The 144,179-nt window shown below is 37.3% G+C and overlaps 2 protein-coding genes across 3 annotated transcripts in view; one reads left to right on the top strand and one right to left on the bottom strand.

Moving 5' to 3' along the window:
* Window positions 1-68,453: 68,453 nt before the first annotated feature.
* On the top strand, window positions 68,454-98,549 carry sox10 (SRY-box transcription factor 10). 2 transcript variants are annotated; one of them, XM_028815283.2, is made up of 4 exons: window positions 68,454-68,609; window positions 85,282-85,989; window positions 86,892-87,046; window positions 95,867-98,549. In XM_028815283.2, exons 2-4 carry the CDS (start codon window positions 85,580-85,582, stop codon window positions 96,625-96,627), a joined length of 1,326 nt encoding a protein of 441 aa, XP_028671116.1. In that variant the 5' UTR covers window positions 68,454-68,609; window positions 85,282-85,579; the 3' UTR covers window positions 96,628-98,549. The 2 variants fall into 2 exon arrangements, with proteins under 2 accessions (XP_028671116.1, XP_028671114.1); XM_028815281.2 differs by having other exon boundaries at window positions 86,892-87,157.
* A 34,774-nt stretch (window positions 98,550-133,323) lies between these two features.
* Window positions 133,324-144,179, bottom strand: part of polr2f (RNA polymerase II, I and III subunit F) — an 11,277-nt gene continuing 421 nt past the window's right edge. The window contains exons 2-5 of the mRNA XM_028815280.2: window positions 142,020-142,089; window positions 138,827-138,957; window positions 138,665-138,736; window positions 133,324-133,674 (exon numbers count right to left, since the gene is read on the bottom strand). Of these exons, the coding sequence (XP_028671113.1) occupies window positions 133,584-133,674; window positions 138,665-138,736; window positions 138,827-138,957; window positions 142,020-142,089 (364 nt within the window). The 3' untranslated portion in view covers window positions 133,324-133,583. The remainder of the gene's footprint in view (window positions 133,675-138,664; window positions 138,737-138,826; window positions 138,958-142,019; window positions 142,090-144,179) is intronic.

Here is a 144,179-nt window from a genome sequence, read left to right as displayed (position 1 = left end):
CACAGGCGTCAAAGACATAGATAGGCTAGTCCTTAGCAATGGAGACTGGTTTTGGGAACATGGAGAATTATGAAACTTCCTGTTTGAATACATGAAGGTACTCTATGCATATTAAGAATTAAAATAATTTATTATTAAATCATCAACTATTAATTCACACAAGTAAATTAATTAAAAGCAATTCATCGGCGCTGACCTTGACCTGAGGTTTGGTTACTCCTTTGTGAAATGATTTTGGTGTTGATGAATTTACAGTAGATTGGCATATTTATGAATTTTCAGTTCTGGTTTTCGATTGTCCATAACAAAAAATAACCTCACTCCTTTAAAAACAAATCAATTGATTTGATTAAAATTACTAAAGTAGGTGTTGCTCTACAGAGAATAATTTTACAGTTTTTCCCAGCAATTTTTACATTATGTAGAGAGATCTATGTGTAGGACAGATGAGATTACCCTGCATCTAGATAGATAGAGGGGCGGTACGGTGGTGCAGTGGGTAGCGCTGCTGCCTCGCAGTTAGGAGACCCGGGTTCGCTTCCCAGGTCCTCCCTGTGTGGAGTTTGCATGTTCTCCCTGTGTCTGCATGGATTTCCTCCGGGCGCTCCGGTTTCCGTCCAAAGACATGCAGGTTAGGTTGATCGGCGATTCTAAATTGGCCCTAGTGTGTGCTTGGTTTGTGTGTGTCCTGCGGTGGGTTGGCACCCTGCCCGGGATTGGTTCCTGCCTTGTGCCCTGTGTTGGCTGGGATTGGCTCCAGCAGACCCCTGTGACCCTGTGTTCGGATTCAGCGGGTTGGTAAATGGATATCTAGATAGATAGATCACTCAGTTTTTTTCCATGTTTTTTAGGGTAATGAGAGTCTTTAACAAAAGCTGTACCATTCACAAGTAAAACCACGAGACTTGGTATATCTGAGCTGCATGGCTAGTAGCAGTGCCGTTACTTTCAGACCACACACATATTCCAGGTGTAGTTGGTGTAGATGTATTTACATTATGAATTAATTCAGCAGAAGTAATGACATAACTTATCAATAAATACAAAGAAAATACAAAATGTCAAATTCTCAAATGAATGTCACACTTTTTTGCACACCATGGGATGTTGTGAAAATCATTGTAGTTTTTATTAATTACAAACAGAAAACAATAGATAGATAGCAAGTGTTATTCACAGAGGTGGGTAGTAACGAGTTACATTTACTCCATTACATTTTACTTGAGTATCCATCCATCCATCCATTTTCCAACCCGCTGAATCCGAACACAGGGTCACGGGGGTCTGCTGGAGCCAATCCCAGCCAACACAGGGCACAAGGCAGGGAACCAATCCTGGGCAGGGTGCCAACCCACCGCAGGACTTACTTGAGTAACTTTTTTAAAAAATTGTACTTCTAAGAGTAGTTTTACTGTACCATACTTTTTACTTTTACTTGAGTACATTTGTGAAGAAGAAACGCTACTCTTACTCCGCTACATTGGGCAACACTCGACTCGTTACTTTTTTCCATTTACACATTAGATATGCTATATTTTTGCCAGATAGAAATTGCCAGTGGATCTACTGCATGACTGTTTTACCAGTCAGACATAGCAACAATAATCACATGACTCCGTTTCATCAATCAGATGTAGCCATGCAGTCACATGACCACACACAAACTTCCTGCGTCTGCAGCCTGTGAAAGACTTTTTTAGTCATGTTCACTGCTAAATGGTCACAGCTTCACTGCAAGAACCTTGAAAGCCAACTCCTGTTGAAGCTTAACCATCACTTCACTGAGTGAACAACAACGTTTTACCCAAACATGCATAGACACAGTCAGTCAAGGTAAAGTGAGACTTCTTGTATGTGCACAAGCTGCCTTGTTCTAATGTTATTTTCTATCAGCTGTGCTATTTGGAGGGCTAGTGAGTATATAGTATTATATTGTCAGTGTACAGCATATCTTGTCACTGTAAGTAGTTTGCACTGTTCAAACATACATGTTACCTACTGTAGGTACTGGCTTCAAAAGCTTTGTTGGGAAAAACTGAGATTTGGAACTTTGTGTTATTTGTGCATCTTTATTTTGTAAAGATGTTATTTATTTTTCTCATTTTTTATTTTATTATTTGGAAATAGCAGAATTTGCACATTATTTTATACTTTTGTCTGTCTTATTAAAACATTTCTAAAAAATAAATAATTTATTATGATCAAACAGTTACTCAGTACTTGAGTAGTCTTATCACCAAATACGTTTTAACTCTTACTTGAGTAATTTTTTGGATGACTACTTTTTACTTCTACTTGAGTAATATTATTTTGAAGTAATGCTACTCTTACATGAGTAGAATTTTTGGCTACTCTACCCACCTCTGGTTATTCACCTCCTGACTCTACCAGAGAGAGGTTGGGCAGCTTCCTTTACCTCAGACCTGGAAGTACTTCCAGAGCTAGAATAGTATGCCCAGAAAGAACAGCGATGTAATACAGTATGGTAGCCTTCTCCGGGCAGCACCCCAAGCTGCCCCTGAGTAAACCAGCAGAGCTGCCTTCCCAAACTACAAAGTTCAAGGCAGCCTTGCAGGTGTCCAGACTGGAGCCAGACCAGAGATGCACTGCCAACCATTACACTTTGGCAATGACTCTTCCTGGCAAGCAACATCCCCAATCCATCCATTATTTTTTTCTCCCCAACTGAGAAATGGAATAGGACCCATCCAGGCTGGTATACACATCCATCTGTGCTGTCCTTCCAAAATAGCCTCTAGGCAGTTAAGGGACCACCGACCATCCATGTTAGGACATCTGTTTGTCTGCTACAGCTATAACAATATGTAATGTTATCATTATATGCAACACTAATGTGTGTAATACTGGGGCACCTCAGAGATCCATCCTGAATCTTTTCTTGTTCACCGTCTACAGTATAATGCCAGCCATCTTGCTGTCTACTGAAGTTCTCAGATGACTCCTCCATCATAGACTGTATTGGTAAAGGAAACTAGTCATAGTGCAGAAGATCTGGTGGAGGACTTTGTCTTGTGGTGCAGGGAGAACCACCAGCAGATCAACATCAATAAGACAAAAGAGTTCTGGTATGTCAAGGACCCCCTGAGATTAGTAATCATCCAGGGTGGGGGAGTGGAAGTGGGGTAGAGCTATACATACATAGGTGGTCCATATGAAGACAAAACTGGACTGGCCTGACAAAGGCACTTTATAAGAAGGGCCAGAGCATATTGTACTTTCTGAGGAGACTTGGGTCTTTTGATGTGTGCAGTGAGTTGCTGAAGATGTTTTACCAGTCTGCTTTAGCCAACATGTATTTGTTCCATACTGTGGTCTCCTGGGAAAGCAAACCCTGAGTTCAGACCAATGCAAAACACCTGAACAAAACTTATCGGAAAAGCCAGTTCCATCAAAGAACTGACCCTGGTCACCCTGGAGGCTGTAGTGTAAAAGTGCTACTATTATATTGGGTTTTTTTATTCTAATGTCTTATATTGTATTGAGTCAGTATTTGTGTATTCAATGTTTTTTCTGTGTTATGCATTTGAATTTTCTCTTGAGGATTATTAAAGTGTATCTTATCTAAGGTAATCTAATATGTTGTAATTAAAACCAAAACATTGTATCTTTACAGAAGACAAGCTGTTGCTCAACATTTGGGGCCTGTGCAATTTAATGCTGCTACAATAATGGAACCAGTAAAACCAAATATCTTTCTAATGTAGTGAAAGATATCACTGTGAGAGCCATGTTAGCAATAAAAATGAATGCCCTGCTTCCCTAACAGAGGTATGAAGTGAGTGTGTTTTTGAGCTACGTTAGAGTCAGTTCCAGAAAGTACCTTTTATTTATTTTGATCCATAAGAGATTCAATAAATAGCCTTGAATAAAGTATAACAGATTTGTGAAATACCAATGGGTCATGGTTTTAAAAGGACTCTCACTGCATGCCAGGCCAGGTTTTCTTGATCTGTCCTGTAAGAATACCAACTAGACTTTAATATCTGTTTTGGTCTCATCTTCCATTCTTTGTCTGACTAAAGTACACTCTTAAAAGTAAAGGTGCCATAGTGGTTCTTCACGGCAATGCCATGGAGGAACAATGTTTGGTTTACAGAAGGCCCACCTCCATGAAAGTTCCAAAAAGAGCCTTTTACTTATTTAGACCCATAATAGGCTCCGTGTGATAAATAACCATCAACCGATACCAGATTTATGAAGTTCCAGTGACTCGTAATTTTCAAAGGACTCTTACTGCTTATAGTACCACAGGCTAAGTAGGTTTTCTTAACCTGTTAGTGTCCTGCTAGGTGGCCTACCATGCATTAAAGATTTTGGTTTGTTTTTCAACATATTAGGAAGTTTTTCATAGCACAGAAAGCCAACTTTTTACGCAAAGAACCCTTCCTAGAATAAAATGGTGCTTTATCAAGCAGTACTTCTATGAGAAACCACACAACCCAGTCAAAAAACTTAAAATGCCATTTCTGTACTATTACTGTATTGGTAAGAGTGTAACAGATAACATTTATGCATGTTAATGTCAAAACTGATCTTAATAATGCTGACAAATAATAAGATAAAACTATTTGGAATGACAAATGTACAACATTTCAACAACTTAAAAAATTGTATTCCTGCTTATATTTGCTAAGCACAGTACATGGCATGTTAAAAGGTAGTGTGATAGGCAGGACTGCTGCCTCAGTGAAGACACCAGAGTTCATGTCCCAGGTGGAAGAGATAAGACTCATAATACTTTAATGTATATTGAAAAAGGAGTACTCTGGAACAACTTAATTTTTTTTGTGCTGCCAACATAAAAATTTGGGTACTTTCTGGTAAAATTTAAGTACATGGTAATTAAATGTAAAGTCAAAGTTAGTTCATGTTACAAATTGAAGTGTGTTAGATCTACTTAATTTACTCTATATATTCGCAGATAAGTTCTCCCGTGGATAAGTCAGGGCTTGATTTTACCATATAATTTCTGGTATTTTATAATGTTGGTCATATAAGTCGAATGCGGAAAACTCACGCTATTGGTCTAAGAGATTATGATATTCTAATGCCCACCTGAGAGAGTAACCACGGAGCACACGGGCTTTTTATTTTTATGTATTGTGCCTACATGACCACACAGCAATACCTGAACTCTTCGGAAGCAACGTTTGCACTGTTTTGTGTTTTTTGTATCTCACACCCTTATACACCTTTATCCTAAGAGCATCCCTTATCTACGATGGAGTGTTTGATCAGAAGAAAATATGAAGCTGGTTTTAAATTAAAAGTCGTTGAAGTGATGAAAGAAATTTGTAACTGCGCAGCTGCAACAAAATTCAATGTGTCTGAGAAACTGATGCGAGATTGGAGGAGGCAAGATGTTAAAAAAAAAATTTAAGTGTCGCATTTCTGAACGGGCTGTAATACGTTGCCCGGACACAGACAGACGGACACCATATTCAAGTCCACCACACGCTTATTGTTCATAATAATAAGTCCAATAAAGTGCACAAACCCAGTGCCTCCAGCACCAATCTCCCCCAAAGTCCAGGCTCTCGCTCTCTCTGCCTGCTCTCAGGCCGCCTCCTCTCTCCTGCCTCCAAAACCTTGTCCACTCCTCACCCGACTCCAGTCCTTCTTTGCAGGGAGGCGGCCCCTTTTATAAGTGCCCGGATGGGCTCCAGGTGATCCCTGACACTCCCTAGACACTCCCCTGTGTGGCGGAAGTGCCGGCTGTGTTCCCGGAAGCCCTCCGGGTGTTCCCAGTCTTCTTCCCCCCGGCACTTCCTGGTGTGGCGGAAGTGTTGGGGTTCTGGGTTCTTCAGGCATGGGGGCGTCCCCTGGCAGAAACCACGGGCCCCTACAGGGTGGGGCTTCCAAGCCCTGCACCCGTGGCCCCTAATGGAACCAGGGCGGTCGCCCTCTCGTGTTCTGGAGGAGGCATAAACCCTCCTCCTGTCTTCCTGGGCATCCCGGCTGGGGGTGGCACCCAGCCGTCTGCCACAGGGCGTATAAGTCAGTGTCTGATTTTATGATCGATTTTTCGGGGTTCAAGACCCGACTTATACACGAGTATATACGGTAAACAGAGACTGACGTAACTCAAAAAATTTGATGCAAACTGGTGTGTTAATTGATTTTCTTGCCCTGAAATATTTTTTTTAATGTACAATGATGATGTTCTGTTTTATTTTTTGCTTCAATGAAAAATGTCGGTAAGAAAGATACCTTTTTTTTCCACAAATTGTTTCCACGACGACAAGGATAAAAGTTACAAGCTAGACTGGAGTGAGGATAATGCTAAGGTAGAAAGGATTCAGACTTGGCCTGACTTTGTATAATGAGAAATGTTTGATTGCTTTCAAGTAACTGTTAAATCTCATAGTGAGTTACAGCTCAGGTCAGTTACTTTGATATTTTGGGTACTGTGGAAAATCAGCTTATATCTCTTATTTCAGATGCTATGTTAATGCTGGACAGGTTTCATCAGACTGAGTAAAAAAAGCAGGATGGGGACTAAAGATGTACGTGAATGTGCAATGTTGACAGAGGTAGCATGATGAAATTAAAACTACATTGTGTGATGAAAATGTTGAAATGTGGACTGAATTTGTCCATGTCACTGCCCCTGAATATAAATTTCATCCCCCTGGCTCACTCAGCAACATCAATGAAACCAATTCTGTACCAACACCTTAATGATGAATCATTCTGAATGCTGCTGACTTCAAACTTGGAGTCAAGTGTCTCTTAGGCATGTTCCATTTGTGGACATTACAGCTGGACTTTGCTCTAAACAAATATTAATGAATTTAAATATAAACCTGTGGTACAATCTGAGCAGATCTAAGCTCATCTAACTGCCGCCTACAAGTCTGTTATAGACGGGAGCAGCTCTCTGTTATCCAAGCCAAAAGATTTTATGTGTGCTTTCGGTGGATATTGTTTTTATTTATTTATTTATTGGGAATATTTGTAAATTTTAGTTTCTTCTTAGGACAAATAAAGGATAATTTAATGTAAACTGATCTTTCTAATTCAAGCTTTATATGTTAAATTATCAAGTTTTTCACGACAGTGGAGGTCATAGAGACACCATCAAAACAACTTTTAAAAATGCAGCTTCACAACATTATAACCTGAAAGTCAAGAAACTATCTATTTCTGTAATGAACATAGCGATTTTAATTCAAATATATTCAAGATAATAGTTACTGATGACCAAAAATTTAAATGAATTAAAGAACAGAATCAATCAAGTGCAAAATGGATTACTAGAGAAAAAATGAACTTTTCCACAAACCACAAAGAGTGGATCATGTGCTTGTAAAAAGTCCAATTTCATGACCGCAGCATATCATGGTGTTTTACAGAGTGCCATTTAGAAAGGTGGGAGAGTAAAGTTGTGTAACCTCAATATCATTGATGCTGCTGATTATGAAACTCTCTGCAATATTAGACCATCCCTATCGTTTGCAATTAAATTGTTCAATAGCTACTAATGTTCCCACAATTCCTTTGCACAAGACCCCTGAGCAGACCAACTTACACCTTATTCACTAATGGTGGGAGACTTTTTTGCATAAACACTCTTAAAATAATGGTCTTGAAACAGGATTTACTGAGTTGAGTGGTTCCTTTGAGAACCATTTGACAAAGAACTCTGGGAGTTCTGGGAGGAGTTCTTTGCACATGAAGTTGGTTGTTTGGACTTTGGAAATGTTTCTAATATGTGGACAAAATGGAAGCCTTTACTGTGTAATCTGCTACCTGGCAGAATACTAAAAATTGAACTTATCCTGTGTAATTGTATGCCACAAAAGTCCATTTTAAGTTACAAACCCATTGTTATTTAAAGAATCTTTGATTATCTTTTCATGGTTATTTATTGAGCCTGTTGCAGATCAAAACAAATAAAGGTTGGGTCTTTTCAGAACCTTCATGTGGATGTTTCTTTTGGAACTAAAAATGGTTCCTCTATAGAATTACTCTGAGTGTAGAGTGGCTGTGAAAGGAAAATAAATGGAATGATGAAGATCTAACACTGTAAATCCAGGGTGATTGTCAGGTCTAGATTGTTCAGTATGAGTGAGTATGAGTGTACACTCTCTCGGACTGACTAACCATGCAAGGTTAATTCCTGATTGATGCACAATGCAACTGAGATGAGGACTGGCTGGCTGCCTGGAGGTACAGATGGATGGATGACTCACCCACTGGAAACTCATAAGACCAAAATTCTGAAAAAAGCTGACAAGTTATTACAAGTATTAATATAACTAGGTCCCATCATTTTAAAGATCCCAGAGCACAGTGAGAAAAGGATCTCTTACTCAACATTTCAGAAACGGAGTGGAAGGCAGCCATGCATAGAATTCACTCGAGCTTCATATGTGCAAAACATTCAATTATTCAACTTAAAATCTTTTATCGAGCACATCTACCTCACTTAAAATTGTCCAAAATGTTTCCAGGGCGAGATTCAACCTGCGAATGTTGCAAACGAGCTTCAGCTTCACTGGGCCGCATGTTTTGGGCCTGCACCAAATTAACATCATTCTGGACACAAATCTTTAAATGCCTATCAGACAGCCTTGGTGCCACAATCCCTCCTAACCCATTAACAGCTGTGTTTGGTGGACTTCCAGGTGGGCTTAAAGTGGAGAAGGACAAACAAACGGTGATTGCCTTTACTTCACTATTGGCATGTAGACGTATCTGCTCAACTGGAAGAATCCTAACCCACCTCTTTTAAGTCAGTGCGTAACTGATGTTAGATATTATCTGAAATTGGAAAACATCAAATTGTCACTTAGAGGATCTGTTCAAAACTTTTTAAAAACCTGGCAGGATCTAATCAATAACATTTTAGAATAAGCATTTATATTGGGGAGAAGGAATCCTTTCTCTCTTTACTACTCTCAACAGTTTTGTTCTGGCTGTTGGCCTTTCTCTCTTTCTCATGGGTGGGGGTTGATTTGTATTTAGTTGTGTTAAGTTTTACTTGATTATATGAAATGTGTTATGCTTTTAATAAATTCAATAAAAGATCCAAAAAATATATCACTAGGTGTAAATGTAAAGCTAAGTATATGAAAAACATGTGATATTAACATGCATGAACAGTTCTCAAGCAGACTATAAAAAGTTCACAAGTCTACATTGATTTACTGAAACGATTTATCATAGATGATGAGGCTTAAATGTACCACAGTATGGTGATGACATGACATCTTTTTTCTCTTAGTACTGCAGTACTGTATTTTCAGCCTATTTCTATCAAAATATCAAACATTAGAAAAGCAGCAGTGAAGATTTCTGGGTTTGGGCCTCTTGATGATTCTTATATAAATTTAAAAAGTGCACTTTAAGTAATGTTGCTGTTTATGTGCACCCTAGTGTTTCAAACTATAGCAAACAACATTCTAATATGGTTTTAACTCCATTTTACTTACATAAACTGAACTCATTTTTATTTTAGAATGTTAAGATCCAGGATTTGAACCCAGGATTGTGGGCTGGGAGAATAAGCTCTAGTCTCCCACCACCTTAAAGTTAATGAAGTGGGATTTAGAATTGAATGTTACACTATGCAAAATCAAAGGGTCCACTAATAATAATATTAATTATTATTATTATAATTTTAATTCCATCCGGGGGGGTAAACGTTAACATTTAACATTATACAAAGTTATTGTCTGTTTTTCACCTGCATTATTATCATTCTTTAATTTAATATTATTTATTGTATCAGTATGCTGTTGCTGAAGAATGTGAATTTCCCATTGGGATTAATAAAGTATCTATCTATCTATCTATCTATCTATCTATCTATCTATCTATCTATCTATCTATCTATCTATCTATCTATCTATCTATCTATCTAATAATTTCCTCACTCCTGTTGTATGCTTGGATTTCCCAGAGCAGAGAGATGTTGAAGTTGTTGGGCTTCTCAGCTGCAATAGGCAATACTTGAATGAAGCAGCTCTCTGTTGCCAATGCTTTAATTATTTGAAAATAATAGGTTATAGTCTCCATTCATATATAATAAATTAAAAGGATAAACATTTTATCATTATTATACAAACATCCATTTCCTATACTATTTCCGTTTCACAGGATGGTGAATCCTTTGCCAACTTCATCAAACGCAAGGCAAAAACTGAACAATGTCAGTGCAAAGCTTACTAAATTTAGTAACATTTGGGGAAACCGATTTTTAATTTAAAATATTTAAATACTTATATATGCATATGTATTATTACAACAACAACAACATTTATTTATATAGCACATTTTCACACAAAGTGTAGCTCAAAGTGCTTTACATAATAAGGAAAAGAAGAATAACAGACAAAATAAGAAATTAAAATAAGGCATTAGTTAACATAGAAAAGGAGTAAGGTCCGATGGCCAGGGTGGACAGAAAAAACAAAAAAAAACTCCAGAAGGCTGGAGAAAAAAATAAAATCTGTAGGGTTCCAGGGCACGAGACCGCCCAGTCCCCTCTGAGCATTCTACCTAACATAAATGAAATAGTCCATTATGTATACAATGTATGTTCATATATGTTCATATTCAATTATAGGTAAGTTTGAATGTTTAAACATAAACCTGCACAGGTCTCCTCACACAAGTGCTTAAAAAAGATGTCAGCACTTACTCTACCTGGTACTTGCAAAATAATGTTTAAAAAATCCATAGCAACCCATTAATACATATGTCCGATCACTTCGGGCCGTTTAATACACTAATTAAGTATATGGGCCGTGTTATTAGTTTTGGTGTCATTTCATCTCTCTCTCTCTCTCTCTCTCTCCCCTTCTCTTCTCATCTCTTTTTCCTCTCCCCTACAAAAGGCATGGACACAACGATAAATTCGATGTCACCGATCCACACGCTTCAACGAGACTGCAATTGATTGTAAAGAAGTGCCGCTCTTTGCCGCTATACCTGCGTAAAACGGCATCATAGCGAGTCCTTCCTTTCGTTAGCATGGAGCGATAGGAAGCAGGAGATTACAAAACTAGATAGATAGATAGATAGATAGATAGATAGATAGATAGATAGATAGATAGATAGATAGATAGATAGATAGATAGATAGATAGATAGATAGATAGATAGATAGATCACATACGGAGACAGCACTGGTCAGGGTGACTAATGATCTCCTAATTGCAGCAGATCGTGGTCTTTTAACACTAATGATCCTCACTGCTACTTTTCATACAGTCCATCCTGACGTTCTTTTGTTTCGACATGAGTATGAGTTAAATATTACTGGAAAAGCTCTTACATGGCTGAAATCGCATCTTAAGGACCCTCGGCAATTTGTTGTTGTCGGTAGGTTTAAGTCTGAACCGTCGTACTTGCTTCAGGACGTCCCACAGGGATCAGTTCTTGGCCCTTTGCTTTTTATCATTTATATGCTTCCTCCCGGTGCCATTGTTAGACGGGACGGCCTATACGGTTTCACTGTTATGCCGATGATACGCAGATTTTTTTACACACAGGGTTTATGCAAACATGACCTGCACTGGTTGCCTGTCTGGCTGACATCAAATACTGGTTGTCTGAAAACTTTCTCACACTAAATAGTGAAAAAAATGAGGATTGAATTATTGCATCACTTTAAAGAAAACAGACAATACCTCAGTAAAAAATCCCTGGCTTTATTACATCGTTGTCTGCACAGGTTAAAAATCTTGGTGTGTCCTTGATCCTCCTTTTTATCCTCATATTAATAATATTACCAAGGTTGCCCTTTTCCACTTTAAGCAAATTTCAAGGCTACGTCCTTTGCTCTCTGATACTGCAACTGAGACGCTTGTTCGTTCTTTTGTCACCTCGCGTCTTGACTATTGAAATGCAGTGCTGTTTGGTATTCCTGCTTCGAGTCAAAATAAATTAAAATATGTACAAACTTCAGCAGCTAGAGCAGCTGCTACACTTTTGAAACTGCATTGGCTACCTGTTCCCTTCCGTATTCAATATACGGAATCCATTTAATCCTAAAAACTTATCTTTTTTAGTTTTTAAAGCTCTTCATGGTCTGGCTCTAGCTTACTTGTCTTTTTTAATCTGTCCATATACTCCATTCCGTTCACTTCGTTCCTCTGACTCCTTGCTATTCCATTATGCAGACTGCGCACTATGGGCGACAGGGCTTTTAGTGTATCAGGGCCGCGGCTATGGAATGCCCTGCCTTTGGACATCAGTTTCTGTTTTTAAATCTAGACGTAAAACCTATCTTTTTAATATTGGGTTTTGTTGTTCTTAATTTTGTTTATACATTGGATTGTTTGATTTTATGTGTATTGTTGTACGGTGGCCTTGGGTACCTTGAAAGGCACTTTTAAATAACGTTTATTTTTAAGATAGATAGATAGATAGATAGATAGATAGATAGATAGATAGATAGATAGATAGATAGATAGATAGATAGATAGATAGATAGATAGATAGGCCCCGACTTTCGAGACTCAGCATTGACGTATGCGGGTCCTTAATGAATGTGCGGATGTTTCACACTAAATGGCAGGTTTCCTCCGTAGTGGGCGCAGGTGCGCGACAGTTCCTACTCAGCTACTGTTTTAATCCTTCACACTTTGTACGGCTGAAGACACACATTTCAGGAGAAGTCCATATTGTGGAGTTTTGAAATGACTGGTAAAATCATTTATGAATAGTCCTTTAGAAATGGCTCCAAGCCCTAAGTCTCTGTACTGCGACGCAATAATTTTCATTGATAAAGAAATTAAAAAATTCCCACTAAATTGTAAAGCTGTACTGCAAGCCCACACTCAGATAGCTTCGTTAGTTAAAATGTTTAATCTCTAATTTCCACCAAAATAACTACATAAATAAAATCAAAGAGTGATGTCGTGCGAAATAATGCCATCAATAATGTTTCGGTTGTTTCCGTATTTTGCGATAAAAAATATTATGCCTTTCGCCGGCACTATGGATTCGGGTGTACAGCGTTCACCTAAAAAAAAAAAGGTTAAGAAATCTGAATACGTGTGTACAAATGCATTAATTATTACTATTATTATTACTAGTAGTATAGTAGTAGTTGTAGTACTACTAATACTAATACTGCTACTACTACTACTAATAATAATAATCGATCCATCCATTTTCTTACTCGTTTTCGGCATCCTTGGATGCCCCGTCCAAGGGCCGACTCATCTGTTGCCAAAAACCCAATTACATGTGTCAGGAAGACGGGTCTATGCAGAGAAAAGTCATAGGAGAACCATTTTATGTTCCCAAAAGAAACTTGTGTTAGAAAAAATATTTTATTTAAATATGTAAGAAGTTTCATAAAGCACAATGAATATAATAACAGATTTCTGAAATACCAATGGGTTCATGATTTTAAATGGACTCCCGCTGCATAAAATAACACAGGCAAGTTCAGGATTTCTTGATCTGTTGTATCCTTCTAGGCAGCCTATACCATCTTGAAAGTTTTCTATTTAGCCCGCATTTTAGGAACCTTTTCAAAGCACATGGAGAAACTTCATATGTAAAGAATCCTTCAAAGCATGAAATGGTTCTTCGCCCAGCAATAGTTCTACAAGGAATCGCAAAATCGAGTGACGTGCCTTTAAAGAACCGTTATTTTAAAGTGTATACACAGGGAGAACATGGAAACTTAACAGAGGCAATGTCCGAGTCTCTGTTTGAACCCGAGATTCTGAAGCTGAAAGACAGCATCATTACGTGCAAGCATAATTTTTTTTTTTTTCTGGGATTCTCTCATTGCTATAACTTTAAGGATTAGGTCAAGATTTATCAATGTGGTGCATATTCATGTATATGTTTTATAGAACTGTTTGTGATAAGGAATTGCTCTACTGTGTGATATTTATTTAAAATGGCTGCCTTGTGTTTTGGTTTATCTGTAATGTCTGTGGCTTCTAGTGTACGTGGAATGAAGGCAGTGATGGATACAAAGGACAAAATGATCACCTGGACCACTCTCTACAAGTTACATTTCTTCTTCTTCTATTATTATTATTATTATTATTATTATTATTATTATTATTATTATTTATTTTGCTGCTGCTTTTGGTGGTGACAGTTGTGCGTGTGTTAACTTTACTTTAAAACGTGTCATTTTGCGGTGTCATGAGATGACATTGTTTTCGATTTTCAGCGCTTTTCTGATTTCATTTAATATCACAGAAGCATCTAAGTTAATTAAGACAAAAACCGTGAAACGGATTAAAAACTGCTGCTAAGGTGCCGAGTAATCATCCAAAAAGCTTTACTTAGGGAGCGACAGTAATGCTTTACTCGAGTGTCTGAAGAGTCTCTTGTGCTGCACCTGATTTCACAAACCGGGATGACGTTCATTTCATTCTTTTTGTTCAGTCTACATTTATTTTGTATATTCATTCGTGAATAATTCATAATAGAACTCATGCAGGGCCGACTGCTTTGCCGATCCAGTATGTCGTGTCTCGCTAAAGTTTTCTGTTTTGCTGTTACCGTGAAGTCCGTGCAAGTCGAGCTCCTGCGTAGAAAGTCACTGCGGTTACGCTGTCGGGAGCCGAGAATTCCAGCTGAAATAAACCAGAAGATCAAGAATGTTGCTCTCATCCGTGTAAATATCAAATTAGTGCCATTTCGCTACATATCGAATATTACAACATTGACCTGTAACAAAAATACTTTAGAGAAAAACAATGATAATAGTGAATATGAGACACGCTCCGGTATATCTAAACTCGGAATAGGAGACAATGGACCGCATTGTTAATTTTATTTTTAATTTGACTTTTTAAAACAGCCATAATTGAGCAACACGCTTTGGGTAATTTGATATCATTTGAAATATCTTTGAACATTATCTTGTCATCAGTATATGGTGCCGAGTTTTTCATCAGCCGATCAGCAGTTGTTTCATGTCGCATCCGTAATTAAACCGCTCCTTTGTTCTTTTATCTTTAACGAAACATTCAGCAGCATTTTTAAATTATAAATATTTCGTTGAATTAGGATGTTATATTTTAGGTTACCACATAAAGAGTCAAAAACTAATTTACTTTACAAATACTATTTAGAAATGGTTAATTATCGAAGAAGACATGGGAAGCGACAGTTGTGCGACTCGTCCTCCCAATGCGGTGTCTGTACCCCCAGTGGGCTCTTAATTAAAGTCGATGACACTGTTAACAGGCGTAATATGTGCGCTTGACCCGCATGTCGTAGCATACAGACTGCTCAACAGAAGCCCTTTCATGTTACTTTAAACAGGATGTCTCAGGTGAAATTAAGGGCACAAATAATAATATTTCAGACTGAGTTTTGTTTCAGATAGAAAACTAAACGATTTGAAAGAAAGAAAGAAAGAAAGAAAGAAAGAAAGAAAGAAAGAAAGAAAGAAAGAAAGAAAGAAAGAAAGAAAGAAAGAAATAGAAATGAAATGCCCCTTTAGGGATTGGGGTATAGCTGCCCAATTCGTTTGACAACGGTAGTAATCACATTATATGGGGGTCGTCCTCAAGCCCGGTGTATGTGTGTGTGTGTTTTAGGGGTTGCTCTAGACCGAGAGTGTCAGCACGTGAATGTCCGTGTCTAAAAAGCATGATGTGTGACATGTCTGGGCTTAAGATCTTCTCTTTGATCATTTCAAGAATGTCTGCAATGTGGGGACATCCCCGACTTAAACTGGTTTGTACAGTATATATTATTAATGTTTCTTTTGTAATGTTCAGGAACACCGGAAGGCTACGATGCTGAAGAAATCACAAGAATGTCGTTTATGGCAAAATTAGGAATCGGATAGTCTGTAGATAAAACCGAGGACGGGATGAGCAGGACATGCGCGGCCGAAAAATGACAGTAAAAGGTTTGTGTTACTGAGCTCATGAAAGATAAAAAGATCTTAATTACCGATGGAATTTAACGGGAACGTGCAGAGGAAAATGTAATTAATAAATTAGTTTTAACATACAGGTATTTCGTTTTTCTAAAAGTATCGGCTGAAATGAGTAACCAACTGTGATTCTCTCGACGCTTATGCCGTACCATTAGGCTATCAAATTTCATTAACGAATACATTATGTTTATTAGAAGCAGACATTTATTACAAATTTCATTTTAACACTTCATTATCCACTGTTTATTTAATACCGAACAATTTAATGAAATTACATGTGACTTATCAGATGTTTGCAGCAGGGCACCAGTAACTGATGAGGAGCCGTGCGCGAGAATCAGAAACACAAGCAGCAAAAAGACAAACTCCATGGAGAGTAAATTAAAAGCCGGGGATGGTGAGGTGCTGGCAAATGGCAGCTGCGGGGACAGCGCCGATATCTTACAATATAACATATATAAGATATATATATATATATATATATATATATATATATATATATATATATATATATATATATATATATATATATATATATATATATATATGCCTATATATATGTGTGTGTGTGTGTATGTGTGTGTGTCAGTCATATTTTTACATTCTAAAACTCATTGTAATGCTTCAGTTTGCTTGTATGTCACAAGTCGGCATATTTAGGTTTTGTCAACTGTGTATTTGATTTTTTTCATCGTCGTCTGGTCAGAGACTGATCTTTGACTTTCTAAGACTAATGGAAAGAAAAAAATAATCGGAAATATCAAGATATAAGGTGCCTTTACCCATCCATTCATCCCTTTATTGACCTGTTTGTGCAGTTCAGAATTGCAAGGTATGCTGTATTGTAAACAAATTAATGGATTACATGTTACTATGAATTGCAATTATTATTTTTATAACAACAAACAAATTTTTAATTTGTCTAATAATAAAACGCACCTTTAGAACATTTCTTCACAAATGTAACTCTTAACAATCTACTTGGGTAAAATCCACAAAAATACCACCAGAAACTGCGATGTAGAAGGAAATCTGTCAGATGGGTGAATTAACGTTTACATTTTTGATAGAAAAACGGGTCCTAAAATCTAATAAAACAAGTGGGGTAGCTAATGATTTCTGAGGTTTTGCTGTTTAAATTAATAATAAATAAACATATTGCAGGAAATTCTGTTTTGGAAATTTAGGGAAAAAATAAAAGTAATACTATGTTTTGAATCTAAAAACTAGGTTTTTTCTTTTCTTTTTCAGTTGGTCAAGTTTTTTGATTCTTACTAGAGCTATGCAATAATCGAGAGCTGAGTTTAATCAACTATACAGAAACATTGTTGCATAAAATAACATTTCTATACATTCTAAAGGAAACAGGTTTAACACATCAACAACAACATTTATTTCTATACCACATTTTCATTAAAAGAATGTCACTCAAAGTGCACAAGAGAAAAGTTACAAGAAAAGAAAAACAAATAAGATTAGGCAAGAATATTATTGAATTAGTATCTTCATGTTTATTTAGAGTGTATCTGTTATTTGTGCAATATCCTATACAGTATAATATATTATATAGTATATTCAAAACAAAGACACCAAACAGCAGGTTCATTTTCATATATAAATTACTCCTGCTAAAGAAATAGGATTATCCTGTATTTATATGAATTTAAACTGACACCAACTATATTATAGTTTATTAACCACACAAAAGTTCAAACAAATGAAGATAAAATTCATTCTGGGGACTGAAATGAAGCAGATTACATTAAAATATTAAATGCCTGTCTTAATGATCAACTCCACTTCTTCCTGCTTTGATGTTTTCACTTGCTTTCTCTTTAGAACATCAGTTATTCCTGATTAAGGTTGAAAACTATTCTTCTTTCTCTACTTTTTTATTTTAGTAATTAAAATTAGATTTGGAGCTGATACAAACTTACAGAAAAGCTACTGAAGTACCTAACACACAGTAAGTGAAGCTTCTGTGTAAATTAGACTGAGAACAGACTGTCTAGTCCAGCATCAATTGTCAGCTTCTATTCTGTTCTATTCTATTATTATCATTACTGTTATTGTTGTCAATAATGTTAAATTGAGATTAGATCCCCTAGGCGATGTTTTCAACTACACTACACCCTTAAAAATTAAGGTGCCACAATAAAACAATGTCATAAGGGAACCATGTTTTGTTCAGAAAATAATGATCTATATGAAGGTTTAAGAGAGAACCCCTGTTTCTTTAGATCTGTAACAGGGTCCGTAAGTATCCATGAATAATAATAATAAAAAAAATAAGTTGTGAAATACCAGTGGGTTATTGATTGTAAAAGGACTCTTGTTGCATACAACAACACAGATTTATTTCAGGTTTTCTTGATCTGTTGTGTCCTGCTCAGTGGCCCTTAAAGATTTCAGTTAGGAACCTTTTAAAAGCTGAAAGCACCAATTTGCTCTGCAGAGAACCCTTCCCAGAATGAAGTGGTCCTTTATCAAGTAAAGGTTTTAATGGGGAACCACAGAACCCAGTAAAGTGCCACTGAAATATTTGAGAGTGTAAGTAACATTCTGGTTTCTGCATTAAAAAATCATTTACATTCCTGTAAACTTTACCCTTAACCAGGACGAATCCTTTTCTATGTGTTTGTGGAACATCATATTTCAAAACACAGTTGGGATCAACCTTTTTCAAAGTAATCATTTCAAACACTTAATTTCAATTTTTTAATGTCTCTGAATACTCCTGCATCATTTACAGTACGGCAAAAAGTTTGCTACTGGTTAGGCGTTAAATGGGATACAAGGACCAAGATGTACAATGGCTCATACTGAGTATTATAATACAACGCCCCACTTAATGGCCTGTCATTGATCGGATCCCCAACATTGTAAAATACTGCACTGTTTTAAATTGCAGCCATTCTGGAAGCAGACTACAGAGAGTGGAAACTGGGAACATTTTTTCTTGATGTTTCTGGCCCACAATCCCACACTTCTTTTTGCTGTTTAAAAAATCATGATTAGGTTTCACCCATGCATTAATCTCATTTTACAGCTTAATAATAATATAAATAAGTACATTTTAGTATAAGGTCTCTTAATTTGTATTCCATGGTCTCTGTTATATAACCCAGTGTCTTTTAATTGATTCTTAACATTACCCTGTTAAAGACGGTCATGACTTAACTTGAGTCGCTCCACTAGGAATACATGGTTCCTGTTTCATTTCCATTATATTTTGTATGACACCACATGAAGTTTCACTGGATGGTTGGTTCCTCTTTTTGTGTATTCCTGATGATTTTGGAATGTTCTGAGAAGACTGTGGTGATGGTACATTCACTGGTTTGGTTTCTGTCTGTGTCATTGTGCAGGTAATAAGCCAGTAATTTGAAGTATCACTTATTGTAATCTGTTTGTTAATATCTGGCTTAGCTGTTTGAATTTGTGTTATGCAAAATTAGATAAAAAGTGAACTGAGCTAGAACAGAAGTCCAAGCACATTTTAATTGGTTGGGATTTCAGCAAGACACAAGGCCTTATCCATTCACATTTTTCTTTATATTTTTTGATTTCCCTCATTGCTTACTTTAGTTTTATGTTTTTGTTTTCCCTGGAGACCTAGCCTGAGGTTTGCTCTGCTTTTGCTGAGCCAAGGCTGCATTGTAAATAAGACTCTCAGGTCCTTAGGCCTACAGGCCTATCTGTCTACAGTATGTATGTGCCGGTATTCTGTAAAGTGGTGCTGTGTGATTAGCATGTACTAGCTTGTGTGATTTTATGGCTCCTTTGTGCTTGCTCTTTCATTACTTTTTGGTAACTTTAGGTAATAGTGTTATTGGAGATTTACTGTTAAGGATATTGGAAGGAAAGGCTGGTAGAGATATGGGGATGACCAGGAGTGGAAACATTAACTAAAGCCAAAGTCAAAACCAGAGATCTGTCCTATCCATCATGATACACAAATGCTAATTCAAAAAATCATAGTATGGAAACAAAAGCAAAGAAATTAAGAATACTAAAGCACTTTGAATTGAATTTGAATTTCCACAAACGTAAGATATCATGTTTTTCTATCATCAATGATATGTCTTTTCTAGGCCTGCACTCTGGAGCAACTGATACTGACTAAATATGACAAATTACAAAATGGCTAACAAAAATGGCACAATTTTTTTTAATGGAAAAAATAATACAGTAAATAAAATGCAAATTATGATGCAAAACATAAAAAAACAACATTTGACAGCTGTGAACAAAATAAAGTTTAAACAAACACAATGGATTTTTTTTTAACATACACAGTATCATAACAGCCTACCAAAACCTTTATGCTGTTTAGATTTCCTTTTGATTTTTTTAGGTAGGTGCTTATTTCTTTTATGTTTTTATTAATGATTGCCTTTGAATGTTTAATTTTTTCAATTTCTTCCTTTTTTCTGTTTTAGAAAACTGAATTTATTTTCTATTATAAATTTACTATTTAATGAGGCTTGCTCCCTGTTGATTATCCCATACAATTAGGAATTTCACTGCACTTTGTATACATGACATTAAAGACCCTATTCATCAATAAAGGATTTCTTGCGTAAATTCTTTAATGTATTATGACACCATCCCTACAGCAGAGAACTTGCACAAGTGGTGGACAAGGGATATCTCACTGTGCAAAGCTGTGTGACGAGAGAAGAATCATGGACCACATCCTGTCGTGCTGTAAGATGTCACTGACCAAACTAGGCACAGATGATGACATGATAAGGTACTATTGACACTCACATATATTTTGGAACAGGAAAGGTGGAAGAAACACAAACTGATTTGACAACATCATCTTTTTTCAGGAATGAGGAAAGTCTATAGTCCAAAACTCAGCCAAACCCATTCTACACTCTTGAGAATAATGTCTCTTTAATGGCACTGTATTATTCTTTAGTGGGTTTTGTGGTTTCCTATTGAACTATTGCTTGACAAAGCACCATTTAATTATAGGAAGGATTCATTGTACATGATGTTGGTTCTTTGTGCTTTGAAAACCTTCCTAAGATGTAGAGAAACAATAAAATCTTTAATGTATGGTAGGCTACCACACAGGACATTTACAGATTATGAAAACTGGAACTTAGCCTGTGTTATTGTACACAGCAAGAGTCCTTTAAAAACCAGGACCCATTGGTATTTCACAAATCTGTTACCATCTGTTTGTGGTTATTTATTGTATACAGCCTGTTACAGATCTAAATAAATAAAGGTTCTTTCTGGAACCTTCATGGAATCCAAAAATGGTTCACCTATGCCATCGCTTTGAAGAACCATTCTGGCACCTTTATTTTTTGGCATATACATCAGTCAGCCAAAGCATGGAAGATGAGATTTGACCTGAAATGGAGGTCCCAGTTCCCTTAGGTCATAGTATTCATTACCATAAGACCAGATGTGGCTATCTGCTCAACAGAAGGGAAGAAAATCATTTGAGTAGAACCGACCGCTACCATGGGAAGAAGGTTGTGAGGAGCCAGCAAAATGGAAAACCAGTAAATAGCAACTGCTGGCAAACAACTGCAAGAACAAAGAAGGGAAAATCTGGTTTGCTTCCAGAGGAGGTGGAGGTGGGCTGTCCGCACAGTCAGTGTGGAGTCTACTGATCAGGATAGGAGTAAGAGAGAGCTGAGAGAGCTTCTTGTTGGCTCTGGTTCAAGAGGGGGGAGGCGAGCTGGAAGCCAAGAAGAGAGGTTCATTGACCACCAATGCTGATCCACTAACTGGAGAGTGTTGTTGTTGGGGTTGAAATACTTGATGACGGTAGGGTACCACCTGATGACCTCTTTTCTACTGGTCAAGGCTAGAAGTAGTCTAGCCAAGACTAGACTAGTTAGGAATGCATCCCAGAGATGTATACAAATTTAAGTAAATTAATTAAGTATTTTTCATGGCTTTTTGAATTTTGAGAGATTTTTCAGTTTTGGGATAAAGCATAATTATGTTTAACATGACTTGGAAGCATCAATCTGTAATGAAGCATATTATACAGGCATGGGTATTATTGACAACGGAAAACAATACAAATGGAAAAAATAACAAAGAAACAGGAGTTCTAGAAATTAGCTGAAAGCAAAAAAGGCACCTAAATAATTTCAGACTTAGTTGTTACATTTATGAGTTAATTTGTAAGTGACAGATAATTGTATGAGTCCTTCCTCGTAATGGGCGTCCACCTCAATCTGGTTCTCAGGGGTTCCTGGTGTTAAATGGATTAGTGAAATTGGACTCAGAAGTCTTTTTCTTTTATATCTCCACACCCCACTACTATGTGATTATTTCCATCTTAATGGAATTTTTTACTTTCTAGTATAAGAAGTATAGAGAAAGTATTGTAATCGTCCAAAAATTCGGCTTCAAGATTTTGATGAATCCCGACATTTTGCACAGTCCAAAAATACAATTTTTGGAATTATGTCTGTGTGTCCATCTCAGTCTGTGTGTATGTATGTAAACACAATAACTTGTGGTTGCTTTCAGTTAGATCAACCAAATTTTGCATACAAGTATTAGGTACAAAACATAGATTCTATCACCTTTTGAGCTATTTCTGCTAACCGGAAGTGGTACTTTACCTTTTATTCATGCAGCTGTAGATTCAGATTTATTCAATTTTACTTTTATAAGAATTGTTCAATATATCATTAATTTCATTTGTTTTGTTTTTGATCATTCTTTAAAGTGCATAATATAAAAATATAATCATTGTCTTGTGATTTACTCCTCAAATATCCATTTCCATATCTGAGTATACGAGAAAGTCTAGGGGAGACCACTCCTGATTTTTATTTATATGTGTTATTTGCCATATGTCAGTTCGAATCTCAATTTTGGCAACGCCTATAAGGATTCATCCAACACAGTGGTATCTGTTTATCCAGCCACATAGAGTTATCTTATATTTTGAACAAATACATAATTTGTAAGTAGTATTTGAAAATCCAAATATATCATTTTTTAATGTCAACAATGAGTTGTGAAGATTTGGGTTAATCGTCAAAATCGTATGTTGGAATGGCCTATATAATACAATGACACAAGCATTGCCTTTTTCGTAAACTATATGAATGTGTGTCTGTGAGTGTGTGTGTGTGTGTGTGTGCAGTTATATATGCAACCTGGCATAAATCTGCCTTGAAACTAATGCACTGGATCTCCCACAATGCAGTACTGTGCCTCTAAAAAAATGGACAACTCTCCATAAAACTGGACTATGTACTCTTTCAAAAGGTCCCTTACAAGTGAAAGAGATAAAGAAAGAGGAGATTTATTCTGCAGATGCTGGCTGCTTTCCCCAGGACAAGAATCTATTGACTGCCAACCTTGCGCTGATACAGCTGGGAAGAGAGCCACCCCTCCTCAGGACTACTAGAAGTGTTTTGGCAGCAAATGGGCATCTCTGAATCAAAAGGAGAGGACACCATGGCACGGCTCACAGCAGCTGGAACCCAAAAGCTACTATGCACATAATTGCCTCGAAAACACAGAGCTTGTACAGGCAAAAGGCAATGCAGACACTAATTCAGAGGTGTACTGTGACATCTGGCTGAGGTCAAAACACCCAAACAATTTCCCAGCTTAGAGCAGGACTGGGCCGGTGTGAAATAAATGTGAGTCTGGACACTTTCATACTAATTCCAAAAAAAAAAAGTGCGTTCAGTCCCCCCGAGGCTTCAGCGACCTTTAAGACTAGCAGATCATTTCAAGTTGAACTTCTAAAGTTTCACAGCGATCTCTATGACTCTGTGTAAACTGGGGGAGCAAGTGCATGTGGCCAAATTCACAATTAATTGTCTATTTTCTGCAATGTGTGAAGAGTACAGACATTTATTCCAATTAAAAGTGTCAAATCATCACATACAAATAAATAACTTTCATTTAATTAATTGAGGAACACTGCTGCCTCATAGATCTGGATTTCAATTCCATATGGAGTTTGCCTCCCCTTCCTCAGGGTACTCTGGTTTTGCTCCCACACTCCCAATGACATGTAGTTATGGTTATGGTAGTGTGTTATCCCTGATCTCTGTTTTATTTTCTTTTTTTTTACTTAATTTATTTTGCTATTTTCTACCATGTTTTCTATGTAAGTTATTTTTTCAATTTCTGTCCTTTATTATTTTCATTTGATGTGCCTTGAGTTTTTAATAATCATATTATTATTGGGTGGCACAATGGTGCAATGTCACGCAACAAAGAGCCTGAGGTTCACGTCCCAGGCCCTCCCTGCATGAGGTTTGTATGTTGTCCCCATGTCCATGTAGTTTTCATCCCACAGCCCAAAGATATGACGGTGAGGTGGAACAGTAATGCTAATTCAGCCATAATGTGTCTGTGCATTCACCCTGTCCATTGATTGTTCTTGCCTTGCACCCTGTGCTTGCTGAGATTTGCTCCAATTTCCATGTGACCCTATTTAGCATAAAGCAGAGATGGATAGATTACATTTATTTTGTAAATATTTTTGTAGGTGTTCCCTGTTTTTTATATATTGCTGCAGCTGGGGGTCCACCCTCAGCCCTAAGTAGGCCCATGCCACCTCAGATAGATAGATAGATAGATAGATAGATAGATAGATAGATAGATAGATAGATAGATAGATAGATAGATAGATAGATAGATAGATAGATAGATAGATAGATAGATAGATAGATAGATAGATAGATAGATAGATAGATAGATAGATAGATAGATAGATAGATAGATAGATAGATAGATAGATAGATAGAACCCAAGGGGAAATTCACATACTCCAGCAGCAGCATACTGATAAAGAAAATATTAAATTAAAGAGTAATAACAATGCAGGTATACAGACAGACAATAACTTTGTATAATGTTAATGTTTACCCCCTGGGTGGTATTGAAGAGTCGCATAGTGTGGGGGAGGAACGATCTCCTCAGTCTGTCACTGAAGCTGCTCCTCTGTCTGTAGATGATACTGTTCAGTGGATGCAGTGGATTCTCCATGATTTACAGGAGCCTGCTCAGTGCCCGTCGCTCTGCCACAGATGTCAAACTGTCCAGCTCCATGCCTGCAATAGAGCCTGCCTTCCTCACCAGTTTGTCCAGGCGCGAGGCGTCCTTCTTCTTAATGCTGCCTCCCCAGCACACCACCGCGTAGAAGAGGGCGCTTGCCACAACCGTCTGATAGAACATCTGTAGCTTTTTGATGTAACAGTTTGTTTCTTTTCATTTCATTGTTCTACTTTAAAATTTTTTAAATAAACTTTTTTGATATTACAACAAGGACTGTTTTGTTAGTTGAGCCAGGGATCTTTACAGTTCCCCTCTCTGTTATGTTTAAACCAGCCAGGGTTTGCTGCTTCGCTAATGTGAGGCACCTCCTGACTCACCAGTTTGAGAAAACCACCCACATATGATATACCATACGACTCATCTTGATGTCTAATTATACACAATGTCAAGCTTTTTGGGGGCATTTCCTATTTTTTTGTGCACTAGACTCAAAACATCCTATTTTGTAGGCCATTTTTGTCCATATTTTATATAAGAATTTACACCCTTATAATGGAGTAAAATAATAGGTGTCTTCAGAAAAAAATTATCTGAAGGACTTGAAATTATGCATGCAACATCAACCGACCCCAGGGGTCCAACCTCTAATGGGATACTAGGGATAAAAGTTACCGTATATACTCGCGGATAAGTTGGGAATTGATTTTACTGTACAATTTCCGGAATTTTATAATGTCGGTCGTATAAATTGAATGCAGAAAACTCACACTATTGGTAGAAGGGATTATGACATGCTAACGCCCACCTGAGAGAGTAACCTTTTTTTCTATGTGGGTGCGGCAATGCGCTGTATCAGCGTGTGCTCCTAACCTATGTCTCTTTCTATTGTGCCTACGTGACCACAAGGTAATACCCAAACTATTCCGAATCAACGTTTGCACTGATTTGTGTTTCTTGTATCTCAGACCCTCATACACCTTTATCATAAGAGTATCCCTTATCTACGATGGAGCATTCGATCAAAAGAAAATATAAAGCTGATTTTAAATTAAACGTCGTTGAAGTGGCGAAAGAAATTGGTAACTGTACTGCTGCAACAAACTTTGATGCATCTGAGAAACTGATGTGAGAGATTGGAGGAGGCAAGAAGATGTAAAAAAAAAAAAAAAGTGTTGCATTTTGAACGGGCATATAAGTCGGGGTCTGATTTTATGATTGATTTTTCAGTTTTCAAGACCCGACTTATACGCAAGCATATGCGGTACTCTTCTTCATAAAACTTCATAAAAAGGAGGGATCTTTAATATAGGCAGGTGGAGTTTATGCTATTTTAGGGTTACTAACCACAATCATATTTTTGAAATTTGATTTTTTTACCGGTGGTCCTAGCCCTGTAAGATTCACTCCCAGAAGGTTAAAAATGTCAGATTTCAAACATAAACATGTGGGGAATCATTCTATGCTATTTCAAGGTCAGTGATTACAATTATGATGTTGTTTTTGATTTTTGATCTTTTACTAGGGATCTATGAACATCAATCAGAGGGTAAAAAATAACAATCGAGAATATTTAGACTTGAAATGTTTAAATTGAAGCACACGTTTTAATATTTCAAATATCTGACACAACTATTCTTGTTTATTATGTATAATACTAACTGTCATAACTCTTATCAGTATACAGTTATGACACCACTGTTTATATTTACTACAGGCTGAGTATCTGTGATCCAAACTTCCAAAATCCAAAACTTTCTGAGGGCCGACATGATACCACAACTGGGAAATTATACACCAGGGGTCTCTTTCATTACACTTTGCTTGAATTTGAAATTGAAAATATGTGTACACCAAAAAGAGGATGTGAATAACATACACACAGACTCAAAATGGATTTATTCTTTCAGAGCGGGATGGGTGTGGGAGAGAGTCCCCCGTGAAGCTAATTGCGATATAAAGCAACGACACACAGTCGACAATCAGGGTGTGTGGGTTGGGGTTACCCATGAAGCTTTGAGCGCCACTTAGCAATGAAACACCATAGCATCTTTCCCACTAGATGCCTTGCCTTTTCAGGCAATATAAGTTCTGTAACTTGCTCCAATTATGCAAGAAAAACGGGACCCTGCTGCAAATTGCCATTTTATATTGGCAGTTTATTTTTAAATTGGTAAAAACATGTTTGTTTTATGTGCTGTATGTACCCCCACACAATGGTTACTGACTTCCAACACAGTGGGCATGATGGAGTGAAACTTGGCTGAGATATTAATGACCTGAAAAGTAACAACAGATATAAACTGAAAAAAATCTTCACTTCAAATATACAGTATTAGCCCTCTTAAAAGGAAGCTAACATAAAGTCTGTACATCATAATCAACACTTCTGAAATGTAATATGTAGGTCACATCAACTCACATTATAATTACGATTTGATGATATGAATTATTATACACACAAGTCGTCATTTAGCTGGTTTGGCTGCATTTCCCTACTTGATCAAAGGTGTCCCCAAGATATCTCATTATGGAAATATTCTAAAATACAAAAATACTTCTGGTCCCAGGGCCCACTCAACCCATATTATCTTCACAAAATCTTAAAAGATATTTCATCAGCTGATGTCCTAATGGCAGATACTAAAGTGAAATCATATTCAATTACTTTACACCCCACAAATCATTTTTCATTCTTTGATGAATTTAGCAACCTATTAAGTTAACACAGCTACTCATTTTGATATGTGATATTAATATTCTGACAGATGTGTAATCTGGCACCCTCAACCAAAAATACTCTCCTTGACGTGACTTTGTACGATTTTTCCAAGTCATGAAAGCACTGATGCACTTTCATTTTTCACATCATTTGTGATTTCTCTTTGTGTTTATTTTTAAGAGGTTAATTCAGTAGTTTTATTATGTAAAAGACTGCAGATAGTGGTTTATGCTGTGTTCTGAGATTTTTCACTTAAGGAAGACAGAGGTTTCAAGATAACATATTTATGCTCACTAATTATGGTGCCAAAGAGTGTCGACATATTGCACATTGACTGGCAATTGCAGATTAGAATTTTACTGTACTTTCTCCTGTGCATGTCAAAATAATGACCCTATAAGCCTAAAATGATCCTGTAATTCATTCTGTTACCACCCCTGAGTCACTGCATGTCTGTGTGTCATTTAATATGTCTGTGCTCCAATTGTGGAAAAAAAAATGAAAACAACCCCATAGGAAACTTTTAATGCTCAAAGGTTGATCTTTGATGGCTTGTGAGACTTAAAAGAGATTCTTATTTATGTTTCATTTACAAATCAATTTTGCCACTGATGTTTATCCTGAAATGGCTTAGGAGAAATAGATTTAGAGAAAAAGGAGGCATGAGATACAACTGAGGTACAATGAGTCAGAATTGAGGATTTGGTTTGAAAATCTTATGAGATTTCTTTCTAGTCTTGTTTTAATCTGTTTCAAGACTCCATATAGATTATTTTTCTTTATCCAAAGTGTCTTACAACATTTGAAATAGGATTGGTTACATTTCTTTTGTTTTTCCAAATGGAGCACAGGCAGGAGAAGTGACTTGCTCAAGGTTACAGGTGTCAGCAGTGGGATGTACATACACAACTCCAGGGTTTGAAGTCCAAAGTCTTAACCACTATGCCACACGGCCTGCCTTTTTTTCCAGAAGGAGTATAGTCTAATGCAGGGGTAGGCAACGTCGGCCCTGGAGGGCACGCAGTGGCTGCAGATTTTTGTTCCAACCCTGTTTCTTAATGAGAAGTTAATTATTACTGATGAAACACTAATTGCTCAAGTCACATTTTGATGCTTCATTTTAGTGGTCTCGCTTGTTAAGGCCCCCCACCCTTAATTGCTTATTTCAGTCTTAAACAGCTGCATTCAGTGTTTTTAATGGCTTCTTATTATCGATACAATGCAAATGAGAAAGGAGCCAGCAGTTCTCCATCTAATTTGTCTCCATTAATGCCTGTGTGGATTCATCATGCATCATCCTCTTTAATAAAATCCCTGTGTGCGTCCAGGTGTCCGTGTGTGTGTGTCTTCTGGTGAAGTGTGCATGCGCGGGGCACAGTGCGACACGCAATATTACTGTCGGAGAAAGTTACAGGCGTTTTACGGAAATACAAACCAGTATTACTGCGAGAGGAAATTAAAGGTACACAATACAGTGACACATATTACAGCCACATACAAGCCAGTATTACTGTCAGAGGAGATTAAAGGCATATTACCGACGTGTACGCCTGTATTACCGCCAGAGAAAATTAAAGGTATATTACAGACGTACAAGCCAGTGGACGTACAAGACGGTATTACTATCACAGAAAATTAAAGACACACAATACATGGCGGCAGCCCACGAAGAACGGTCAGCTCAGCAAGTAAACATCAACAAAAGAAAGGCTGAAAGAAAGAAAAATACGACCAACAAAAAGAATGAGGTCAAAGTCCCATGCCATTTAATATAGACTGTTCCTACTAATGTTTATGCACTACTGTTCTAGCGCCCGTTATTGTAACGGGCTAAATGACTAGTGGTTTAATAAAACACTTAAGAGAAAAATGTGACAGATTGAAAACTATCACTTTTAGGCTTAAAATCATTTGGATGATATCCTTGGAAAAGAAAAAAATCTACAATATAAGAACCTAACATTGTAAAATAACAACCCATAAAATTAAATAAGGTCTGAGACTGGCAAGGATTGGTTTCTCATTAAGTAATTGGGTTGGAATAAAAACCTTTAGCCACTGAGGCCTTCCAGGACTGACATTGCCCACTCCAATCTAATGGGAGCACAGCAATATAAATAAGAGCAACTAACAGTATTCTTGAGAAGCAAGACCTACAGTAAAGTGTTTTACTACCACAAACAACTGTCTAAAAATTTTCACAATATATTACTGAGCACACAATGCAAATACTTTCAAACTGTAAAAAAAAAAATGTCAAGACACAGCTTGGAAAATCTGAGCCCACTGTGTGACTCTGTTAAGGTCTCTTCTGAAACTCAAGAGGAGACACATGTGAGACTACCAGGGTATTTTGTCTCAGGAGAAAAAGCTGAGAAGCAGAAGTCAAAAGACGATGTCTCCATTATAGTTCTTTCTCATCACATTGTTCTCTAGGAGAAACCAAAAAGATATTAAGGAGATCTGTTTTCTGATTTTTCATTCCTATGGGAAGTCCAATAAATTGTTCTGGTAGACATGGAGAGCTAGCAGATTCAGAAAGGTGTTTGACCAGAATATTAAATGTTGTCAAAAAGCAAAGCAAAGTCATAACCAGGATGATTGAGATACTGTCATCGGGACTAAAACATGAATCTAAAATCATAACATTTCAGAGCAAGAAGATCAGTAACCAGGAAAACATTTAAACAAAAAATTGTTAACAAAAAGTAGTTTCTATCAGCAATTTTCAATAGGATGGTGACGCCGACCTTCAAACCTGTCACATCAACAGTGTCAAATGTCTCGAAAAAAGGAAATAAACCGAGAAATACCAAGAAAGTGTAGCGCATGGCAATACACCACTCTTAACTTGTGAACCTTGAACTTTACTACTGGCTAAATAAATGAATGTTGATTTCATAAATAGATAAACTTTAAGTTTTATCAATAGATGAGACTTTAAGTGTAACTTAAAGTTATTACTTATCTGCTAAAAGCTTACTTTTCTTTTTTTCAGGATAAAATTACTGATTTCTTACTATGCCATAATTTGAGCACTGTTTGATTAGTTTGCATGGAGCAGAACTGGCCATTACAGTTCTTTGCTGTTAGAAGGTTCAAGGCTGAAGACCAATTCTTTTAGCACAATTTAGGTCAATTAAAACTAAATATGGCTGATTATGAAGCAATGTTGCTGTTTTATCCTTTAATTATCTTAGTTATTATAACCAGTTTTTACTAAACTATTCTTTATTTTTACACTCCTTCTTGCTTTGTATGTGTTACTGATTTTTATTCTCGATCAATTGTATTTTTCATTATTAGTTTGATGACATCATCTCGTGAGCATTTTGTGTGCTTCGTTTTCATAAGCACCACCATTTTGTGGCTTCATATGTTAATCAGTAGTAGGAATGTGATGTGCACACTATGTGACACATGACATTGTGATGCTCGTGCAATAACAGATGGTGTGTATTAAACAGCCACCAAATGTTATGCAAAAAAAAGAAAAAATAAAGAGAGACAATCAAGCAAACAAACGACTTTGGATCTGATTGATTGTGGTTTAGTTTAGTTCTGATTTTAACTTAGTGTAGCCCTTTGAGTTTTGATGAACTATCTAACATTCTGTGAACCAATGCTTCCAAAACCACTGACTTCTCTTCTAAATAACCATATAGAAGGACTCTAGTTGATTTTTGTGCTAAGTAAGAATTGCCAAAACTCTACTCCAATCTAAAATACTCAAAGAAAGTCGGTCATTTGGCTACAGCTTGAAAGTCATTGTCATCTTGGCCGCTTTATCCATGCTGGTCTTGAAATAGAATTTCATGCATTAGATCAGCATTTCTCAACCTTTAAGTATTTGCGACCCGAGTTTTCATAACAGTTTTAATCGCACCCCTCTAACATTTTTTTGAAACCCTAATAAAATTTATTCCTATATTTTTTGCTGCCGATACACCGCTACAAGTTTAAAATTTCCCCACGAATAGCAAAATTACGCCACATATGGCAACTTTCGTACCCCCTTTTTTGTTACTTCCCCCACAGGTTGAGAACCGCTGCATTAGATGGTGACAATGACACCCGTGCTGGCACAGCAAGTGTAAGACAATTACATCTCTAATGAAGCATTCCGTAGAATGTTCAGAGAGGGCCTTAGCCATTATTTGGCCTTGGACAGGTAAAGACTACCTTTGAAATTTCTCTGAGATCTTAAATCACTAAAAGGTTTGTAGTCAAGATTTAGAGATTTTCCTCTGATCTATTACCAGCAGGTCTTAGCATACATCCTGACATAGCTTGCTTAAGCTTACACTTCTGTATGTTACATTACAATTTAATTACAATACCATAAAAAGAAGTATGATGAACCTGGAATACTGTTACAAAAGTTATATATACCTTATAGTACATATATTTATTACACATGCATAGATACTTACTGTATGTTCACTTGTGCAAAGTATATAAAGGTACAGTGCCCTCCATAATGTTTGGGACAAAGACACTTTTTTTACTTTATTTTCCCCTCAGGCTCCACAGTTTAAAATTACAAATCAAACAATTCAGATGTGGTTAAAATGCACATTACGGACTTTTTTAAGGGTATTAGCATACATTTCATTCACACCGTGTAGAACTGACAACACTTCTTCTACATAGTACCCCCATTTCATGACATCATAATCCATCCATCCATTTTCCAACCCGCTGAATCCGAACACAGGGTCACGGGGGTCTGCTGGAGCCAATCCCAGCCAACACAGGGCACAAGGCAGGAACCAATCCTGGGCAGGGTGCCAACCCACCGCAGGACACACACAAACACACCCACACACCAAGCATACACTAGGGACAATTTAGAATCGCCAATCCACCTAACCAGCATGTCTTTGGTCTGTGGGAGGAAACCGAAGCGCCCGGAGGAAACCCACGCAGACATGGGGAATGATACCATAATGTTTGAGACAATTGGCATCACAGGTGTTTGTGATCACTCAGGTGGGTTGCATTGCTTCATGAGATACCTCAGCTCACTTCTACGCTTTGCAAACTGTAGTTGCTATTGTTCAACATGAAAACAAGAGTTGTGTCAATGAAAGTCAAAGAAGCCATTAGGAGGTTGAAAATTAAGAATAAAACAATTGGAGACATCAGTAAAACCTTAGGATGAGCTAAATCAACTATCTGGAATATCATGAAGAAGAAAGAACACACTGGGGGACTCAATAATCACAAAGGGACTGGTAGGCCAAGGACGACCTCCACTGCTGTTGACAGAAGAAACCTCACGATAGTAAAGAAAATCCCCAAACTCCTGTCTGACAGGTCAGAAACAGACTTCAGGAGGAAGATGTGCGTGTGTCAGAGACGACTATCAGAAGAAGACTTCATGAACAGAAATATAGAGGACACACTGCAAGATGCAAACCACTAGCTAGTCACAAAAACAGGATGGTCAGATTACAATTTCTGATAATTCTGGAAAAAGGTCTTGTGGACAGAAGAGACAAAGATGAACCTGCATGAGATTGATGGCACGAGCAAAGGAAAAGGAACTGCCCAAGATCCAAAGCAGACCACCTCATCTGTTAAACATGGTGCTGGGGGTATTCTGGCTTGGGCATGTCTGGCTACCACAGGTCAGGCCTGGCACACTTCTCTTCACTGATGATGGAACTGCTGACTGTAGTGGCACAATGAATTCTGTGGCAGATAGAAGCATCTGAACTGTTCAAGTTCCAGTAAATGTTTCCAAACTCAATAGATGGTGTTTCATCTTACAACAAGATAATGACCCCAAACACACTGCTAAGTCAACACTGGAGTTTTTCAAAGCTAAAAAATGGAAAATTCTTGAATGGCCAAGCCAGTCACCCAGTTTAAATCCAATTGAGCAGGCCTTCCATATGCTGAAGAGAAAACTTAAGGGGACAAGCCCCCAAAATAAGCAGGAGCTGAAGATGGCAGCATTAGAGGCCTGGCGGAGCATCACCAGAGAAGACCCTCAGCACCTGCTGATACCTAAGAATCACAGACTTCAAGCAGTCATTGCATTCAAGGGATATGCGACAAAGTCCTAAATATGAAGGCATTAGCAGACCTGCCATTGCTGTGTCCCAAACATTAGGGTGCCCTGGAAAAATGTAGAAAAAGTGGTGTCATTTCTGCATGGTGTCACCGAAATGCATGGAAATCCCCTTAAATGAAAATTTGCAATGTCCATTTTAATCACGTTGGAATTGATTGAGTTGTACTTTTATACCTTGGGGCAGAAGGGTAAATCAAGGAAAAATGTGTCGTACCAAACATCATAGGGGGAACTGTGTTTGTTAATCTTTGCCATGCTCTGAGCCTCTCTAATGGAGGTTTGCAATATAACAAGATACACTTTTTACTTCGGAAGCACAAGAAGGTTTTAAGCCGCACAATGAATTTGACTGAACTGGTATCTTCTTGAAGTCTAACCCCTTTGCCACTAAGCCACAGTACCAAGCCGCCATTAAATTCTAACACAGTGCAAGTGTACATGCTGACTCTTTTGAGTTTCATAATTAAGGTGAACATTGCTGATGAAGTAATGAGTTTATAATTTCTTAATTCCACTACTACAATGAAAATTCCAAGTATGAAGGTAGGTAGGAAACAAATGATTTTTAACATGACAGCAGTAAATATTTGGAATTGTTTATTTGGATGTATCAGGTAGCAGGGGACTTTTACAAACAGACACTGCTCTTGTTTCAAAAAGAGCAAATATCTGACAAGCCTTTAATCGCCTAACAGAACCTTATTTAAATTGCTTTTTGTGTTGCTGTTGTTTTATTCTTATCTCTAGAAAATGGCAGCATCACTGCATGCATACACATTGAAATGAGAAACTTTACCAACTCCCCCCCCCCAACCCCCCCCCCCCCCCCCCCCCAAACCCCACCGGCATAGCGACACATTTGGACATCTCACTGGGAACACAATGGACCATTGACCGCGACTGGTGTGCAGAGGACCCTCCGCCCACCCCCAGCTGCAAATGAACCCGGTCCAGCCTCTGTATTCAACAAAGGAAACTGAATTCAAGGAAGAACACAAAGCGGGGATTCATAGCTTTCGTAGACACTAGAAGGAGGGGGAAGCATATCAGCATCGTGCAGCTGCACACATTTATTAAAAAGTTGAAAAGGTCACTCAGGTCATGGTGTACCAATGAATTATTAACCCCCCAAACTCTTTTAACTGCCCGATCTAAATTATAGTTCCCTATTAATTTTGGACACTAAAAAACACAAGGCCAGGATACTTTCAGGAAGGCATCTTCTTCTGTATTAGCCAGTGCAATCCGAGTGATGGGAATTAGAGCTGCAATAAGACGAAGGAAGTGTGCATGTTGTATATAATCAAAACTGCTCCATACAGCACCCCCTAGTGGATAAGCCAGTAAATGTTTCAGAAAAAGACTAAATTAAAATCTCTGTGTTTGGACCACCCTTATGAGAAGGCAAGAAATGGACTAGATATGGGATTTCATGTAAATAGCAAATATACAAATTTACTTGACTATTGAACAGTCTGGTTAATGGTGCCTTCATCTCCACATAGAGTTCATCAATTTAAATCTTTTTTTATCAAACAAGCTGTTTAGGCAGTTGTAAAGAGCTAGTCATGCTTTTTATTAAGTCATTAACTGACACATAGGTTAACTATTATTGACCCAGTATAGCATGAATCATGGAGTTCACGGCCATCTAGAAGACCTGGGCTATGCACATGATATAGTGTCAATCTTTCAATGGCATGAAGTCGGAGTTTGAAATAGAGAAGCAACCAGTTACAGCAGGGTTAAAATCGACAGTTTAAACATTATATATATATGACAAAATTGTAACTATCAAAAATAGCATTTATATTTCAGTTGTTTAAGTTGGTCTAAGCAACAGCTTAATAAAAGATGAAGCACCATCATGATTTATAACATAACAGTAAAGTTTTACTGTACTTGGTAGTCATATGAGACCAACTATGCTCACACAAGCCAATGTATACAGTGGGGATCTCTCAGGATTTAAGAGAAAATGAGCAGAGTAAAATGTGACCCAATCTTGAAGGAGAAATTGTTTCTTTTGCTACGGCTGTAAAACTGGTCCTTAAATTCACCTTCCATATACTATACGTATATTGTATACACAATGTGCTGAAGCAAAAGGCAAAGGTTGGGCTGGAGTGGCGTACAAAAAAGAAACTGAGATATGCATTCAAAGATTTCACTTAAATCAAAACCATTTGGAAAGTTATAATATAAAAGTCACAGAACAAAATTGTCCGAACTCAAGCAAATAATTAGAGCAAAAAGAATTGGTGAACATGACACTGCATCAGTGCACATACAGGCTATTGGCCTACAAGACGATAGATAGATAGATAGATAGATAGATAGATAGATAGATAGATAGATAGATAGATAGATAGATAGATAGATAGATAGATAGATAGATAGATAGATAGATAGATAGATAGATAGATAGATAGATAGATAGATAGATAGATAGATAGATAGATAGATAGATAGATAGATAGTTTTTCTTGTCTCCAGGGACAAATGTGGCTTTTTACAGAATCTCTTTTAACAAATAAATACATACATTGATAGATGGATAAATATACAGTATATACACACACTATGGTCTCAACATGCATATAAAAGAATAAAATGGACACCATTTTTAAAAAGAAAGAAAACAAAACTTCTGGTTTGGCAGATTCAGCCCCATTGAGACATTTTGCAGGTGTATTGCTGTTGGTATAAAGGAGCCACTGTGGTGTTTCGTGACACACTAAGTAGTTAATTGGCTGAAAGTCCTCAGGGTTAGTATGTCACAGAGAGAATGTGCAGCATTGTTCATAATGGCACTCAGTTTTGTTTTAATTCTCTTCTTCACTATGACCTCCACGTGGTCCAGAAGGTGTCATGCAACTGAGCCTGCCCTTGTAATTAGCTTGTTGATTCATTGGGCCTCTATTGAAGTGATGTTACCAGCCCAACACACCACAACTTAGTCACTGGTCATCACATTGTTATAGAAGATTAGAAGAATGGCACTGCCCACATTAAAGGAGCACAGTATCCTAAAAAAGAAGAGCCTTCTCTGCCCTTTCATATATAGCTCAACTGTATTCCAAGACCAGTCCAACCTGTCATTGAAGTGGAGTCCCAAGTATTTATAGGAGTGGACTATCTATCTATCTATCTATCTATCTATCTATCTATCTATCTATCTATCTATCTATCTATCTATCTGTCTGTCTGTCTGTCTGTCTGTCTGTCTGTCTGTCTGTCTGTCTGTCTAACTATCTTCCCTACTATGCTAAAATCTATCTATCTGAAGGATTCACTTTATTAGATTATTGCTTTATTTCTGAATAGCCATATTTTCCAATTCCAAAGAGCTGCATTTGATGACACACCAGAATTGGCAAAACATGTCATCTAAGGGACTTTCCCTGTATTGTTGATGCTAGAAATGGTGGCTGAAGTCCCTCTGACACAGCTGTCCTAGAAATTACACACACCAGTCACTACAGCAGGAGTGTCAAACTGAAATTCTGAAGGACAGCAGTGTTTGCAGATTTTCATTCCATCCACTTTCTTTATTAGTTTCGTACTGTTATTTCTAATGAAACACACTTATTGTGCTTGAATTGTAATTGACTTTCTCTTTAATACTCAGAATGCTCATTTTCATTCCATAATTAGCAGTGAAACAAAGATTAGAAGCAAAGCAAGCCAACACATGACCTAATTCAATTTTCACTTCTGTGTCCATCATGAAACATCTGTTTTAATAAAATATTTGAAAAAAAAGAAACAAAAACCAAAGGTGAAAATCTGAGAAACATTAATCTGTTCTGGTCCACATAAGGTTTTGATGTTGCCCTCATAAAGTGAAAATCAATAGTTTTGGTAATGGCTGAATGAGAGCACCAGCAAGCCATAGGATTACAGTAAATAATGTGTTTCATTAGGAACAAGAATTGGATTTGTAAGAAACTGGGCCAAGGGATACTGGTTGGAGTTTGAGGTGGCTGACTTTACAGTAGATGGTGATCTGTTGGCTTCACTTATCATTTTTTTGGCTGCTAGTTAAGGGAAATGAGCCATAATAGTTCTGATTCTTAAAAAGTAAGTAATGAAGCCAAATGAAGTTTGTTTCATTAGCAGTAGTAATTGGTTGCTAATTAAGAAAGTGGATGGGAGGAAAAGCTGCAACCACTATGGACTTCTGGGTTCTGAGATTGACATCCCTGCTCTAAACGTTTCAAAGAATGGTGTAATAAGCCAAAAATATCCAGTAATCATAGAGATAATTGTCAGAGGATAATACCCTAACTCAGGGGTGGGCAAAGTCATTCCTGGAGGGCCGCAGTGGCTGCAGGTTTTTGTTCCAACCCAATTGCTTAATAAGAAGCACTTATTGCTCTAGAAATACTTCTGCTGCATTTTAGTTACCTCCCTTGTTAAGATTATGAACCCTTATTGCTTATTTAAGTCTTAAACAGCTGCATTCTCAGTTTTTAATTGCTCCTTATTAGCAATAAGATGCAAATGACAAAAGAAACCAGCAGTTATCCATTTTGCTTGTTACCCTTTACACCTGTGTGTATTTATCGTGCACTATTTGGTTTAATTAAATACTTGGAAGGAAAGAGAAGAGACAAAAGTGAAGGATTGAGAATTACCCATCCGTTTTACACTTCAAAGTATTTGGATGATATCCTTAGAATGGAAAAAAAATCTAGGATATGAGAATGACTTGACATGGCAGAGTTAAAGCACAAACAAGCCATGAAATGTAATTATTGGCAAGGATTGTTTTCTAATTAAGCAACTGGGTTGGAACAAAAACCCGCAGCCACTGCGGCCCTCCAGGAATGAATTTGCCCATCCCTGCCCTAACTCATCCATCCACCCATTTTCCAACCCGCTGAATCCGAACACAGGGTCACGGGGGTCTGCTGGAGCCAATCCCAGCCAACACAGGGCACAAGGCAGGAACCAATCCTGGAAGGGTGATACCCTAACTCATTCAAACTAAAATTCTTGCAACAACAGTGAGCAATAGGATTTCTCTAAACACAGAACATGTCAGACCTTGTAATGAATGGGCTACAGCAGAACAAGACAGCACCACGTTCCATACTTCTCACTTATGAAAAGGGAGATAAACTTGCAGTGGCCACGTATCTTCAAATCTAGATGACCAAAGACTAGAAAAATGTCACCCAGTGCGATGAGTCTCAATTTCTTCTATGACAAACTGTAAAGATGGTAGGTTCAGAATATAAAATAAAACGTCTACACATGGAAGTATGTGTGTCTGAGAGGTGAGAGGTGGAGTCGGGCTAAGGGTTCCACCTCAGAGGATACGCAAGTGAGGCCAGCGCGTTGGCAAAATGAAACATCATAAGATTGAGTTACTCGCTTATCTGCTATTACAGATGTGAGGCGAGCACATCGGCAAAATGAAACCTCAGAAGAAAGACAGTCGCTTAGCCGCTAATGCACAAACGATGCGAGCACGTCGGCAAAACAAAACCTCCTAGAAGAGAGATGGCCAGAGTAGTTCCTTTCAATTACCTGACGTCTCTACATTTCAATTTTTTTTTCTGACAATTTCAATAGTTTCTAGGACCCCGGGGCTTTTTACAGCATGGACTTACACAGCTAGTATAAAATAAACAGCATAAATCCATGGATCCATCTTGCCTTGTTTCAATGATACAGGCTTGTGGTAATAGTGTAATGGAATTGTGCTTGGCACACATCAGACTCTTAGTGCCACCTGAATTCCACAGTGTACCTAAACATTGTTACTAGCATTGACCTAATGGTCACATCCTACTCTTTTCCTTTGAATAATTGCAGGAGCACATCACCTTAAGCTTGTCCCACAAAATGACAGAAGAATTTGGTTTATTCTGAACAGTCCTCAGATCTCAGTTCACTCGAGTGCCTTTGAGTTGAGGTGGAATGAAAGGTTCACAGCACAAATGTGTGAAGGAAAATACTGTTGGAATTGTGTGATGCTTTTGAATGAAAATGAGGGTAAAAAAAAATTCTCTAAGAAATGTTTCCAGCACCTTCCTGAATCCACGCCTAAAAGAATTCAGGCTGTCCTAGAGACAAAAGAGAGCCCTGCGTGGTAGAGAACTGTGAGAAGTTTTTGAACTCTTTGGAATTTTCTGGAATTTTAGCATGAAGGTCTCCTAAAATGTGATCTGACCTTTGTCTAAGTCATAATAATAGATGAAGACTGCTTGATTGAACAAAGAGCACACAGTCATAGAAATTACACTATTTGTGTGTCATTGTGTCAGACGAGAAGAGAAAAGTCTGCATAGACTCTCATTGGGAGAAAGGAGGCCATACAGGTGGCCAGAATACGTTTATGCACGCGAGTGTGAGTAGGCAGAAACCACAAGGAGGAGGTAGAAGTGAAAGATGCCTGTGGTGGCTGGAAGTTATACTTATGAGGGCACCAAAAATCCAAGAGTCCTTACAAAATGAACAATACAGATTACACGTACAAAGGGAAAGGATAAGGCTATGCCTACCTGATATGAGTTTGAGTCATCCTAACTGATAATCCAAAGACTTGGCATTTCTTGTTGCAAAACTGAAATTCCAGACTTGTTTCAACCCAAGAATTAATGTATTTTCCATTAACTATGGACCTTGAAAACAAAGAAACATGCCCACACTCCACCAAACCCCCCCCCCCCCCCCCCCCCCCCCCCCCCCCCCCGCAGTACATGTGATTTGCAACAAATCAGCACCTGATAAGAATGCTAGGAAACAAGAAATGAGTGGCAATCTTGAGGTCCTTCTCACAAGCACACCCAGAATTCCATGGGGCCAACTTTACAGTTGACAATGAAAGTAGCACATGCCTTTGGAAAGAGGCAGGGAAAGAGGAGTGCCCAGAAGAAATGGATGCAGACACCAGGAGTAAATGCAAACTTTACACAGAGAGTGGCTGGGTACTTCATGAAAAGTCCGAATTCTATATCCAGTAGGCAGCAGTGCTAACCACGTAAACACACATAAAAAAACATTAGTGGTAGTAGAGGCGTCTATTGTAAAAATTTCAGCCATTGATGGCATGGGATGTCTGAACACTGTAATCATTTGACGAATATTTGTAAAAATTGCTGGAATGGGAGGATGTCAATGTTGAATATATTATAAATGGCAGTCTGACATGTCACGTCTGAAGACCACAAACACTCTAGACAAAAGTTAAGGAAAAGTTCTGTGAAAATAAAACAATATTTGCTGTGACACTAGTAAATACAGTACAACTGTGTCATGTGATCGACTATATATATGAATATGTGAATTTCCCATTGGGATTAATAAAGTATCTATCTATCTATCTATCTATCTATCTATCTATCTATCTATCTATCTATCTATCTATCTATCTATCTATCTATCTATCTATCTATCTATCTATCTATCTATCTATACCAATCATACATCACATGGCATCAAATAATTAACGGCCTGCTTGGTGAGACCTTGAAGTTTTTTTTTAATAAATAATTAAAATAATAAATAATAATAAAGAAACCAGAGGAACTGAAACCTGCAGGGAGGTCTGTAGTGAGCACATCATGATACTTACTGTCTTCCTTTTGACAGCTTGATATGTTCAGCCTGTAATTACACTAAAAGGGGCTACTTGTGGTAAAAATGAACTACGTTTAGAAGTTAATCTGAAATGAATAAAGGTGAAAGGTTTTTAAAAAATAGTTTTTGTCGAATATTCTCTTACTTTGCCTCCGAGCCACTTGTCATTCTTACCTCAAATTAATGAAACAAATTGACGCATTTAAAATAATCACAAAAATTGAATGGAGCAGAAGTATCAAGAAAAATCCATAATTCCTATTTACTGTAGCCTTGCATGCTGAAATAATGGACCCTAACTATCCATTCAATGCACGGCTTCAGAAAAATTGTCCAGCCCCATAGGAAAGGTTGATCTTCAATGGCTCATGAGACTTGAAAGAGACTCTCATTTATGCTTCATTTAAGAATCCACTTTGTCACTGATGTTTATCCTAATATTCCTTAGGAGAAATAGCTTTAGACAAAAAGGAGACATGAGATACAACTGAGGTAAAAGGAGTCAAAATTGAGAATTATGGTTTGAAGTGAATATTATACTGTATTTTGTGAAATCTCTTTTTAATGTTGTTGGAATTTCTTTGAAGACTTCATATCGCTTACTTATTTTTGGACTGATGCCTTGATCTGAGGTGACTTACAACATTTGAGATACAATCAGTTACATTTCTTTTTGTTTTTATCCAATTGGAGCACAGGCAGATGAAGTGACTTGCTCATAGTTACATGGTGTTAGCAGTGGGATTTAAACACATAATCTCAGGGTTTGAAGTCTAATGTCATATTGCCTGCCTTTTCTTCCAGAATGACTATTGATCCAATTGGAGCAGAGCAATATGAATTAGAGCAACTAATAATATTATTCAGAAGCAAGGACTACAATTTTGCAATTATAGTAAAGTGCATTATTACCACAAACAACAGGCATTTCACCAGCTATAACGGAGCACACAATGCAAATGCTTACAAATTGCAAAATAAAATGTCAAGACACTATCTGGACGTTCTGAGTCCATTGTGTGATGTTACCGAGATCTCTGCTGAAACTCAAGTGGAGACACTTTTGAGACTAATCTGTTATTTTTTTCTTTGGAGAAAAATCTGAAAAGCATGACACAAAAGAACATGTCTCCATTTTATTTCATTCTGATCTCATTGTTGTCAAGGAGAAACCAAAAAGACATTAAGGAGATCTCTTTTTTGGTTTTTTATCCCTATGGGGCGACAAGTGGACAATGGAGAATTTTTTTAGCCTGCCAAGAGAAAATCTCATAGATGGTAGTAAACAAATGAAAAACGATCCTCAGTTTTAACGTAGGCTCATTTGGAAGATGATTATTGTTTGAGTTAACTCAACCTTTAGCAATACTTTCAAGAGCTGAAGTCCTGTTGCCATTTTCATCATTTAGGTTTCTTTTGTCATGTTTGTGTCTTGTCTGCTATATCAGTTTGAGAATTATTATTACTGTTAATATTATTATTATTGTGGTTGTTGTTTGTGTTATTTTTGGATTATTAACTACGTTGTAAACCTCATCTCCATGTTCATGACAGGTCAGCACCTATGAGAACAAAATTAAAACTATGAATTATGATATGAAGAAAATAAAGAAACATATAGAGGCTGAGAACTGTGCAAACAGGGATTTTGGAAGACCATGTGTAGATAAGACCATATCACTAGTATACAAAAATAATATAAAATAATATAATAAGACAGTGGTATTAAGTCCTACTGTTTGTAAATCAGAGTTTATACTGTTTTAAAAAATTGCCAAACTCCAAATTTTGCATTTAGTCTTGCTTCGACTAAATGATACAGCTGGCTCTGCTTACAGTTCTAGAAAAAGTATGTGGTCTAATATTTTTGTTTATTTGTTTGTTTGTTTTTTGCCACATGATAGGCCATATAATTTGACATTAATGGAAGTCTTCAGGTTGAATTTAAAATTTCATTAAATGCTTTGAAAAGTCAGAACAGTGGTTTCAGCAGACAGTTGATGTTAGATAAACTGTGGATGAAGTATCTAGTTGCTGGATACCGTAACCAGAAGAATTTGAATTACTCTATGACAAATGGATGCATTTACTTCAATAACTACATAAAGGATGTTCGTTTTAACTTAATAAGAACATTTATTAAATTAAATAGCCATTATTATATTTAGCTCAATTTTCACAATTTGCTGGAAAGATTTTTGCTAATCACAAGACATAGAGTTGGGGTCATGTGGGATGCTTTTAAAGCAGTAAACTTTGCTGTTTTATTTATCAGCCTATTATAAAAAATACATACATATAAAATATCTCATCATATGTCTGTCAGGATGTTGCTTATAGTGGCCAGGGTAATCAAATATGAAAGAACTTAAATTTAAAAATGCAGTAAATTGCAAGCAAAGAAAATCTTAGCTTATCTCCAAGAAGGTTTCGTAATTCTGGAACAGAAGAAGCACATACCGAGGCAAGTAAAAAATGAATACATGAATATTAGATGCTCTGAATAAAAACAAAGGTGACTCTTTAATTCAATGTAAAGTCTCATGTAAAAAAATATTACAACAAATATTGCAAGTGGAGGGGTTACGTTTGATGCACGTTTTGATTGGTCTTCATTTAGAAGGAATCAATGGGCTCTGAACTGTTTTGGATAAACAGAAGATCTCATTCTTTTATTATGTTACACCATAGTTATAGAAGAATTGCAACAGTTTAAGTGATAATATTGAAAAGATTTGGGATCCAAAAGACTGTAATACAGTAGAACTGTAAAACACCGAAAACAGCAGAATATATATGAACATTTTCTTAAATATACCATATGTATGTACTGTAAAAACATGTTGTCATGGATGACAGCCAGAGGGCTGCCTTTCAGGCTCACCTAAGGTATGTGATACCACCCCAAGATGAGAGGGAGTGCTGTCACTAACAGTATTGTCTCCTTTGTCCCTCACAGCCTGAAGGAAAGCCCTATCCTTTCCAGTCAGCATGGAATAAAAGGGAGAACACTACCTGGATGGTGGAGGCTCATTTCTGGAACTGATCACGATAGCGAATGTTAAAAAGAGAGAGAGAAGAGAGAGGTAGAGCACTAATTCAAGGGATATGGCGTTAAGAAAGACTGCCTATAGGCGCATGCTTTTGTTATGTTTTTAAATTTTTGTTGGAATTAAATTGGGTTTTACCCTGTTGGCACCCCAAGCATTTAGCTCTTGCCCTGCCTCATCATTCACCCAGGTGCAATATATATACCTGAAAATTTACACTGTGTATTAACTAAAAAAAGACTGTTCCTACATTAGGTTCCATTTTGCAATATCAAACTTGGTACCACTAATAAAAAAAATTGTATGTTCTTTATAAAGAATTAAAGCTAGAATCTCAGCACTAGTGTTGATCGATGAAATTCACCAAAGTGTTTTACACAGTTAATATGAGGTGATCACAGGTGGCTTTGTTCACTGAACATTTTTCAAGAAATTTGTCATGTGGATGGCTTAGACAAATGTGACATCACAGTGTGACGTCACAGAGCTGTAGCAGCCAATACTGAATGGACAATCCCCTGTGTGCCTAGTAGTGGGGTAAAAATATGTGGAAACTTGAGGATAAATTTAAACACAAAAAAGCTCATGCAGAATGACTCTGTAAATATGCTGGTATATTTGTGCTTTATATAGAATGTCTTTTTGTAAGGACCTGGGCGTAATACAGTATATGTGCCTTTACCTATTATAGAACTACCCAGCGTTCCAATCAGGAAGGATTGAAGAATCCACATGCTTTAGTGTTATACTTATTCAGTAGCAGCAGCAGTGAGCGATCAAAACTGTATTCTTTTTGGTTTGAGAGAGGTGAGTATCTCCTACTGAGTCTGTGAAGGGCAGGCATCAGTGCATTCATGGTTTCTGTCAGCAAGAAATTTTACTGTTCTGAAAATTAGTTCTATTAATTGTATTTCAAGAAGGTAGGCTGGCACGGTGGCTAGAACTGCTGCCTCACAGCTCAGGTCACATTTTCGCCCACAATAAATGGTCCAGCAGATGTTTCCCTAGTTAACAAGGACACTTAAAAGACCATCGTATAATTATAATCCACTCAGATTTAGCTCAGTTTACTCATTGACTTTAATACATTTCACCAAGTTTGCCAAAATTACCAGACATTTCTGCAATTTCACTGAACCTGAGGCGTGGCAAATTCAGTGAGGTTTACTCATCATTACACAGCGCATAATTACTTCCAAGACACTTATAAAGTGATTGAACGCCTGCTGTTTTTACCAAAATAATTCCACAAATCAACTTTGTGTGTCTTGCCCACTTCCCCTTTAGATAATTTATTAAACTTGTTGATTTTTCACAGCTATTTTTTAATAGATCATCTTAGGTCATTCCACAATAACAGATTCTAGACAACTCTAGCATTCATTGTTTGAAATTATTTTTATATTTCAATTTTCAACATTAGGCCTCAGAAAAGCCTGAGGCTAAATTTAGGAGGCAAGGTCTAATTTTTGCATTTTGAGTTTTATTGGAGCCTTCAGGTCGGATATTTTAAGTCTTATTTTTTAATTTTTAGCATATTGACATTTTTTTTTTTGAACCAGAAGCTCATAAGAGGCCACCAATGTGCACCATATTTACTTGTCAAGGGGCCTAAAGGTAATATCAGGCAGCATGACCTTAGGTAGGCCTATATCTCTTCTTAACAATTACTGTTATGATATGATTGTTATGGGTTGTGTTAATAATTTTTTATGCAATATTATTTATCCTTTTGCCATATTGTTTATCCTTTTCTATGCAATATTTTATATACTTTTGTTAATCTTATACTCCTTTTAGGGGTTTCTAAGACAGAGGTTTTAATTCTGGCATTCATTTTCCTACCCTTCAAACACCATTTTCAGATTCTAACAATTGCAGCCATTTTTATAACCTGTCATTAGGTCTTCTTCCCACATTATCAGGGGCAACGCCTCAGATGTCATGACCATTGCAGATCATCACAACAGGTTCAAAGGTCGGCCATAGGTGTACTTTCTAGTCCGATCTGTGGATTCAAAATCTTACGAGACCTTTCATAAAAATTTCTCATTATTGCTTTTTCGGTACTGACATTTTCACTACAAATTTTAACCTTGATTTTGCCTCATGATCTGGTTTAGTTGCAGTTTATTTGATTTGTTGTCTTTGACCCTTTTCTGTTAGATCATGCATCTCCTGCTTTCTCACAAAATTAGTCCTTATCAGAAAAACAATTATTTTAAAGGAAAAATATCACAAAGTAACTAAACAAATAAATAAATATATTTTTACATGTACTTTGCTTAAAATAATTTTAGGACGTCAACCACAGCTTGTGTTTTGATTTCAAATCTAGAGCCTAAATATCATTTTAACTGTCTTTATAGTCATGTATCCTTATTTATTCCCTTCACAGTGTTTCTTTGCATCAAATATTATCAGTCTGCTACTCAAAAATAACAGGACAAACACTTTGAGCATTTTGCTTTTGTTATTAAATGTATTCACGCATTATATAGAGCATTTTCAATGAGTTTGGATTTGACTACCGGTACACTATTGCAATTATGAAGTTTATTCAGCTTTGTCATTTCTCTTATAGATTTATATGTAGATTTAGACTGCTTGCATTACATAGTTCATGTTCTGCTGGACTTCCACTCACAGAAGGGTACACAAATATTATCTTTTCAAAATTGTTAGTACTGTATAGAACTCATTGTTATTTCAAATAAATTCAGACTATCTATCTGGATCGATTATACTCCATTTCTGCCTCCATGCTAAGATGAATATCTCCTGCTCAAAAGTGTTTTATTCTCATGGGAAATCATAAACCTTCATAAATACCAAATGTTACACATTGCACTGTGCAACAAATTTGAGATGGGCAGCATCTCAATGGATTCCTTCCATTCCCCCAGCATTTTTTTTTTGCAGTTGGCAAAAGAGAGACACATTTTTGGCCTTTTGACTTAATTATGGTTGTGGCCTAGATTATCATAATTTTGGAGTGAACTTTCTTCTGTTTCTGAACATTTGCTTGACCATGGACTAATGAATGTCTTTGAAAAGTCTTTGTAATCCTTCTGAACCTCATAAATGTTAACATTCCCCAATATTTGATTTTTGAGTGGATCACAATTCAATGTAATAAATCTGTGATATTAGGTGTAGGTTTTGTTTGGGTCAGCTAATCAACTTTAGCTAAATCATTTTTTATAAGAGGACCAAAAAGAAAACATTACAGTCAAAGATGCAATTGTATAAACAATAAGTAATACAGACATTGTATTTCCAAAAAAACATTCCATCAAATTAAAAACACCACCTCCTTCCTTCTCCTATGTCAGAAAGCTATATAACAATACAGTTGTTTAATGTGCTTCCTTGTATCTATTAAAACAACAGGAAAGGTTCTACAGGTTCCTGGCATGGACATTTTAAAACAGCAATAATGAATAGATTCCAGAACTGTTCCTTATCCTTACTAAAATAATTTTTTTTGTCCAGTGTTACTGTTTGCTCCAAATGCAGGCCAGATGCATAGAGAGCACCTGTGGGGCTGAGAGATGAACTCCAGATACCTGGAAACTTGTTCTGCTTTCTTACAGGGTATTATAGGAAGTTTGAGGAAACAGGTGTACCCAGTAATGTCACAAAAACAGAAAGACTGGAAACTGGTCATCCCCACAACTGATTCTATGTCCAGTCAGGTAACCCCTTGCAAAGATCTAAGTCATAGCAGTTCACTTTCAGCACACATCAAAGAAGATCTCCCTCTTAGCCAAGTCAGGTGTTATTAGAGACCCAACCCTAGAATCTTGGACTGTTTACCAGGAAAGAACATCTACAGTTGTGCTTGAAAGTTTGTGAACTGTTTAGAATTTTCTATATTTCTGCATAAATATGACCTAAAACATCATCAGATTTTCACTCAAGTTTTAAACGTAGATAAAGAGAAACTATTTAAACAAATGAGACAAAAATATTATACTTGGTCATTTATTTATTAAGGAAAATGATCGAATATTACATATTTGTAAGTTGAAAAAGTATGTGAACCTTTGCTTTCAGTACCTGGTGTGACTCCACTTTGCAGCAATAACTGCAACTAAACATTTCCAGTAACTGTTGATCAGTCCTACACAATGGCTTGGAGGAATTTTAGCCCATTCCTCCGTACAGAACAGCTTCAACTGTGGGATGTTGGTGGGTTTCCTCACATTAACTGCTCACTTCAGGTCCTTCCACAACATTTCGATTGGATTAAGGTCAGGACTTTGACTGTCCATTCCAAAACATTAACTTTATTCATCTTTAACCATTTTTTGGTAGAACGACTTGTGTGCTTAGTGTCGTTGTCATGCTGCATGACCCACCTTCTCTTGAGATTCAGTTCATGGACAGATGTCCTGACATTTTCCTTTAGAATTCTCTGATATAATTCAGAATTCAATTTTCCATCAATGAAGGCAAGCAGTCCTGGCTCAGATGCAGCAAAACAGGCCCAAACCATGATACTATCACTACCATGTTTCACAGATGAGATAAGGTTCTTATGCTGGAATGCAGTGTTTTCCCTTCTCCAAACATAATGCTTTTCATTTAAGCCAAAAAGTTCTATTTTGGTCTCATCCATCCACAAAACATTCTTCCAATAGCCTTCTGGTTTGTCCACGTGATCTTTAGCAAACTGCAGACGAGCAGCAATGTTTTTTTGGAGAGCAGTGGCTTTCTCTTTGCAACCCTGCCATGCACACCATTGTTGTTCAGTGTTCTCCTGATGATGGACTCATGAACATGAACATTAGCCAATGTAAGAGAGGCCTTCAGTTGCTTAGAAGTTACCCTGGGGTCCTTTGTGACCTTGCCGACTATACACGCCTTGCTCTTGGAGTGATCTTTGTTGGTCGGCCACTCCTGGGGAGGGTAACAATGGTCTTGAATTTCCTCCATTTGTACACAATCTGTCTGTGGATTTGTGGAGTACAAACTCTTTAGAGATGGTTTTGTAACCTTTTCCAGCCTGATGACCATCAACAACTCTTTTTCTGAGGTCCTCAGAAATCTCCTTTGTTCATGCCGTGATACACTTCCACAAACATGTGTTGTGAAGAGCAGACTTTGATAGATCCCTGTTCTTTAAATAACACAGGGTGCCCACTCACACCTGATTGTCATCCCATTGATTGAAAACACCTGACTCGAATTTCACCTTCAAACTAACTGCTAATCCTAGAGGTTCACATACTTCTGCCACTCACAAAAATGTAATATTCGATCATTTTCCTCAATAAATAAATGACCAAGTATAATATTTTTGTCTCATTTGTTTAACTGGTTTCTCTTTATCTACTTTTAGGACTGAAGTGAAAATCTGATGATGTTTTAGGTCATATTTATGCAGAAATATAGAAAATTCTAAAGGGTTCACAAACTTTCAAGCACAACTGTAAATGCCTTTATTGTGAATGACCATATTAAAGATTATTATTTGAAAGGCTGAGACCCTGTCACTGAATGGTGATACTTGAAGTCAACAGAAACAACATCAATTTCCTAAGTTAGTGACTTATAAAATAGTAATAATCAAGACTCTGTGGGTGACGTCACCAGTTACACTACTTTAAGATAATTATAAAACATTGATTTCCTATTGAGTTAATGTAGGTGGGTTAGAATTCTTTGGGCTGAGTGATGAGTCTTTGGGTAAAAAAATGCAGTACAGTACCATGATAGATTTTTCATCCTTAATGTCATTCCACTTAATGTTACTCTGAATATTGCTATGGATGGATTGGGAGTGATTTTAGAGTTAAGAATATCTGTGAGATATGTATACATGTAAACCAGTTGTCAGAATGTAGGACATTCCCAAAACATATGACCTTGTAAGGCTAAGCTTTTGATGACATCATTCTCATTTTGAATTTTGCTCTGGGTGCATTTTAGACAGTTTTAGAAGAAACTTCCATTAATCAAATTAATAAATCTGTTCCAGCAGGTAAATTGAATACTGTGACTGTATGAGTAAATTTTCAATAAAGAGATGAAAATTCTCAATTTATGGGTGTTATATACTTATATCTGCGGTGGGCTGGCACACTGCCCAGGGTTTGTTTCCTGCCATGCGCCCTGTGTTGGCTGGGACTGGCTCCAGTAGACCCCCGTGACACTGTAGTTAGGATATAGCGGGTTGGATAATGGATGGCTGGATGGATATACTTATATTTATAATAATTTGAGTGAGGGCGGCACAGTGGCACAGTGGTAGTGCTGCTGCCTCGCAGTTAGGAGACCCGGGTTCGCTTCCCGGGTCCTCCCTGCATGGAGTTTGAATGTTCTCCCTGTGTCTGCGTTGGATTCCTCTGGGCGCTCCGGTTTCCTTCCAAAGACATGCAGGTTAGGTGGATTGGCGATTCTAAATTAGCCCTAGTGTGTGCTTGGTGTGTCCCCGTGACCCTGTGTTCGGATTCAGCGGGTTGGAAAATGGATGGATGGATAGATAATTTGAGTGAAGATCAAATTATATTTTAGGTCAAATTAAAGCAGAAATGTTGGTTACTTCATAACAGCTGAGAAGGGTTTCTCATTAAGCAAGTAAATCTAAATATTTTATTAGAAATCAACTAGTATAGATACTACTGTTGTGTCAGAAAATCGACAAAAGAGAAAACCAGGAGAGAGACATGAAACAGAAAAGAGTGAAAACCAGGTGAGTGCCATAACGCAGAGGCCAAACAGCAAGATGAAAATCGAGATCAGAAGGAGAAAACAAGAGTCAGGAACCCAAATCAGATCAGAACATAAGAAATAATTCACAATAGGTTTGGCAAAGGTTTTTGTTGTCTGCAGTTTAAATAAAGATATGGTGAAGTGGGCAGTTATTTAAACCCACTGCTGCAATTGCCAACAGGTGACAACCCTGGGTGCTACACCCTCCAATGATAGCAAAGGTAACCCTTGCAACTGAAGCAAGCTGCTTTACACTCAATGCACATGAGACAGCCACCAGAAGAAATAAAATTCAAAATATTACAATTATGAAACAGGGCAGTACGGTGGTGCAGTGGTAGCTCTGCTGCCTTGCAGTATGGAGACCTGCATGTTCTCCCTGTGTCTGCATGGGTTTCTTCCGGGTACTCCGGTTTCCTCCCACAGTCCAAAGACATGCAGGTTAGGTGCATTGGCGTTCCTAAATTGTCCCTAGGGTGTCCTTGGTGTGTGTTTGTGTGTGTGCCCTGCGGTGGGCTGGTGCCCCGCCCGGGGATTTGTTCCTTCCTTGCGCCCTGTGCTGGCTGGAATTGGCTCCAGCAGACAGACCCCTGTGTTAGGATACAGCGGGTTGGAAAATGACTGACTGACTGACTGACTGACTGACTGACTGACTGACTGACTGACTGACTGACTGACTGACTGACAATTACGAAACATGGAGTTGCCCTTCCATTCTGGCTGTAACAGCCTCCACTCATCTGGAAATGTTTTCTGTGTGGTTGTGGGAATTTTTACCTATTCACTCAGAAGAATATTTCTGACATCAGGTACAAATGTTGCACAAGAAGATCTGCCTCATAATCAATATTCCAATTCATGCCATAGCAGTTCAATAGGGTTGAGGTCAAGGCTCTGTGCAGACCACTGAAGTTCCATGTCTTTATAAATCTAACAATGTGCACAGTCATTTTGGGAACAGATAATGGCATCCCTCAAACTGTTGCCACAATGTTGGAAGCACACAATTGTCTGAAGTGTCTTTCTATGTTTTAGCATTAACCGCATCTTTAACTGCAATCAAGGGGTCTAACCCATACCCTGATAAACTACCCCAGACCATTAGTCCTTCTCCAGAAGACTTTACAGTAGGCACTTTGTAAGTAATGTTCTTGCGGCATTCACCAATTCCAGATTCAGCCATCATACATCCAAACAGTGAAGCATGATTCAACACTCCAGAGAACACCTCTCTACTGCTCCAGAGTCCACTGGTGGTGTACACCACTCCAGATGATGCTTCGCATTGCACGTAGTGATCTTAGGCTTGTGTGCATCTGCTCAACCATTGAAACTCATTTCATGAAGCTCCTGAGACATAGTTCTTGTGCTATTGTTGCTTCCAGAGGCAGTTTGGAACTCTGTTGTGAGTGATGGAATAGAGGATAGGTGATTGTTTACCTACTATGTGCTTCAGTACTTTGCGGCACCGCTCCGTGAGTTTTGTGTGGTCTGCATTGTGGCTGAGCTGTTGTTTCTCCTAAACGAATCCACTTCACAATAATAGCACTTACTGTATAGTTGACCAGGCAGATTTAGCAGAGGTGAAATTTCACTAATTGACTTGTGGCCTCGGTGGTATCCTAGGACAGTGTGACATTTAAGGTTCCTGAGCTCTTCAGTACAACCCATTCCACTGCCAGTGTTTGCCAATGGAGGTTGCTTTTATGCCTTTATAAAAGGATACAGTTCCAGAAGTCCAGAGTTTTATACAGATCCCACAAATTATGTTTTTAATGCTGCTTTAAATATAGCAGTAAAGCAAGATTCATGTAATTGGCCGAATGATTGTGGTTCTCCTTCTCACTAACAGTTAAGCAAAATGGTTCCTCCGTATTATTTGTCATGTCATTGTTTATCATCCTCTTTAATAAAATCCCTGTGTGCGTCCAGGTGTCCATGTGTGTGTGTCTTCTGGTGAAGTGCGCATGCGCGGGGCACGGTGCGATGCACAATATTACTGTCAGAGAAAGTTACAGGCGTTTTACGGAAATACAAACCAGTATTACTGTCAGAGAAAATTAAAGGCATATTAGCGACGCGCACACCTGTATTAAGCCAGAGAAAATTAAAGGTATATTACGGACATAGAAGATACCTTTACTGTCACAGAAAATTAAAGACACACAATACACGGCGGGCGGCAGCCCACGAAGAACGGTCAGCTCAGCAAGTAAACATCAATAAAAGAAAGGCTGAAAGACAAAGAAAAATACGACCAACAAAAAGAATGAGGTCAAAGTCCCTTGCCATTTAATATAGACTGTTCCTACTAATGTTTATGCACTACTGTTCTAGCACCCGTTATTGTAACGGGTTTAATGACTAGTTGCTGTAATAATAGCACACAGATATCACTAAAGAAATAATTTTAATGACATACCATCTAAGAACTCACTTAATGAATTCTGTAAGACTGGAATTGTAAATCCCCAGCATTGCACCCCATTGCACCATGTTAAGTCGATCCCAGCAGGTGTTTAAATACACAGGGTCACTAGGGGGGCCATATGTGGAATCCTTTATTTAGTGACCCTTGTCATTTTATACTTGTCCACGCTATTTTATTTCTCATATCTGTGCTATTCCTAAAATATCTATAGAGAAAATGGAATATGCAGTCACTAGGGTATGCATTAATTACAGATTTTAAATAATACTACAACAGAGTTATTTAACAAAGTGCTGAAAAACAAGCATATCAGAACCCTAAATATAATCCCGGAAAAAAAAAAACCTAAAAATGGTGCAGAGTCAGCATGCTGACGCCAACGCAGGTACATTTTGAAGTGGATCACAAAAGATCAGACAGTCTGATAAACCGACCTTTGAGGAGGGGATGAAAAAAGGAGATGAAAGGAAGAAATCTGGCAGGCTATGTGGAGTCATTCATAGACGCGGCTCAGTGGCTGGCGATAGTAAATATTTTAAAGATTTTGTCAGTTCAGTTTTGTTTTTTAAAGGTATTTATACCAGGAAACAGCTCACTTTCCACTTGTGCAACTTTTTGGCTCTAAATAGCACCTTTCTTTATGTGAGACCATCACAATGCACTTTATTTTTAGTCATTTTACGTTTTCATATTTTCCTTGTTTTTTAATCTTCTTATATATTTTTTTTACACTTTGATGTATCATAATAAAAGACATTCTTATTAAAATATATTAATTACATTTTCTTGTCACTCTTATGCGAGGAAAGGAAAAAAGAAACAGCAAATTCCTTATTTCCTATTAAATAATGTGAGTTTAGAAGAGGAGCCATTGTGCTCAAGTGGATAACACAGTAAGCCCTTGTTGTTTGATCTCCGTGTCTTCATGGGTGACACCTCCAGGTCTCTGATATCATCAATGCCTGTACCCTGGGTTTTTAGAAGAAGGTCTCATCAAAATGAAGCCCACTGCTTTGGATGCTGTGCTCATATGGATTATCTCAAAGGCAAAGTCATACTGTATTTTACTCAAATTAGCTTTATTATTCATTTCATACTGATATTCTCTTTCCTTTAAGTCAGTAGGCAGCTGCTTTAGGACCTATTTGTTTATTATTACAGATTTTTTAAATTCCTGAATATGTTAAAGACCACCCTGCCAAGAATAAATTAAGTCTTTTTCCTATCCTGCAGTCGGACACAGAGCTCCCTGTTTCTGGTATTCAGGCAGCTCAGATTCTAAATTAAGGCTACCACCTATACAGACTTGTAAACTCTCTCACGTGGTATTGTGGCAAATGTGCTACTGGCTTAAATTAGAAAATCAAACAAAATAAAAATAATTTTAGAGCAAAATATTAATCTGCTGGAGCAGAAACAACAACCTAAGTGGAATTATTGAATTTTAGCGTTAGTGGTTGGAGGTAATGTATGGTAGTAATAATAATAGTAATAATAATGAGGCTCATGTGATTCACGGTCATAGTCAGACTACTCTGAGCTGCTCAACTAGATCTCCAAAAATATCTCCATGTATTTCCAAATAAAGTGAGTGCCACTCAGGTTTAGAAGATCGCCATCCTCAGAACGGCCCTCATACATAGTTATTGTCTGTTTTTCACCTGCATTATTATCATTCTTTAATATTATTTATTGTATCAGTATGCTGCTGCTGAAGAATGTGAATTTCCCATTGGGATTAATAAAGTATCTATCTATCTATCTATCTATCTATCTATCTATCTATCTATCTATCTATCTATCTATCTATCTATCTATCTATCTATCTATCTATCTACTCTCTAATGGCCTGACAATCAAATCAATCAAAAACCAGTTGGGCTTCCGAATAAAAAGCAACCAGCAAATACTTAATCTACTCTCTATATATAAAATCCTAAGCCTAAAAGTGCAACAATTTTGTGCAACGATTTCATGTGACGTTTTTATGTCACATTTTTTGCCACGTTATAAATTGGGCTTATTTTAAAACCTACATATATATATATATGTTTGGTATCATTTTTTTCAGAATTTATCGAACTTTAATGTGATGTTGTTAGATTTTCAGATTCTTATTCCATTTTTAAATTATTAACTAAAATATCAAGAAAGTCGTGGTTTATAAGAAAGTCAGATACACTCTCTTATACACTCTCTTATAGATACACATCGAGCACAGTGGACCTCACTTCAACGGGAATACTCCAATCGGTAAGAGAGTAAATATTTTATTTTCATTTCATGATTTTTACTCCATTAAATAATAATTAATTTTTCTTTTACATATTTATAGAATTTCTTTATTTTGAGTTCAATAAATAATTATTTTTCTTTTGTACAATTTTAGATTTTACTAATATTCTGGTCGCAACTGGGGGTTGGGCACCGAAGTCACCAGGGGGGCTTGCTCCCATAGTTAAATAATAATGATAATAGTAATTACACTGGACAAACATTTTTTTTCTTCGCAGAAAGTTTTTGGTGATCTTGATAGAGAGCTTCAACCTGAACACAAATATAATTTCAGATTGACCATATCACTTAGGAATTTTGGGAAACTTGAAATGAACTTTTATTGAATTTATTGTGTTTAATTGCTTGATGATGTGGACACACTGCATTAGCTGAACTGAGCTAAAATGTGTTGCTGCTGATTTTTGCTTGTACTTCTCGTCTGATGCTTCTCATTTCAATTCCCAACATTAGTTGGCATGCATTGATGGATTAGATTTGCCCTGATACTGCTTTTCCATCCTTGCATTGTCCTGGTGAAACCTTTCACCACACTCGTCACTGACTGCACCAACATTAGCAAAGACTAAGGTGAAGTCCAGGTGTGAATTCAGGGTATTAATCTTTAGGGACATATTGCACTTCATGGTTTTCTATGCTTGAAGCAGGTTGTCAAGCAGCTAGATGTAGGGTGGTGTTTTGTAGTTGCCAAGAAAAGTTTCAAAAACATCCCTGAATGTGTTCCATGTGATTTCCTAAATATAATTCTTCAAACTGCACATTATTAACAACGTGTCTGATTTGTTGCCAACAAAAATGCCTTCCTTAATCTTGGCATCAGTTATTTGTGCAAAACATCCATCCATCCATTATCCAACCAATCCCAGCCACCACAGGGCACAAGGCAGGAACCAATCCCGGGTAGGGTGCCAACCCACCGCAGTTGTGCAAAACATCTCCCTAAAATATCAAAATTCTTCACCGTCCTTGTCCATAAATCTTTTCTCCTGTCCAAGTTTTATATGAAGATGAAGATGAAGGAAAAATGTCTTTGTTGAGTCGACAAGTGGTTTATGTGTCACACTTTTATGCTTTGGAACCAAATGCTTAAGGATCATCCAGTCTTTTTAGGGCAATGCAACTCTTTAACAAAAGCTGTCCCATTCACAAATGAAACAACAAGACTTGGTTTATCTGAGCTGCATGGCTAGTATTCCAGTTTTAGTTGGTGTACATATATTTACATTATGAATTAATTCAGCAGAAGTAATGAGATAACTTATCAATAAAAACAGAGAAAATACAAAACATTCTCAAATGAATGTCATACATTTTTGCAAACCCTGGGACATTTTGAAAATCATTTCAATTTTTATTAATTACAAACAGAAAAAGAAAAAAGTGTATAATACAATAGATAGATAGATAGATAGATAGATAGATAGATAGATAGATAGATAGATAGATAGATAGATAGATAGATAGATAGATAGATAGATAGATAGATAGATGTTAATTTTAGTATAGTAGGCAGGATTAGAAAATAGACAGAAGGATGGATGGATGGATGGATGGATGGATGGATGGATGGATGGATGGATGGATGGATGGATGGATGGATGGATGGATGGATGGATGGTTACCACATAAATCAGTGAGGCTTTTTCATGTATCCAGTGCCTCAGGTTTGAATCTCACACCTGATTATTGTCCATGTGGAGTCTGCACATTCTCCTAGCATCTGAATTGGTTTTTCTCCATTTACTCCACTCTTCCTCCCACATTCCAAAACACATGTTGATCCAGTGGTTTGGCCCAATGCCAGTGTGGACATGTGCATGAGTGAGCTCTGTGATGGATTGGTGTCCTCTCCAGTGCTTCTTCCATCCTGTGCTTATATAGTGCAGTCAGGATTGCCCCCAGATTAACCCTAATTGGAATAAGTGGCTTCAAAAAAATGTATATGCGTATGTTTATTCAAATACATTCTACACTGCATGTCCCTGATTTTAAATCAATAGTAAAAGAACCAAACTGGTAAGTAAACTTGTATATTAATATTATTGGATTTCTTATGAATGATTATTTATTTCCATGCTAGAACCGGTCTAATGTGGAGTACTGAAGAACTTAAAAAAGTAACTGTAGTGGTAGTAAATACTATATCTGCTAACAAGATGTTAACTCATGCTTATTTCTATATTTGTCAAATGTGAAGTGCAGATTAAATAAGTAAAATGTAAATGCTTTAATGCTTATTAAGACTTGTTTCTAATACTTGTGAAATTAATACTTATTAGATTTCTAACTTTCTAACTCTTACACATTGTGGCACTCAGGAGAAAACTAAAACCATTGTTTCTTTCCCTTTGTACACAATTATTTCTTTGAAATTATGATTTTAATATATTATTTTTATAAAAGTAAATTAACATTGGGTGTAAAGTTATGGTTTTGATTTAGGTTAAGATTCATTGTGAAGAAAAGTCATTTAAATTTGATTCTGTTTGGCTAGTTATGAAGTAGCACGTCATTGCAACAGTTGACCATGGGCAGTGCTAAACTCTTTTCAAAATACCATTTTGCTTCATAGCACTAATTTCGAAAGGAAGCCAGTTTAATCGTAAACACAGCATTTTTTTCAGTTTGATGTTTCTGGAATGATGCAAAATGGAAATAGTGCTAATAACTGCCCCACACCCCCTCCCGACTGAATGCCCTAAACCCACCCAATCTCCCCCTGAGGGTGCATCACCCCTCTGAAATTCTTTGGCATTTTCAATGCTTCTATCTGTACATTCCTGAGGAGGCTGGATCACAGGCTTGGGGGACAAAAGGCCACAAAACTGGCTGTCATTTTCCTCCACTGAGTGACTCATAAATATTGAGACTTTCAGAATGAAAAGGAGCCCTTGTGTTTTTTGCCCAAACCCACTCCTCTGCTATTTAAATTGGCATTTCTTTAATTTTTGCTTAAAAGGCAAAGACTTTTGCTGTTCCAGATATAATATCATTAGAAGTCATTTACTTGATTCCATTAAATTCTGACATTAATCGAATAAATTATGTTTTGTGTTTTTTTCAAATGTAAGGAATTTTTTCATTCTCTTTTCTAATACCAATTTGGGGCATAAGACATTCTTTGCTTTTAAAGTTTTTGCTTCATTAAACAATAGAGCAAGATCTACACTTACTTAACACAATGCATGAAAATGGTTTCCATAAATCAATGGTATTTAGAAAAATTGTATATATATATATGACACTTTTAGTTTAAAATTGGGATAAATAGATACATATACATATATATATATATGTATATATATATATATATATATATATATATATATATATATATATATATATATATATATATATATACAAACATATATATATATATATATATATACAAACATATATATATATATATATATGTGTGTGAGTGTGTGTGTGTGTGTGTGTAATAATTATTTGATACCATGACTGAAATCATTCTGAGTGAAATGTTATAAATAAATATAAATGTTAAAAAAGTAGAAAGCCAAATGGATCTATCTATCTATCTATCTATCTATCTATCTATCTATCTATCTATCTATCTATCTATCTATCTATCTATCTATCTATCTATCTATCTATTTATCTATCTATCTATCTATCTATCTATCTATCATTTGTTTTGATATCTGTTTCCTTAATGACTTCTAAAGTAAACTTTCTAAATGAAACTTTCTAATTTCTATATATATGGATGACCTAATCAAACCAAATATTCTTGCTGAAGTTATTGGGTGCTGATTTATCATTACAACAAAAACCGCAGTGTATGTTATCACTTTATTAGATTTTGTCCTTTCATTTTCCACAATAATCTGCCATTGTCAATTCTGATTTCAGTTTCTTCATATCTTTTTGTTACAAACATGTAACAATTCATAAATTTAAACAAATGTGTTATGTCATCTTTACATTAAATGTTAGCTTCAAAATGGGGAGTGTTATGCTTACTGTTTGACTGCAGATATTTTAAGAAGAATAGTAGAAGAAGCAATAAAATGACTGAAATGCTTTTTTAAATGGATGGTTTAAAGTACATACGAATATATAGTTTACTTTTCATTTCAGGTTATGGGCTGATAATAATGTTCATTGCTATGCACTGCTTTTCATAAATCTTCCTTCTTCTGCCAACAAGCTGTGAACAATATACATTAAAATAGAAGTCATATTTGTTCTAGCAAACATAACATATATGTGTTTGGTTTGATAATTTCATTTTTAAAAGTGAATGTATTTTTAATCAATTTTACGGATACACAGACATTCCCTTCATATAGTCGGACATATTAACTGAATCTCGGAAAGGCTGTTGAATGGTGTTTTCAAAATGACAGGTGGGACGGATGGTTAACTTGACTCAATATGTGATGTTATTTGAGATGCTTTTCTACTTTGGCTCTATAAATGTGCCCCCCTGAGCAAACAAAGCGTATTGTGATGATTTTCACTATGCAGGCTACTAAGAGAATTCGTTACATTTTGAAAATAATTTTCATTTTAAAGGACACAGTATATCATAAATCTGGACTGAATGGCCATGAGAATAAAATGTATTATTTTCCAATTTGTAGAAACCATTTATGCTTATAATTTCCTTGTACATCTCAGTTATTGCACTGTAATAAACAAGTACATTTTATGAACTCATTCTAGAATGCAATGCATAGCATCCTTTAATCTGTTGAAGAAATGTGAAAACTCTAGGGAGTCAAAAAAGGGCAAATATAATTAGACAACATACACCTGCATACTAAAAACAACAGAAGTCACCATTTAAATGGGAATCAAGAGTCACTTTCTTCACAAAAAGATGAACAGTTTTGCTGCAGCTTTGTTCAGTTTTAAAATGCTGGAGCCACAGCAAAGTGCTTGCATACATAATCATCCGGTCTCATTTTTACCGGCAAGTATACAACTTGGCAGTTTTGAGCTCCTCTAATGACAACAAAGCAGTCTCAGAAAGAAGGAGAAAAGTGCAAAAAAAGAAATCTTTACACAATGTCCACCACAGCAAAGCAGCCTTTTCATGTACATGTTATTCCCTTATAATTCATATAAATCTTCTGTACAATTGAATTTTCCAGAATTGTAATATAACAGCCATTGAACAGAATGCATGCATATCTATCTATCTATCTATCTATCTATCTATCTATCTATCTATCTATCTATCTATCTATCTATCTATCTATCTATCTATCTGGTATATATATATGTAGATATATAAATATATATATATATATATATATATATATATATATATATATATATATATATATATATATATATATATATATTCGGGGAGAGAAGCAGAGCGCGAGAGAGAAAGACTATATATAGATAGAGGGATATATTACTATATATACTATACATGAACAGATATCACCTTCTAAAGTATTAATGTATATATTTGTATATCTTTACATTTTTATTTTAATTTGTACACAAGTTGGCACTGCTGCCTCCTTCTTCCAGAGTCCAAGTTCATGTCCTAGTCTGCCTGTTTTCACTTTGTCTGTGTGGGGTTTGTGTCAGGTTTTCCCATAAAACATTTAAGTTCGATTGATGGATAATGAAATAGGGCGAGTATTAGTAAATATGACTGGATGAATGAATGTGTATGCATATATGGCTGTATGCATTGCACAGTAGTTTATCTTTCATCCAAAGAGACACAGTAGTAGTTAACACTGCTATCTCACAGCTCTGGCAAACTGGGCATCCGTGTGGAGTCTGCATGTCCCTCTGTGTCAGTGTGTGGATTTAACACACAGCACTACAGCTAATGTTAAATTAACAGCACAATGTTTTTGGAAATGCTGTTGTGTGCTATATCCAAATCAATTGATTTTAAATAGCAAATGTACTTGTATGCTTCACAAAATGTATGTATTTATTTATTTATATAAATAATTTTAACTAGACCCTCTATGTTTATCAGATATATACTGTAGATAGATAGATGCATGGTGAGCTAAGCAGAATTTGTGACACTTTCATGTGTCAGTATTTTTGCATAATTAAACACACCTTACATAGATTTACACATAAAAGAATCATGCACAAAGATACAGCTGAAACTAAAATCAGTTATAAAGTGTGCCCACCATATGCAAATGCAACTCTATCAAATAAATATTTTATATTCTTCAACAAATTCTCTGACGATTTTTACATCTTTTTTTCCCCAGTATCTGCGATGGCCTGGCACTCTGGATTGATTAAGCGAGTGACTAAATCCCTGACTGACTGTTTTCAAATACATCGTTTATCTGTACTGCCAAGCAAAGTAAATTGGGATGAAGTCAGTATTAACAGTTCTCTGTACCAATGAAAGCATAAAGGGTTAATATAAAAGAAATTCTAAAGAAATTCATAAAGATTTATACCGCAGACGCAAAAATCTTCTACATATGTATGCACTTCATCTTCTTAGTATGCACTTTGTTAACACAAACACAACACACATTTTCAACTTATGATGCAAATATTAAAACCGCATGCACATTAATACAGAAAACCCAGATGCACCCGTATTCTTCGATTGGAGTGGAAAAGGCTGCACGTAGACATGTAATGGAGATAGACCCTCGCCACTAATCCTACAACACCACGTGGACATATTGGTCCTTGTTCTCCTGCAGTTTTGTTCTTCGTACATTACCTTTGGACACACTTATGTGCTTCGCTGAATTCTTTCTGGGTCACACTACTGTCAATGTCTTAATGAGAGTGCTGTTTATGAGAAGGGATTGGGCCATGATTGATTGATAAGCTCCAGTTCCGCATATCATAACTGGTACTGTATAAGCAGGCACAGAAAAGCACCGGATGGATGATAGATGGCTGAATGGATAATTAATATATACAGTAGAACTGCGTACTTATAAAATATCAGTATAATATGCCAGGGTGACTTCAAAAAAGTTTACTTATATTTCATTATGCAACCTGTTTCCCTATACAAGATTTCTACACACCAGTAATATACACAGAAGGTGGCTTTTTAAATGTATACAGAAAAACGATATATACACTGAATGTTTTGGTGTTTTGATCTACTGTACATAAACTTCCATTGACAATCCTCCTTAACCAACTACACACATTTAGAGACACTAAAACTCCAAGCACAAGCAAAATTCCCCGAGCTAAGAAAAGCACAACGAGATAGTATGTATAAAACTTAAATTAACGTACAAACAAATTATTTAAAAACAAGAAATGATTTTTTTGCTCCGACCTTTTCTTTACTTTTCATCACACCCACTCTCAGCAGTACATCAGTACCCAATGTGGATAGTTCTGCTTTGTAATCGACCCGCAGAGTGCTACACTACAGTCTTTGACACACATGTGGCATGCGTACACTCTCACATACTAACACGCTTGTTGTGCACACTTGTAAATCCCACAGCGTCCATCTGGACACAGTCTTCTTCAAGCCTAAACACTTCCCACACTCTCTCCCAAGATTGCCCAATCTGCTCCTTACAGATTCACTCTTGCACTTGAATACACACACCCTCACACACACACATGCACACACAATATCGTGCTCGGTCCCATCTTTCTGAGCACAGATGCACACACTCAGTTTCATTCACTGCTTCAGACTCTTCCTCACCTGTTTTCATTGACACTCTAGCTCTGGAATGATCAGCTGGCCCATCCCTTCACAACTGTATTTACTAATTTCAACTTTACAGCAAAAAGAAGACAATGAGAAGTGTTTTGGAAGACAACACATTTGAGCTTCATCTCCACAATATCCTTCAACACAAACAGACCTGATTGAGCTGGCAGAATCCTCAAGTATGTGCTCCTCTAGCAATAATCCAGTGGTCCAGGTGAGGCTGCAGCCATGATAGAAAAAGGTCCTTGAAATAGAGAAAAAACTTTTGTGTGCACAGCTTCACTCCAGCTCCTCTCCAGAAAGACATCTAAGGTCCTTCCATTTCAAAACCACTTTTTGTTTGTTCGGTTCAAGACTGTGTGTTTCTCTCTTTTTTTTTTCATTTTTGATGGAGGACATCACATGACTCCCATTCACCTGGGCCCAGAACAAAGGCTGCAAAGAAAGACTACAGCAGAGAAAGAATAAAAGAGAGCAGAAGAACGCTTACAGACCTTATCAAACTTCCAATTCATGGAGATTTTTTTTTTCCTTCTTTTAGGGGGGCTGCGAACACAAGATGTATTGTTGCCGAAACACTGTGTATGTTTGTGTGTGTTTGCCTTGGCTAATGGCGCTTCTTATCCCCTGAAATGTGTTCTCTATGCATAATATCTTATTGTAGCTCTTCTCAATGAGTTGAAGCCACTGTCATGTTCTGAAGCTAATCAGTAGCACTATGAGTAGAAGCTGCTCAGATCTCAGGAGATACATGTCGCTGCATTCATACATCTGCTCTGGCCAAAACGTAAGTGAGGCCTCCTTAAATCTTACAAAGCACAGAGTAATAATAACAAACCCTCAGAGGAAATCTCATGCATTGTCATCTTCTCACTTTGATATCCAAGTTAATCTCAAATTCTCCAACATGTCTTCTTCTTACACTACACTGTTATCCATTTGTAAAGACCTTTTTTCTCTGTTCATTGTGATATTTTGTTGAAGTATATCTTTGAAAAGTGTGGTTCTCTGAAAAACGTGAACAAGTTCACCTTTAACCTAATCTAGCCAGGTCTTATCTGGTCAAAATGTTTTCTATTGACATCTGAATGTGGTTTCCTTACCAAACCATGGTATGTTTACTGCAACCGTTCTCATTCCCCCAGTCTAGTCCATTCAGTCACGTAATGTCTACTCAGTAAATGTCATCAGAAAAATTGATCACTTCTTCAAAGATTTGCTATTTTGTCTATGTCACTGATATACTATTATCAAATGCTGGGCTTCAGTTCACAATGTGACCCCAGTCAAATCACACGTATGCCATCAAAAAAATCTGATCTGCTTTTTACTTTCTCATATACGAAGTATAGAGAAAGTATAACAATCATGAAAAAATTCGACCTCGAGATTTTGATGAATCTTGACGTTTTAGACCTCCCTGAGTCTGAAAATACCGTTTTTTTGTAATTATGTCTGTGTGTATAAACACGATAACTCAAAAACACAATGAGATAGGTGGATGAAATTTGGCATTTGGTTGTTACACCAAAATTTCACATCTTTATTAACTTTTGGGCCAAATCCATCAACCGGAAGTGGTACTTTACCTGAACACAAACTCGATTTTTTTTTTTATTCATGCAGCTGCAGAGTCTGATTTATTCAACTTTACTTTTATAAAAATTGTTCAATATATTATTAATTTGATTTGATTTGCTGTTGATGGTTCTTTAATGTACCTAATATAAAAATATAATCATTGTCTTGTGGTTTCCTCCTTGATTATTCATCCCCATATCTGACTATATGAGAAAGTCTAGAGAAGACCACTCTCGATTTCCTTACGTTGCTCTCTCAGTCTGATCTTCGAGTACACTCACCATGGTCCACGATTGACACTCCCGTTTAACATTTCCATGTTCTGTTTTTTCAAAATCATGTCTTCCATTGTGATCAACAGTTTGAATTACGCATTTCCGGCTTTCAGTAAGAATTCATAATGGAAACATTAGCCAGAATGATTATTTATTACAGTTAAGTTATGTATTGACCAAAAACCAAGAGGAAGAATTACACGGTAAAGTAATTACTCATTGCTTATAATGTAATAATTTATTCCAAAGAAAGTAAAAATTCCTTATGATATACTCATACTGGCATAATTTACAAAATAGGAAAGCTACTACTCCAAAACAACGCATCATCTAGTATTATACATATTTCTATAGTGACTAATAATCATTTTTGATAAAGTAAAACTGTCATTCCAAAGTAATACATTTTCCATTATGATACACTCAAGTCAGGTATCCAAGTCATCTATGATGATACTTCAAATGAGAATTCCAAAGTACATAATCATTCATTAAAATTTCCCTAGTTCTGACACGTAAAGTCCAAATATTTCAAAATTAACAAATCGATTATTATGACTCAAAGGGTACGTTTGTAGTTTGAATAGGAAAGGGGTAATGTTCAGTGAATTTTTTGCAGATGAAGAAAAATTATGTCCCAAGTAGTAAAATATTGGAATTACAAGTTTCTAGAATTTGTGGTGTATAAGTGTGTGAGTTTTGTTTTAGGTCCAACTCAGTATGGATGCCAAAATCATGTATTGTGTTGTCATTGAATTTCTCACTCAATATATTTTGGTAGATTCATTCACATCTAATCAATGTGTTCCAGGATCCGTCCACATCACATGACACAGTCAAGAAATGAGCTACCAAGTTTTATCTTTGCAGGGCACCTCTTGAAGCTGCCCTACGATCTAGAATACTTTTGACATTAACAACAGAAGAAAATGTTTCCACTTTGAAATGCATTGTAATGGAGAATGAAAAAGTGATGGTGCATGAGATAATAAACACTCTGAGCATTGGCTATGGGTCAGTTGAATCCACTCTTCATGAACAACACATTTTGAGCAAGGCTTCCTCTAATGGTTCCATCTTGGGTATGATGGTAAATTGCAAGCAGGTCCTCCAACTTGCAGGGAAAACTTGGGGGCTGATGGCAGGATTGGCACTCCAGCCACTGCATAAAACCTCACATTGTTCCATTCCATTCAAATTAGTGTGGTGCTGAGGTGTTACCCATTGCACGGCTGAGCTTGGGTCCTAATTTGGGATCCTGTGGTGATTCTTCATGTAGTGGGTGCAGCAATGCGCTATATCAGTGCTCCCCCCTGCCCCCCCATCCTGCACACTGGGTGCTAAGAATGCTGACCCAGGATCCAAATAACAATTAAATGATGGAAGCATGGTGAATCCCCAACACTTAAGAAATTTAAGATCCATGCCAGTGCCAGAAAGATCATGGGATATTTTTTTACAGTTTTGAGGGTGTCAGCCATACTGATTTGCTTAGGTGCTTTCAGCAGTGAATCATGGAAATGCAGTGCGGTCAACTGTCCATCTTCTACTTCAAAACAATGCTGCTAGTCACAGTCCATGGGTTGCAAGGCTCAAAAGATGTCACTCCAACTTGATTCTCCAGACCTGATCCTGTGTTGTGACCTGCTCCTCAGTCTAAAATGGCTACTTCCATGAGTCAAGAACTCTGATACAGAAGAGCATTTTCACAAACAAGACAAAACACTTTATTTCACTTGTACAAAATGGGTTTGTGAAGATTAGATGAAAAATATCAGGGTTTGCATGCATTATGTTGAAAAACATTTTTTTTTTCTAATAGATAAAGCTCAAAATATTTTGATTACTTCTCATATTTTCAAGATACTGTTCAGAGGCACTTGGTAAACATTTGTAATATATTGTAATAAAAATTTGCCATTGGTTATAATAGGACACAGCTATATTATTTCATGGTTATCAGTCAGTATTTTCAATAAAAGTATTGCTAGCTTTCCCAAATAAGTAATTACTAAAATCAGACTTACAAAGTAACTACTCGTTATTTGTGACACTACAAAGCTGGTAGTCAACACCATGGACACTGGCTGCTATTCCAAAGTAATTAGTCATCAGTTGTAATGTAGTAAAGCTAAAATTCTATCTATCTATCTATCTATCTATCTATCTATCTATCTATCTATCTATCTATCTATCTATCTATCTATCTATCTATCTATCATACAGTGCCTTTCACATCTATCTATTTATCTACTGCTATAAATGAATTAGCTATTAGTTATTGTTTGAACTGTACTATTATTGTTTGAAAAATATCCTTCATAAAATTTGAAAAGTTTTCCAAAATAACTGGTCAACCACTTTACAATACTTAAGCTAAATTTCCAAAGTAAATACTTTGTAGTATTACAAAGAATACCAAAGTAGTAGTCCAAAGTAATTAGTCATTAGTGATAATATGAATAATCTTTTAAATTAACTAATCATCATTTATTATATAGCAAAGCTATAGTAACTAATCATTCATTATGATAGACTAAAGCTAGTATTGCAAAATAACTACTTATCAGCTGAAGTCAAACTACAGAATTCCAAAGACATAGTACAGAAATTATTCTGTATGAATTGAATTTAATCTAATGTCTCAGAGGACATGCTGCTGTTTCTAATTGAGCATTCTAATTAAAACAAAAGACAAAAAACGTTTAACAATATTAAAAAGCTTGCATGCATGCATTGCATTGGACTGCATTGACCACCTTTATCTGTGTCACAGAGAACACAGAATGAACCAAGCTAGTGTCCACTTGACATCTTACATATTATTTCTGTAAACATGTCATAGATAGATAGATAGATAGATAGATAGATAGATAGATAGATAGATAGATAGATAGATAGATAGATAGATAGATAGATAGATAGATAGATAGATAGATATTTTACACTTTTGTAGTTCTTCTTTCATTACCACGCACGTCTATAGACCATCACTTTTATGGACTTCATCATTAACCACGCCCATTTCTCCCATCTTAACCAATCAGAAAACAACTAAAGGGGAGTGTTTCGCTAGGTCCCTGCCGCTTTAAGAGTTTTCGCGTCTTTTCTTCCTTTTTTTTCTGCTAAACTCAATACAACAAGAGCGCCTTTAAGCCCGAGCGCAACACAGAGCCTGCATTCATTGGAGTAAAGCGAGACGGCATCGGGGGGCTGGGATGTGAACTGATGGGAAATCTCTAACGCAGCGCCCGTGAGACTGGAGCAGTTTACAAAGTAAGCTTTCAAATCTCACTCGTCCTTCACGGCTCTTTCATTACTTACTGATATAATTTTATTACTTATAATTAAGTTGGTCAAACGCACGTTATGTGGAATTTGTGTGCTTTGGTCTGCATCGCAAGAATTTGGCTTCAACCTTGAAAAGTGAGAGGGAGAGAGAGAAAGAGATAGAGAAGGATAGACTGCGCAAATAATTAAAATACAATCATTTCTCTCGACGTTAGTGGACAGTACTGCTGGCATTTTTTATTTGGCTTTAGGTGAATGGAATAGGGTCATTTAAAATTGAAATGAACCGAACAGTTTTCAAAAATCACAGTAACTCAAAAAACTTTTTTAGTCTGAAATGAATCAAACTTAATAACACTTACAGTTGTTTACTACTTTGTACCGTTTCAGTTTCTGTATCACTAGAAACTCATCTATCTATCTATCTATCTATCTATCTATCTATCTATCTATCTATCTATCTATCTATCTATCTATCTATCTATCTATCTATCTACTAACGGACAAAATCTCCATTTCACATATTGTGTGGCGTAGATGACATTTGAATGCAGGCTGTTGCATTTAGGTTGACTATGAATTTGTTTTAAAAATACACGTAATGAGCGTAGTTATTATCATATATTATTGTTTTTTGGTGATTAAAGTATTCGTTTCTTTGTGAAATATGTGTTTTAAATAATCTATAAAGGCTTTATTTGAAGAAAACTGTACTGTTTTAAGCAGTGTCTAATGAGATCAAGAACATCCTTTTTTAAGCTCTAGGGCTTTTTTTCAGTCCCTGCAATGTGAACATTTCCGGAATTTACACGCAAAGATGAGCGCGATTCAGAATTTTAACAAAATTTTAAAATAAAGGCTTAAGGCAAAATTATTATTATAAATTTTTACGTGGATCTGACTCTTGTGTTAAGTAATACTTTAGAATGTAGTTACACGTATCGTAGCGGTATTCACAAAGAACAAGATACAAATGTTTTTTGTGCGGCATTTCCTTCAAACGTTTAAATACTTTTATCAGTAAACTAGAATTTACATGCATGGTTACAATGAAAATGTTCAGTAAATGATGCAGTTTTGGTGGGAGTGCCATCTGTTATTTTTCACAACGGAATAGCAGGTGCTCAGCCACCTTTTCAAGTAGTAAATTAAGCCTACCAAGTAAGAATGCAGTGAGACTGTAGTGTTACTGTTTTGAAATGAACATATTTTAAATTTAAAAAAAATGGAAATGCTTTATCATTTTCAAACCCAATATAGATGTTGTCATATATAGTTAAAAGTTAAAAAAATCTTGCATGGTATAATTAATACTGAATTATGAATATGTTATTTTAAAATGTGATTACAATATAAATGAGAGTAGCACTTTAACATTGCATTGGGCATGTTTGGTTAACCCACAGTTGAAAGTTTCATATAATTACAGAATTTGAACGTGTCATTTTAAAGTTTAATTGGAATGTTAATGACAATAGGGTGAAATTCTACAGTATCTATCTATCTATCTATCTATCTATCTATCTATCTATCTATCTATCTATCTATCTATCTATCTATCTATCTTATCCTGCCTACTATACTAAAATCTATCTATCTATCTATCTATCTATCTATCTATCTATCTATCTATCTATCTATCTATCTATCTATCTATCTATCTAAAACACATATTGATTAATTAAGAAAGAAATGCTATCCTGCATAAATCACATTCTATGAATGCTTTGTGTATTGCTTATTTATTTAATGTTTGTATCCTTAATAAAGTATTACTGTCTTAATGCATCAGATTTAATAAGTCTACTCTGTCTATTTGCTGTATGGTATAATATAAAAAGTGTGTATAGTTGCAGATTTGTGTGTTGCTTCGATCTGTTAAAGCCGACTCTCATATATATGTTTCAGCTTACATAATTATTGCTACCATGCATGCAGTCCCTAGTTTAAAACAAAAGTTTATTCCCATTTCAAGGCAAACAAGAAACTGGCTGAAAACTTCTAAGCAAACATATGAAATAATGTCATTTTTCTCTATAGCTAAAATAGCATTATATCAATTGTTTCATGTTCTAAACCCACTTATTCCATTCTAAAGACATGGGGAGCCCTGGTGTACCCTTAGCAAATAATGGGGGTATAAGGCAATATCCAGAGTTATAGACGGAATGCCAGTCCAACCCAACCCACGTTCATACTGGGATGTTATAGCATTCCCAGTTAAACTGATATGAACATTTTTACAATATGGGAACACACTGAAGTGCCCAAAGAAAGCCCATCAGCTTAAAAGAAGTGTACACTCTTAAAAATCAAGATTCCAAAATGGGTACTCTGAGCAATTCCATAGGGGACTATTTTTGTCCCCTTAAAGAACAATCCATTTGAAGGATTCCAAAAAGAATCAATATTTACTTAGATTGATTTACATGCTCCATAAATAACCATGAATGGATAATATCACATTTGCAACATGCCAATGGGTTGCTCGTTGTACTCAATAACTCAGATCCTTTACTATCTTGTTAAATAGTCGACTTTACATTAAAGATTTCTGTTTCATTCACATCTTAGGAATTTTTTCCAGTCCTTTCCAGAATTAAAGGGTTCTATATCAAGCAAGGACTGTATGAGGGTCCACACAACCCAGTGAAGTGCCATTTTAGAACCATTATTTTTAAGAGTACACAGTTTTACGCCATATTAAACAAACTGATCAAATTCCTTGATTTTGCACTGGAAGCATTCTAGAAGCTGAACAAATTACCCAACAAAGTTTAAAAAAAAAAACATCCATCTCCTGAAACTGTAAAAAAAAGTATAAACTGTTTAGATGAATTACATCTAAGGTGTCATTTTATTGTTATTGCACTTGTGAAGACAGAGAGCCTGAAATTTAAAACTTGTATGCCCATTTCCGACCTGAATCAGGCATCCGCATTCTTAAAATCGTAAGCAGGATGAAACACATTTTAATACAAATCAATCTGAACAAACATAATCACGAGTGACTAGGAATACTTTTACTGAATTTCTTTATATGTGCCATTTTTTGATTTACTAGGTCACTTGTAAAGAAAAAGAGTGAAAAACCACATCACAGAATACTCAAAATGAAAAAGTAAAAGATGCCCAGAAGGTCCCCCGTGCCATCTTTTGATAGTTATAGCAAATGTTTTCTTCAACACATTGCTAAATATTCCACTTTGCTTACCGCAAGCAAGGTAGTAGGAGTGTTTCCCCTCTGGTTTAAAATTCTTAACATTACGGAGATCTTAAATAAGCTGTCAGATTTGATTAAACCCACCAGTCGTGGACGGCTGCACATTTTTGCTGTGGTTGTTTGGTAAGCATAAGCTACTTGGAACTTGTGATGGAATTTCTTGCTTTCTTCTACCCCATATTTACCTTTCCTTATACTTAAAAAAAAAAGTCTGATAAGTTGAATTTTGTCACTTGGAAAAAATAATAACACATTTTAATTGCATTTGAGATGAAACGACTGTAATTATTTTCACGACAACGTCACCTAATCACTTATAGCAGCTAAAAGGTGAGCCGCCATAATGAATGGTCCTCAGTGTCAATGTCAAGTACCAATTAATCGGGTGTCCACACATTTAAAAATTCATAGCTCTATGGGAAGCCTTCAGAAAGATCTGGAAAAACAAAAAGAAACCAAGAAACAAAGCACAGCAACAAAAAGGAAATGTGGCAATAAAAGCAGAAGAAATACAAAATAAATATCAGACTAAGCAGGGCATTCATTTTCAGTTATCAGTGATGCTCAGTCAAGTTGGCTGCCACTCCTGCCCTGCAGTATTGAGTGTGCCCACTCTTGCCCTGGGGGGACCAAAAACAAATAAAATCTAATAAAGGGATGCTTATGCCTGAGACAAGTGAATAAAAATCTCTCTGACGTTATTCTGTCATTTTCTTTGTGATGTATGATGTGATGAGATTTCTGACAAGAACATGATAACCGTTCATTAGTTAAATGAGACAGAATTGCTAAGAATGTACTGAATGCTCGTCGATTCATTTTGATCATTTCATTAGATATCCTGTTATTGATCACTAAATACTTGGTTGAGCTGGTTGTATGTTTATTTTTTAAATATCCCTTCACTATGCTATACAGTGGTCAGCGCTTCTGTTTCCCAGCCGTGAATTCCCAATCTCTCATCGCAGTCTGAACATCTTCTTCTTTGTGGAGTTTGCACATTCTGCTCGTGTCTGTGTCACGTTTTTCTCCAAGGGTATTTATGATCCATTAACTGCAGCAACTCTAAATTGATGGTTAGATATTTATTTGAGTGTACCCTGCAATGAATTGGCACCTTCTTCATATACTCTTTCAAAAAACTGCTGTTTCTTTAAAGGCATTCTGTGGTTCTTTACTGGGTTGTGTGGTTCCTCTTAGAACCATTGCTTGACAAAGCACCATTTCATTCTGCGAAGGGTTCTTTGCATATGAAGCCCGCTCTTTGTGCTTTGAAAAACTTCCTAATATGTAGGGGGGAAAAAAGAAAACCTTGAAATCTTTAATGTATGGTGAGCTACCTAGCAGGACACTAACAGTTTCAGAAAAACCTGAACTTGTGGCCTGTGTTACTGTATACAGCAAGACTCTTTTTAAAATCATGGCCCACTGGTGTTTCACAAATCTGTTACCGTCTATTCATGCTTATTCACTGCACGGAGCCTGTTATGGAACTAATAAATGGGTCTTTCTGGAAACGTTCATGTGGATGGACCTTCTGCAAACCAAAAATGGTTCCCCTCTGGCATCACTCTGAAGAATTTTCAAGAGTGTAGTCGGATTCCGGCCTTGCGCCTCAAATTTGACTGAACAAGTCGAGAAGAGTGAATGTATTGATTGTTGAAATGCTCATTAAGGGGTTAACTGTGTCTTAGGGTTGGTTTCCACCCATTGTAATGATTACATTATATATTGGAAAGGGAATTCAAATGTTAATATGCATATTCACATACACTCAACTGGTTCTTTAATGGCACTTTGTGGATCTTTCCTGGGTTGTGTGGTTCCTTGTACAGTCAATGCTTGACCGAGCGCCGTTTCATTCTTAGCATACGAAGTGTGTTTTGAAAAACTTCCTAATGTGAAGAAAGAAAAATGAAATCCCTAATGTATGTTAGGCTACCTACTGTATAAGACACCAACAGATTGAGAAAACCTGAACTTGACCTGTGTTATTGTATGCAGCAGGAGTCCTTGTAAAATTAGAAGACATTAATAAAGTATCTATCTATCTATCTATCTATCTATCTATCTATCTATCTATCTATCTATCTATCTATCTATCTATCTATCTATCTATCTATCTATCTAGTTCACAAATCTGTAGGCCTCTATTCACGTTTATTCACTGAATGGAGTCTGTTACAGATCTCAATACATAAAAGTTCTTTCTGGAATCTTAATGCAGATGTGTCTTATGGGAACCTAAAATGGTTCCCTTATGGCATCGCTCTGAAGACCCGCTCTGGCACCTTTGTGTTTAGGAGTGTACAGTATATCTGCATAAGGTGATAAACTTTGTTTTGTGGGGTACCTCAAATAGTGACAATCCACCTCCTCCCCTCACACTTACTTCACATAGTCCATCCAACTATAAGCGTTGAGCTTTAGAATTCAGTGACATTGCTGCTAAGTCAAACTCCCTGAACCCTGCACTAGCGGCTGAGCTATCCCATGACACATGTCTCACTGCTTCGAATCAAGAAAAACCAGATGTTCTTTGGTGATGTGTGACTTATGCCCCAAAATCCATTGATAAGCAGGATGTGGTGGCCACCACACAGATCATGTGCCTGGCCCCAGATTTACTATCCATCATACCGCACCCTTGAGCTATGCTTGCAGAAAAGCAGCCAGCGCAGCACACAGTCCTGAGACGTTGCTGTTTTATCTGTAGACGTTCATTCTTTCACAAAAAAACATCTGGGATGACCAAAAATAGTACAGCGTCTGGCGCATGTTGTGTATCTATATACAAATTTAAAAAAATGAGTAAATACAGAGTGTCATAAGAGCAGAATGAATTCATTTTAAGGGAAACACCATTCAAAAGTGCAAGATTCCTGATGAAAAAATGTTCATGGCGTTAATGTGGTCCTGAATTCTCTAATCTACCAAATCCTCCATTTAATTTCATTTTTAAAAGGTTAATCTTGTATTTCAGGCTGGCACAAATAAAAGATTACAGTTTTGCCTCGATTGACATTTTTCGTTACTGCTTTGCTTAGGGTGTTAGTGTACACTTGCACAATCAGCACATCTTTGAGAAGTGAGCCCTTACACCTTCTGACAAACCCATTTGGTCTATTTTGGTGTTTGTCAGCTCTAGTCCTTAGTCCCCTGAAATGGGTAAGCAGATACAATAATGGATGGATGGATGGATGGATGGATGGATGGATGGATGGATGGATGGATGGATGGATGGATGGATGGATTTAATAACAGCAGGTTGGAAAGTGACTGTGTTCTTGCTTGCTTTAGTTCATTTTGCATTGTGCCTTCACCATGTACAGTACACAGTGTTACCTAAGGGAATGTTAACTTATGTGGCTGTTTTTCATTTCAGTTTATAAATGCCAACACCATCAATATTTCATCTTTTTAGATATACTGAAAGAAATAATATGCAAAGAACTAAGTGCAGTTGTGCTAGCATATGTCTAGCAATGTTAACGAATCAAGTACAGGAGATATAGGGACAGGTTTAAACTATTCTGTATATAAGATATGACAACTTGCATATATTTATAAAAATTTCAGATCTCCTAAGTAAGATCATTTTAAGTTGTTATCAAATCTTCAAACAAACAGAAAATCATTTTTGAAGCATTCAACAGTTTTATCATATTTTCTGTATGATTTTTAGCTTGTTTCATTTTACTCAACATTGCTATTTCAGATCTTTTAATTTTTTAGACGAAACATATGAAGTTCTAAATAAACAAAATCAACACATAGATAGATAGATAGATAGATAGATAGATAGATAGATAGATAGATAGATAGATAGATAGATAGATAGATAGATAGATAGATAGATAGATAGATAGATAGATAGATACTTTACCCAGGTTTTGTCACATATGACTTTCATTAACTAAAAATTCTAAAAACTGAAAGGCACAAGCAAGTAATATTCAGATTTAAGATAAAAGTGTGGCTAAAAATAAAGATGCACAGCTCATTGCCATTAACAGTTTTTAAATATATACACACAACTGAAAAAGGAAAAACGAATTTCGGCTAATTATTGTTCACAATTTAGAAGATGTGGTACTTTCAAAAGGGTCTGAATTGTAGGTTCGCTTTATTGAGTGGTCGTCTTTGAATCTTTCAGCAGTTTTCCAGACCATTCAGTTTTATTGTAAATAAAATTTAAAAGGGGGCCACCTGCATGGTAATGCTTACCGAAACAAACCTTAGTTTCACCCGAAATTTGGCAAAGACTTTATACAATTTCATAATAATCATCGTACATTTATGGTTGAGAAAACACTATTGGGAAAGCATCCCTTCCCTTGTGTATTCTTAATTAAAAGTTAAATGACTCGGGCTGAATTACAGGATCCATTTTATTCCAAAGCGTTTAACCGATGCGTATAAACAGGACCGGTAATTAAGTGTCATTCGATCGGAGCCGATTTTAGAGGAGAAGAGGAAACGGACGTGGCATTGTTTTAATTCATTGTCTCCATTCTGCAGTTGCAGGCAATGCCGGAACCGAGTAATATAGTGTATAATTTATTAAAAGCTCCGCTACTTAACGTTCATAAATGTGCCATTGTTACGCCTCCAATAGTCTTCTTATCCCAATGTGAAAGAAAAATGTTCCATACTTTGATATGTTCGTAATTTAGTGTTTTTACTTTAATCTCATAAGCAGTTAAATGCTCTGCGCGATCCTGCAGTGGACTAAACCTGCACAGAAAATGAATAGCTGGATCGATGAAACACCCTGATTTGTTTTCTTTTTTTAACCGTTTTATAAAGTATGCATTTCGTTACATTATTTAATTCAAAAACGACATACATGTTATGTTTTTAATTTACTGGTAGATGTATTTTTTATTCGAAATACTATAAATGAAGCGTGGTTGCAGGAGTGCGACATTCGTTGATTTCGTGTGGTTAGCACTTTTCTCTCCGTAAAAACTAAAGAAACGGACAGGTTTAAAAAAGCAAATGAACGCTACATTGAAAATTAAACCGACCGAGTTCTTTTATTGGTTTTATTTTTATTTCACATGTAGCATCACTGCCTCAAAGAATTTTAGATTTTGGGATTTAGGGATTTAAGGAAGAGCAATTTAACTGTACTGGGCTAACACTTTATTTAATGATTCGTAAAAGAGGAAAATATGCCGATATTCTTTAATAATAGTAATTTTTAAATCATGCTAGAATTTAAGGAAAAGATGAAAAAAGTGAAAAAATGTATATATATATATATATATATATATATATATATATATATATACAGAGAGAGAGAGAGAGCGCATATATACGTTTACATATATATATACTGTATATATATATAGAGAGAGAGAAATTATTATTATTAATTGTTATTATTATTATTATTAGTAGTAGTAGTAGTGGTAGTAATAATAATAATCATTATCATCATAATAATAATCATAATAATGGTTAGATTTAAATTATATAATCTCTATGAATAATAATTATTTTATCACCTAATTGTATTATATTTTCGGATGTAATTATTCTATTAATATTTGTATTAATATAATCAAGAACATGTTTAATATTCTTTTAATTTTGATATTGACATAATTATTCTATTAATGAAGTTATTAAAACAATAAAGAATAGTGTAATGTTACTGTTTATTATAATTAGACTTAATGTATTATACCTTTTATTGTATGCGCCTTACAGTTTTGCAATTGCCCTTTTCAGACTCTATATTTAGGGCTAAAGTTAGGAATTGACTTTAAATAAAAGAATGATTTTGTAAAAAGTGCACCCTCCAAAAACTGATTTTTGTTTAATTTCATCTGAAAATATTCCAAAGCCCCACATTCTTTTCTGTACTTTTGAACTTCATAAGCTATTCATCAAATTCTACCTTTCTTCTTTTTGATATAAATAAAGAGACACAAATTTGTGCAAAGCGAGCTTGTAGATATCGTATGTAACATTTTGAAATAAATGCCAGATTTTTTGTAAAAGTGTTTTTGTAACTTTTTGAATTATTATTTGATTGCTAGTTTTTATTTATTTTTATTTTTTTTTTTGTCATTTTTAAAAATCTAAGTTCTGTTTGGACCGTTCACTTAATAAAATATGTGGATGAACAAAAACAAACCAGTTTTTGCCAGGAAATGCAAGATGGAACAATAAGAAATCACTTCAGGTTTTCTTTTATTTACCGATATTTCAAGGGTATGGGTTTTGTTTCAGAGTAATGTATATTTTTTTATTTTCCTGGAATACAGCAAAAATATTTACAACGCATAAGTAGCGAATAAATAGCTGAAATAATGTAAAAATCTATTTTCAATTTAACGCATACAATATTTTGATTTTTTAAACTGTATATAATCTGTACAATCATCTCTAAAACCCTTAATGTTATCTATCTATCTATCTATCTATCTATCTATCTATCTATCTATCTATCTATCAAATAGTGCCTTTCCTATCTATCTATCTATCTATCTATCTATCTATCTATCTATCTATCTATCTATCTATCATATAGTGCCTTTCCTATCTATCTATCTATCTATCTATCATATAGTGCCTTTCCTATATATCTATCTATCTATCTATCTATCTATCTATCATATAGTGCCTTTCCTATCTATCTATCCATCTATCTATCTATCTATCATATAGTGCCTTTCCTATCTATCTATCTATCTATCTATCTATCTATCTATCATATAGTGCCTTTCCTATCTATCTATCCATCTATCTATCTATCTATCATATAGTGCCTTTCCTATCTATCTATCTATCTATCTATCTATCTATCTATCTATCTATCTATCTATCTATCTATCATATAGTGCCTTTCCTATCTATCTATCTATCTATCTTATAGTGCCTTTCCTATCTATCTATCTATCTATCTATCTATCTATCTATCTATCTATCATATAGTGCCTTTCCTATCTATCTATCTATCTATCTTATAGTGCCTTTCCTATCTATCTATCTATCTATCTATCTATCTATCTATCTATCTATCTATCTATCTATCTATCTATCTATCTATCTATCTATCTATCTATCATATAGTTAGTGTCTTGTTATCAGAAATGCGCTGTCTCTGCTCCGTTCCTCCGAGGCTGAACTGCTGTATTTTATGTCTGGCCGTCAGTTAAAATGTCGCATCTTTACTCGTTATATTTCAATGAAAGAATGTATGTCGCTGCTGTGTCATATAGTGTCTCTTATTATCCTTTAATAGTCAATGATGAAATTGAACGTTATTTCTGAAGATAACAACTTATTATTTGTTTAATATTCGTAAACGTAGTCCTTTGCATTCGGTGAACGCGCACGTCATGACGAAGCACTTGCTGCCTGCGCTCGTGAAGTTCTGTCCCGACTCACTTAGACGCTGACAGTAAAGCTCAGTTGCCTAATCACGTAGTGGCCCGTTTGTATAAATTCTGATGAAAACTGATCATGTGTGTTCTTTGGACTGATAAGCGGATCGGTCACGACACCATTCCAGATGTTAACAGCGGCAGTGTTTTGAAAGAATTCATGTTCCAGATTCCGTTCTCTTGTTTATCTCTTTTCACGGTATTGTTTGTCATATAGAGTAGCAGTGAACTGTCTTGTTGTATGTAATGATATGTTTGAATCGCTGTAAGGGAAATAATGTTAAATCCCTAAACCTTTTTGGGTGAATATATGATAGGAATTGCCGAGCTTTAAACTCTGACAAAGCAATAATGGACAGTTTTGGAAACTTTACAGGCTCCCGATAAACAAAACGATTCATCGGGGCACATCTACTTGGAACCCTTTGTTATATTGCGCAATACACTCCCGGGTTTTCGTAGTTTTGTGATTAAACACAAACTGAACTGAGGTGACAGGTCGTTTAACGAAATATTTCAGTTTATTAGCATAAACGTTTGAAAGAAATGAAATAATAGAAAGTAACTCCTGATGTGTGTGGTGAAGTACTTTTTTTCATAACGTCCAGACGCTGTAATACATTTCTTTGTCGACACCTCCAATTTATAAAAGAGTGGAGAATTATACGTAAATATGAATAATTAATATAGGTCGGTTATTGTGGTGTAAACGTGTGTCAGCGCGCGTGGATCCCCGAAAGGATAAAATGCCAGCCTTTGTCTGAATGTAGCACTAATTCTGCAAGGCTTCTGCCTTTCTCGGTAATTTTAGTGTTTATTTACTTTATATTGTTGGCAAAATATGTTACCTGTTTTGACTACATCATTGGAGATGCCGTGATCATAGGATTTGGGTGTAGGTCATTCTATAGCTGTGGACGTCCTGTCTGAATGCTGAGCTATTCTTCCAGTGTCTACCGTGGCCATTTAGGTTATAGGAAGTGAAGTGTTACATGAGCCGGGACTGGCAGCGTTGACGTTTGCTGCTGCTGCTGTCTGCATTTGACAATGGGTCCCTGAGCTTGTCACAGAAGCGGAATTGCCCTCTGCGGTCGGGACGCACGCGGTTAGACTGGCATCGCGTCTAGCCTCTTCGAAAACTTCATAATAGATGTCTGTTTCCGTGATCTGTGCAGGTAATATAATCCCAGCTGAACATGGAACACACACGACGTAAACATCAAGTTATTGTCTGACTCCAAAGATGACTGGGCGGCTCTTTCAAGAATGTCAAACGGCACAGAGTGAAATTAATACTTGCTTTATGTTACTCAAATAAGGCAGGCCGACCGACAAAAAAGAAAAGAAAAAAGAAAGAAAACATTTGGAGTTCGGAGATCATTTCTGGTGTCTCCATGCTGATTATTATTATAAAGCTAACTGTGCACAGACCACCACCATGTTAACACGGGTCCCATTCACACACACACATCAGGTCAATTCAGCCAAACTCATACCATGCATATAACCGCTGGAAAGATTTGGAGCTCCTGGAGCTCCTGATTATTAGAATAAGTTTAGAGGTTTAAAGGGTCGTTATTTTCGGAGGCCAGGAGCAGACGCTGATATAGCGGGTGGCCGCACCCACCACATGACAAACCACCTCAATATCCCAGATTAGGACTCGAGTGCAGCCGTGCGACTGGTGACACCTCAGCACCACACGAGTTCAGATGGAATGAAACAGTGGGAGGTATGGCGGCTGGACTGTAAATCAGTGAAATTCTTGCTTGATGATGATGATGATGATGATGATGATTTTTGTTATTACTATGATTAGTTGTGACAGGCTCTGGCTGCTGACGACCCCAAATTAGGTAAGTGAGTATGAATTAGTTTCTATCTCAGTATAGTATTTCGTCTGAACTTGGGTTCATTCTTATCATTATTTCAGACATGAGCCCGTTCCTGGAAGACTATTTATGTTATGGGTATCAATATTAAATCAGACACCTCTCCGTTTAAATGCCATCTCTGAATCTGTTTGACAAATCCATGTCTTAACCAGCATGTTCTGCAATTGTCAACTACACCTAAAACATCTGTGATATATTCCAGTTGTGTAAATCACCTTGAGTAAAGGAATCTCTCAAATAAACAATAATGATATGGTGTCCCCGTGATGCTGATGATGGCTATGTTTAGTTCATAATAAGATAAACTGTAATGGAATTGCTGTCACCTGTCTGCTGAATCACATTCAAAACAATGGAAATTTGATTCATATTGGCATATCGTTTTACAAGTATATTTCTAAAAGTCTAATATACGCACTGTGAACATTCTAGCCCGGATCACAGAAAGACGCAAATGACACCAGTACTAAAGTACATGTGATTTTTATTTACAGTGTCCCCAACATCCCAAACACAAACTTTCTTTACTCTTTATCTTTATTTCTCACTCCCTTTTCTTTCTTTTATCTCCCAGTCCATCTTTCTCCTCCACTCCTCCTTCGTCATCCTCCTCCTCCCAACTCTGGCTCCTGGAGTATTGTCTGCTGGCCCCTTAAGTAGGGCACTCGGAAGTGCTCCAGGTGTCTGATGATCTCTTTACGGCAGCACTGCTGGGTGAGACGGAAGAGCCACCCTCCAGTGTTCAGCAGTAATTATAGCACCCCTTGGCGGCGCCCGCGGATCCCAACAGGGCTGTACCAAACTCCAACTCCCATGAAGCCCTGCGGCAGTCCGAGGCACCGCTGCAACCCAGCCGGGCAAGGGTCCCAGCCGTCTGCCACAGCACAGTTATATATATATGTATATATATAGATATATATATATATAGATATATATATAGATATATATATATAGAGATATATATAGGCCTACTGTATATATATATATGTATATATATATATGCCCTCTTCTACGCAGTGGTGTGCTGGGGAAGCAGCATAAAGAAGAGGGACGCCTCCCCTTGGGATTAATAAAGTATCTATCTATCTATCTATCTATCTATCTATCTATCTATCTATCTATCTATCTATCTATCTATCTATCTATCTATCTATCTATCTATCTATCTATCTATCTATCTATTCACATATGTAAAGTATTCCCATTTACAAAATCACAACATTTCCATAAAAAGTCATCAAGAGTTGCAGCAGAAAATTAAATCTGTTACTTTATATGTCTATTTTTAGAAAGCCATTGGGCATGTAGAAAAGCAACTTGAATATTAGATTGAGCTTGATCATTTCCTTAGCAATTTAGTTTAATATAACTTAATAAATAAAAGAGAACTAAAATAAAGAGAAATTGCACCAAATATTTTGCAAACGTAATATTTTATGCAGTTACAAAAATGAAATAGTTGCTGAGAAATGTGTATATTGTATTGAACTTGATCATTTCCTTACCAGTTTATCCCAACTTAATAGAAAAAAGTAAGAAATAAAATGAAAGGAAACCATAGAACATGTTTTGTAAAGCTAACATTTTATGTGGTTAAAGAAATGAAAAAGTTCCTGAGAAACTGAACCCTTTTTGAATAAAGTTTTTCATAAAGACATTTGTGTAATGAGCAATTCTGCATTTCTGGAGTTTGTGCAGTGACTCTCTTTATATACTCACTAATATCATTTATTTATTTTTTTTACAAGGGGTTTATTACAGTTACTAAATGTATAAAAAATACAGTATTTCATTATATGCAGGATTTCAAACTACTTTATCGTGTTTACACAATTGAAATCCTTGAACAAAATGCTCACATTAAATGGAAGATTAATTCTTAAGTAATCTTCATTCAGGAGACCTTCCTTACACCACAGTTGCCACCTCATGACTCCAAACACCTAATTTGGAATCCCGAAGCAGTGGGTGCTCACTTTGCATGTCCTCTGTGCGTCTTTGTGTGTTTTCTGCTATATTTCTGCCCATATCATAAAACTTTGTAGTTTAATCTGACTTTTGACTCTTAAGCAAAGTCTCACACAAATGTGTCCTGAAATAGCCTGGCATCTTATCCAGAATTAATCACATAGCTGCTCAAGACCCTGAATTGAACGTAGCAGGTTCGGAGTGATGGTTTTGAATTGCTGTGTGTCTACAGGATATATTGTGCCTACCATTTCATAAAATCAGGCCTCAGTGATGTGAGTATACCATGTAGACGATGAACAGGAGGCCATTTTAATAACGTATGCTCTCATGTATAGAGACATCCCACTGTTTACTTCAGTCTCATCCACCATTAATCCCTTTTCTAAAGATGCCATCACAGCATTTCTGTATTTTGGGGAGCCCCAAAAGGATCAAATCCTGGATAAGTTACCTGTGCACTGTGCATACTCCTGTTTTGACTCCTTCATGATGTAATTAGTACAGACACTGGATTATAATGCATTTCTCTGTTATATAACCACCCCCCTTTCCAAAAATGTAATATTTTCTATACACTTTAAGCAAATACTTGAAGATACTCAGAGAAGTAGTTTGTTAAAAATATAGTTTTAATATCAGATTATGGATTGTGAATAAACAAAGAAAGTGCAAAATAAGCTGTGACATCTGAAGTATTTTACCACTGATCATTTGGTGGTGTGGATGGGGTTTCACAAACCTGATTATAAAAATAAACAAAAATACAACAGGACGTTGAAGTGTAAAGTCATTTATTGGTAATTGAACAAGGTTTACTTGCCAGTTTGTACGAACAGAAAACAAAAAAATTGGGAGTGGTCTCCCCTAGACTTTCTCATATACTCAGATATAGGAATGGATATTTGAGGAGTAAACAGCAAGACAATGATTATATTTTTTATATTATGTACATTAAAGAACCATCAACAACAAATCAAATCAAATTAATAATGTATTGAACAATTATTATAAAGGTAAAGTTGAATAAATCTGACTCTGCAGCTGCATGAATAAAAGGTTAAGTACCACATCCGGTTAGTGGAAATAGCCCAAAAGTTGAAAGAAATGTGTGTTTTGTACCTATTACTTGTATGCAAAATTTGGTTGAGCTAAGCAAAACCGTACCCAAGTTATCGTGTTTACATAAACACACAAAGACAGACACACTGACATAATTCCAAAAATGGTATTTCCGGAGTTAGGGAGGTCTAAAATGTCAAGATTCATCAAAATCTCGACATCGAATCTTTGGACGATTACAATACTTTTCTTATACTTTGTATACGAGAAAGTCAGGGAGGTCTAAAACATCAAGAATAATCGAAATCTCGACATCGAATCTTTGGACAATTACGAAACTTTCCCTATACTTTGTATATGAGAAAGTAAAATGTACCAGTTGGAGATAGGGCAGCTGCTACAACTGTCTTGATAATATAATTTAAATAGAAATTTAAGCCACAGCTAGGATGTTTGATAAAATATGATTAAACATTCTCAAGGGAACCTTCCATGTTTTAAAATCTTTTGCCAAAGTTACGTTTTGATGAAACGTTCTCTAGGCAACATTCCATGTTTTTATACCTTTTGCAAAAGTTCCATTTTGCTCCCACATTTTATGTCCCAAATGTCCACATACAGTAAATGTTTTTGTTCAGAACGTTATTAGAGTCATGTCATATGCAAGGCATTGTTTAACCTTGCAGTCCTTTCAATCTTGAAATCAGCATCAGCATTAGAATAACTTGTTATGGAATGTGCATGGATGACATTTGGCATAAAATTACCCAGCTTTAAAAATCCTCCATATTCCTGCAAATCTAGTAGAGTATCCCTGCCATTTTTCTCTTGATTATTTTGAAATGTATTATGACATGTTTAGTAATGAGACCTGTGACATTCTCTCATCTGTCTTTTATTGAAACCAACACAGCTGCACTAGGCAGGAGCCAACCCTGAATGGAATAGCAATGCATTGTAGGGCACTATAATCAAGACTGACTGTTTTAATCATTTTCTCATTAGCCTCTTTTTGGGTTTCTGTGTGTCTCTAAGCTCTCTTTATTCATTTGCATTCATTTATTTGCATATGTGGAATCATTAACATTTGTTTTCTTCTTTGTTTCCAGGTTCACACATTAATGAGTTTCTTCTAAATGCACAAGAAGTGGATTAGAGTTTGAATTTTGTCTGATTTCCAGATATTTTCAGAAAGTTGGGGAAACGTGAATAATTTCAAAGAAGAGAGGTGCAAGAATTTCAAAAAGATACATAGTTCATCAGCTTCATCACATCATATTGAACGTGACTTGGAGAAAGGAAAAAGGATTGAAAGAGCTCAACAACCAAATACTGAACTAACTCCAGCATTGGGACACCATTGCTTGTCCCCAGCAGGAAAGGAGAGAATAACCAGAGTAAATCAAAATGTCTGGAGAGGATCAGAGCTTGTCCGAGGTTGAAATGAGCCCTGGGGGATCTGACGATGGCCATTCCTTATCCCCAGGTCCATCAACAGGCGGAGTGGGCAAGGACTCACCTATTTCTGGCTCACTTTCAAGTCCTTCAGCAGATGGTTCAAAAAGGAAGCATGAGGATGACGATGATCGCTTTCCTATTGGGATTCGTGAAGCTGTCAGTCAGGTGCTAAATGGTTACGACTGGACCCTCGTTCCAATGCCAGTGCGGGTCAGCTCTGGGAATAAAAGTAAGCCACATGTGAAAAGGCCAATGAATGCATTCATGGTGTGGGCACAGGCCGCCAGAAGGAAGTTGGCAGATCAGTATCCTCATTTACACAATGCCGAGCTGAGCAAGACTTTGGGCAAACTGTGGAGGTAAGAGGATGCATGTTTACTGTAAATATGAATATCTGATAAAAACCCAGACATAAGATGTCATAGAAAGATACTACTGTTTTTGTTCTTTACATTAAAAACATTAGGCCAGACATTAATCATGACAGATCAGGTCTCAAATAAGAACTGGGAGGTCAATGCAAGACTAACCGGAAGCTTACTTTTTTAAAGGTCTGATCCACACCACCATATGCTATGGCTAAAAAAATTGTGTCCAACCAGCTATAGATTTTCTGAGCCCATTTGCTCAGTTATATAATCCTGTGAAGCCAGAGCTGATCCCAGAAACAGGATCCAGAGGTGAAAGGGCATCAGTTCCTGATAGGACATACTGACATTCACCCATTGTAACTCACATTGGGCTTTTTTAAAGTCTCTAGAATTCTAATATGCAGGTCATTGCAATGAAGACAAAGAATCAAATCCATGCCCCCGGACCTGTGTGGCAGCAGCTATGTTGCCCAAGATTAAGCCCACAGTTGATCAAAATCATTAAGTGTTACTGTTAAACCTAAATTAACATTAGATATTGTGTTATTAGAATCATGTATACTAGAAGTCAGCAGTCTCACCAGACTAATGCATGACCATTATTTATTAAATACCCTGCTATACAATGATTAACTTTTCTTATTCAAATTTCAGCGAAAATGTTATTTTATTATCTTTTTGGAGGTTTTAGGTCTTCTCATAATGATTTTTGACAACTACACTTGAATAAATTGTGCCTAGTATACCTCACTTCCTATACATTAGTGGTCTCCTTAGCTTCATCTCGGTAGCTTCATTTCTTGTTTTTACTTCTCTTCGGTTTGCCTTCACTTTAATTTGCCTCATACTGTCAGGAACCAACTTGGCTTGTTTTTTATGTGTCTTGGCAGGCTTCTGAACGAGAACGACAAGCGTCCATTCATCGAGGAGGCTGAGAGGTTGCGTATGCAGCACAAGAAGGACCACCCAGAATATAAATATCAGCCACGGCGCCGCAAGAATGGCAAGCTGGGGTCCAGCTCGGAGGGTGATGCCCATTCCGAAGGTGAGACCAACGCTGCTGGCCAATCACACTATAAGAACATGCACCTGGAGCACGCCCACTCCACGGGGGCAGGGTCTCCTATCTCTGATGGACACCATTCACATCCAACTGGTGAGCAAAGCTCTGTCGAGCCCTTCCATTGGCAGCTTACTGCCTGCTAGATTTGAGAGGGTGGGCATCAATGTAAACAAGCTATCATTTTACATCTAGCTTTATATATCATGATATGCTCCTTGACGTAACACAAGAGTCTCCCCAGTCCCTTCTTATTTTTACTACATCACGCAATGTGGACAGAAGATAGCAAACCCCCATTAAACTGACATGTCTGGAAGTGTTGTGTGTCCAAAAAAACCCACCATGTAAGTCTCTGAGAGTATTTCTGTAAATGGCGTAGCCCTTTTATTTAATTTTTCAGAGTAGTGTTTTATTTTTATTTCTAAATTATCATCAAATCAAAAACGAGGCACACAGATTTGCAACACATGATTCTTGTATATAAGTTTATCATATGTACAGTTTTCCGTTATATTTGTGATAAAAAGAAGTATGTGATTGAAGGGAGTTTTTGCACAAACCTAAAAGTAAGATAAAGTTCAAGAAGAGAACACAATGAACAAATTAAGACAAAATAAGAGACACTAGTGCCAATCTGAGCACTCTGGTACCCCTGCCCTATAAGATGGGATGGCTAGTCCACTACTGACCACAATATTTCTCCAGATTTCCTCACTAAAATCTTCTGTATCACACTCACTAAAGTTATTGCCTCTCTTTCATCCAGCTGTTGAGCTCTTGCTTGTCTTGGATATGCGATTGTTGGTAGGACAATCGCACAGAGTGGAAAAGCATTTTCGGTAAAGTGTTGAGAAGTTAAATAATAGCAAATCCAAAGAGAAATCAAACAGTCAGGTCCTTTATACTTATGGAAGAACAATAGCCAGGCCTGACATGAAATGGAGTCTTGAATAAGCCAAAAAGTGTTGTGAGGGCACCAAAAATATACTAAGAAGCAGGCCAGGACCTTCACTAACCTGTCCAGAAGAGGCTCACCATAACTCAGCCAGGTCCCAAATATTACCTGCTGGCTTCTGTCGAAGCAGGCCAGAAAAAAGATACTACTGGCAAAACAACATAAAACATCCACAATCTAAGCCCCATAGAGAGGGAGGATAAACGTCAACCCCCATCTTGTGAACAAAAATGGGTAACAAAGGATCTCTAAAAATCAAAGATACATTAGAAACAATAGACAAGAAAATTAGGCAAGAATGCTCAACAGAGTAGACAATCCACAGCAAACATATCATTCTACATCATCCAAGGCAGACTCCAAGAAAAGCAAGCAAGAATGTCACAAAAACCAATAGATTCAAACAGAAATAGCACTACTCACAGAACTGTGCAATGACAAAATGATCTTCTACTCCTCAACTTTTTCAGCTGACTTACATTGTGAGAATGTTAAGAGAAATCTCTTCTTATTTCATTTTCTGAAACCGCTTTTCCTGGGGAGGATAGTGGCAATGGCCAGTCAATCAGGTCAACCCAGACTTCCCTGCACCCTACTACAGATTTCAGCGGTTCCTGAGGAATTCCCAACCCTTCCCGTGCCAGCCAACAGACATAATCCCTCCAGCATGTGCTGTGTCTGTCACAGCGATCCAGCAGGAAAGGCCTACAGCAGCTCCACGGGGATCCCTTGAAAGCACCTCAACTTGCTCCCCTCGTTCAATACACATTTCAAGGATACAAACTTAATAGAGTCTACACTAATGAACTAAATCGACAGGAGTAGATTGACAAGAAAAGATATTACAGTAGAATCAGAATTAGTGCCATGGCATAGAAGAGTCACATGAGTGAATATTGCTACAGATATATCTGATATAAATGACCATTCATGGAGCAAACCTAATGAGAAAGGGTCAGAGAGCAGAAACCACAAAGCTAAAGGAGCATTCATCAAAAGTTATGGAGCTTTTGGAATGTTAAGAAGGCTGGCATCAGAAGATCTCAGTTGTTTGATAGGTCTGCATGAGGCATGAAATAATCACAGCTAGCGTGGAGTTTTGGAATTAAGTATTTTGTAAGTTAGCAGCAGAAGTTAGAATTTTAAAGCAGTATGTTACAGGAAGCCAGTGTAGTTGGGTGGGTTGAGGGGTTAAATATTAACAATGTTTACTTCACAACAGTAGCATTTACTACTTGGTGTGGGAAAAATATTATAACAGAGAATTATGGCAATTCATTGTTGAACAAGCTAGCATATGGGGTGACCTTACATTTAACTAAACATGCCAAAAAAAAAACACCTTCAAAACATCTAATCTGCCAGGGCTGCTTTTCTTCCTTGCCTTTCATCCACTGTTTATGAAAACTTTAAAACTTTTCTGGGGCCAGTCAAGTGTCTTTATTGTCAAACCATCCATACACCATATTGCAGCAAACACTGGCACAAATAAATGTGTAACATATACGTACGGGTAAAGAACTATACTGTACTTTAAATAAATAAATAAGTAAATAATAGGTAAGTGAATGGATAGTAATAATTTAAAATAGATAGTAATAAATAAATAATAACAACAAATAACAATAAAAAAAGTAGTAACAAGTATAACACTTTTAGACCTTATGGTTTGCTCCAAACAATACTGCAAAATGTTTCCTCAATTGTTTCTAAAGACAAAGGACCTGGCTACAGCTATTATGACCTCCACCCCCTTACAATGTCCCGCTCAACCAAGATACCAAAAGAGTACCTCTGTGCTTGACGTCAGCGACAAAAAACCAGGATGTGTGCCATGTCAATTTGGTTACAAAGCATCTAAATCAATCCTTCACCTTACATTTTGTTACATTATTTTTTTTCTTGTCACAGTAAATGCAGATAACCTTGCATATAACGTCCCAGAACACCTGTTATGGTGAAATGCCTTTTGATTTACTATTAGTACTCAGCTGGAACAAAATTGTAAAACATAAAAATATTTACAAAGTTCCAACATGCTACTGTGTCTCCAAGGACATTCAGCAGCTGCAGAGAAGTAAAGCAAAAATATCAACTAGTGCTAAAATCCCTAGTAGGCCCAATTTTTTAGAATGAAAAAGAAATTAATTATGGTCAGGTTCAAAAGAGCTTGCTTTATTCAACTGGCACTATATGGTAAAACATGAGTAGCTGCCTAGCCAACTAGCTCACAATGAGCAAAGACTAAAAATTCTAGTCCTGAAAAAAGAAAAACTGAAAAGCACACTGCTCATGCATAGACACAGTCAAAAATGATGTCAGCAAGGAATTCATTGCTAGAAACTGCTAGGAACAACATACAAATAATAGAATCTACCTTCTTTAATTAAACCAAAACAGCCAGCAATCCAACAATTATGCTTTAGGGAGTGTTTTTATATAGGGAGGACTGCTATGCGTGTCATCATGTGCCTTGCCTTACACATTGGGTCATGCTGTCATACCTCCATGACATGATTATGTCAGGTCATCCTTTACCTAGGAAATTAATGGAGAGCCGTTAAAAAAACAAAAAGGAAGAAATAAATGTAAACAATACAGTTAAAAACAGAAACCACTTGTCTGAATTAGCAATGGGGGAAAGTCGTTAAAAGTCCTTGTTGAAGGATAAATATCAAATCAGTTTATTCTTCTAATATACAATGTTGTAAGTTACAAAGTGGGTTCAGACAGGATAACTTGGTGGTTAATGTGCCCTTTCTTTGAGAAAACGCTATTTATTATATCGTCTAGAACTCTTCTTTCATTCTACGAGAATTACTCTGCTGTGGATCCAAGTTTTCTGAAACAACTGAGCAGTGTATCTTGTTTAATTTCTTTCACCTTTCGCAATTGTACCCCCTGTGTGTACTGACCACACAGGATGGCAGCATCATTAGTCAGAAATTAGCATCAGAAGATAGACTGAGTTTGAAAGGGCAAGTTTAGATGAAAACCAGGTAGTCAGGAATTTAGATAACAGTGCCAAGGACATGTAATAGGAATTGTAGTAAAATAAAGCAGTAAAAGGGTCAAAAGCTAGGGAGAAAAAACAAATGGAATAAATTGTAATCAGAAACAGAAGAGAGCTTGTAACCCAAGAGCTTTTAAATAAATCACACAAATAGAGTAGTAAGTATTTCTTTGAATTTGAACAAGCTTGGACAAGCCAGGAAATGTCCGACGCTGACCTTTTATACCCCTGAATCCCAAGATGTCACAGCCCAAACATTTATGGCTGGCTTTACTTAGTATTCTGTCATGGAAGGAGTGACAGAATATTTTTAAATAAGGGACCAGAAGAAGAGATGTAATCCAAAAGACAAGCAAAAATCCATAACCAAGAAGACAAAAATACACTATTGTCAAACCAAAAATCAAACCCATAAATCATTGTTCAAAATACGTAGAGCGAAAGCTGTTTACCAACAACTCTAACTAAATTAGCTCACTCTAATGTTTTAGGTATTTCTCCATAAACCTCGGATAGATAGGAAGCATACGTCGTGACCATTATACCTTCAGCACTGTGATATCATCCTCAGTTACCTAGAAACATGGCAGCAACTGCTCCACAAAAACCTCTAACTATGTGCATATATATTCAGAAAACATACAAATTAGAATTACCCAAACACCACCTGGCAACAAACACAAAAAAGGCCACAAAATGACACAGGTGGGCCGACATTTTTGTGGCCCCTTCACAACCAGCAACAAGGTCTGTGTAGCCACTGTTACCTTCTTCGATGATGTTGTTCCACAACAGATCACCACAAATTTTATTTTTTCAATACTTTAATAACCTTTGAATTTTTATTTTAATTATTATCCTGTATTGAATTACACTATATTATTCATGTTATTTTTTTTTTAAATCCCTTCTCATACAGACAGACAGCCAACATTTTTTAGCAATGTGGACTAAAGACCCAAAGCTAAAGCTTCATAGTAGATCATCCCCTGCACTGTGGCACCATAACAAAAACAGAATGGCATCATGGGAGAATGATGTCAATTTTTAACATAATGAAGAACACATCTATTCCAAAAGTAAACGTAATATCTTGAATGCTTGACCTTTAAATCACCCAGAAATGAATATATTAAATATTTTTAGAGGCCAAGGAAAGATTATAAAAAATTGAAAAGAAAAGCCAGATCACGAAACTCTGTTATTCCTTTTGGACCAGACCGGTGTTTAATAGCACCTTAAACTGTGTATAACTTTTTATAAGAGATATCACTAATGCAACAACTTCCTGTGAACGACAAGAGCACCTATTTACATGAAAAAAAGTAAATTACAAGTTAAATCTTTTCTCAAATGGAAGAAATTGAGGAACAAGTGAGAGTCAAACTATAAAGCAAACTTTTATTTAAAGTTGGAAGCTGAAATTATTGTCTTGAATATGTAACAACAAGGGGCACCACTGGGCTCCAAACCACAGACTAAATATTACCCAACACAATTCCGGGGTTCAAATAAAGAATATTTATTTGTCAACAACATGTTTCCAATAATCACCAGCTAAAAGATCAATATAAGAATGTAATATGAGGTCAATTTCATCCCTCCTTCCTTCCTCCATGAGTGTCATCTGCTGCCTCCAGTCTCTGACTCCCCGACTCTTTTGAACTAGACCCAGGAACTTTTTCTGGTGTCACACACAAGTTATCTGGTGCAGTTCCGGGTCATTTAGAAACCAGGGCAATTGACAGTGCACTGACAGGGCTGAGTTTCTGAACTCCAATTCCCAGCATGCCTTGCAGGTGCCCTAAATGGATTCTTTCCTGAGCAACACTGCCACCTACCGTGTGGGGGAACTAACTGCTCCCAGCACCCAAGTCTGCTCAGCCCATCCATTATAGACTCCTAGCTGGGCAAAATGTCATCCTTCATCCCAGGCCAGATACCTGTCCTTCCTCCATGACACTTACAAATATTTGGTCAACTACCTGACACTCTCAGAAAAAGCCATTATTTTTAATTTTTTATCATAGTCTTAACTTTTTTTGCTTTTTAAGTGAAGTACAGAGAGTTGCGGCAATTGTTGGCTCTTAAATAGGCTGCATCAAATACAAGTGACATGCACACAGTGACACACTGCAACAAGAAAGAAATGGGAAAGAGTATGAAGCCATCAAGATAGTAACAGCAAATGAACATAAACAATAATGCATGTATCTTCAAAGAAATAAAGCATTGAAAAAATTCCAAAACAGCACCATGATACATTTAAATCACCAAGGACCCCTAATCAGCTCTTATTTGTTTCCACTGAGCCAGCACTAGAATCCAATATTGTGTTAGTTTTCATAATGTCACTATTGTGCTGTTATCACTCAAACAGGAACAACTCTACTTCTACTCCTCTAATATTTGCAACAGTGTTGCTACCTTTAAATTAGACTAAGAAAATGCTTATGGCCGTATACCATGTGAGCATTAATTTTTACATTATTGATACTAATCTTATTTTACAGCTTTCCTAAATTATAAATTACCAAGTAATATGATAGACAGTGGCAATTTGGTGACCTGCAAAACTAGGCTTGATGTCATTTTGGAGAAATTAGGTGGACATGATTAACAAGCTTTGTTGGTGTAAATAGTCTGTTCTCATTAAAATTTTTCTAATGCTCTAATTACAAATCTTCAAATATTCCCAGTTAGAAACCTCAGAGCAGCTTGAGCCCACAATGTACAGTTTTTAATGAAGAACTGACACCAAAAGGGGCTGAAGCACCCAATCGACTAAAGCTCCATCTTAACTATTTCACAAAGAACACAATAAAAAGTTTTCACTGTGGCAGTAATCAAAAAATAAGTATGCTTTCATCAATGCATTTATTGTAAAATGATGCCTATTTCTTTCTATAAATTATTTCGAGTATCAGTACATACATTTGCTCTTTGCTTTTTCCTTTGGGAGCGAGTGGATGAGGTACGGCCTACCATGTGAACTTCATTCACTATGGTTTCAGGTGGTAGGACTGGGGTCAGGATATGATCATTTCTTATTACTTCAAAATACACATTGTGAGGGACCAACAGGTGTCCTGCTCCCTTAACTGGCCAGGAGGCCATGGGAAAAAAAGGACAATTAGAGAGTAGTGATATTGCCCTGCTGTACCAGGAAAGGAGCACAGGAAGATGCTGCAGCAACAGTTACACCAGGGTTGACTTTCCAGCAACCCAGGAAGGACACACCGATTAGGCTTGTGTACAGCAAGACAGTGCGCAATGCGTTTCCCCATACACCAGGTGGCAGCATCCCTGTCTGGAGGGCCCCAGTATGGACACCCACATAGCAGCATGGGAGTTGTAGTCCCAGGGGATGGTCTTACCAGGTTCTGTGGGGGCCACAAGGGGGCGCTGTGGAATGTTGATGGCACAAGGACCGCTGGGGTCCTACCAGATCTGGAAGTGCTTCCTAGGGGTAATAGATTGAGCCCTGGAAGTACTCCCAGGTCTGAACTTAAAAGCTAGCCTTAAATTCGACTCAGCAGTCAGAGTCAAGATTCAGTCAGAGTTGGAGTCAGATGTGGAGGAGGGAGTGGAAAAGAGAAAACAATGTGTTGTACAGAAGGTATTGTTGCCATTAAAACACTTTAATTGAACTTGGACTGTTGTGCTACAATTGTGTCTGTGGTTTGGGGGTGCTGATACGCCCCCTAGGTGCCACAATATTGTCCTTGGTTGCTCTTTCCTCTTTTCCTAACGGACCTTCAAGTTCACTTCATGGCATAGATATGTAAGTGAAAGTGTCTGAATTGCCGTGGACTCACACCATGAGTAAATTGTCGTGTAATCACACCACAAAGCATCTCAGTTCAAAGATTTGCACTGTGGTAGCTTCCAGTGGCCAGCTGTGAACCCATATCACCTGGTTCAGAAGTGTTCTCCTTGCAGGGTGAGTTAAATGGAGTGCTCCTTAAGTTAGCCACGTAGAGACCATCTCTGAACACTATGAGCAAAGCGCTTCCTGGTGTTAGCAGCTGATCTCTCTGTCACTCCCCACCTTTTCTCTACCGAGTCACCACTACACTCCACCCATCCACAGTGCAAATCCCATTCTTGTCATCAAGTGAATCGCTGTGTACTCACACCACAAAGCTCCTCAGTTCCTAGATTTATACTGTGGTGAACTGTTGGTGGATTGTAGTGGTGACACTGCACAGAAAAGGTGGGGGGCTGACGGAGAGACTGATCAGCTGACATCACCAGGAAGCACTCCACTCACATTGGTCTCTGTGAGGCTGACTAAATGAACTCTCCATTTCACTGCAAGGAGAATTCTTCTGAGCTTGGTGGTGTGGATTCATGGCTGGTCACCAGAAGTTACCACAGCATGAATCTTCAAATTGAGATGGGGTGAATCAATTGTATTGCGAATGAGTGGAGTGTGGTGGCAGTGTGGTGCAGAAAAGGTGGGAGCTGACTGAGAGAGAGATCAGCTGATATTTCTAGGAAACATTCCATTCACAGTGTTCAGAGTCTGTTTATGCACAGCTAACTAGAGGAGCTCTCCATTTAGCTCATGCTGTGCTGCAAAGTAACCACTTCTGCACCAGACATTGTGAGTTTGCGGCTGACTACCAGTAGGTTATCACAGTACAGCTCTGTGAAATGAGATGCATCATGGTGTGAGCCCACAGCAATACACTTGGCGAGGAGAATGGGATTTGAGGTCTTCTGTTAAGGTCTACATGATAAACAGGAGAATGTGGTCACCCTAAGACCCTACCACAACAAAACAATGTCTACAAGCTTAGATCATGTGTGTATTTTTTTTTTCTCTTAGGCCAGAGTCATGGACCTCCAACACCTCCCACAACACCAAAAACTGAGCTCCAGTCAGGCAAATCTTCAGACAGCAAGAGAGAGGGTGGACGCAGCCTTGCAGTTGGCAATGAAGGTGGCAGCACAAACAGCAGTGGAAAGCCACATATTGATTTTGGCAACATGGATATTGGGGACATCAGCCATGAAGTCATATCCAACATGGAGCCTTTTGATGTAAATGAATTTGACCAGTATTTGCCTCCCAATGGCCATCCTGCTGGACAAGCAGGGGGTTCATCGTATGCAGTAGCAGCAGGGTATGGCATTAGCAGTGCCTTGGCAGCTGCAAGTGGACACTCAGCAACCTGGCTCTCTAAACAGCATCATCACGTAGCACAAGCTGTGGTGCAAGCGAGTGCAGGGGCATCAAGTGAAAGCACCAAAGCACAGGTGAAAAGTGAAGGAGTTGCAGCAGGTGGTCACTTTTCAGAGCAGGCAGCGGGATCTCAGCTCACTTATACCTCCTTGAGCCTGCCACACTATAGCTCTGCCTTTCCTACTCTCACTTCCCGACCTCAGTTTGAATACTCTGACCATCAGCCGTCTGGCTCCTACTATGGTCATTCAAGTCAACCATCCAGCATCTACTCAGCCTTCTCTTACATGGGTCCTTCTCAGCGGCCTTTGTACACTGCAATCACTGACCCGTCCACCGTCCCACAGTCTCATAGCCCAACTCACTGGGAACAGCCAGTCTACACTACCCTGTCCAGGCCATGAGAGAAGAGATAGCCATTGTAGCTCTTCATGGTGGGCATCGTGTAAGGAACAATTTGGTGACATTTTGCCATAAGCCACCAACAATGTGGCTACTGAGTATTTGTTCTGTTATTTTACCATATTTTCAAAGCAAAACAAGGCATCATTACTAACCAATAGTGTTGCTAAATCCCAAATATTTCACATAAAGTTTATTGGACTCAAGGTAGGTCTGCATGTTAAAGAAGAAAAATAAATGACTAAACACTTCTCTGCAGGTTAATGTCGATGAACCTGTTAAACTCGGATTCAAATGGGAATTTAATCTTACAGTAAACATGTTGTGCTAGACAGAAGAGCCAGTTGAGCCAGATCTAGCCTGTTCCCTTTGGCAAACAATGTCTGGGTGCTGCTCTAGCCTTGGTTTCATCCTGATCTGGAAGCGGTTTTCTAAGAAAGGCTAGATGAATGACAAGGCAGATAACCATCCGAAGATGCGATTGTCCAAGCATCGATGAAAGACTGGAAATATGAATTTGCTCCATATAAAGGATTTCAGTGTTTACTTGGAAATTGAAAAGACTGTCCTTTCCTCATTTTAATAGTTAATTCCAAATGTCGAAAGAGGAATATGTCAACACTGAAGAGGAGGAGGCAGAATGGAAGAAGGCAGAAAGATGTTTGCCCTGAGTGATTATTGCTGTGGACCAGTCCTAACAAGAGAGATGCCCAAGACTGCCATATGATATTTTTGCCAAATCCATGGAAATGCTTTTCCAATTAGTGGTTTGCTTGGATCAACAAGTGGGACTAGCAGAAAGCAGTGGACGCAGGTGCCTCGGACAGATTGGATATTTGTTGAAATAAAATGGGTCCTGATGTCAAAGAGGTGAATGAAAGCTGATAAAAGTAAAGAAAGTAAGACAGGCAAAAAAAATCACAGCTGTCTAGAGAGAGAAAGTGCCGGGAAGCAATACTGTGCAATGATGCCACTGCAGAAAAAACGATGTCAGTCAAGAGCACACTTTTGTTTTTATTTACATGTCCTTGTCAGCAAATATTGGCAAAGATGGTCAGTTTCATTTTTTAAACTCAAGAAAGGGCCACAGTGTTGTCCTTTTTTTTTTTTTCTTTCTACGATATCAAGTTTTTAAGTGACGTATGTAAATCCAGTCCACTGATAGGACAGCAGGAGCCCTAGAAGTCCATGCAGCTCCCAAGTTATGAAGTCTTGGAGTAGGGGGCTCCGACTAAAAAGCTCGCGCTCACCTTTAACTGGGAAAAAAAAGAGTCTAAGTTTATATATTCTGGACATGCATCGTATTCAATTTCTTAAAATCAACTCAGCAATTTAAATCTAATTAATAATAATAACAATAAATGTAACTATTGCATATTTTAATTAACCAAAATGAAGGAGTTGTTTAATGTAAATGAGAGTACAGCCTATATATATTTCTGCTTCACACTGAAAGTCTACACCACTTCCTTTTGTGTGTTTTCCTCTTGTAAATATGGATTTTTTTTTCTCCTTTTACTTAGTGTTGCCATATCATGAAAAAGTTGAGTTTTATCTTTTTGGTGTGTGTGTGTGTTATTTTTTATTTTGTGACATGTGTGCTAAGAGGTGTATATGGGGAATAATATTTATATAGAGTAATAGTTTAGACACTCATCCCATCTACAGTTATGAAGTCTAAGCAAGATTCCATTAACAAACAGGTGCGGAAGCTGGAATTCACGCACAGCGCTATAAAACAGCTGCAGGTGGCAACAATGGTTTTTTGAATAAAAAAAAAAATACAGTATATAAAAAACATTGTTTAAAAATAAGTTCAAAGTACTACTTGTCTAAACATATTTTAGACCCATAAATATGTTGAAAAATTTTGCTATCAAGATTACAAATGATAATTAGATCTAACAAGTTTACCAGGGTGACTGTAAATGGTATATTAAAGCCAGCTATTCTACACATATTTAGGTTAAAATATGCAATTCATATGCAATTATATATGTGTCTGTGTGTATATATAAGTATATATATATATATATATATATATATATATATATATATATATATATAGACACATGCACACATACCTACACAAATATTATTTTATATATATACTGTACATGCACACACACACCCATATATATATATATATATATATATATATATATATATATATATATATATATATATATGTGTGTGTGTGTGTGTGTGTGTGTATGTATGCTTGTCTATATGCATGAGAGGTGATCAAATAGTTTTGAGCTAGACCTATGAAGAAAAATATCTGTAAAACCAAAAAAGCTTACATTTTATTCAATTTAATTCCTGCGACCACTAATACATTTGCTGTAATGTTCACAAAGATGTTCTATTCACTCACATAAAATATTTTGTCTTGCTTATGCAACCGTTCTTCACTAACTAACTCGATGTCTCATCCCAGAGAGGTGGCACAGACCCAGGACCAGGTTCAGTGAGTGCAACAACTCTTTGAGTTTATGGCTTCCTAAAGTCGGTGACACATTACACAACTTCATATCAGATTGGAAGACAAACTTGATGACTACAGGTGCTGATCTTCTCGTCTGAATATGTCAGATTACATAACTGGACATCGCAGGGTATGACAAATGAATAAACTCCATGATGACTTTCCAACACGTTTTCATATTTCTAAAATATAGTGAGCTTGTTCTTTGTTTTGAGAGCAACCAACGTGCTTCCTGATCGCATTGGTGCCTTTGTGGAAGCCTTCCAGATGGGTTGATTTCACGGTCGTTTTTTGCTCAGATCTAATTTAGTCTCATAGACACAGTGTTTCATTCACATTTGTGAAACTCTTACTTAAATTTCCTCCAGCCCACTTTCATTAGCTTGAGAGTCTCCTTAACACATGGGATGCAGTCAACATTCTGGGTCACCAAGGTATACAGACCATTCTGAAGTTGAATTATTCATGAAGAGTGGATTTGCTTGACCCATAACTAATCCCTGTAGTGCCTGCTATCTCAAGCACCATCATATGCCATTGCTCCATTGCAATTCAGTCCATTGGAGGCAACATTCTCAACAGTCATTAATGTGAAAGCTTTGGCCAGACCCTGAGTCCTTCTTGAGAGACCTTCTGAAACCTCTTGGTTGTGGCATGTGAAGGAAACTGGTCCTGGTACATATTAACAAAAGAAGAACGAATGGTGTCATGAATTGAATGACTGAATGATAGCACAAATTTTAATTGTGTAGTCGCACCTATTTTATTATTGAAGGAGGTCATCTTTGTGCTCTTATAAAATTGGCTCTGTGGAATATCCCTTTCAGGTTCAGCATCAAAACTTTGATCCTTCTGTTTGTATATATATATATATATATATATATATATATATATATATATATATATATATATATATATATTGCTAAGCTGCAATCCTGAAAAAGACTATTCTAAGAGGAAAGGCAAGTAATAACACTTTTTCCACTGTAAAAATAAAGAAGATTTAAAAAAAAAATCTTACTATGAGTACAACAAAGTAAACTTCATAATAACAAAAGAGTGCAGAAGTTGAATTTTAATGTGCTATGACAATGAGTTTGGCATCTCATTAATTGTACGTAGCATTATAGTCCAGTTAACAAAAGCATTTAAGGAAGAGGCTTGTGTGGGATCTGGTTTAGTGGGGTCAGAAGGTTTTTCTTTTGAAAATTCAAACATTTATTATATAAAACAGACAGAATTAGTTTTACATTGCCTGAATTATAGGGATCAAAAAATCTATAAAAAGCAAACAATACATTGGTTACTTAATGGAATTGGTTTGAAGAGCTATAGACTCTTCAACTCTCTGCAAAAATGTGATTTTCTTTTTTTATTGCTATTATTCCTAATCTGTTTTGAGCATCATTTTTTAACATGTAAGTCAATGTGTAGCACCACCTGGAGGCTAAAATCAACAAGTGCATGCAGCACATTCTGTTTTCTGGGATCTCTAGTAAATACATTGAATGCTGTCTCTCTCTTTGTTTTTTTATTTGTCTTTCAAGTTGTCAACACCCGCTTTTATGACTATTATTGTTATTATGATAATTATAAATATATTGAAGAAATATTATTTATATTTTTCTTGGAAAGAAAAACAATGTTACTTTTAACAATTTCTGCTTATCAACCAGCTTGTATCTTTAAAAAAATGGGAACTGTTTTGTTCATTTCTTAGCCTTTTCAAACTTATTTCTTTTATGACTTTGAAATCTGTAAATATTAGTCTTACTGAAAAAAATAGAACTGTAGCATACTCTATTAACTCTTCTGACACTAAATAAAAAGTTATATTCTTTTTTACAGATAAACGTGCCTGTTTAATATATTGTGAAACATATGAAATAAAAATGCAAGCTTTGGACCTGAATACAACTCAGTGATATAACATAATAAAAGTGTTTTACCTCGGAGATAATAATGTCTCCCTAAACCTAAACCTAAACCTAAACTTAACTTCATGGAATCTCTAAACAAGGCCTGCCTAATTGTTTACACTCCATATGCATTGGTTTTTTGAATCAATTCACAAATATGTCAGTATCTTGCTCTATTTAGTACCTTGTTTGATGAACAATATTTCGTAGTGCTTTATATGCTTCCTAAATTATAGAAATGCACATTTGAAAGATTCATTGCAGTGGTCTGAGTGACAGTGTTAGGCTCATACACCAAGTCATTAGTGGTGGTGGGTTGTGTACCTTTAATGTTTCCAGTCCTGGGGCCTCATTTAAAAAGCTTGCGTACCCACAAAAAGTGGCTCGAAATGTACACTTCCCGTACAATGTCAGGATTTATAAAAGAAAATGTGCGGATATAATTACTGCAACTCTGACTCATGTGTGTGCAACATTTTGGAGAAGCTGGGAAATGATGACGCCCTTGATTAAGCAGAGAAGTGCCACTAAACCAACTAAATGCTGCCTCACACGCATAATAATTCTTATCACTGTGCCATTATTATAATGATGTGACAGACACATTACACCTCAGAAGTGATGAATATGATGTACAGACTGCATTTCAGTTCTCTTTTAAGAGGGCCAATGCTGTACATTTGTGCAGAAGAGCAGTTTTTGCATTTTTCGTCAGTTTATTTCGACGACTTGATGTCACTTCTCAGGGAACTGTCCGACAGGTCAGAAATATCTCAGTCAAGCTTCACTCCATAATGCCGCTATGCTGGAAGCCATGAACAGACCAGCGAGGCACTACATCCCGGTTTTGTATGGTGTGGGTGCACATACATAAAACAAAGCATATTTTTGCCAAATTATAAAGGCAATTTGCAGCAGAGTCCTGTTCTCGCATTGTAATTTAATGCACTCATAATGCACTCATAAGGCATTCTTTTGAGAATGAAGCTACTTTTATTAACTGTAAGTAGCGACATTCCAATAACACACAAGTCATCTGTAAAGCGAAGATGTGGCTGATGACTGTCGTGTCGCAGTGGTCTTCGTCAACCTGAGATTCATTTATTTTGAGACAAAGTAGCTTTGGCAGACGTGACAGTGTTGTACGTGGTGAATGGCTTTTTGGTAAAGTAATTGGCTGAACCCTCAGTGCTTCTTGCTGGCCTGTACTATTCATTATAACAATAATCATGTCACTACATGTGCCAGGTGATAGTAGCTACATGATCAGACATTAACACCATACGCCTTTCCCGGACCCTGCAGAACTCAGATGAAAGGAACTATAATGGCCGGCATGATCTTGCACTCTCAGTTGCAGAATACACCCAGATACTCCTGAATGCAGGTGGCAAGGTCTTGATGAATCAGGAACGGGGCTGCTCTACTAGCCAATGAAGATCACCAGCAGTGTAACTGCATACATATTATGATGCTCTATATTGGATGTTTTAGGGCATTGTTTGAGGCGCATTCACATGCACGTGTTTTAAAAGGTGATTGCGATTTTTAAAGGGTAAATTGCAGGGAAATGTTGCTTACACCATGTTTTATAAATCTGATTTTTTTTGTTGGTGTACACATTTTTCTTTATTTCTGGTGAGTGCTTATTCTCATGCTCAAATCACTACAAACTGTGATAAATGAGGCCCCCAGCTCATTAGCCTCTTCTTATTCCTTTACACCTCATATGAACAATAGGTCATCAACAAGGGATTGCCACTTGTCGTTGTCCCGGGACACACTTCTAGCTGGTCATATGTGTATCCTGCTTGTTGCAAGTGTTTCTCGTTTCCCTGTGGTTCTTGATTGACTTCTTTTCCATTTTTCCGGAAGCTTCCATCTCAGAGTTTGACATGTGAAGTTTCTTATTGATTTTCATATGGCATGGCCAACCTAACTCCACCTTCACCTCTTGATCTGGTTGTCATCTGTTTCTTGTCTGTTTTTTCTCCATATTTTATCATTTTTTGTTTTACCACACCATTTGATGTTGAGGATCTGCCACGGACATCAGTTCCATAAACACATGCAGTTTGTGTGCAGACGTCTTGGTGGTGCGGCAGGTCTTGCAGGCATACTAGAGAACAAATTTCACTTTAGTGTTAAATATTCGTAGTTTGGTCTTCAGTGAGACCACCTGTGATCTCCATAGTGGTTGAAGAATTTAAAAAACTGCTGCAGCCTTTCAAGTTCTGGTGCTAATATATTGGTCTGTGCCTCCCTGGTTAAAGACTTTGCTGTCTAAGAGTGTTAACTGTTTAACATCTTCTAGATCATCTCCTCTCAGTTTAACATTGTCAGTACTGATAAGACCAAGTTTTTCTGCCATCTGGTCTAGTGTCTCCATATTTTTTTCCATGTGCTTAGAGGTCAATATCATCAGCAAAGTCAATGCCTTGTAACAGGTGAATGAGCAACCATTGAACTCCTGCTTTGTGGCTTGCTCTTGCTCTTGTCATGATCCAGTCTATTGCAATAAGAAATAGAAATGGTCATACCAAACATCTACGTCTTACCCCCTTCTGTATGCTTAAGGATTCTGTGGCATTACTGTTATGGATCGCCAGACATGTTGAGGGCTGCTGATCGTATTAATTTAATGATTTACTCTGAAATTCAAAGATGCTATAATAATTTCCAGAGTGTTGGTCTATCTATATTGTTAAATGCTTTTTCGATCTATAATAAAACCTAGGTACAAGTACAAATACATTGGAATAGCATGTTCTATTCCAATGATTGTTCAACGATCATTCGTAGTGCTGCTATAGGATCTGCAAACAATCTCCTTCTTCTAAATCCTGCTTGCTAAGATGTCTATCAAATTCTACCTTCATTTTCTCAAGCAGGATTCAGTTAAATAGCTTTCCAGGAATTGATATTAGAGTGATGCCCCACCAGTTCTTCCAATTTCTCAAGTTTCCTTTCAAAGGCAGTTTGATGATGGATGTTACCACATTTCCAATCTTTCAGCATCTCCTCAGTCATCCATATTTTGTGGAACAGCCACAAGTCCACTGTAAATGCCACAGGGGTTGAAAGGGCATACTGACCAGATAAGGGGATGGTTCCTTACTCGGATGGGACGGTCCAAGCAGACAAATGGACATCCCAACCAGGAGAGAAGAAGGAGCCAGACCCAAAAGTGATGGCCGGAGAAGATGGACGGACAGCCCACCAGAAGAAGACGTCACTGGGGACTCTTTATTCCCCCAGGACTCTAGATGGCAGCAGCCCTGGATATCGGTGCCCAGTATGGAACCAATAGGGCATGCTGAGAAGTGTAGTCCCACAACACAGCCCTGCTGGATTCCCTGGGTGCCGCAAGGGGGTGCTGCAGGGAGATGCGCTCCTTACAATATACAATAGGACTTCCGTATAACCTGGAAGTACTTCCGTCAGGCAGTCGCCCTGGTACCGGAAGTACTCCCGGGTCCTCAATAAAAGGGACTGCACTCCCTTGTTCAGGTGAGTCGGAGCTGGGAGGACAGAGAGCAACACTCAACTGGAGGAGGGCAATGTGGTGGTGAGAGGAGTTGGAAGGAGGAGAGATTTATTGTGAAGAGAGAGATAAATCTGTGCTTGTGTTACATTTTTGTTGATTTTCTTGAGGAGTGTGTGTAATAAACACACTGTTATTTGAACCTGGGACTCTTAGTGTGTTCATGTTGGGGTTTGGAGCTCGCTGACACCCTGCTTTCCATCATACCTCATATTCACCATTACCCTTCAGTCAGTATTACTTGGTTTATAGTGTAGGCCCTTATAAGAACATTGGACTAAAAATGGTGGGTGTTGTGCCAAAGCATGATTTTGAAAGGTCTGCAGCAATTGTATACAAATGTTGCTTTTCAAATTAAATTCATTATTAAAAGTGAACTCTTTTAATATCAGAGCTATGCTAATGCAGCAGTTATTACAAAGAAGGCAGAAATGACAGAATGTGCTGGCACCTGTTATATTATTATGATTCAGTGTTTCTCAGAAGCCTTTTCCCAAAGCAATTTGCAAACTTCCATACAATACAGCTTACCCAATTTCAGCTTTATGTAGACTGATGACTTAAAAAAGAAAATAAAATGAAAAAAGTTCAAATTGTTGCAGTATGTATCCTTTCTTCTTAAATGGAACAGCGTGATCCTCTGTGCCACTCATCATGCCTATTTTGTCATGCACTGTTGCTGTCTTGCAGTGGTTTTTGAGATTTGCTTTACATTTTTGAGTTTTTTCTTTGTCATTTTTTTATTCTTATTTTATGTGATTTTTATTTATTTTTTTGCAATTTTTTCTTTCTAAATCAAGCTAAATTGGACATACAAAAGAAGAGTCATTCACAAAATAATATGACTTTCCAGAGCATATTGTATTTAAAAATATTTTTGGACAATATTTAATGTTTGGGACTAAGATATATTTTTCCTTGATTTACTCCTTTGCTCCACAACTTAAAATTATATATTAAACAATTCAAAGTGATTAAAGTGCACATTGCAGACTTTCATTTAAGGGGATTTGCATACATTTCGGTCAGAGTATATACAAATGACAACACTTTTTCTACATGGTCCCCCCATTTCAGGGCACCAAAATGATTTGGACACAGCAATGGCAGGTCTATAAAAGCAGACACAGTCTGTAAAGCAATGACTCCTTGAAGTCTGCAATTCGTAGACATAACCATGTGCTGAAGATCTTCTCTGGTGATGCTCTGCCATGCCTTTAATACAGCCATTTGCAGCTCCTGCTTGTTTCAGCTGCTTGTCCCCTTAGGTTTTCTCTTCAGCCTATAAGAGCCATGTTCAGTTGGAATTAAAACAGCTGACTGGCTTGGCCATTCAATAATTTTTCATTTTTTAGCTTTGAAAGACTCCTGTGCTGATTTAGTAGTGTGTTTGGGATCAGTAGCTTGTTGTAGGATTAAGCGCCATCCTTGAGTTTGGAGCCATTTAGTGGAACTTGAACAGATGAGATGTTTCTCTAGACCTCAGAATTCATGCCATCTGCAGTTCCATCATCAATGAAGAGAAGTGTGCCAGGACCTGTGGCTGCCATACCTGCCCAAGCTATAACACTCCCACCACCATGTTTATCAGATGAGGTGGTCTGCATTGGATCTTGGGCAGTTCCTTCTCGTCTCCACACTCTGCTCTTGCCATCACTCTGATCAGGTTCATCTTTGTCTCGTCTGTCCACAAAACCTTTTTTCAGAATCCTGCAGGCTCTTTGAAGTCCTTTTTCGCAAACTGTAATCTGGCCATCCTGTTTTTCTGGCTAACTAGTGATTTGAATCTTGCAGTGTGGCCTCTGTATTTCTGTTCGTGAAGTCTTCTGCTGATAGTTGTCACTGACATAGACACACATCTGCCCCCTGAAGTCTGTTTCTGATCTGTCAGACAGGCGTTGGGTTTTTTTTCTTTACCATCGTTAGGATTATTACATCATCAGCAGTGGAGGTCTTCCTTGGCCTACCAGTCCCTTTAAGATTACTCAGCTTACCAGTGTGTTCTTTCTTCTTCGTGATATTCCAGACAGTTAATTTAAGTCATCCTAAGGTTTTATTGATGTCTCTAATGGTTTTATTCTTGTTTTACAGCCTTATAACTGCTTCTTTGACTTTCACGGGCACAGCTCTTGTCCTCATGTTGAACAATAGCAACTAGAGACTCCAAAGGGTAGAAGCAGGCTGAGGTGTCTTATGAAGCAATGAAACCCACCTGAGGAATCGCAAACACCTGTGACAGCATTTGTCCCAAACATTATGGCACCTGGAAATGGGGGAACCATGTAGAATGGTGTGAACGAAATATAGATAAATCCTCATAAATGCAATGTGCACTTTAATCACATCTGAATTGTTTAATTTGTAATTTTAAACTGTGGGGCTGAGGGGTTAATCAAGGAAAAAAATGTGCCTTTGTCTCAAACACTATGAAGGGCAGAGCATATTTGGATTTGAAGCTGTTGGTGTGTTTGAATAATAAATATACTCTGGGTATAGATAGTCTCAATTTCACTGTACTTTAGGACACATTTAAAACATGAATTTCCTGTATCGGTGGCACCTAGGAACATATTCTTTGCATAGGCTAATTCAGGGACTGTGAAGTATGAGTAGTGTAGAAAGATTAAAGAAGTTGGATCTTTTCAGCTTAAGCAAATTGAGATGACTGAAGTGTTTAAAACTGTGAAAGGATCTTGTGGTCCCCAACTGTTACTTTAAAATAAATTCTACAATAGGGACACGGAGACACATTTTAAGGTTAAAATTAAGATTAGAAAGATTTTCTTTCCACAGGAAATGACAGAAGAACTGAACAAAGTATCAAGTAATGTACCTGTAGAGAAGAGTGGGAGTTCAGAGACCTTCAGACCTTGACTTGATGTTGTTTTGGACAATCGGGGCATACAAGCTTAGTTTTGCTAAATGGCCTGTTCTTGTCAAACATTTTCCGGTGCCCTAATAAGACAAGTATACAATACAGAACATCAGAGTGTTCAACAAGACAATGTGAAGTATTAGTAATATTGGTGAGAATACAGGGTGTGCAATGCTAGGGTTTAAACAAAAATGAATTAATTGGTAAAGGAGCGAGTTAAAAACATGTAAAGTACAATGAATGGATGTGGGTTGTTGGGAGGATTTAGAAACTCAAAGAAGAGTTGATATAACCAGTCACAATAAGACATATGAAGAAGCAAGTCTTTAGAAGGTATCGTAAAGACATGATAATGGGGATGAAGTTCATTTAAAGGCCTGGGAGTAAGCAATCTAGAGGGGAAAGGATCAGTAAGCAGACAGAACAGAGGCTTTTAGGGGGAAACATACAAAAAAGGGGATTGGAAGTTCAGAGCCGAGTCATGCAAGGAGCTGTAGTTCAGGACATGAGCTTAACAACTGATCCTTAATAATAATGGGAGGAAGCAAAGCACGGGAGCAGAGTAAGTGTAAAAAAATAAACAGAATGTTAACTGTCCATCAGACACGCAAAGCCTTCTCGATGAGATTTACAATTAAATAGCAGATAAATAGAAGACCAGCAAACAATTGACAAAAAAAATTCTACATCTTGTACTTTCAGCATCAGGATGCTGCATTTCTTTGAAACCGAGATATCACACTCCTGCCTTCTTTTCTACCAAGGTGAAAGAACACATGTAAGGCTTTCCTAGTAGATTTTTCAGATTTAGCTCCGTCATCAGTCCCATTCTGATCAGCTTAATGTCTTGTGCTTGATTCTTCTTTTTTTTTCTGCCTCATCAAAGCACAAAAAGTGGTCTCCAAAAAACTCACACAAAATGCCAAATCTGGAATGAATTAAGGTCTGGGCAAATCTGGAATTGTCCTCACCCTAAGCAGCCTAACCCCTAGTCACCTGGCAAGTTTTGATCTGCACTGGTCCAGAAACGGGGCAAAGGATTATTTAGTTGAAAAAGTTACAAAAACAAACAAAAAGAAAAGTTCACACAAAGGAGTAGAGGATAACTGCAGAACATTTCCATCCATCCATTTTCCAACCCGTTGAATCCGAACACAGGGTCACGGGGGTCTGCTGGAGCCAATGCCAGTCAACACAGGGCACAAGGCAGGGCGTCAACCCACCGCAGTGCAGAACATTTAATCAAGTAATTTGTTTTGCAATGATAAAGTGTACTAAAGACAAGGCAAGACGACAAATAAAGACCCTGTCACGTTAAATGACTCTTCCAGTGATTTTTCAGTTGTCATTTTCAGACTTCATTAAGACATAATCTTAGCACATCAGGGGAAGTCAGTGGCATTCGCAACTCACTCCCATGACCACAAGTGCTGTAGTTTGAAATATCCAGCTCAGAACAGGTTTGATTATGTCTTAAGTTTTAAGGGCTCTGTATGCGCAAGAGTTGAGAACCAATTAGAGTTTAGCCAGAAAGAATTATGATTCATGAAATACAGCAAAGAGGAATAAGGAATAAGGGTGTTTCAAACCTCAAGGCTCATCTGCATGACATCTCATGTTTAACATGCCACAGCTGAATGTATGAAAGAAAAGAAAGGGCGAAGATTGCAGATGAACTCGCCATACCTATACATCCTTCATAACAGTGTCAGACACGTTATTAGCTGTCGCATAGAGAGATGATTTAATGACAACGTGAAATGTGTTGAGAAGTCGTCATGGAGTCATCTAATTTGTCATGCCCTGCAAAAACTAGTCGAGTAATATGACATCCTCAGGTAATGAGATGAGTAACTGCAGTCATCAAGGTTGACATCCCCTCTGAGTAGAAGTCATGTAACGGGTGATTGGCTTAAGGTGAACAAATCCAGGAATCACAATCTAGAGACAGAACTTTCAATGAAGCAAGAAGACAAACAGGAATCAAAAGCAATGCAGAAGCTCCAGTTCAATACCAGCCGGGGCAGGTGCCGAATCAAGTGGCCCAGCATGCTTTGGCTCAACATACAAGAACACCGCTCATCAACTGCCTAATACCATCACTACAGTGAAGCCTGGTGGCAGCAGCATCATGATATTAGGGAACTTTTCAGTGGCAGGGACAGGATGTCTGCTCAGATCTTAGGAAAGGATAAATGCAGACGAATACAGAGAGGTCATTGAAGAAAACCTGATCCAGAGGGCATGTGACCTCAGACTGGGGTGACGGTTCACCTTCTAGCACGACAATGACCTGCAGCATACAGCTAAGACAACACTGGGGTGGCTTCAGGGCAACACTCTGAATGTCCTTGAGTTGCCCAGCCAAAGCCCAGACTTTAACCCCATAGAAATTATGTGGCAGTTTACAGACGCTTCCCATCTAATCTAATGGAGCTTGAGGGGATCTGTCAGGAAGAACGGGATAAACTGCACTAATCCAGGTGTGCAAAGCTTGTACGGACTTACCTGAGAAGACTCAAATTGATGTCAAAGGGGCTTCTACAAAGTACTGAATTAAAGGTCTGAGATTACAGTTTTTGATTTTTAATAAATTTGCACATCTTTCCGAAAAAATGTTTTCACTTTGTCATTATGAGGATTTGCTGAGTGTACATTGATAGGTAAAAATGGCAAATCTATCCATTTAAAATGAAGTCTTCAACACAAAGTATGCGAAAAGTGAGGGGGTCTGAATAATTTCTGAATCCACTGTAACTCTGTTTGCAAGTCTTTTAAAACATCAAGTTAAATCAGCTAGGTTACCATCTCATTTGGACATTGTAAAATTGCAGTCACATATCAGTAATCTTATTTTAGAAAAGGTCTTGTGATTGAAAAAAAAATGTTCTCTCAATCCGACACTGGGTTCATATCTCTATGTATATGGTGCCTTTAAGCCAAGGGCAAAATTTAAGATTAATGATAACCACAGACTTGTGTGCAAAATTAAATTGAATCATAGCAGAGTAACAATGGGATGAGTGTTTTCAAGGTCCCTGGGAAAGCTAGAAAGAGAAGGGCAAAGCAGAGCAACAATTACCAAAGACAAGCAGGCAGTGAGCAACATTTGTGAAGACGTAAAGAGCATAAGAAGATCAGAAGATGAAAAAAATACCAATCAGGTAAGGAAATGTTGTCCGCATCGTACCCTGATAGGCAACTAGAAAGAAATTACGCTATGGAGAGAGACAAAAAAAATGAGTGCCTTCTATTGGCCTATTGTCATAGAATTATATATAAAAATGGAACAGATATTTTAACAAGCGCTAGCACCTCAGCACAGATCTAAACTACTATAAGTAACATTAGACATAACATACATAACATTTTCAAAACTAATTAATAAATATCATTAAGGGGCCCGCCTCTTGGGGTTCCACCCATAAGTACAAGGAATGTAAGCAAAGAGAATACAATGCATAAATGCTAAAAACATACCATCAATTCTAAATACAAACATATATAAGCAAACATATTATAAACAAAAATTACATAATTACAATAAACAAATGAAAAAAATTCAATTGTGAGCATCAGTAGGCTTTGCACCCTGGGAACTACAGTGGTGTGAAAAACTATTTGCCCCCTTCCTGATTTCTTATTCTTTTGCATGTTTGTCACACAAAATGTTTCTGATCATCAAACACATTTAACCATTAGTCAAATATAACACAAGTAAACACAAAATGCAGTTTTTAAATGATGGTTTTTATTATTTAGGGAGAAAAAAAATCCAAACCTACATGGCCCTGTGTGAAAAAGTAATTGCCCCCTTGTTAAAAAATAACCTAACTGTGGTGTATCACACCTGAGTTCAATTTCCGTAGCCACCCACAGGCCTGATTACTGCCACACCTGTTTCAATCAAGAAATCACTTAAATAGGAGCTGCCTGACACAGAGAAGTAGACCAAAAGCACCTCAAAAGCTAGACATCATGCCAAGATCCAAAGAAATTCAGGAACAAATGAGAACAGAAGTAATTGAGATCTATCAGTCTGGTAAAGGTTATAAAGCCATTTCTAAAGCTTTGGGACTCCAGCAAACCACAGTGAGAGCCATTATCCACAAATGGCAAAAACATGGAACAGTGGTGAACCTTCCCAGGAGTGGCCGGCTGACCAAAATTACCCCAAGAGCGCAGAGACGACTCATCCGAGAGGTCACAAAAGACCCCAGGACAACATCTAAAGAACTGCAGGCCTCACTTGCCTCAATTAAGGTCAGTGTTCACGACTCCACCATAAGAAAGAGATTGGGCAAAAACGGCCTGCATGGCAGATGTCCAAGACGCAAACCACTGTTAAGCAAAAAGAACATTAGGGCTCGTCTCAATTTTGCTAAGAAACATCTCAATGATTGCCAAGACTTTTGGGAAAATACCTTGTGGACTGATGAGACAAAAGTTGAACTTTTTGGAAGGCAAACGTCCCGTTATATCTGGCGTAAAAGGAACACAGCATTTCAGAAAAAGAACATCATACCAACAGTAAAATATGGTGGTGGTAGTGTGATGGTCTGGGGTTGTTTTGCTGCTTCAGGACCTGGAAGGCTTGCTGTGATAGATGGAACCATGAATTCTACTGTCTACCAAAAAATCCTGAAGGAGAATGTCCGGCCATCTGTTCGTCAACTCAAGCTGAAGCGATCTTGGGTGCTGCAACAGGACAATGACCCAAAACACACCAGCAAATCCACCTCTGAATGGCTGAAGAAAAACAAAATGAAGACTTTGGAGTGGCCTAGTCAAAGTCCTGACCTGAATCCAATTGAGATGCTATGGCATGACCTTAAAAAGGCGGTTCATGCTAGAAAACCCTCAAATAAAGCTGAATTACAACAATTTTGCAAAGATGAGTGGGCCAAAATTCCTCCAGAGCGCTGTAAAAGACTCATTGCAAGTTATCGCAAACGCTTGATTGCAGTTATTGCTGCTAAGGGTGGCCCAACCATTTATTAGGTTCAGGGGGCAATTACTTTTTCACACAGGGCCATGTAGGTTTGGATTTTTTTTTCTCCCTAAATAATAAAAACCACCATTTACAAACTGCATTTTGTGTTTACTTGTGTTATATTTGACTAATGGTTACATGTGTTTGATGATCAGAAACATTTTGTGTGACAAACATGCAAAAGAATAAGAAATCAGGAAGGGGGCAAATAGTTTTTCATACCACTGTAAGTTACCCGAGCTATTCTCTAACATTTCAGTAATAATTTACTGCTCTGATGCTGATCTGTCTGATAATAAGATAGGTCATTACAATAGCAATTGACAAGAACAATTCATAATTAATTGCAGAATTATGATATTTGAGGGTTCCTCAAGAGTGCCTCTTACTCTTGCACGATTTGGCTCAAAAACTAATCAGCACATCGTCATCTCATAACAGGCTTAAGTTTCGAGCTTGGTATTTTTCCTTTAAAATTTTGCACTTACATTTGACGTGATGGAAATATTCTAATTACTGTATATTGTACTTTTTATTGTGTTTATGAAAGCAAATAAAAATAATCACAATAATTAATAAATAATAATCCAGCCATTTTAGCTCCAGATCATCCTCAAGAAACTGTGAGACACGACACACACACAAACACACACTCGTCATCGAGATATCGATTTTTCCGGTATTGGAGAGCTTAAAACGTTGAGATCAGTCAAAAACCAGAGATCAAAATTTTTGACGAATCTATAGTTTTTGCTCCTCCAACCATAGATGATAGGTTATGGTGGGGGAGGGCACAAAGCAAAATTACTTTAGAAATAACATAAAGAACAATACAAAGGAAAAGACACAGAAGTCTGGCTGTACCATAACATATTGAGCCAGCATAAGCCGATTTGGGCTGCGTTTTTAACGATATGACATTATAAAGTGCTGATAAAAAGTGTGTACTTAGTGTAGTCTACAAACACATGTAATTACTTTCTTTAATTACTGTTATTTTCAAACGTGACTCATTGTTACAAAAATAACAGGAATAGATTGTTTTATTTCATGTGATTTTTTATGTCTTTGGATATTGAATTGAAAGCGAAAACTACTTTTCTCCATCACCTAACATTATTTCATTAAATGCATTTTTTAGCTGTCAGTTATATCTGTTTTCATAATTGTTTTCACACTATACTTAATTAAATATCAATGACGATGAAGAATTTATCCCGACATGTTCAAGCAATGAGCCACAGCCATTCACTAAATGAACTTAATGATGTAGTAATGTAGATGTTGACGTAGAGATCAAAAAACAAATTACATCCAGTCATAACTTTCTCTTGGAACCAAAAAGAGAGAATAAGAGTTTGCAACATTTTCAAGAAAAACGGACCCTTAGGCTTAAGGGCTGTCATGGCGGCAGTTACCCAACAAACCAGGGGTTGGCACCGTGTGCAAATGCTTCATCTCTTCCTCTCTTTTCAGAACGGGAGATTGACGGCACCTATGATGTCACTTCCATTGTCTACCCTCCTGGACCCGCCCCTTCCTGCCTGTAACCCATATTACCAGCAATTCTGCCATTTTGGAGTCAGTTCAATATCAGACTCCCGTCTGAAAAGACATCAATCTTTGTAAAAATATTTTTTCCTTTTTGATTTATTTTCCTTATATAGGCGCCAAATCCTTTTTCATGTCTACATCTTGTTTTATGCTATTTTTATGTTCATCTAAAAGTAATTTAGGAGTAAGTCTTTAGGTAACAATTAAAATCCAAATTAAAAAAAAATATATCAAAGAATTTTAGTTAAGTTTAAAAATTGGGTTGCAACATGTGTATCAAAGTTCACTTTTTGGATTTGCATTTGGAATTTGCCCCTGAGAATCTTGGAGGGGAGAGCAAACAGCGGGGTAAAGATTCCATCAGGATATCAAAGGAATGGAAAGAAGGAACCAGGGAGGATGTTGGGATGTTAGTATGACGGCGGACTACTGCTGGATGATTCATAGGAGCGCATCAGAAAAAGGATAAACAATAGCCCACCGAAAAAATGGTCTGGAATGAAAAAACTAAAAAGTGACAAAAATGAGAGAAGTTACAGTATATAGAAATCAATGAATATATATTGTTTTCTTTACATATATGTTTAAAAATGTTAGATGGACATAATATTTTCACATTACATTGATTTAAAACAATACTTCATAACTGAATAAACTGAGTAATTTGTTAAATTTGAATCCAGTTCCTTTAAAATTTTGCACTTACATTTGATGTGATGGAAATATTCTAATTATACTTTTTATTGTGTTTATGAAAGCAAATAAAAGTAATCACAATTAAAACACTTTTTTATGAGTTTAATTTTGCAGACTGGGACTTCTAAAGCCATAACCATCAGCCATACCACCTGTACTTCAGAAGAGCTCATCTGCTTGAAGCTAAGCAGGTTCCACCCTGGCCAGTCCTTGGATGGGAGACCATTTAGGAAAAGTTTGGGTTGCTGATAGATGAAGTGTTGGTGAGGTCAGAGGGCACGCTTACCCTGTGCTCTGACTGTAAGTCCAAATTCCCAAGTGCACTGATGGGGACACTGTGTTGTAAAAATAGTGCTGTCCTTTGGATGAGACATGAAATTGAGGTCCTGACTCTCTGTGGTCATAAAAGCTCCCTGGGCATCCTTTGTAAAGAATAGGGTGTGATCCGATGTCCAGGCTAAATTGCCCACTACGGCTTGGTCATTCTGGCCCCCTAATCATCCCATCATCTCTCTTTCATCACTTCAGCACCTAATATTTAATGTTTGGTGAGCATACTGGCGGACTCATCCCGGTGCAACTAGTGGCTCCCCAGTCACTGAAACACTTTGAGTAGTGACAAAGGAGGTTTACATTACTTATATTGTTTTTGATATTTGTTCAATTGATTAGACCACTTTGAACCGATTGGTTTCCACTTTGATATTAAAGAGTATCAAAAAAATAAACCTGCAGTGAGTCAATGTTGTATAACAATAAAATATGAAAACATCAAGGGGTAAATACTTATAGGCATCATATATTTGGCAGAGGCCTACAGTATATCCAAGCTGACTTACATACAGTATCAGACTTTAACCATTATAACTGTTCACAGATATTATTTTACAGTTGGAGCCCAGGCAGGTTAAGTGAGTCTCATGGAGATGCAGAGGCAGGACTTGAATCAGTAGCCTCCTTGTTTAATTTCCATTGGCTTAGCCACTGTGCCACACTGCCTGCCTCGATTGTGTTCAGTTTCATTCATAGGTACCTGTAAAATGCTGCGGGATGTTTCATGGCGGGCACACAATGATAATAAAGTGAGTGAGTGACTGAGTAAGTGAGGCAGTGGCCTGTCACATGATAGGAATTTGTCTGCTGCCTTGATGTCAACACCAGTCATTATTAACTGTGATATAGCAGACTCGATTCTTCATATGATATTGTACATATCATAATCGGATATGGGACAGATTATTGCCTAGTTATAGGCAATTGTTGCATGCAGTATCTGACTATAATGCAACCTGTCACAGTTCCTCGAGCTGAAAAGCTCATACCAAAAAGGAGGAGACATTCCCTTGTTCAGAGGAGCTGGATGCCACTGCCAGTCTTTCATTACAGAGGATAACCAATGCAGCCCTGTGGCTCTGGAGCACAACACCCGAGAGCTCAGGGCTTCTGCATTAATCAATGTGCAAGAATGAAGTAGTTAAATTCCTTCCCATCTGTGGAGGGTACTGGGCTTCTAATTCCTCTAATCGTATCTGATACACAAGTAGCAACAAAGAGCGCATTCAGCCACAAGCAGGGAAAATTACCCAGGGCAGGGTTGAAGCTGCAGCTTGAGCTTAGCAAGACAAAGGACAGCTTCATTTCTGAAATTTCACAGCAGTAACGTGATTAAGAGATTCCACAGTATTTGATGGGTGGGGGGTTGCCTCCTGATATTAACCCTTCTAAATACATTCCGCCCTCTCCCTCCTACTCTTGTCTCTGAAATTTCCAGAGGCAGTTGCCCATCCTTCCAAGGTTGCTATCGATTGGAGGAATCAGGATGCTGCTGCTGTTTCCAGCCATTTTCCACTATTGGTTGTGTCGGCTCCAGAGATGTTTCACTAGCAGGATCACAGTGAATTTGATTATGCCCACCTAAGTACATCAAGGGTGGCATGGAGCCACACGGTGACCTCAGCCCCATTTGAGAAGTATTGTCTCACCTTGCTTCGTAATCTCAACTTTCTTTCCGGTCTCATTTTCAATACCATTCAGTGCCATGTACCTGCAAAAAGGGTAATCCCTCAAAAACAAAAATCCATTCTGATTCTGAAGGAGAACTCTACAAATGTCTCCATTCCTCTTGTTCTTCCCACTTTGTGTAGCACAGAGTTCCCAGGTGGAACGTGATCAGGCTTCGATAAAATCCGGGGCCTGGGGTATCACTGACAACCACACAAAGGCGCTGTTGATGGGACCTGCTCTCTGATAGTCCTGGGAAGGCCCCTAGGCTGGGGTTGCTAAGGCAACGGGTTACCAGGGAGAGCTTTGCGTCTGACACAAAGGCTTGTCTGTTTCCCAAAGGCGTATCTCTCCGACTGCCTACCTGCTTACCTGTCCGTCCAGCTACCTGACTGCTTGCCAGCAGACGTGAACTTCTGGCTAGCAATGTGGAATGATGCCCACAGAGACACACAGGCATGCAAAACACACACACTGACATGAAACTGAATGAGTAAGAAAGTGTATGCCAGTGGTGAGAGCTGATAGCATGAAGCGGAGTGAGGAAATGATAGTAGCAAGAATCTGAAATGACCCTAATGCAGGGGACATGGGCAGGTGTCTGTTCTATCTATCTGTACATTTTCTGAATGGCTGGAAATAAATGTGGATGGAAGGCCGCACACGACCATTTCACAGCATCTATATTATTGGGTTAAAGGAGAAAAAAAACTGTTGTAATCAGGGGGAAACTCCCAAAGATACTGAGTGGAAACTTATATTCAACACAAATAATAACCCTTACATCATCTATGGGTCAATTTTGACCCGGTTTTATATTTGAAATCAGTAGGAACTCCCTAAACTTCACCTGTTCAGGATGCAACCTTGTGACTTTTCCTTCATTTCTCTAATTAACAAACAATAAAATAAATTAAACATAATATAATTTATACAGCTTTTAAAAATTGTACCTAACATTTTCACTTTTGACCATCATTGACCTTAATAGATTTTCCATTGCATTTAGGTTAGTATAGTTGTTCAAAATCCTAAATGCTATCTTTTCAGCTCAGAAATATGTAAACGTTTAGTAAAATTCCCTAACTTTAAAAAGAACCAAAAAACTTTTCCAAATCTCAGATTTTTTTACAGCTGCTTTGCAATTTGAACACTGCCATGCCCTTTGGATCAATTCTGACCCATCATATTTTACTTTCCAGGTTTGTTCACATCCGATAACAAACAAAGAAAATACTAAATGTCATCTGTTCTAAAGTGCTATGAAAAAAATATTTGACCCTTTCCTAATATTCTGTTTTTACATACCATATATACTCACGTTTAAGTTCTCCCGTCAGGCCCGGTCTTAGGTATTATGGGGGCCTAGGCGAAAGGGGGGTCCAGGGGCACCCTGAGGGGGGCAGAGCCCCCCTGGAAGCTCTGTGAAATGCGTGAAAATTAGACCAAGGAGACGTTTCGGGGCCCCCCGGACACTGGGGCCCTAGGCGGTCGCCTACTTCGCCTATGCCTAAGTCCGGGCCTGCTCCCGTGTATAATTCGGGGCTTGATTTCTGGTATTTTATAATGTCAGTTGTATAAGTTGAATGCTATTGGTCCAAGAGATTACGATATGCTAACTCCCACCTGAGAGAGTAACCACTTTTCCTATGTATTCTGCCTACATGACCACATGGTAATACCCAAACTATCTCACAGTCTCATACACCTTTATCGTTCGCTTGTCTACGATGGAGCGTTCAATCAGAAGAAAATATGAAGCCGGTTTTAAATTAAATGTCTTTGAAGTGGCGAAAGAAATTGGTAACTGAGCTGCTGCAACGATGTGTCTGAGAAACTGGTGCGAGATTTGAGGAAGCAAGAAGATGTAAAAAAAAATAATTGTCATATTTTTGAACAGCGTATAAGTCGGGGTCTGATTTTATGATCGATTTTTCGGGTTTCAAGACCCAGTTTATACGCGTGTATATACGGTATTTTACACAATGAAAGGACTTTAGACAAAATGCAAATTTAAACAAAAGGAATCTAGCGAACAAGCAATACCGTTTTTAAATTATTACTTTCTCTTTTTTAGGGAACAAAGTTATCAAATGTCACCCATGAGAAAATGTAATTGTCCCTATAGTTTTATTTTTTGGTTGCAGCACCTTTAGCTGTGATTATTGCTGCTAAACATTTCCTATAATTTTATGTTGGTCTTTCACATTGCAGTTGAGAAATTTTAGCCCAGGTTTATTTCAGAAGCTTTGGTAGGTTTGTGAACACGAAGTGCTCCTTTCAGGATCTCTGCTGGGATCAAGTCAGGACTCTAACGCGGGCACTTCAAAACTTTAATCTTTTGTTTCCTGAGCCACTGAGTTGTAGATTTGCTTATGTGTTTTGGGTCGTTGTCCTCTTGCATATCCCAATGATGCTTCATCTGCAGGTCAAAGACAGATGATTGAATATTCTCCTTCAGAATATTCTGCTAAAGTGAAGAATTCATATCTACCTCAAAACTGACAAAGCTTTGAGGTCTTGAAGCAGCCAAGCATCCTAACACCATCACACTACCTCCCCCACGTTTTATTGAAGTTATGATGTTCTTAGCGTTGAACGCTATGTTAGATTTATGCCAAACAAAGTCCGGAAAGTTCTAATTTTGACTTTTCTGTCTATAGTACGTTATTCCAAACAGTTTTGGGGGTCATTAATGTTTTTCTTTGTAAATGTGTGAAGAGAACCGGTGTTATTCTTAGATAGCACGTTTCTGCCTTACTGCTGTCTTGCGAATCACATTTTACTCCATCTCTTTCATATCATGGAGTCATGAATATTGCGCATAGCTGAGCTACAGAAACTTACAGTTCTTTGTATCATTAACTTAGGATCCTCAGTGACTTCTTGAATAAGTTGATGCAGTGCTCTTGGGGTACGTTTGGTAGGCTAAAGTGCCCGGGATGATACCCCACTGTTCCAAATGTTCTTTTTGTGGAGATAATAGCACTCACTGTGGTGCGGTGGATTTCCAGTACCCTAGAAATATTTTTGTAATGTTTCCCTGACTTGTAAATTTCATCAATTTTTTCACTCATCTCTCCTGAAATTTCCTTTGATTGAGGCATAGAGTTCTTCTAGAAGCCAGGTGGTGATAACTTCACTCTCATCAAGGTCAATATATGGTGAGGTTTAGATTTCACTGGGCTGGCAGCCATTAGATCTGCCTTTGTTCAGTCATCTGAGTCAGTTAAATTTCGTCACCCTTTCACATGGGTATTGCAGGTGCTTTATAACTTTATTACTTAAATTTATTAGGTGGCAAGAAATAGAAATCCTTCAGTACCTGTTCTCCCTTTCTCTAAATTTACACAAGGTTCTACAGGTGTGGAAAACATCCTGTATGGTCCCAGTGCCAAAGAATGGGGCATTCTAGTTATCCCAAGACCTTCAGACCACTTGCTATTATTTCATACATCAAAAAGACTTCTGAGAGGCTGGTCCTGAAACAGTTATGACCCCTGGTTTCAAAACATCTGGATCCTAGGCAGTTTGCCTATTAGACACAGATAGGTGTGAAGGATTTTCTGATCTCCATGGTCCACTAAGCCTACTTCCTCTTGGACAGGGCTGGCATCACAGTCAGGATATTATTCTTTGATTTTTCCAGCTCCTTTACCACCATTCTGCCTCATCAACTAGAGAAAAAGTTCTAGGCTTTCCATCTTGACACTTCCATAGTCTCCTGGACTATGGATTACCTAACCAACAGAGAGCAGTGTGTGAGGTTGAGGGGCCTTGTGTTAGAAATGGTGGTGTGTAATGCTGGAGCATCTCAGCGAATTGTCCTGTCCACCTTCCTGTTTACCTTCTTCAAAAGGTACAGAAGAGCGACTGATTCCAAGACTGAGAAGTATGAGCTATGAGGAGATATTGAAGGAGCTGAACCTTTTCAATTTAAGCAAACGGAGATTAAGAGGTGACATGATTGAGGTGTTTAAAGAAATTAGTACAGTGGATCAAGACTGCAAGAACATGGGGCATGGAAACTTGCTAAGGGTGAATTTTGCACAAGCATTAAGAGGTTTTACTTCACAGATACACTGAATTAGTTTTCAAGAAGTTTGGTAGGCAGTTAAGACTTTAGGAACTTCCTGTGCTCAACTTGATGTTACTTTGGACGAATTTCATGGATAGGATTACTGAAATGTGTTGGGCTGAATGGCTTTTTCTAATCCAAATTTTTCAAAGGGTCTAACGTTCTAAAACTTCAAACTATTAGTACTATAGGTTAGGATGGTCAATCGATATAAAATAGGATTGGGGTGAAAATGTGATATCCAGAACACCTAAAAAGGATACAAGAATTGTGTCATAAAGGCTTGTCTAGTCTGCAAATCCCCATCCTCACAGCATGATGCTGCTACCAGCATGTTTCACCAGTGGATTGGTATTGCACAGGTGATGAGCAGTGCCTGGTTTCCTTCAAGACATGACACTAATCTAGCTTTCATCAGTCCAGACAATTTTGTTTACTCAAATTCTGATGGTCTGTTAGATGCACTTTTGCAAACTTCAGGCAGGTCTTTAACTGAAGAGAGACCACTTGGTTGTAATGCTCAGATTAGTGGAGCATTGCACCGATGGTTGGCCTTCAAAAGTTTCTCCCATCTCCACACAGGTTCTCCACAGCTCAGCCAGAGTTAGCAGCAGGTTCTCAGTCACCTCTCTTACTAAGGTCCTTCTCCCATGGTTGCTCAGTTTAGGAAGGTGGTCAGCTCTAGGAAGTGGCACTGTTGTTCCAGACTTCTTTCATTTAAGTAGGGTAGCAGACAGTAAGACTTCAAGAATCTACAAATCTCACCTTGATATTACTTTGGAGATATTAAATGGATAGGATTGGTGAACTTTGTTTGGCTGAATGGCCTTTTCTAGTGAAACATTTTCTAATGGTCTAACGTTCTAAAACCCAAGACCATTGCTACTATGGGTTAAGATGGTCAATCCATATAAAATAAGTTTGGGGTGGAAGATCTGACACCTAAAAGAGGGTGTAAGAATTGTATCAAAAGGACCTGAAAGGCATAGCATTGAGTCAGTACTCAGAGACGTTGTGAGGGTTAAGATCTGCCATGCTCAAAGTGAATTTTGGTGTGCTGGTCTTATGATATCAGAATCTAGGTCTTCCGTGTGCATGGCAGTGTTTAAAAGGAAAACAGTACCTAGACCAGGGTTCCCCAACTCCAGTCCAGGAGTGCCCTATTGGCTGCAGGTTTTCATTTTAACCCTTTTCTTAATTAGTGTCCCATTTTTGCTGCTAATTACCATCTTTTGAATTAATTTTAATTGACTCACTCTTGAAGACTCAGACCCCTTAATTGTTTCTTTTTCCATAATTAGCTGCCAAACAATAATGAGATACAAAATGACCCAACACATGACCAGCAAACTGTGTCTGTCAGACACTACATCTGAAAATACAGAAAGATGAACGTCTCAGGAATGTTGGTCTGCTCAGGTTCCCAAAACATTTTACCAGTGCTCTTAGGAAAGAGAAAATCAACAATTTCAGAAATGTCTGCTATTGCACAATGAGAGCAGCAACAAGCCATGGAAGAACGGATTTAATTAACAACAAGAATCGGTGCCTAATTAAACAACTGGTTGGAGTGACATTGGTTGGGGTCTGTGGCTCTGACTTAGTTGGTCTTCTATTGCCTCCCTCACTTCACATTTAATTTCTGTTTATGTGCCATTTAAGGAAAGAAATGAAGAAATTCAGAGAAACGATAAAGAAATTCAGGGGAACAAATCTTAAAAAACAAGTGCATTACAATTAATTCAAAATAGCGTAACAGGTCACTAATTAAGAAAAGGGTTACAATGAAAGCCTACAGACACTGCGGCCATCCAGGGCTGTAGTTGGGGACCCCCTGACCTAGACTATCTTGCCATCCAAAGGATTAAAAATAGAAATCAAGGACACAAGCAGCCATTAGTTGGATGCAGAGAGTGAGGTGTGTCTTATTAGAGGCCATATTTTATAGATTGTGGAGGAGGCCACATCTGTTCAAAATGGTTGTTGGATGGCATTTTAGATGTAATGCTAACCTCAGAGTTTAGGCAAAGATAAGTGAGATTTTATCATTTATAAAGATACAATTTGGAATAGGGCTGGGCAAGTTAACGTGTTATTATCGCGTCAATGCATTAATTAAACTGCACGTCAAAGCAGTTTTTATTATTATTGTTATTATTATTTTGAAAGCCTCAGTCTCGCTAGTGATCGATAGAGATCAGTGATCTTCTTCTTACAGCGCTTTTCAATATGCTTTTGTTGATTTGACCTCGATTCCATGCACGCGCATGAGTAGCGAAGAACAAACAGCTGCTAAAATGACATGTGGAGAGATACTGTACCAAAGTGAATGCTCAAAGCAAAACTTTTTTTCGTATTATTGCTGAATCGGACTCCGATTTTGATGCAAGTGATCTGGAGATGTAGATCAAAAACGAAAGTGTGGTACCGGCATCAGCTGATCGTGGTGCTGAACACGTTTGTGTAGCTGATGAACCTATGGCAACGTTCGCCTGGGAGGACAGACGCTTGCAATGACAGGAGGTACAAACCCATAGTGCGTCTCACTGTAACTGCCACCCCCATGCACCCGTCTCACAAAGTCCACCGTGCATTCTTGTTGGCCATTGAGCTGCTGCTGCAAACAGGCACCAACAACAGGCAGCAACAGACGTTTTATGTTGATTTATGTGTGAAAATATTGCTTTGTGCGCTTTTCAGAAAACTGAGTTTTTTGGAAAAAATATTAGCCCTCAAAGAGTTGCTACTGAACAGAGGCTGTTTGTGCTGCTTCCTGATAAAAGAAAATGTTTCTGCAGGCATCTGTTCAGATAAAAAGAAAACAGATTTAGAGATGTTAACTTGCTGTTGCTCGGAAGGTGCCTGTTATAATGTTGTGATCGTGGCTCTGGACTCTGAGGTTAACTTGTTTTTCTATAACAAACGTGACAAAATGTTAATGCCCTGGCAGAGGCAAATAGCTTTGGTTTTATATTTGATTTGATTACATTAATGTTTAAGTTGAGATTTACAAGAAATATTTTAACTGCTACTATGTAAAGGGAATACTGCTGTTAAAAAGCACCTGATTTGTTTAAAGTGTTTGCAAACCAAATACTGTACATGCAATGACTACTTTTGAGTTCATTATTGAATTTTGCACATAACAATGTGATTGTCTACAATTAATCATGATTAATCGCAGACAATCATGCGATTAATCGCGATTATAAAATTTTAATCGTTGCCTAGCACTATTTTGGAAATACGAATTGAAAAGTCATTTTTGACTTAATTACAAAACCAGAAATGGGAGCAACACATGAACTTAATGGTAATCGAGTGATCCTACTCTTGGAATCAATTATAACAAACTGATAACAAGCAGATGGACTGATCAGATTCCTTTTTTCCACAAAGACATGCTGTCTTTAAAGCACGGAGGATGTCTGGAGAGATGTGGACGCAAGCATTAAATGTTAAGAAGTCTCCAGAAAAAGGAGCTGCTTTGATTACAGTGAGAGGGATTAAAAAAAAACAGGCAAGAAAAACAAGGTAAGTGGTTCCGGTTCTCTAGCTGCAGGGCAGGTAAATGTGGCATTTTTTGATGACAATGCTAGTCTTACATTTCCCTACAGAAACAGTTGAAATTCCAAACTCGCCTTATTAATAGACACACTAACCTAAGTATAGCACTTCGACACCACAGCAGCCAGAAAGAGGAAACGCAGCAATTAGCTTTGCGGTGCTTGTTGCACAATATGTCTACTGTGTCACCAAAAGCCTGCGTTTGTAACTGTATCTTACTCACAAGCATGGACTGTATGAGGCAAAGCCAGCCTACTCTGCTCTGCCACTACCGGGAAAACTGGAGAAGCAGCTTTTCAGAGTCCAAAACATGAAAGTCTTTGGACATTCTAACCAGGCGGATGTTGAAATAAGGATGACAAGGACTGTGCCGCTTCACTAGGCAAATGAGGAGGCAGTGACTTCCATGACCGTGGGCAGAGAGGAAGTGGAGACATGCAATAGGATCACTTGGTGGAGGGAACAGAAGAACAAAGGACATTAAGGCAATTCCTGAAAGACTGTAATCATAGACGTCTTATTTGTGATCGGGTGTTTGTGAGCTGCGACATGGCAAGTGGAGGGCAATCCCTTACTCTGCACTTGAGGATTATACACCATTTCGATTGGTCCTGCCGAGACAGTCTTCTCACATAATAGGCTTTAAACTGTTATTAATACTGTGGCTAGACTCATTGCAAGAAAGAATGTCACAGAACAGGCCCAGAACATCTCTCACTCTGCACTCAGGGTACACACACCATTTTGAATGGTCCTGAAGGGACACAATCTTCTCACATACCAGGCTTTGTGAACATTTATTCACAGAGTAGCTCATCCCACAGGGCAGGGTGAGGCACAATTTGCTGTTTTGCAGTCGAGGAATAGATAGATAGATAGATAGATAGATAGATAGATAGATAGATAGATAGATAGATAGATAGATAGATAGATAGATAGATAGATAGATAGATAGATAGATAGATAGATACTTTATTAATCTCCAAGGGGAAATTCATAATTCACAATATGCAGCATTGCTTATGGTCCTGTGGGGACACAATCTTCTCACATGCCAGCCTTCACATCAAATGAAACTCCATTCGTTATTTTCCACTACAAAGTCCCAACAGAATGAGGAACGAATGTTAGGAGTAGAGTGTAAGTGTATAAAATAACACACTTGTAACAGAAAAGGAGTTAGAGCCCTTCAGCATTACATTTGTAATGAAAGGACGGCACATCTCCTTTCTGTGTACTTGTGAGGTTAATTGAAAAGAACGCAGAGGAAAAAGTGGAGTATGTGGTCACGATAAGACAAAGACAGTAAAAATAACACTTTCAATATGAGAATCAAATGAGCACCAGCACGAAATATATAAAACATGCAAGACAATGCTTCAATAAGTACCCTAAGTTAGAAGATATCCATCCATGTTGAAAGAAACACTAGTAAGCCAAATAGTATAATTAAGTAAAGCCTCATTGACGGTAAGAATGAAGGAGTCAGAAACTTATATGTCCTGTGGGAGTATCTGAAGTAGCTCTGCAGATTCTTATCATTTGTTTAATTGTCATTTTGGTGCTCACTTTTTGTTATCTTCAATTAAAACAATTTAAATGAATATTTCTGCGACCTCAAGTTGCTCATAAAAATATTGGAACAGACGACATTAAGTGCATTCACACATCTAGCTTCACTGGGATCAGGTCATTCCATGACTTCATTTTTACAAAGTTGAGAACCAAGGCCTATACACTACTACTAAGGGTGTGGCTAGGCGCGTTCCAATGAGAAATGTCAAGGAAAAGGCTGAGGAAATCTCTCGTTTTGAATTCAAGACAAACATAGCAATCTGAACGGTCCTGAAGAGACAGTGTTCTCACAGGGATGGGCTTTGCATGCATTTCATTAAATTGCAGTAAGTCACAATTCAATGTGGAATGAAACTTTGGTGTAATGCAGGGACAATATCTGATAAGGTTCTGTAGAAACACAGTTTTCTCACACGCCAGGCTTTACACTCTACTATTATTTCCATAATTAGGCCCGCTCCTAAGAACAGACAGAGGCAAATAAGTTTTTCTTCATTCAGGGCCCAAAGAACGCACCACAGGAGGCCTTAGAGGTGTGTGGGCTGTATAAACGTACATGCAAATTTAATAAAAATGTTACCATACACCAGATTTTCTCATTACAGTATACAGCTAAATTTTTGCAAGATAACACACGGACTTTATCAAACTATAACATTATAATTTATTAAAAAAGTGCACTACGATGTCTTCCACTCATGGTATTGACAGCGATACGGCTAAACCAGTAATAAAACGTTGCTGCTCGTTCCTCTACCAAACACTTCCCGCACTGTTTCAACTAGGCCTGCTGTAGCAAACTGAACCAAAGACTCAATGAAGAAACGATGGTGGGCACACTGGACACGAATGAGTTGAAACCGACAAGCCATCAGTTGTTCCCAAGTCAAAACAGAAGCCAACCCAGCGCCTAATGGGCTATACCTATACCTTAGGAAGGGATTATAATGGCAACCCTTTTCGGGCGGTGAAGGTAGACTATGGAATGTTTGCAAAGATGTTCATGTACGGAATTTGACCTTGAAGAGGGATTTTAAAAGGGTTCTTCTTACAAGCATCTCAAACATATAAATACTGGAGAATATAACTTGACAAATCCGCTTGAACAGGACACGCAGACCTCAAAAGAGAGGCCCCCTTAGGCGCGGGGCCTGGGGCGGTCACTCCACTTGCCTCCCCAAAATGCTGTTGTGAAAGGACAGACTTCTCATACATCAGGATTAAGGATCAACTGCTAATAGGGCAGCAAAACACACTGCATGGAGATCTGGGATTAATATCTATCTATCTATCTATCTATTGTGTGCAGGAAGCAGTTTGCTAGAGGACATTCTCAAATTACTGTTTAGTAGTGTGCGCTACTACTACGGTACCACACACACATATAAATGATATCCTGTTAGAATTCAAGCTGCTTTTAATAAATTTGAAAGTGCTGTGATGATGCGGTCCATGTAAGTGGTGAATCAAAATAAGCATTAGATGACTTACTGGTGTACCATCTTTACGAAAAGCACAGACATGTTTATGAAGTGTGGCGAAGTGGGGTCTGATTCAGAGCGCACTCACTTTACTCTTTGAAATAATAACCTGAGCTTAAAGTCTGACATTTTTGACGTTGGTGTGTATTTGATCATAATTATGACATACATGTTGTGTTGCTAAATTAAACTATCAATATATAAACCCAATTAAAACACGAAAATAAAAAAGCACATCTACCCCAGCACCTTATTATTGTGGTCAACAAGGCACCAGAAGAAACACGAAACAGAATTTTCAAAACTTACCAATGATGTTAATTTTGGAGGTTACAATGTTCCTGTGTGCTCTTTTAAATCCATGGAAGTTTCACACACTTTTGCAACATCTTAGAAAATGTGTAACTAAAATTTTCAAACTTATAACAAAAACAAAAAAAAGTAGACAGTTCTTCCCATGCCAAAGATGACTCATAAAGCAAGTTACAGAATGTTTCAATGACTCAATTGAAACAATTGTACTGCTCGTTATCCAGATACTTCTTTCTTTACATGCCTAAATCTGAAGGCCAGGCTACTGCTTCTTGGAAAGAACGTATTTTACTATCCTCACAAATATTAAACAAATGGATACTCCGGTTTCCTCCCACAGTCCAAAGACATGCAGGTTAGGTGCATTGGCGATTCTAAATTGTCCCGTGTGTGTGCTTGGTGTGTGGCTGTTTGCCCTGCGGAGGGCTGGCACCCTGCCCGGGGTTTGTTCCTGCCTTGCACCCAATGCTGGCTGGGATTGGATGCAGCAGACCCCCATGACCCTGTAGTTAGGATATAGCAGGTTGGATAATGGATGGATAATATACATTAAAAAACAATTATACAGAAATGATTCATCCATCCAATTTCCAGAAGTGAAATATCTTATTTACTCAGTACTTTCCTTTTTCACCATATCCTTCTGGGAGACTCTACAGTCCTTGCAAACCACAATTGGATTAAGAGGGTAATAAAATGGAGTACATGGATCAATAGTAATTTAATCATAATTTTTCTGAGTGTAATTTATTCCATTACAAGTTACAGTGCACCCTTTACCTTATGGTAGCACATGCCAAAGAATATTTCATAAAGTTCCCTTGGAATACACTGTCATGGCCTTTTTTTTCCTCCTGTGATTGCAGAGAACTGCTGCTCGAGTGTGTGTGCATTTATGTTAACTAAAGGCATAAAAATTTGTGGCAATTCAAACCAATACCTACCACAATCAGCACTCATAAGAGGGGCAGGTTTATACTTTTAACTTTGCCATTGCAAATTCAAATCACTGAAAGTAGTTTATAAAGTCTACCACATGACATGTTTATGCCAACATTCACATGACTTAAATTCATCATGTTAGTACTGAACTCCTGTCAAGGTTGCATAGTGAACCAAAAAATTAATAAGTTTTAAATCCTACACCTTTATACAACATATTACAAGATTTTCTCTTTAGTGCATAGAATTTCAACATTCAAAGCCACAATCTTTAAAGAAGTCAACAAAAAAACGTTTTTAATATTGTGCAAGAGCTACTCTCTCTTGATTTGTGCTTTTCAACAATAAAAGTCTTATCTGTCCTGTGTTAGCTCCTTGTGGACCATCATTTTTTGTATACTATGAAGGATCACATCTACAGGGAAACCATGTGTAAACAGTGGAATTATTTAGAGCTAATTAGTACAACTTCAGCTGATGTCAGGTAAAGGCATAATCATCCGGAATGGGATCGTTTATAAAACAACAAGCTACAAACCCAAATATAAACAGGGAGCACTTATGCCACCAAGACACTGACATCAGCTGATGGAATAACCTGAAATTTCAAGTCTCAAGACTTTATACCCATTGGTACAAGAAGACAGTGGGTTATTTTTATCCTCCACCTTTATATGAAATGGGCGTATGGTGGCCCAGTGGTTAGTACTGCTTTCTTACACCTCCAGGGAGTCTTCATTAAGATTCTAGTCCTGTCACTATGATGAGGGTACCCTGCTATGAACTAGAATTCCATCCACTGCTGGTCACCAGGTTGTGCTCAATATTGGTAGGACAGGCTCCACTCCACCGCAACCCTGAATGTGACTAAACACAGGAACACTTAGAAAACAGACTGACAAGGCATTTGCATTATATATATATATATATATATATATATATATATATACTGTGCAAAAGTTTTAGGCAGGTGTGAAAAAATGCTGTAAACAAAGAATGCTTTCAAAAATGGAAGTGTTACTCATTTATTTTCATCAATCAACAAAATGCAGTGAATGAACAAAAGAGAAATCTAAATCAAATCAATATTTGGTGTGACCACCCTTTGCCATCAAAACAGCATCAATTCTACTAGGTACACTTGCACAGTTTTTGAAGGAACTCGGCTGGTAGGTTGTTCCAAACATCTTGGAGAACTAACCACCACATCTGTGGATGTAGGCTTCCTCACATCCTTCTGTCTCTTCATGTAATCCCAGACACACTCGATGATGTTGAAATCAGGGTTCTGTGGGGGCCACACCACCACTTCCAGGACTTCTTGTTCTTCTTTACACTGAAGATAGTTCTTAATGACTTTGGCTGTACATTTGGGGTAATAAGCTTGATGGGTCTTTCATCTGCTGCACTAAGTTTCCTTGGCCGACCACCATGTCTACGATCCTCAACGTTGCCCGTTTCTTTGTGCTTCTTCAAAAGAGCTTGAACAGCACATCTTGAAACCCCAGTCTGCTTTGAAATCTTTGTCTGGGAGAGACCTTGCTGATGCAGTATAACTACCTTGTGTCTTGTTGCTGCGCTCAATCTTGCCATGACATGAAACTGTCTTCCACAACCTCACCTTGGTAGCAGAGTTTGGCTGTTCCTCACCCAGTTTGAAGCCTCCTACACAGTGGTTTCTGTTTCAGTTAATGACTGTGTTTCAACCTACGTGTGACATTGGTGATCATTAGCACTTGTTTGGTATAATTGGTTGATCAGACACCTGACTCGAATCCTACAAAATCCCTGACTTTGTGCAAGTGTACCTATAAGAATTGATGCTGGCTTGAAGGCAAAAGGTAGTAACACCAAATACTGATTTGATTTCGATTTTTCTTTTGTTCGCTCAATTTGCATTTTGTAAATTGATAACAATAAACAATCATTTATATTTCTGAAAGCATTCTTTGTTTACAGCATTTTTTCACACCTAAAATTTTTGCACAGTACTGTATATATATATTATATATATACATATACACACACACACACACACACACACACACATAAAAATGTACACAAACACAAGTACAATCATATGAAAAAGTTTGGGAACCCCTCTCAGCCAGCATAATAAATTTACTTTCAACAAAAAAAGATAACAGTGGAATGTCTTTCATTTCCTAGGAACATCTCAGTACTGGGGTGTTTTCCGAACAAAGATTTTTAGTGAAACGGTATTTAGTTGTATGAAATGAAATCAAATGTGAAAAACCAGCTGTGCACAAATGTGGGTCCCCTTGTAATTTTGCTGATTTGAATGCCTGTCACTGCTCAATGCTGATTACTTGCAACGCCAAATTGGTTGGATGAGCTCGTTAAGCCTTGAACTTCATAGACAGGTGTGTCCAATCATGAGATATAAAGGTATTTAAGGTGGTCAATTGCAAGTTGTGCTTCCCTTTGACTCTCCTCTGAAGAGGGACAGCATGGGATCCTCAAAGCAGCTCTCCAAAGATCTGAAAACAAAGATTGTTGAGTCTCATGGTTTAGGGGAAGGCTACAAAAAGCTATCTCAGAGGTTTAAACTGTCAATTTCAACTGTAAGGAATTTAATCAGGAAATAGAAGGCCACAGGCACAGTTGCTGTTAAACCCAGCAGGTCTGGCAGGCCAAGAAAAATCCAGGAGCGGTATATGTGCAGGATTGTGAGAATGGTTACAGACAACCCACAGATCACCTCCAAAGACCTGCAAGAACATCTTGCTGCAGATGGTGTATCTGTACATCGTTCTACAATTCAGCACAATTTGCACAAAGAACATCTGTATGGCAGGGTGATGAGAAAGAAGCCCTTTCTGCACTCACGCCACAAACAGAGTTGCTTGTTGTATGCAAATGCTCATTTAGACAAGCCAGATTCATTTTGGAACAAAGTGCTTTGGACTGTTGAGACCAAAATTGGGTTATTTGGTCATAACAAAGTGCTTTGCATGGCAGAAGAACACTACCACATTCCAAGAAAAACACCTGCTACCTACTGTCAAATTTGGTGGAGGTTCCATCTTGCTGTGTGGTTAGTTCAGGGACTGAGGCCTTTGTTAAAGTCGAGGGTCGGATGAATTCAACCCAATATCAATAAATTCTTCAGGATACTGTTCAAGCATCAGTCACAAAGTTGAAGTTACGCAGGGGTTGGATATTCCAACAAGACAATGACCCAAAAAACAGTTCGAAATCTACAAAGGCATTCATGCAGAGGGAGAAGTACAATGTTCTGGAATGGCCGCCACAGTCCCCTGACTTGAATATCATTGAAAATCTATGGGATGATTTGAAGCAGGCTTTCCATGCTTGGCAGCCATCAAATTTAAATGAACTGGAGAGATTTTGTATTTAAGAATGGTCAACAATACCTCCATCCAGAATCCAGACACTCATTAAAGGATATAGGAGGACAGCGTCTAGAGGCTGTTATACTTACAAAAGGAGGCTCAACTGAGTATTGATGTCATATCTCTGTTGGGGTGCCCAGATTTATAAACCTGTCTAATTTTGTTATGATGTACAGTACATTGCATATTTTCTCTTAATCCAATAAACTTAGTAGGATTTCAGCAGTGGCATTGTTTCCATAAGGCATGTCATAAATTAAAAGGAAGTTGCTACTTTGAAAGCTCAGCCAATGATAAACAAAAATCCAAAGAATTAAGAGGGGTTCCCAAACTTTTTCATATGACTGTATGTACACAAACACACACTAGTGTTCAAACAAAAGTTTGGAATAACCCAGAAACATTTCCATTTTTCAAGGAAATGTATTATTATTTTTTTTTAATCAAGGTACTATTAAACTGAATTAACAACACCGCTGTGACATCGCTAATGTTGCAAATGGCTATTACTACTTAAAATGATTACTTTATCATTTTTTATTCACACACATTTTTAGCATCCACACTTGTATAAAGCTGCACTCACTCCATAGGCATTATTACTCATTTTCTTCAAAGCAGAATCAATCTGTTTCTCAGTGAAACACAAAAACTATTTATAAAGGTAATACTCAACACAAAGGATTCAAAAATGGTCTTGCTACTTTTCAGTATGCACCAATTACTTTAACTAAATCCATAAGCCCAGTGCCAAGCATAAAAGAACAAGTGCCTCATTAAGCATTACTGATTTCATATAGAGGAGGTATTTCGTAAAGTATTTATGTAGCCCAACTAGAGCACATGTCAGTGAAATTTCCAACTCATAACATAGATCACATAACTTTGTCAATGCTTAAACTGAAAAGGTGACAGCATAACTTTTAAGATACTGTTAATGACATCTCCCAAATAGTGTAATTAAATGTAGTTATTCAATGAAAGTACTGAAGCACTGACAAGAAGCTGTATGACATTACGTGTACTGAAAAATCTTTCCTTAAACTATTCATGCTATATGTCTAACACAAACATTTACAAAAGAAGTCCATCATTTTCCTATGTCAGCTTTTACCATGTTGTAGAAACAGCATAGAATAATAAAACAACCACCAAGATCACCCCATTTAACATTTGCACGGTCATATATTTTTTTGAAACCATCCCACTTACAGTTATTGGTAAACCTCACAGAAAAAGCATTGGTAACTGTCACTATTTAAATTATACACTGCAATCACTGTTGTCAGCTTTTAAAAAATATTTATTAGTCTCACTGTCATCTTAGAATATTAACACAAAAATTCATACGCATTAAATGCTACCAGATTAGTTTCTGACAAAAAAAAAAAAAAAAAGAGGCAGATAGCGAGAGCTGAATGTCCGTTGAGCTTTGTCAGATTCAGTGCTTGTGGCATTAGATCGCCCTCTAGTGGAGAAGACATCCCATCGCAATATAAAAGAATACAAAACATAAAAGCACTAAAATTATTAAGGAGGTACAGTTTTTCTGATATTCAGTCCGTAATTATCAGCTCATCACAGCCCCAGTCCTCGTAGCTTCCATCTGGAAGGTAGCGTCTTATAATAATTGGAATCTTTCTGGACCTGGTTAAAAAAAATACAAAATACAAGTTGTGCACTGTTTTATACATTAATTACACTGTTAATAAGCATTTGGTATTAGTAGATGCAATAGCCCGGGGATGGAAAAATAAAAACATAAAATACAATATTATATGCTAAAAAAAACATTTAGTGTAATAAAGAGTGATAAAAGAAAAAAAAACTCTCAGGAATAAGAGGCATGAAAGGCACAAACCAAACTTGGATGAAATGCCAATCCACAGCAAAGCACACAGAAGTGTTCACCTATACTTACTGAAATAAGAACAAACTACAACCAACAATCAATCTAATCTGCATAGATTTGTGGGCAGCAGAAATCACACTGCCCACATAAAACTGAAATAGTCTTGAACAGAATGTAGATGCCTGGCTATAATTTGAACCAAGGATTGCAGCATCAGTGCTAAACACTGCAACACTCACCCCCCAAAAAGAATTCACAATCACATTCACAAACAACAGCATAAGAAAAAACTTATACCTACTTGTTATAGGCCAGTTCAGATTCACCAATTAACCTAAACCTTCAAACTCATATGGACAAGGTGAAAATGTGCCACCTGCACAAGGACCAGGACAGAATTTGAACCCAGATTACTAAAGCTGAACAACTAAAGCACTTAATTTAAAGATGCTGCTTTCTACTTGTGTTTACTGCTATTTATTATGACTCATTTTCAATGTTTATTTCCAGTGGTTTCTACTGTAACAACTGATTAATTCTGTTTATAGATGAACGATCAAAAAAAAAAAAAAAAACAAAAAAAACAAAAAACAACAACAACAAAAAAAACTAAAAAGTCAGCCAGTGTAAAACAATTTAAATAAGCTGGTCAAGTCAAGCCATATTTAATATGGACCTCATTTTATCTTAACTTCCATTATTCTATTGATCACATGCCCATTAGCTTGACATGACAGGTGGAGAACACACCATGGTCTTCTGGTGTTGTATTCTATCCACTCTAAGGGCAGACATTTTCTGCAGTTACCCTTCTGAATACTTTGAATAACACATTCTTAAAAGAAATGTCAATTCAGTGTTTCTGATTTTTCTGTTAAATTAAATTAGTTTGCCTATTTTACTCAGACAAGAAATTTTCACCCACAGATCTGCCACCGAGTTGGTATTTGTGGTTGATCACACCCATTCTCTGCAAACAGTGGAGAGTGTAGAGCAAGGAAATATTTGGAGGACAGCCATATCCGAGATACTAGTGCAAACAAACAAAACTGCTTGAATTAGGTACCTTTCTCATTCTACTATTTGACTGAAAAAAAAGCTAAGCTTCTTGATCATGTCTGCCATGGATAGATAGTACTTTATTTGTCCCAAGGGGAAATTCAGCTTTTAACACTAGAATTACCAGAGTCAACGAAAAAACTTGTAAACCCGGCCCACCTTAAATCCCTTCACACCTCTCCGTCAGCCTCTTTTGTCTTGTAAATGCGTCGATAAGACCAAGCAGCATGCTATACCATCCCCCACACCGCCTCAGAATGGGCAAGAAGTTCTCCCAGTTCCTGCCTTGATTGATTATCTGGGAGTGAGCTACCCAGAATTGTAAGGGGAAATAATTTGATGTGTGTTTTGTGTCTATAACGATCTATGTAAACACATCGTTAAAACAGAAACATTTTTCATGTTTTAGCAATAAATGACAAAATGTAGACATGAACTGTATAATGTGTACAGGCTGATGGCCAAACATAAAATAAACACTTTCACAAAAGGGACAAGTACAATACAATAGCTTCCATGGTGCAGCGGATAGAACTGCAGACTTATAATCCAGCTACCTTTATACACACATGAATTACAAATATTTATATATGCATGTGTATTCTCTTTAATAAAATCCCTGTGTGCGTCCAGGTGTCCGTGTGTGTGTCTTCTGGTAAAGTGCGCATGCGCGGGGCACAGTGCAATGAGTGATATTACTGCCAGAAAATTACAGGCGTTTTACGGAAATACAAACCAGTATTACTGCGAGAGGAAATTAAAGGCACACAATACAGTGATGCATATTACAGCCACATACAAGCCAGTATTACTGTCAGAGAAAATTAAAGGCATATTACCGACGCGCACGCCTGTATTACCACCAGAAAAAATTAAAGGTATATTATGGACGTACAAGCCAGCGGACGTATAAGACAGTATTACTGTCACAGAAAATTAAAGACACACAATACACGGCGGCAGCCCATGAAGAACGGTCAGCTCAGCAAGTAAACATCAACAAAAGAAAGGCTGAAAGACAAAGAAAAATATGACCAACAAACAGAATGAGGTCAAGGTCCCTTGCCATTTAATATAGCCTGTCCCTACTAATGTTTATTCACTACTGTTCTAGCGCCCGTTATTGTAACAGGCTTAATGACTAGTGTGTATATATCTCTCTATTACAAAAAAAAATAATCTTGGGACGAGACGAGTTTTTTTCCTGCGAGACGTGATCTTTTGAAGAGAGACACTTTCACGTCCCCGCGAGATGGTCAAGTCACATCATACTTACAACCTTTGGAAGCAAGTCCCATGAGACGGTGACTTTTGCAAGTCATGCTCTACTTACAACCACTTTCAAACAAGACCACGGTCATCTAACTTCTCAGTTGTTGGAATGCTTTTGGCAGACACACTTCCTGCGTTCTCAGCTTTTAAAAATTCGGGGCCAGAAAAAGAAAGTAGAACGTCGTAAAGAATTCAAAAATGTTGGTGCACTGATTGACTGGATGTATTATCTGTCCTTAGAGTTTGTATTCTTCTTTCTTATGTTACTGCTGCTGTATTAATTTGAATTTCCCCATGGGATTAATAAAGTTTATCTAATCTAATTTTAGTTGTAACATGGATGCTGTTCTTCTGGTTGGTTACCTAGAGTGAAACTGTTGTCCTCTATTATCTACAAACATACCATGCACTCAAAACTGCCACAGTGTGTTTTTATGTGCCCTAAAGCAGAATACAGAACCTTAAATCACTAGTTACTGTTTGGAAAGGCACTAGCTACCCAAGGCCCAGAATTATAAAACATAGAAAATAAACTGAATATTAAATTACTGAATAAATTATTACATAATAATCCAGAATAATATGCAAATAAATTGTAAATAAATTATATATGAAAAGGTGCAACATCATATCTTTTGCAAAAGTTTAAACACACACAATGCCATAAACTATAGGTCAATCTATTGAGTTTGTAACTTGAGAACCTACAGTATGTACTCATTTAGAAAAAGAACGGATTAATACAAACTAAATGCAGGCAACCCTTGTGCCATACACAATGTGTGAGAGGGAGATATTGAGACATGCATAGGGTTTTAACAGTTATCACATGCAAATAAACTAATTTATAGGCAGTGTAAGGAGTGCTGTTCCATTATCAAATGTGGAAAAATGTGCGTTTTTCTCACATTAAATTTAAATAGTTACAAATGAATTGCTATTGTAAATACACAAAAATAATTTGGAAGAATCTAGAATAGACTTTTACTACAGATAGATGAATGACCTGAAATTAAAATTAAAAGTAACAAGTGCACTGTGTGTTTAGCATTATTTTGTGAAATTAACTATTTTTTCCATATGTCAAAATGCAAGTTTAGTGTTTGAGACATATTTATATCATGAGACCAAGTAATCTCTTATCTTGGCATTGTATATTTAAAAAATAAATAAATAATAATAAAAAAAACACCACACACACACAACAGCATCCTAAGTAACAAAAACATTTCAATACAACCAGACAGAATATGAATAATGAAGATGAAGCAGGTTAAGCCACTTGCCAAGAACTATGCACTGAAATAAAGGGAGAATCTGAAAAAGTTACACATCTGTCATTTTTTCTTTCAGCCTCAAAGGATGGAGCAATTACTGTAGTGCCTTTCATTTCAACCCAAAGCTAATGTTTTCAAAACTGTAATAGACATGATGTGCTCAGAATTCATCTTATACTCACAAAAAAGTCTGACTTTTATTGGGGAGAAAAAGAAAAAAGCAGAGGCAATGAAAGCACCAATAATCATGTAAATAAGGAAATATCCAAGCAAATTAAACAATTCAACAACAGAAGATGTGTTTTTTTCCCCACCCCACAGGGAGAATGTGCTGAAGGATACTAGATACACATCCACATGCATCATCTCCTTCAAAAGGCACAATACCACTGAAGTGGCAGTGTTGATGTATATTCTATACCAGTGGTCCTCAATCACGGCCCTGGAGGGCCGCAGCGGCTGCAGGTTTTTGCTCCAACCCAATTACTTAATTTGAAGCCCTTACTGCTCATGTGACACTTCTGCTTCACTTTAGTGGTCTCGCTCATTAAGATTTTGAACCCTTATCACTTATTTTAGTCTTAAACAGCTGTATTCTTGGTTTTTAATTGCTCCTAATTAGCAATAACATGCAAATGACAAAAGAGACCAGCATTTCTCCATTTAGCTTGTTACCATTTACACCTGCGTGTATTTATCAGGCACTATTGGGTTTAATTAAATACTTTAAAGGACAGTGAAGAGAAAAAAAGTGAAGGACTGAGAATTACTCATCCATTTTAGACTTCAAATCATTTGGATGATATCCTTAGAAAGGGGAAGAAAATCAAGGATATCAGAAGGACCTGACATGGTTAGTTAAAGCACTAACAAGCCATGAAATTAAATTATTGGCAAGAATCGCTTTCTAATTATGCAACCGGGTTAGAACAAAAACCTGCAACCACTGCGGCCCTCCAGGACTGTGATTGAGGACCCCTGTTCTATACTTTACTGTCCTGTTAATGCAACTAATTAAGAGGGAGAACTTAAGAATAAAACAAAAAATGCAATCAGAAAACTGCTCATGCATAATCACCTGAAAGATTAAACTAGCATTAAGCTGTTCCTTCAAGTACAATTAGATGTCACAAAGAAAAAAAAACCCCACTTAACTATAAATGTTATATCTACTTACTTGAGCTCCTTCATAGCAATCTGGAGGGGATCGGTTTCTCCTTCCAACTCCACCATCACTGGAGCACACATACTAAAAATTTAAAAAAATGAAATATCAATGCCAGAAATCAACCAAAAATAGTTAATTTTCAATAAATTAAAAATGGCTGGAATAACTTACGCTATCTGAAGAGCCCTTGTCCCTAGCACCCTGGCTCTTTCATATTTGGTCATGTAAGAGGTAGTAATGCGTTTCTGGTTGGGCTGCTGCCCCTCTCCTGCAGGCAAGATCTGTACATTTTCTTGATCTTCCTAAAGCGAAGATAAAGCACATGACATGGACCTTAAAATAAAAAATAACTGAGCAAAAGGCATAAATAGGCAAATTATGTTCATATATTTAATGGCCTAAAACATTAATTTGCAGAATGCCCAAAATGAGCAATAATAATTTAGCAAAGGAAACTATTCCTTAATCAATACATTTGTACACAAAATTTTATGTTTTGCCACATCATCATTTATGGATTATAGTCAGCCAAGTTGTTTCTCCACTTAATTTGATTAAATCAGTTCGTGAATTACTGACTCAGCAATAATCATCATTCAAGAATTCCTGCCAGCTTCTGTTAAGAGTTGTGTGTGGTATACCAGAGAACTCAATTTTTGTGGTAACAATGCTTGCAAACTGCATGCTTATAAAAAGCTACATTAAAAAAATACAAATTCTGCACTTAAATGTGGACAGAGCATTTTGCAGTGTTATCTCAACACTGCTTACTATATGCAATCCGTCAGAAAATAGCTGTAATATATTTTGTTTTGCAAGGACCAATAAAATGCATTGCTTCTACACTCCTACAGATGGCATACACCAAAGTTATTACCAATATATTGATTACCTATGAATCACACAGACAAAAAAAAAAAAAGTTAAAACTTGTTATGAATTCAACTATTCCAGAACCACTTTTGACATTTAACAGAACAAATGTAGAACAACCAGTATAAACACTAGAAAGACCACTATGTGAAAAGAAAAAAGTACTTCCATATAAATGAAACTTTAGTGACACTGTAGGAAATGACTCAACAGAAGATTTTACAATACAACTGAATGTACAATACAATATTATTGAATCAAGTACATTAACTTCCATATTATTTACTAGAAACACAAATGTAGAGCAAAATAAACAACAAATTGAATCAAGTTAACAACCTAATATTTAATTTGAAACTAAACACATAAATTCAAATGATGTGAACAAGCTGATAAGATAGTTAGGTACAGATGTGCCTTAATGTCTCTGTTCACATTGACCTTTACAGATCTAATGTATGCGTGTGTTTGTTAATTTCTTTCACTTTATCATCAAGCATAATCTCTGGTTTATGTGTGATTATTGGTACACATACATATATATTTAAATATGTGTCTCAAACTGTGCAAAAAATTTGTAATCCAATGACTGCAATAATCCTGGTTAAATTAATTAATTTCTATGGCAGTTATTATTGAATGGCCTAATGTTTGTCTGAATGTTTTTTTAAAATTACACAGGGATTAGGACTAAACAAAAAACAAATAGGCTTTGAGCCTGTAACAATGTAAATATGATGCAATTTTGCTGAAGACAGGTACATTTTTTCTGAAGTTGTCATTACACAGGCAGGGTGAAGGGTGGATCTTGGAAACTGCTTATTCTAAAGTGTTCTCTATCCTAAAACAGTGGATTTCAATCTTTAGTCCTCCAAGGTTCCCCAGAGAACAGCAAGAAAATGTGAGGGCCCACTACACAAGCCATGATATTTCCCTTGTTGTACTTTTGCTGCAGTCTTTTAACAAAATCATATTTGCAGGTAGTCCACTTGTGTTTTTAAGCATTAAGAAAAAACACACTAAAAACTTATTGAGTAACGCATAGATAACTTAGTAACATAAAACGAGTCGGCTTTAAGGATAAATGTCCAGTAATTACCAAAATACAGAATTTCTCAGTGTATATATTTGTGGTAACAAAAGCTGCTCCTTGGCTTCATTATTACTTTTCAAACTATACATAAAACGATTACATATTTCTGAAAATAAAAAAAAACAAAAGTCATTTTTAAAATACAGTATTAAACTGCTACAAACTTTTTCATTTTGTAATTTAATTACAGAAGCTACTTCATTATCCTCTGGATTCAGCACTACCAAGGGGAAATGCAAACACAAACAGCAATCACGTCAGAAAAAAACAATTAAAAAAGGCATTATTTAGGGCTGTTGCAGTAGTCAGGTAAGCTGCAGGAAGACTAGTGATCAGGTATGGCATCTTTGCAACAATAAAAAGTGAGCGGAGTGGGGTTAGTGACACGTGCAAAGCTGACCAATCATATTCTTCATGAGACTGTCACATCCTTGGCATCATGCTAAAACACTACATTTCTTTATGGCACTGTGACATGCCATAACTTTTTATTTGTTGGATCCCAGGTGCAACCCTTTCCCGTTCTAACTACGGGCTGGTAGCTGTGGTGAACTTTGCTGTGTATGTTAATGCGAGCAGACATTGGCGACAAATTCACACATGTCATTAAAATGAATTCCAGCTTAATTACATACAGATACAATCTATGAAATAAACGCTATAGAGGGTCTTTGAGAAAACTGACAGTTACTGCTGACCAAATGTAACATAATTTGGATAAAAATGAAGTGGTCCCCTTTAAAAATATAAATCTGACACTCCAATGCAGTTTGATCTTAGTGATTCGAGTATTTTACTATTTGTAATTTTACAATTATTTGCAGTTATCTTGCAATCAGCCTGATTTGGGAACCTCTGTCCTAGAATGGAGTCATCCAGGAGCTCTGTACTACACAAAAAAACAAGTTTAATTTTTAGATGTGAAAATTTATTTTTATTTTACAAAGAGATGCACACACACAATCAAAACACTTGCACAGACACCATGCAAAAATAAACTTTTCTTGCCATTTTGAACATTGTTCAATAAGAACCTGAACCTCAATAACAACTTTTTGATCCCATCACCAAACTTTCATTTACATGGCAGTAAAATGCAAATTGATTATTAATTCTTCATTTAAATTTTTTTTAACAATGTACAGTTTTTTCAGCTTTTTTTAAAGGGGTTTACCATGTATACATCCCTTTGTTTTATAACTGCTCATACAGCATTTAATAATCAACTTTATACTAAGAATCACAGGGGTACTATACGAAAATTCAAAAACAGACAACGCTGGGGAGAAAGCACTTACAAAAAAAGCGATGTCATTAAAATATATGTAATGAAACCACATAAAACAAAAGTGACATTTATCTTTGGGGCAGCAGTAGCAGTACAAGCAGCAGACTTACATCTTCTGGATTTTCCAAATCATCTAATCCTTCATCTTCTTCGACATCATCAAAATCCCCATCATCAAAGCTTTAACACAAGAAGGAGTCATTTAATCACAGGAAATTTCATTCTCAGGCAAATCGACTATAATAACTTCTAAAACTCAATTACAGTTTGATTCTTAGAAGTCTTAAAACGCAAAGTTCTGCCATTCTTTACAAAACCTATAACAGCAAACAAGAGTAGTATGTACAGTGCATCACTTTTTCATGTTACAGCCTTATTCCAAAATGGATTAAATTCATTTTTTTCCTCAAAATTCTACACACAACACCCCATGACAACATGAAAAAAGTTTACTTGAGATTTTTGCAAATTTATTAAAAATAAAAAAATTGAGAAAGCACATGTACATAAGTATTCACAGCCTTTGCCATGATGCTCAAAATTGAGCTCAGGTGCATCCTGTTTCCCCTGATCATCCTTGAGATGTTTCTGCAGCTTCATTGGAGTCCACCTGTGGTAAATTCAGTTGACTGGACATGATTTGGAAAGGCACACACCTGTCTATATAAGGTCCCATAGTTGACAGCTCATATCAGAGCATAAACCAAGCATGAAGTGAAAGGAATTGTCTGTAGACCTCCGAGACAGGATTGTCTCGAGGCACAAATCTGGGGAAGGTTACAGAAAACTTTCTGCTGCTTTGAAGGTCCCAATGAGCACAGCGTCCTCCATCATCCGTAAGTGGAAGAAGTTCAAAACCACCAGGACTCTTCCTAGAGCTGGCCTGCCATCTAACCTGAGCAATCGGGGGAGAAGGGCCTTAGTCAGGCAGGTGATCAAGAACCAATGGTCACTCTGTCAGAGCTCAAGAGGTCCTCTGTGAACAGAGGAGAACCTTCCAGAAGGACAACCATCTCTGCAGCATTCCACCAATCAGGCCTGTATGGTAGAGTGGCCAGACGGAAGCCACTCCTTCGTAAAAGGCACATGGCAGCCCGCCTGGAGTTTGCCAAATGGCACCTGAAGGACTCTCAGACCATGAGAAAGAAAATTCTCTGGTCTGATGAGACAAAGATTGAACTCTTTGGTGTGAATGCCAGGCGTCACATTTGGAGGAAACCAGGCACCGCTCATCACCAGGCCAATACCATCCCTACAGTGAAGCATGGTGGTGGCAGCATCATGCTGTGGGGATGTTTTTCAGCGGCAGGGACTGGGAGACTAGACAGGATAAAGGGAAAGATGACTGCAGCAATGTACAGAGACATCCTGGATGAAAACCTGCTCCAGAGCGCTCTTGACCTCAGACTGGGGTGACGGTTCATCTTTCAGCAGGACAACAACACTAAGCACACAACCAAGATATCAAAGGAGTGGCTTCAGGACAACTCTGTGAATGTCCTTGAGTGGCCCCGACAGAGCCCAGACTTGAATCCGATTGAGCATCTCTGGAGAGATCTTAAAATGGCTGTGCACCGACGCTTCCCATCCAACCTGATGCAGCTTGAGCGGTGCTGCAAAGAGGAATGGGCGAAACTGGCCAAGGACAGGTGTGCCAAGCTTGTGGCATCATGTTCAAAAAGACTTGAGGCTGGAATTGCTGCCAAAGGTGCATCGACAAAGTATTGAGCAAAGGCTGTGAATACTTATGTACATGGAATTTCTCAGTTTTTTTTATTTTTAATAAATTTGCAAAAACCTCAAGTAAACTTTTTTCACGTTGTCATTATGGGGTGTTATGTGTAGAATTCTGAGGAAAAAAATGAATTTAATCCATTTTGGAATAAGGCTGTAACATAACAAAATGTGGAAAAAGTGATGCGCTGTGAATACTTTCCGGATGCACTGTACATATCGGTTGTGTAACACTAATATATATTTCACATAGAATACGATTTGTATATATTCCTAAATTAAACGGCAACAGATCTTTAGTAACTATGTAGAGATGCCTAAAAATAATAAGAATATGTACAAAAATGCAAAAGATACTTTTTTTTGCAGATTTGTAGAACAGTAACTCAACCCTATGTTACTACTTTACAAGAGAATAATAAATATGTGAACACTTCCCCCACTCAATCTTGGGAGTTTCGTTCTATTTAACCTTTCGTTTTAGAAATTGCGATTCTTATGAATCCCACACCTGCACTAATGGTATTTTGATATTT

This window comes from Erpetoichthys calabaricus, chromosome 12 (assembly GCF_900747795.2).
Source record: "Erpetoichthys calabaricus chromosome 12, fErpCal1.3, whole genome shotgun sequence".
Lineage (NCBI taxonomy): Eukaryota > Metazoa > Chordata > Cladistia > Polypteriformes > Polypteridae > Erpetoichthys > Erpetoichthys calabaricus.
The sequence above is the reverse complement of the archived record's forward strand: the minus strand, read 5'-3'. Positions and strand labels throughout refer to the sequence as shown.

Coding starts and splice junctions, on each gene's coding strand:
- sox10 (XM_028815281.2), top strand. CDS start 85,580: ATGTCTGGAGAGGATCAGAGCTTGTCCGAGGTTGAAATGAGCCCTGGG. Junction 85,990..86,891: donor ACTTTGGGCAAACTGTGGAG/GTAAGAGGATGC, acceptor GTGTCTTGGCAG/GCTTCTGAACGAGAACGACA. Junction 87,158..95,866: donor ACACCATTCACATCCAACTG/GTGAGCAAAGCT, acceptor TTTTTCTCTTAG/GCCAGAGTCATGGACCTCCA.